We start from the raw sequence: 119,191 nt of genomic DNA on the forward strand, positions 1-119,191 counted from the left end.
AATGTCTCCAGGAATCACCAAATTTGCCTTGGTGGACACAACCACCCCAGTTGGGAACCACCGTTTTACAGGGTTGTTGTGGGGATAAAATGAGATCAGGGACTTAAAGGGCTCAGTGCCAGGGACATGACCAGAGCTCCTTCTTTTTCCTTCTCCCCACTCCAGCTTTTCTCTATAAGTACAGGCAGGGGGCCATTCCAAGCTGCAAGGGTCTAGGGGACTAACACTCTGTGGCGACTACCACGTGTGGCCTGATTTCTCCTCTACCCCGCCTGATGGTTCTCAGGTGGCTGATGACGGTGGAGGAGGCACAAGTGACAGGCAATCACCCCACCTTCCTCCTGGAGGAAGGCCTTATCCTCACATACCTGCCCACCAGACCTCAGACCACCCTCCCTTCTCCTCTCCAACTCTCCATTCCATTTCCGGCCGTGTCACAGCCTAACTCTCAGGTCCTGTGGGCAAGGCGGACATCTCCTTGTGACTGAGGGCAAGCAAGGTCATAACAAAAACATTCTCAAATGAGCTACTGAGTAGGAGGAGGTGAGATGACAGAAGAGGCTGCATGATTCAATGGGATTTTGCCCAGGGGCCTCTGCTCTGGTTGGCAGTGGGATTCGATGACCTTGAGAAGTGATGAATCTGCAGTTCTGAGTAATCTTCCCCAAAATGTGGCAGGATATCCCCCTTCTGCCCACACGGCCTGGATTTTCCAGAGTTATGAGTCATTCCCTGGGAGGGGGGCACTTCTGTCTCTGTGAATGACCATAGAAAAAAGATGAGGTGAGCATACACCAAAATAGTATTATAGTTCTTCCTGGAGAATGGGGTTAGAGGAGGGGAGGAAAACTCCACTCAATATAATGAAGAGGATTGACTCTGAACACAGATTGTATTGTGTCTGTTGCTCAGTTGGGTCCAACTCTTTGCTGCCCTATGGACTGTAGCACACCAGGCTCTTCTGTCCATGGTATTCTCTAGGCAAGAATACTGGAAGGGGTAACCATTTGCTTCTCCAGCTGATCTTTCAGACCCAGGAATTGAACCCAGGTCTCCTGCATTGCAGGCGGATTCTTTACCATCTGAGCTACCGGGGAGGTCAGATTATGTTGATCTAAATCTAACTTCTATCTTATATGAGCTGTGTGAGCCTATGCAGGTTGTTTAATTTCTCTGGATCTCAGTTATCTGGAACAATAATATTATCAACTTGATGGGTAATGATGCAACATATAAATTGTTCAGACCAATGCCTAACACATGGTAAGCACTCAATAAATATTAGTGTGATTTAAGTGGTGGGATTATGGACCCCTTTTACCTTTTTAGAGAAAACTTTTATATATTTTTCCCCATAAAAATTATTTGAACGTAGCTTTTAAAAGATTTTACAAATGCTAACTACATTTTATATAGCTATTCATGTTAATAGGCACAACTTCCCTTTAAAGCTGGGCCCCACCTAAATGTGGCAGCTGATACTGGGGAAAATTGCATGCAGTTTGAAGTTATGATGTTTCAACTGCACAAGAAGTATTCCAAATAAATGCTGATATCATTTGTTGTATGTCATCTACTTAGTAAACATGTTTAAATCTCGATTCTTACAATTTCAATACTAGGTCTTTACAAATTATCTATTTTTTCTAAATTGAGATTTTTTTAAATTCTAAAAAAAATTTTTTGGAAACAAGCAAATTTTGTAGCAACTAATCTGTCTTTAGGACTAGTTTTGGTTTCTATGCTAATCCAGCCCCTTTCTAATCTAATCTAATCTAGCTCTACTCTTTCTACTTTAACTCTGGGGTTCTGGCAGATGTCTCAAAATTGAGAGTAGATTTAAAAGCATCTCATGGCTGGATAATGTTAGAAAGGGCTGTTCCACATGCACACTGGTGTCAATACTTATTTCCTTGTTGATCCCTGATTGCCCAGTGTGCTCTGGGGGTGGAGGGAAGGCCTTGTGACCTAGCTCAGGCCAAAACATTACAGGGAAACAGTGCCACCATGTGGAGTCCAGTTGGTGCTAGAGGTGGGAATCAGCCCCTCTGTGGGGGAACTTTCCTTTCTTTTCAGGAAGGCTGCAATTCTCTAATAATTCTCTTTTATTTTTAAGGCTTTGTGCATCTAAGACAAGGCCACTCTTCAGTTGGCAGAGATCTGTGGTCAAAGCCTGGTCTTATTTCTACCTTGACAGGCATCCTGACTTCTCAGGATCTCGATCTTAGACCAGAAGTCCAAAGTTGCCTTTCTGAATGAGATGGCCAGATATGCCTCAGACTTTCTCAGATGACTCATTTGAAGGCCTCCTTTCACTCCCCAAACCCAGGTGTTCACAGTCTAGAATTTGGCGTCTACAGATTTACAGCATCAACACCACTTCCACACCGAGCAATGAAGAGGCACTGCCTCTTGTTTACTGCACCTCGCTAGCACCTGGCCTGGTGCTTGGCACATGGTGGTAATGTTTAGTCACTAAATTGTGTCTGATTCTTGCGACCCCATGAACTGTAGCTCGCCAGGCACGTCTGTCCACAGGATTCTCCAGGCAAGAATACTGGAGTGGGTTACCATTTCCTTCTTCAGGGGATCTTCCCAACCCAGGGGTCAATCCCAGGTCTTCTGCACTGCAGGCAGATTCTTTACTGACTGAACTACCAGGGAAGCCCTGGCACATGGTAGGTGCTTGGAAAATATTTGTGGAATAAATGAGTGTGCCCCTGAGAAGAATGCTCCAGGCTCTCCTGTTCCCTTCTATAAGAAGGACAGGAACATCAAGAAGGAGAGGGCATTTGTAGGCGAAGTTCCCTGCCAGGAACAGATGGCTTTTACACAAAATGGTTGAATTATCAATCATTCTGGGGCTTCTCCAGTGGCTCAGCAGTAAAGAATCCACCTACAATGCAGGAGATGTGGGTTCGATTCCTGGATTAGGAGGATCCCCTGGAGAAGGAAATGGCAACCCACTCCAGTATCCTTGCCTGGAAAATCCCATTGACAGAGGAGCCTGGTGGGCCACAGTCCAAGGGGTCACAAAAGAGTCAGACACAGCTTAGTGACTAAACCACAAAAACAACATCAACCATTTTAACAATGTTCTTTACAGAGGAGTGGTCAAGGATAAGGGAAGGGGTCATGATGCACTGAAAGACAGGGAGCTGTTAACACCCCAGACTTGAAAGAGCAGGGAGAGAAAATTGTGTTATTGGAACTGAGTGAGCACCAGAGCCACAGAAGAGGGACCACCAATGGGAGCTGTCGCTACAGAGGAAAGCAGACCATTTCAAACCATAGAACACATGGAGGGAATAGGGGAAAGTAAAGACCCTAACCTATTTCTTCTCTTGACCTCCAAACTCCTGCCAATATCTTCCTTTGACTTAACCCAGGAGTAGGCTGGTGGGCTGGGATCCTGGGTGATGCAGTCCAGAGGGGTCAGTCTCCTAGGAACAGAGCAGGTCTGAACAGAAAGAACATGGGTTGGTGGAGGGGGCAGGAGGGAAGAATGACAGGCCCAGTGGTCAAGGATGTCAAAGGCAGCAGAAAAGCCAAGAAGGGGAAGACTGGGACAAGGCCGCTGTGACTTGTAGGGGTCAGACTCAAAGAAGCAGTTGAAAAGCATGAACAGCAAAGCCGTCTCTAAATTTTTCAAAAAATAAAATATATATACAAGATAATAAAAGGGCAGCGATTGAAGAGGAAGCAGAGACAAATGAGGGCCTTTCAGGACAGTTGAGACTGTGCCCATGTGATCATGGAGGAAAAGGCCCGGGGGGTTGGAGGCCGGTAGAGCTTGAAGATACTGGAAGAAAGAGGACATAGGTGAGAAAGCAGGTTCCTGGGGATTGGCAAGGGCAAAGAGAGAGAGGGGGAGGAAAGGTAATCTTGGAAAAGTAAAATGGAAATGGAAATCTGGGATGGACATAGACAGGAAGAAGAAAGGAAGAATTTAGAGAAAAATATATTGAAGAGGGAGGAAAATAATGTCAGCTACTTTTTTGAGCACTTCACAATTGATCATATACATTTACATACCCAGATACTGAAGTTGCTGGTGAGTTAGAAAACCTGCCCAATAACTAGTAAATAATAGAGCAGGACCTGCTCACTGTAAGAAGCAGACCCTGTATGCTTAACCCCTAGTCTGTAGTTTCAGTTTCTGTCCCACCCAGGCTTCCAGTTCCCACACTCTGCCCACATTCAGGCTAGACATCCTCCTCCAGCCCTGCCAGATCTGGCCCAGTTCTGATCCAATCAAGCAGCAATTAAGACTCCCATCACCTAAGATGCCCTTCACCAGGCTCAGTGCATGGGTCTTTGCCTCTAAGCTCCTGTGTTCTCGACCAGATCTTCCGTTTGACCTGATGTCCTGCATCACTATGGCCCCTGGACAGAGGTTGAGATCCTTAGCTCAGAAATATGAGATCTTAATAATGGGAGAATTGCCTCAGTCAGAAGTGGCAGGGAGTGACAATGTAAATATTAATACAAAGAGACAGGTGGGAGCAGGCCACATCTGAGGGATCAGATGTGAGTTTGAGGCTGGAAGGAAGGGGTGTGGACCCAGAAAGGCAAGATCAAGTAAAAGCAGAACAAGACCACAAAAGGAAGTGTTAAGTGGCTGCTTATCAGTCAGTGATGTTTATAGGCTCTAATGTCTGTGGTTGGTGGACCCAGTCAAGAGCTTTCTCAAGCTCACTTCCCAGGCAGGGCTGGGCAGGGGATTTCCCAGGCTGGGTTACTGGTATGCCTGGATAGAATTTGAGTTGTTCCAGGTTTGAGAAGCCTGTTTCCCTGACAGCTGTTGGCAACCACACCCTTCCCCAGCCCAGGACGGGTGCTGGCCATGGTCCTGACCGGACTCTGGTGCTTCTCTGGCTGCCCAAGTTGGTGAGAGTGGTGACAGGAGGGTAACAGAGAATCTGAAAGAGGGTGAGGATGTTCACACATGATGGTCCTGATTTATTCCTAGGGACAGAGATGGAGTTGAAGTGTGTGTCTGAAGACACTGATGATTTGGGAGACCTGCTATAAGCAGTTTGCTAGGAAATCTTCATGTATTTTGTTTGTTTAAAAATTTTTTTTTAATTTATTTATTTTAATTGGAGGCTAATTACAATATTGTAGTGTTTTTGCGATACATTGACATGAATCAGCCATGGGTGTACATGTGTTCCCCATCCTGAACCCCTCCCTCACCTCCCTCCCCATTCCATCCCTCTGGGTCATCCCAATTTACCAGCCCTAAGCACCCTGTCTCATGCATTGAACCTGGACTGCAGATTTGTTTCACATATGATAATATACATGTTTCAGTGCTATTCTCTCAAATCATCCCACCCTCGCCTTCTCCCACAGAGTACAAAAGACTGTTCTATACATCTGTGTCTCTTTTACTGTCTCGCATATAGGGTTATTGTTACCATCTTTCTAAATGCCTTATATATGCGTTAGTATACTGTATTGGTGTTTTTCTTTCTGGCTTATTTCACTCTGTATAATAGGCTCCAGTTTCATCCACCTCATTAGAACTGATTCAAATATATTCTTTTTAATGGCTGAGTAATATTCCATTATGTATATGTACCACAGCTTTCTTATCCATTGGTCTGATGATGGACATCTAAGTTGCTTCCATGTCCTGGCTATTATAAACAGTGCTGCGATGAACACTGAGGTACACGTGTCTCTCAGTTCTGGTTTCTTTGGTGTGTATGCCCAGCAGTGGGATTTCTGGGTCATATGGCACTTCTATTGCTAGTTTTTAAAGGAATCTCCACACTGTTCTCCATAGTGGCTGTACTAGTTTGCATTCCCACCAACAGTGTAAGAGGGTTCCCTTTTCTCCACACTCTCTCCAGCATTTATTGTTTGTAGACTTTTGGATAGCAGCCATTCTGACTGGTGTGAGATGGTACCTCATTGTGGTTTTGATTTGCAGTTCTCTGATAATAAGTGATGTTGAGCATCTTTTTATGTGTTTGTTAGACATCTGTATGTCTTCTTTAAAGAAATGTCTGTTTAGTTATTTGGCCTATTTTTTGATTGGGTCATTTATTTTTCTGGAATTGAGCTGCAGGAGTTGATTGTATATTTTAGAGATTAATTCTTTGTCAGTTGCTTCATTTGCTATTATTTTCTCCTATTCTGAAGGCTGTCTTTTCACCTTGCTTATATTTTCCTTCATTGTGCAAAAGCTTTTAAGTTTAATTAGGTCCCATTTGTTTATTTTTGCTTTTATTTTTATTACTCTGGGAGGTGGGTCATAGAGGATCCTGCTGTGATTTATGTCAGAGAGTGTTTTGCCTATGTTTTACTCTAGGAGTTTTAGTTTCTGGTCTTATGTTTAGATCTTTAATACACTTTGAATTTATTTTTGTGTATGGTGTTAGAAAGTATTCTAGTTTCATTCGTTTACAAGTGGTTGACCAGTTTTCCTGAACCACTTGTTAAAGAGATTGTCTTTTCTCCATTGTATATTCTTGCCTCCTTTGTCAAAGATAAGGTGTCCATAGATGTGTGGATTTATCTCTGGGATTTCTATTTTGTTCCATTGATCTATATTTCTGTCTTTGTGCCAGTACCATACTGTCTTGATGACTGTAGCTTTGTAGTATAGCCTGAAGTCAGGCAGGTTGACTCCTCCAGTTCCATTTTTCTTTCTCAAGATTGCTTTGGCTATTCAAGGTTTTTTGTTTTTCCATACAAATTTGAAATTATTTATTCTAGTTCTGTGAAAAATACCATTGGTAGCTTGATGGGGCAGAGAAGGCAATGGCACCCCACTCCAGTACTCTTGCCTGGAAAATCCCATGGACGGAGGAGCCTGGTGGGCTGCAGTCCATGGGGTTGCTGACAGTCAGACACGACTGAGCGACTTCACTTTCACTTTTCACTTTCATGCATTGGAGAAGGAAATGGCAACCCACTCCAGTAGTCTTGCCTGGAGAATCCCAGGGACGGGGGAGCCTGGTGGGCTGCCCTCTATGGGGTCGCACAGAGTTGGACATGACTGAAGCGACTTAGCAGCAGCAGCAGCTTGATGGGGATTGCATTGAATCTATAGATTGCTTTGGGTAGTATACTCATTTTCACTATATTGATTCTTCCAATTCATGAACATGGTATGTTTCTCCATCTATTTGTGTCCTCTTTGATTTCTTTCACCAGTGTTTTATAGTTTTCTGTATATAGGTCTTTTGTTTCTTTAGGTAGATATATTCCTAAGTATTTTATTCTTTTTGTTGCAATGATGAATGGAATTGTTTCCTTAATTTCTCTTTCTGTTTTCTCATTGTTAGTGTATAGGAATGCAAGGGATTTCTGTGTACTAATTTTATATCCTGCAACTTTACTATATTCATTGATTAGCTCTAGTAATTTTCTGGTGGAATCTTTAGGGTTTTCTATGTAGAGGATCATGTCATCTGCAAACAGTGAGAGTTTTACTTCTTCTTTTCCAATCTGGATTCCTTTTCTTTCTTTTTCTGCTCCGATTGCTGTGGCCAAAACTTCCAAAACTATGTTGAATAGTAATGGTGAGAGTGGGCACCCTTGTCTTGTTCCTGACTTTAAGGGAAATGCTTTCAATTTTTCACCATTGAGGATAATGTTTGCTGTGGGTTTGTCATATATAGCTTTTATTGTGTTGAGGTATGTTCCTTCTATTCTTGCTTTCTGGAGGTTTTTTTTTTTTTATCATAAATGGATGTTGAATTTTGTCAAAGGCTTTCTCTGCATCTATTGAGATAATCATATGGTTTTTATCTTTCAATTTGTTAATGTGGTGTATTACATTGATTGATTTGCAGATATTGAAGAATCCTTGCATCCCTGGGATAAAGCCCACTTGGTCATAATGTATGATCTTTTTAATATGTTGTTGGATTCTGTTTGCTAGAATTTTATTAAGGATTTTTGCATCTATGTTCATCAGTGATATTGGCCTGTAGTTTTCTTTTTTTGTGGCATCTTTGTCTGGTTTTGGTATTAGGGTGATGGTAGCCTCATAGAATGAGTTTGGAAGTTTACCTTCCTCTGCAATTTTCTGGAAGAGTTTGAGTAGGATAGGTGTTAGCTCTTCTCTAAATTTTTGGTAGAATTCAGCTGTGAAGCTGTCTGATCTTGTGTTTTTGTTTGCTGGAAGATTTCTGATTATAGTTTCAATTTCCATGCTTGTGATGGGTCTGTTAAGATTTTCTGTTTATTCCTGGTTCAGTTTTGGAAAGTTATACTTTTCTAAGAATTTGTCCATTTCTTCCAAGTTGTCCATTTTATTGGCATACAGTTGCTGATAATAGTCTCTTATGATCCTTTGTATTTCTGTGTTGTCTGTTGTGATTTCTCCATTTTCATTTCTAATTTTGTTGATTTGATTCTTCTCCATTTGTTTCTTGATGAGTCTGGCTAGTGGTTTGTCAATTTTATTTATCTTCTCAAAGAGCCAGCTTTTAGCTTTGTTGATTTTTGCTATGGTCTCTTCTGTTTATTTTGCATTTATTTCTGCCCTAATTTTAAAGATTTCTTTCCTTCTACTAACCCTGGGGTTCTTCATTTCTTCCTTTTCTAGTTGCTTGAAGTGTAGAGTTAGGTTATTTATTTGACTTTTTTATTGTTTCTTGAGGTAAGCCTGTGCTGTTATGAACCTTCCCCTTAGCACTGCTTTTACAGTGTCCCATAAGTTTGGGGTTGCTGTGTTTTCATTTTCATTCGTTTCTATGCATATTTTGATTTCTTTTTTGATTTCTTCTGTAATTTGTTGGTTATTCAGAAGTGTGTTGTTCAGCCTCCATATGTTGGAATTTTTAATAGTTTTTCTCCTGTAATTGATATCTAATCTTACTGCATTGTGGTCAGAAAAAATGCTTGGAATGATTTCAATTTTTTTGAATTTACCAAGGCTAGATTTATGGCCCAGGATGTGATCTATCCTCGAGAAGGTTCCATTTCCACCTGAGAAAAAGGTGAAATTCATTGTTTTGGGGTGAATGTCCTATAGATATTAATTAGGTCTAACTGCTCCATTGTATCATTTAAAGTTTGTGTTTCCTTGTTAATTTTCTGTTTAGTTGATCTATGCATAGGTGTGAGTGGGGTATTAAAGTCTCCCACTATTATTGTGTTATTGTTAATTTCCCCTTTCATACTTGTTAGCATTTGCCTTATATACTGCAGTGCTCCTATGTTGGGTGTATATATATTTATAATTGTTATATCTTCTTCTTGGATTGATCCTTTGATCATTATGTAGTGTCCTTCTTTGTCTCTTTTCACAGCCTTTATTTTAAAGTCTATTTTATCTGATATGAGTATTGCTATTCCTACTTTCTTTTGGTCTCTATTTGCATGGAATATCTTTTTCCAGCCCTTCACTTTCAGTCTGTATGTGTCCCTTGTTTTGAGGTGGGTCTTTTGTAGACAATGTATATAGGGGTCTTGTTTTTGTATCCATTCAGCCAGTCTTTGTCTTTTGGTTGGGGCATTCAACCCGTTTACATTTAAGGTAATTATTGATAAGTATGATCCTGTTGCCATCTACTTTGTTGTTTTGGGTTTGAGTTTATACACTCTTTCTGTGTTTCCTGTCTAGAGAAGATCCTTTAGCATTTGTTGAAGAGCTGGTTTGGTGGTGCTGAATTCTCTGAGCTTTTGCTTGTCTGTAAAGCTTTTGATTTCTCCTTCATATTTGAATGAGATCCTTGCTGGGTACAGTAATCTGGGTTGTAGGTTTTTCTCTTCCATCACTAAGTATGTCCTGCCATTACCTTCTGGCCTGAAGAGTTTCTATTGAAAGATCAGCTGCTATCCTTATGGGAATCCTCTTGTGTGTTATTTGTTGTTTTTACCTTGCTACTTTTAATATTTGTTCTTTGTGTTTGATCTTTGTTAATTTGATTACTATGTATCTTGGGGTATTTCACCTTGGGTTTATCCTGTTTGGAACTCTCTGGGTTTCTTGGACTTGGGTGACTATTTCCTTCCCCATTTTAGGGAAGTTTTCATCTATTATCTCAAGTATTTTCTCATGGCCTTTCTTTTTGTCTTCTTCTTCTTCTGGGACTCCTATGATTCGAATGTTGGGGCATTTAACATTGTCCCAGAGGTCTCTGAGGTTGTCTTCGTTTCTTTTATTTATTCTTTTTTCTTTGCTGCTTCGTTTATTTCTATCATTCTATCTTCTAACTCACTTATCCTATCTTCTGCCTCCATTATTATACTGTTGGTTCCCTCTAGACTGTTTTTGATCTCATTTATTGCATTATTCATTATTGATTGACTTTTAAAAATTTCTTCTAGGTCCTTGTTAAACATTTCTTGCATTTTCTCAATCCTTTTCTCCAGGCTATTTATCTGTAACTCCATTTTGTTTTCAAGATTTTTGGATCATTTTTATTATCATTATTCTGACTTCTTTTTCAGTTAGACTCCCTATCTTCTCTTTTGTTTGGTTTGGTGGGCATTTATCATGTTCCTTTACTTGCTGAGTATTTCTCTGCCTTTTCATCTTGTTTAAATTGCTGTGTTTGGGGTGGCCTTTCTGTATTCTGGCAGTTTGTGGTTCCTTTTTATTGTGGAGGTTCCTCACTGTGGGTGGGGTTGGACGGGTGGGTTGTCAAGGTTTCCTGGTTAGGGAAGCTTGCATTGGTGTTCTGGTGGGTGGAGCTGGATTTCTTCTCTCTGGAGTGCAATGAAGTGTCCAGTAGTGAGTTTTGAGATGTCTATGGGTTTGGTGTGACTTTGGGCAGCCTGTATATTGAAGCTCTGGGCTATGTTCCTGCACTGCTGGAGAATTTGCATGGTATGTCTTGCTCTGGAACTTGTTGGCTCTTGGGTTGCTTGGTTTCAGTGTAGGTATGGAGGCTTTTGGATGAGTTTTTCTTGATTAGTGTTCCCTGGAGTCAGGAGTTCTTTGGTGTTCTCAGGTTTTGGACTTAAGACTCTGGTTTTCAGTCTTATTCTGACAGTAGCCTCAAGACTTCTCCATCTATACAGCATCGATGATAAAACATCTAGGTTAATGATGAAAAGCTTCTCCACAGTGAGGGACATCTGAGGGTTACATGGAGAAGAGAAGAGGGAGGAGGGAGATAGAGGTAACCAGGAGGAGAAGAGAGGGAATCAAAAGGGGAGAGAGCAAGCTAGCCAGTAATCAATTCCCTATGTGGTCTCCACAGTCTGGACCCCTCAGAGAGGTTCACGGAGTTGCCCAGAGAAAAGAAGAGGGAGGAATGAGACAGAGGTGACCAGCAAGAGAAAAGGAGGAATCAAAAGGAGAGAGACAGATCCAGCCAGTAATCAGTTCCCTATGTGTTCTCCACAGCCCAGAACACACAGAGATTCACAGAGTTGGGTAGAGAAGAGGAGGGAGGAGATAGAGGTGACCTGGTGGAGAAAAATGAGAGTCAAAAGGGGGAGAAAGCAATCAAGCCAGTAATCACATTCCCAAGTAAAAATGGGTACTGAAGATTGGTTTCTTCAGTTCAGTTCACTCAGTCGTGTCTGACTCTTTCAACCCCATGAATTGCAGCATGCCAGGCCTCCCTGCCCATCACCAACTCCTGGAGTTCACTCAAACTCACGTCCATCAAGTCGGTGATGCTATCCAGCCATCTCATCCTCTGTCGTCCCCTTCTCCTCCTGCCCCCAATCCCTCCCAGCATCAGAGTCTTTTCCAATGAGTCAACTCTTCGCATGAGGTGGACAAAGTACTGGAGTTTCAGCTTAAGCATCATTCCTTCCAATGAACACCCAGGACTGATCTCCTTTAGAATGGGCTGGTTGGATCTCCTTTCAGTCCAAGGGACTCTCAAGAGTCTTCTCCAACACCACAGTTCAAAAGCATCAAGTCTTCAGTGCTCAGCTTTCTTCACCGTCGAACTCTCACATGCATACATGACTACTGGAAAAACTATAGCCTTGACTAGATGGATCTTTGTTGGCAAAGTAATGTCTCTGCTTTTGAATATGCTATCTAGGTTGGTCATAACTTTCCTTCCAAGGAGTAAGCGTCTTTTAATTTCATGGCTGCAGTCACCATCTGCAGTGATTTTGGAGCCCCCCAAAATAAAGTCTGACACTGTTTCCACTGTTTCGCCATCTATTTGCCATGAAATGATGGGACCAGATGCCATGATCTTAGTTTTCTGAATGTTGAGCTTTAAGCCAAGTTTTTCACTCTCCACTTTCACTTTCATCAAGAGGCTTTTGAGTTCCTCTTCACTTTCTGCCATAAGGGTGGTGTCATCTGCATATCTGAGGTTATTGATATTTCTCCCAGCAATCTTGATTCCAGCTTGTGCTTCTTCCAGCCCGGCGTTTCTCATGATGTACTGTGCATAGAAGTTAAATAAGCAGGGTGACAATACACAGCCTTGACGTACTCCTTTTCCTATTTGGAACCAGTCTGTTGTTCCATGTCCTGTTCTAACTGTTGCTTCCTGACTTAACAGAAGCAGAAGATATTAAGAGGTGGCAAGAATACACCGAAAAACTGTACAAAAAGATCTTCATGACCAAATTAATCACGATGGTGTGATCACTCACCTAGAGCCAGACATCCTGGAATGTGAAGTCAAGTTGGCCTTAGAAAGCATCACTATGAACAAAGCTAGTGGAGGTGATGGAATTCCAGTTGAGCTATTTCAAATCCTGAAAGTTGATGCTGTGAAAGTGCTGCACTCAATATGCCAGCAAATTTGGAAAACTCAGCAGTGGCCACAGGACTGGAAAAGGTCAGTTTTCATTCCAATCCCAAAGAAAGGCAATGCCAAAGAATGCTCAAACTACTGCACAATTGCACTCATCTCACATGCTAATAAAGTAATGCTAAAAATTCTCCAAGCCAGGCTTCAGCAATACATGAACCGTGAACTTCCAGATGTTTGAGCTGATTTTAGAAAAGGCTGAGGAACCAGAGATCAAATTGCCAACATCTGCTGGATCATGGAAAAAGCAAGAGAGTTCCAGAAAAACATCTATTTCTGCTTTATTGACTATGCCAAAGCCTTTGACTGTGTGGATCACGATAAACTTTGGAAAATTGGTTTCTTAAAGGTACAAAATTGATAACAAATATCAAAAAGCAAAGATTAAATATCTAGAGTAGAGGTTAGACTCTCAAAAATACAATATTAAAAAAATAAAACAAAGTCACAAAAATTATAAAATATATATATGAAGTTTGCTTTAAAAAATAGGGTCTTTTTTTTTTTTGCAAGGTAATAGTAGGTTATAAAAATGAAAATTAAAGGAGTAATAGACTTAAAAATTAAAAAAAAATTAATTATAATAGTAAAAATATATCCAGGACTTTCTCTGGTGTTGTTGTGGGAAGTGTGGGGTCAGTTCAGTTTCAGATAGTTCCTTGATCCAGCTTATACTTCTCAAGCTCTATAGGCCCCTTCCAATGTAGTCGGTGCTAACTACAAGATTTTAATCTATTGCACCTGTCACTTCCAAAGCGGTTCCCTCTGTTTATTTTAGCTTCTTTTGTTTGCTGGTCTCTTCAGTGTCTAATTTCCACCCTGATACAAGAAGGAGAAGGTGGTCACTTATTTAGGCTCACTTGTTCAGTCATGCTGTGAGGAGGGAGGAACACTGCAAACAAATATCACTGGTGTGTGTGGGGAGTGCTCCCAGTGTCTCGGCTGCACTGGTTTTGCCCCCGCTCATGGCGTGTGTGCTTTCTTGGTCTACACTTCTCAGGCTCCAGGTTGCTCTGCCAGGCAACTCTCTGAAGCAGGCCCTGGGTTGCGTGCATTTCCCAGGTCTAAGCTGCTCAGGTTCAGGTTCTCTGGTACTCCACAAAAGCGCAGTCTTGGTTGGGCCTGCATTTTGTGCCCTTCCCAGGTCCAAGCAGCTCAGGTGACCAGGTGCTTGGTGAGCGCAGTCTCCCCAGGTAGGGAGTGCGTCTTATCACCTCCCCGGTCCCAGCCGCTCAGTTTCCTGGGTGGCAGCGGGCACACCCGTCTCAGGTGTGCCGTGTGTCTCTTCTGGGGAGCTGATCTCTGGCTGCGACCCTCCCAGCGGATGTCAACTGTCCAGAATCCCCAGAAGTCTTGGTTAGCGACTGGGAGCCTGCTTGCAGTTTGGTAGAGGATGACTCTCTGGGGCCGAGGTTGCCCCTTTCCAGCTCTGGCTGCCCCCCACCTGCTTCCCTGTCTCCAGCAGGGGATGGGCTGGTCTGTAGCCGGCTAGCTCTCTTCTGGTATTCACTCAGTCCTTTGTTCTGTGAGCAGGCCTGGTAGTGCCTTAGGTTAGGGCTTTTCCTGGGATAGTTCTCTCTCTCTCTCTCTGGCTATTCCACAGTTTGGGTTGCTATCTCAGGTTAGTTCCCTCAGATTGCTCTCAGAGCATTCAGGCCTGGTCCTTACCCTAAGCAATGCAGCCCGCGCCTCCCTGTTCAGCCCCGGCTTGCTGGTGGAGGATGCGAGCCCTGGGAGTTGCCGTTAGGCACATAATCTGTGGGTTTTATTTATTTATTTTCCTTCCTGGTTATGTTGCCTCTACATATAGACATCACCAGATGTCCATTTTGGTCAACACTGAAATCAGATTGATTATATTCTTTGCAGCCAAAGATGGAGAAGCTCTATATAGTCAGCAAAAACAAGACCAGGAGCTGACTGTGGTTCAGATCAGCTCCTTATTGTGAACTCCTTATTGCCAAATTCAGACTTAAATTGAAGAAAGTAGGGAAAACCACTAGACCATTCAGGTATGACCTAAATCAAATCCCTTATGATTATACAGTGGAAGTGAGAAATAGATTTAAGGGACTAGATCTGATAGACAGAGTGCCTGATGAACTATGGATGGAGGTTCATGATACTGTACAGGAGACAGGGATCAAGACCATCCCCATGGAAAAGAAATGCAAAAAAGCAAAATGGCTGTCTGGGGAGGCCTAACAAATATCTGTGAAAAGAAGAGAAGTGAAAAGCAAAGGAGAAAAGGAAAGATATAAGCATCTGAATGCAGAGTTTCAAAGAATAGCAAAGAGAGATAAGAAAGCTTTCCTCAGCAATCAGTGCAAAGAAATAGAGGAAAACAACAGAATGGGAAAAACTAGAGATCTCTTCAAAAAAATTAGAGATACCAAGGGAACATTTCATGCAAAGATGGGCAAAATAAAGGACAGAAATGGTATGGATCTAACAGAAGCAGAAGATATTAAGAAGAGGTGGCAGGAATACACAGAAGAACTATACAAAAAAGATCTTCATGACCCAGATAATCACGACGGTGTGATCACTCACCTAGAGCCAGACATCCTGGAATGTGAAGTCAAGTGGGCCTTAGAAAGCATCACTACAAACAAAGCTAGTGGAGGTGATGGCATTCCAGTTGAGCTATTTCAAATCCTGAAAGATGATGCTGTGAAAGTGCTGCACTCAATATACCAGCAAATATGGAAAACTCAGCAGTGGCCACAGGACTGGAAAAGGTCAGTTTTCATTCCCATCCCAAAGAAAGGCAATGCCAAAGAATGCTCAAACTACTGCACAATTGCACTCATCTCACATGCTAGTAAAGTAATGCTAAAAATTCTCCAAGCCAGGCTTCAGCAATACATGAACCATGGACTTCCAGATGTTTGAGCTGGTTTTAGAAAAGGCAGAGGAACCAGAGATCAAATTAGCAACATCTGCTGGATCATGGAAAAAGCAAGAGAGTTCCAGAAAAACATCTATTTCTGCTTTATTGACTATGCCAAAGCCTTTGACTGTGTGGATCATAATAAACTGTGGACAATTCTGAAAGAGATGGGACTACCAGACCACCTGACCTGCCTCCTGAGAAACCTATATGCAGGTCAGGAAGCAACAGTTAGAATTGGACATGGAACAACAGACAGGTTCCAAATAGGAAAAGGAGTACGTCAAGGCTGTGTATTGTCACCCTGCTTATTTAACTTCTATGCACAGTACATCATGAGAAACGCCGGGCTGGAAGAAGCACAAGCTGGAATCAAGATTGCTGGGAGAAATATCAATAACCTCAGATATGCAGATGACACCACCCTTATGGCAGAAAGTGAAGAGGAACTAAAAAGCCTCTGGATGAAAGTGAAAGAGGAGAGTGAAAAAGTTGTCTTAAAGCTCAACATTCAGAAAACGAAGATCATGGCATCTGGTCCCATCACTTCATGGGAAATAGATGGAGAAACAGTGGAAACAGTGTCAGACTTAATTTTTTTGGGCTCCAAAATCACTGCAGATGGTGACTGCAGCCATGAAATTAAAAGACGCTTACTCCTTGGAAGGAAAGTTATGACCAACCTAGATAGCATATTCAAAAGCAGAGACATTGCCAACAAAGAAAGGTCCATCTAGTCAAGGCTATGGTTTTTCCAGTGGTCATGTATGGATGCGAGAATTGGATTATGAAGAAAGCTGAGTGCCGAAGAATTGATGCTTTTGAACTGGAGAGTTCAAAAGAGTTGGAGAAGACTCTTGAGAGTCCCTTGGACTGCAAGGAGATCTAACCAGTCCATCCTAAAGGAAATCAGTCCTGGGTGTTCATTGGAAGGAATGATGCTAAAGCTGAAACTTCAGTACTTTGGCCACCTCATGCGAAGAGTTGACTCATTGGAAAAGACTCTGATGCTGGGAGGGATTGGGGGCAGGAGGAGAAGGGGATGACAGAGGATGAGATGGCTGGATGGCACCACCGACATATGGACATGAGTTTGGGTGAACTCCGGGAGTTGGTGATGGACATGGAGGCCTGGCATGCTGCGATTCATGAGGTCACAAAGAGTTGGACACGACTGAGTGACTGAACTGAATTGATGTTGCCCTCTGGAATTCCAAAACTCCCCACAGATCCTCCGGTGAGAATGTTTCCTGGTGTTTGGAAACTTCTCCTCTTTTAAAACTCCCTTCCCAGGATGGATCTCTGCCCCTACCTCTTTTGTCTCTCTTTTTATCTTTTATACTTTGTCCTGCCTCCTTTTGAAGACAATGGGCTCCCTTTCTGGGTGCCTGATGTCCTCTGCCAGCTTTCAGAAGTTGTTTTGTGGAATTTGCTCAGTGTTCAAATATTCTTTCAATGAATTTGTGTGGAGAAACTGGTCTTCCCATCCTATTCCTCCACTATCTTAGGACTGCCCCCCATCTCCATGCATTTTAAAACGTGGCTCAGCAGCTGTGAAGTCTCAGTCAAAGTTAGACATCAGTTCCTCCAAGTCATGCTTCTGGTTCTAGGGCTTCCCTCAGCTATGTTGTCATTGTATCTAAGAACCCCGAGGCTTCAAGAGACCTGAGTTCTCCAGCACATACATGGCAAGTGAATAAATGCATGCATGCAATCACTGTTGCAAAAGTCCTAGAGCCACAACAGATTTCCCAACCTGGGGATCCAGCAAAAGGACTGAGAACCCCCAGTGAAATGGACTCTTGGAAGCACAAACAAAACCTTGTGTGCACTAGGACCCAGGAGAAAGGAGCAGCGATCCACAACAGGCTGAGCTAGACTTGCCTGTGAGGGCTCCGGAGTCTCCAGCAGAGGCACAGGTCAAACAGTGGCTTGCACGGAATCAGGGGCACTGACTACAACCATCCTGGGAGCCGAAGCATGCTCGAATAAGGCCTTTTGAAGGAGGTCACCGTTACCTCCATTACCCCTACCATAGTTTGACCTCAGGCCAAACTACAGGGAGGCAACACAGCTCCACCCATCAGCAGAAAATTGGATTAAAAATATATTGAGTATGGCCTTGACCACCAGAGCAAGACCCAGTTTTACCCACAGCCAGTCCCTCCCACCAGGAAGCTTCCACAAACCTCTTATTCTCATCCTTCAGAGGGCAGACAAAAGGAAAACCACAGTCACAGAAAACTAAGCAAACTGATAACATGGATCACAACCTTGTCTGACTCAGTGACACTATGAGCTGTGCTGTGCAGGGCCACCCAAGACAGACGGGTCATGGTGGAGAGTTCGTACAAAACGTGGTCCACTGGAGAAGGGAATGGCAAACCATTTCATCATTCTTGCCTTGAGAGCCCCATGAACAGTATGAGAAGGCAAAAATATAGGACACTGAAAGACTAACTCCCCAGGTCGGTAGGTGCCCAATATGGCTACTGGAAAAGAGTGGAGAAATAGCTCCAGAAAGAATGAAGAGGCTGAGCCAAAGCAGAAACGACACCCATTGTGGATGTGTCCAGTGGTGAAGGTAAAGTCTGAAGCTGTAAAGAACTGGAACCTAGGCCTAGGATCCTGGAATGTTAGGCCCATGAATCTAGGTAAATTGGAAGTGGTCAAACAGGAGATGGCAAGAGTAAACATTGACATTTTAGGAATCAGTGAACTAAAATGGATGGGAATGGGTGAATTTAATTCACATGACCATTATATCTACTACCATCGGCAAGAATCTCTTAGAAGAAATGGAGTAGCCCTCATAGTCAACACAACAGTCTGAAATGCAGTACTTGGGTGAGATCTCAAAAATGACAGAATGATCTCTGTTTATTTCCCAGGCAAACCATTCAATGTCATAGTAATTCAAGTCTATCCCCCAACCACTAATGCCAAAGAAGCTGAGGTTGACTGGTTCTATGAAGACCTACAAGACCTTCTAGAACTAACACCCAAAAAAGATGTCTTTTTCATCATAGGGGACTGGAATGCAAAAGTAGGAAGTCAAGAGATACCTGAAGTAACAGGCAAGTTTGGCATTGGAGTACAAAATGAAGCAGGGCAAAGGCTAACAGAGTTTTGCCAAGAGAATGAACTGGCCATAGCAAATACCCTTTTCCAACAACCTAAGAGATGACTCTACACATGGACATCACCAGATGGTCAATACTGAAATCATGTTGATTATATTCTTTGCAGCAGAAGATGGAGAAGCTCTATACAGTCAGCAAAAACAAGACCGGGAGCTGACTATGGCTCAGATCATGAACTTCTTATTGCAAAATTCAGACTTAAATTGAAGAAAGTAGGGAAAACCCCTAGGCCATTCAGGTATTGACCTAAATCAAATCTCTTATGATTACATAGTGGAAGTAACAAATAAAGTCAAGGGATTAGATCTGATAGAGTGCCTGAAGAACTATGGATAGACGTTCATGACATTGTACAGGAGGTGGTGATCAAAACCATCCTCAAGAAAAAGGCAAAATGGTTGTCTGAGGAGGGCTTACAAATAGCTGACAGAAGAAGAGAAGCCAGAGGCAAGGGAGAAAAGGAAAGATATACCCATCTGAATGCAGAGTTCCAAAGAACAGCATGGAGAGTTAAGAAAGCCTTCCTAAGTAAACAATGCAAAGAAATAGAGGGAAACAATAGAATGGGAAAGACCAGAGATCTCTTCAAGAAAATTAGATACCAAGGGAACATTTCATGCAAAGATGGGCTCAATAAAGGACAGAAATGGTATGGATCTAACAGAAGCACAAGATATTAAGAAGAGGTGGCAAGAATACACAGAAGAACTATACAAAAAAGATCTTCATGACCCAGATAACCACGATGGTGTGATCACTCACCTAGAGCCAGACATCTTGGAGTGGGAAGTCAAGTGGGCCTTAGGAAGCAACACTATGAACAAAGCTAGCGGAACTGATGGAATTCTAGCTAAGCTATGTCAAATCCTAAAAGATGATGCTGTTAAAGTGCTGCACTCAATATGCCAGCAAATATGGAAAACTCAGCAGTGGCCACAGGACTGGAAAAGGTCAGTTTTCATTCCAATCCCAAAGAAGGGCAATGCCAAAGAATGTTGAAACTACTGCACACTTGCACTCATTTCACATGCTAGTAAAGTAATGCTCAAAATTCTCGATGCCAGGCTTCAATAGTATGTGAACCGAGAACTTGAAGATGTACAAGCTGGATTTAGAAAAGGCAGAAGAATCAGAGATCAAATTGCCAACATCCATTGGATCATAGAAAAAAAAAGGAATTCCAGAAAAACATCTACTTCTGCTTTATTGACTATGCTAAAGCCTTTGACTGTGTGGATCACAACAAACTGTGGAAAATTCTTAGAGTTGGGAATAACAGACCACCTTACCTGCCTCCTGTGAAACCTGTATGCAGGTCAAGAAGCAACAGTTAGAACTGGACATGGAACAATGGACTGGTTCCAAATTGGGAAAGGAGTATGTCAAGGCTGTCTATTGTCATCCTGCTTATTTAACTTCTATGCAGAGTACATCATGTGAAATGTCGGGCTGGATGAAGTACAAGCTGGAATTAAGATTGCCAGGAGAAATATTAATAACCTCAGATATGCAGATGATAACACCCTTATGGCAGAAAACAAAGAAGAACTGAAGAGCCTCTTGATGAAAGTTAAAGTGGAGAGTAAAAAGGCTGGCTTAAAATTCAACAATCAAAAAACCAAGATCATGGCATCCAGTCCCATCACTTCATGGCAAATAGATGGGGAAACAGTGGAAACAGTAAGAAACTTTATTTTCTTGGGCTCCAAAATCACTGCAGATGATGACTGCAGCCATGAAATTAAAAGACGCTTGCTCCTTGGAAGAAAAGCTATGACAAACCTAGACTGTATATTAAAAAGCAGAGACATCACTTTGCCAACAAAAGTCCATCTAGTCAAAGCTATGGTTTTTCCAGTAGTCGTATGGATGTGAGAGTTGGACCATCAAGAAGGCTGAGCATTGAAGAATTGATGCTTTTGCACTGTGATGTTGGAGAACACTCTTGAGAGTCCCTTGGACTGCAAGGAGATCAAACCAGTCAATTCTAAAGGAAATCAACCCTGAATGTTCATTGGAAGGACTGATGCTGAAGCTGAAACTCCCATACTTTGGCCACATGATGCGAAGAGTTGAATCATTAGAGAAGATTCTGATGCTGGGAAAGACTGAAGGCAGGAGGAGAAGGGGATGACAGGATGAGATGGTGGATGGCATCAGTGACTCAATGAACACGAGTTTGAGCAAGCTTCGGGAGATCGTGAAGGACAGAGAAGCCTGGAGTGCTGCAGTCCATGGGGTCAGAGTCAGACATGACTGAGCAATTGAATAACCACAATAATCAGAGAATGATGGCATTCAGAGTGAATGATGTATTAGAGAGGGAGAGATCTGTGACCAGGTATGAGGTCCTGGGTATCTTTGAATGCAGATTTAGCAAATGGAAAGGAAGGATTCTGTGCTTGGAAGTGGGGTCATGTAGAATGTTCCTGTGCTCAGATATGAGAATCAGGGGATTGAATCAGCACAAGCTTAGAGAAGAAAGAGTTAGATATGCACATGCTGTGAATTCAAATACATGAATTGGCAGAGATTTCTTGGTGCCTGTCCTTTGCTATGAGGCTTAGAGGAACACAAATCATACCCTTTTCTCAGGTAGGAAGGATGTGGGCAGAAGAGGTCAGAACACAGCATAAATGGAACTGGAAGTAAGGTAAAGATTCATGGGATTTCAGAGTTTGGTTTCGGCCTAAGATACAGGAAGCTAGAAACACTTTTAGAATAGCACCAAAATCATGGACCAAGAGAAATTTAACAAAATATGTGAAAGATTTGTATGCTGAAAACCATAAAACATTGGTGACAGAAGCCATAGAAGTAAATAAATGGTGAGCTAAAATGTGTCCATGGATCGAAAGACTCAGCAGTGTTACGATGTCTGTCATTTAGTTGCTAAGTCATGTCTGACTCTCTTGCAACCCCATGCATTGTAGCCTGTCAGGCTCCTCTGTCCATGGGATTTTGGGGGCAATAATACTGGAGTGGGTAGCCATTTCCTTCTCCAGGGTATCTTCCTGACCCAGGGATCGAACCTGCATCTCCTGCATTGCAGTTGGATGGATTCTTTACTGCTGAGCCACCAGGGAGGTCCATTAAGATGTCTAGGTCCTCCCAAATTAATCTATAGAGTCAATGAAATCCCATCAAAAGCCTGATCGGCTTTGGAGAGAGTAGAAATTGACAGGCAGATTCTAAAATATACATTCCAAAGCAAAGTTACTAAAGCCATTAAAACCATTTTGAGAAGGAACAGTGTAGTTGGATTACATCATCTGATTTTAAGACTTGTTATAAAGTTACAATGAATATGACCCAGCCATCCCACTAGGGCATATACCCTGAGAAAACCATAATTCAAAAAGACACATAATTTAAAAAGTACTCCAATGTTCACAGCAGCACTATTTACAGTAGCCAGGACATGGAAGCAACCTAAATGTCCACTGACAGATGAATGGATAAAGAAGAAGTGGTATATGTGCACAATGGAATATTACTCAGCCATAAAAAGGAATGAAACTGAGTCATTTGTAGTGATGTGGATGGGCCTAGAGTCTGTCATACGGAGTGAAGTGTCAGAAAGAGAGAAACAAATATTGCATATTAACGCATATGTATGGAATCTAGAAAAATGGTATTGATGAAGCTATTTGCAGGGCAGGAATAGAGATATAAATGTAGAGATGTGGACTAAGAGAAAGAAGGAGAGGGTGGAATGAGTTGGGAAAGTAGCACTGACATATGCACACTACCATGTGTAAAATAGCTAGCTAGTGGGAAGCTGCCGCATAGCACAGGGAGCTCAGCTTAGCGCTCTGTGATGACCTAGAGGGTTGGCACTGGGGGCAGGGGTGCGAGGGAGGCTCAAGAGGGAGGGGATATATGTATACAAACAGCTGATTCACTTTGTTAGTACAGCTGAAACACAACATCGTAAAGCAATTGTACTCCCATAAAAAAAAGTAAAGCCCCAGGGAGTAGTCAGGATGGGGTGTAATTGGTAAAAGATCAACACATAGATCAATGGAACAGAATGGACAGTCAAGATGGAGACTACATGTCAAATGACTTTCAATGAAGATACTAAGGCAACTGAGTGGAGAAAGGATCATCTTCTCAACCAATGAGAAGGCTGGTACAGGCTGGACAGTGGGCTGCCCTCTCAGAGGTCTGGGATCCACAGCGCCCCCTGCTGGGCGGCAGTGGTGGCTCCTCCTCTCCCGTCTTCTCCCCCGCTCTGCTCCCCCTCCCTGAATCATGAAGCCAGATCCCAGTCCTGACGATTGCTCAACCTCCAGGAGCCAGTTCCTGTGGGCAGTGTCTGGGGAGCCTGACCCTCGTGAAAAGACGAGTTCTTGCACAAGGCACCCTGCGTCTGTCCTCCACAAGGGAAGGGTGACATGGAGCCTGTCGTGCTGCTCATCCTGCTCGCTGTCACAGGTAGGAGTCCCTCCCTCCGCTGTCGACACTCCCTCCCCTTCCTTGAGTATGTGGCAAGTGGGTGGGTGGGGAGCACTGAGCCACACTCTAAAGATGACTGAAATCCTCCGCATGTCCTGCACCCCCGCTTCCCACTGTGCCCCGTATTCTCCACGCTTTCCCTCCCTCCCCAGTATCAGCTTTTCATGCTGGTGGAGGCATCAGAGGCTGGTGGAGGCATCAGAGGCTGGTGGATTTGGACACCTAAAAAGGGAAGGACTTCTGATGGTGGCATCTCAGCACTAGCTAGTAGGTGGGGGAAGTCTGGGGAGCATTGGTAAGAGCCCCTAAAATTTTGAACCACTTAGGCATAAAAGTAGTCCCAGAGGAGTAGCAGGGTGGGAGGGAGAAAAGAACCCAGCACTGGGAATCTGCATCTTTGGGGTACCCCTCCTGGGCTCTGAAGGTCCTCCTGTCCTCAGCCCTGGGGGTGAAGATTCTGTGATTGAGCTGCAGGGATGAGCACCCCAGAATTTTGCACATGACAGCCTTTTCTCATTGGGGGATGCCTCTTGCTCCCCCCAGAGGAAAAGTCACATGTGGATGAGAGGAGAGAATGTTCCAGTGAAGCTGGAGTTTCTTAGCTGGAGGTGGAGCAGGGAAAGTGGGGGCATGTTGGTCTGCCTGGAGGCAGATGGACAGGGTGGTATGGGGGATATTGCTTCTCAGGTCTCTCTGGTTCCAAAAGGCAGGCCACCAGCTCCCTATTCCTGGCAAGTTTCTGTCACCCATGTGGTTGACAAAGTGATTGAAGAGAAGGGAGGCTGAGGCAGAGGGTGCTGGGTGATTCTCTTTCAGCCCCTGCCCTGGCACCAGACTGGCGCTCCCCCACCCCAAGGAGGGTCCCTAAAATAGCAGCCTCATGTCTCCCCCAAAATAGCTCTGAGATGCATCCCTCCTGAAAAGGGAACAAAGCCACAGAAATAGGGAAGCTGGAAGCTAAAGGTCACAAAGAGGAGAATGTGGGGCTGGGACTGGCGTGGGCAGCTGCAGAGTTAGCAAGCATGCCGGGCTTGGGGAGGGAGCGTTCAGCTCCCCGTGGGACCAGCCCCAGGCCTGAGAGGCCACTGGCCTTGCTCTCTTGAGATGGAAGGGGAGAGAGGAGGGCATGATTCCATGTAACAGGAAGAACACGTGTGGACTAGGACCAGAGGGAACTTCAAGACCAAATGTCTCTGGAAATAGGCTCAGAGGGGGTCAGTTACTTCTCTAAAGAAGTCCAACAAGTCCAGTGGTGATAAAGCCAGACCCAGGACCCAGGTTTCCTCATTTCCTATAAACACGTACTTGGGCTGTGCCACCTTCTCCCAACTTATGTAGACCTGAGTTCCTTAAGGGCAGGATTTCTGTCTCTTCTGTTCAGTGAACATAGTAGGCGTTCAATAAACACGTGGTGCAGTGAAGGAACGTCTCGTCCCCAGAGCTGTCCCGGGCGCACAACACCACGGTGTTCCAGGGCATGATGGGCCGCTCCCTGCGGGTCTCCTGCCCCTACAACTCCTTGAAGCACTGGGGGAGACGCAAAGCCTGGTGCCGCCAGCTGGGTGAAGAAGGCCTGTGCCAGCAAGTGGTCAGCACCCACCCCTCGTGGCTGCTGTCCTTCCTGAAGAGGCGCAACGGGAGCACGGCCATCACGGACGACGCCCTGGGGGGCACACTCACCATCACGCTGCGGAATCTTCAAACCCACGACGCTGGGCTCTACCAGTGCCAGAGCCTCCATGGCAGCGAGGCTGACACCCTCAGGAAGGTCCTGGTGGAGGTGCTGGCTGGTGAGTGGGCGGCTGACTGCACCCCGCATCTGAGGCTGGGGCTCTGAGTATAGGACCGACCACCCTCGGGGCTTTTGGGGGTCCTGGAAGATCCCACGGTGTGGATTTTGTCCCCCTGCTCAACTGAGGGCCACTGTGGCTGGTTGTGCAGATTGCTGACTGCAGGAGGAGGGTCACCATCCAGCCCTGTGCCCCGCTGCAGGCTGCGCCCCCTGGTGGAGGACTGCATCGCTTGCAGGAAGGGTACAGTCCTTCCTTTACACACTTAGGAGCTAGCTGTGGTCCTGCTCCCCTCCAAACAGCTTTATCCATCTGGCATCCCGTTGGGATGTGAGCACTGAGGTGGTCCTTAAGGAGTAGGAGGACATTCACTCATTCCCTCACCCAACCACCCAATGCACCTACCGATGTAGATTAAGCACCAACTTGGTACAGATAAACAGGCCCAGAAAGGAACACTGCTGTGACCCGGGGCAACTGCTTCTCTCTGGGCCTCCATTTCCCCATCTTTAAATGGTGGTGATGGAGTCTGTGCCACTGACCCCGTATGGCTCCTGTGAGAAACAAGCGACAGAGTTTTACAGTGCTTGGGGTCAGTGACAGCCCTCGCCCCAGTCTCCTGCTACTAACTGTTTGGGATCGTCATTCCTGGTTTAACTAGGTGAGATAGGGAGTGGTGGGGTCCTTCTCACCCCTGAGCTTGCACAGGGGGTGCCCTCCAGGAAAGCCTTCTGTCTGTCTCCTGTGTCCCAAAGAAGAACAAATCTGAGGTTAGAGATCCCTTTTCTGACTCTTTGTCCAACTCTTCCCCCTAACATGGCCCGTTATCATGGAAATGAAGGTCAAAAACTTGTCTAAGATGGGGAGGGTAGGTGAGACCATCTGCCTTAGACTCCAAACCCTGCCTCCATGGGAGTAGGTGGCGAGGAAACACTGCTATCCTATCAGAGTCTAAGGCTCAGCTGACTCCCACAGATACAGCAGGAAACAAATAATAAGAATAACAACAACAATAATAATCTGTAGCTGGTATAGACAGCTTCACAGTCCACACCAGACTTTCAGAAACACCCACCATCTCATTTGCTCTTCCCAAAGACCCCGTGTGACAGGAGGGTGGGGGGTGCAGTCACTGAGCTCCTATGAAGTGATGGGCACTACACAGGATGTTCTCGCTGAATCCTGCAACACTATTATTAAGAAGGGATTCCTAATTGCTCCACTCTACAGGTGAGGAAACTGAGGCTCAGAGTCGTTAACAACTTGATCCACACAGGGTGAGGTCTCAGAGAGCTTCACCCCACCCAGAGGGGTTCTCTCCACTGTGGCTTCAAGAAGGGGACTAGCAGCTCACAGGCTCTGTCTCCCACAGACCCCCGTGATTACCAGGACCCTGGAGATCTCTGGATCCCTGAGGGGTCCGAGAGCTTCGAGAATGCCCAGGTGGAGCACAGCATCTCCAGGTATAGTGACAAGTCTTTGCTAAGATCCCTGGGTAGACCTCCACCCTGCAGAGCCCAGGCATGGGGTGGCAGCTGGGGGGTGGCGGGTGCCAGAAGTACAGATTCCAAGGCAACTGGAACAAGAAGGTATCTGTATATGATCTTGTCTAAACACCCCTCCAACCAGCCAGTGTGTGTTGGTGTGACTGTACCAGTTGTTAAAATATTGCAAAACTTCCCTAACAGTTTATAAATAGCTGATGCTCCAAGACTCTTGAATGACTGGCCTCTCACCCCTTCCCCTGGCAGCCCTCAGACAGAATCCTCACAGTTCAGCAACAATGAAAGTTTTAGGATTAATATTTCAGCACAAAATTGGTACCCCCCGATTCCTGCTTCCCTGATGGGACCAGAATCAGTTCTGACTGGTTCTTGACTAGGTACTGGTGTTTAAACACTGTTAGTATAACCATGAAGTGCACATGTGTGTGCACACACACACAAAAACACACCACACATCATACCATCACGAAAGCAGAAGACCGCTCAATGAGGGAGGTGGTTATTTAAAAGCACTCAGCAGGCAGATCCGTGCCTGGAACTCCTGACTACAGGCTCCCTCAAGCCCCATAAAGCCTCATCCAGGGCTGTGGTGGGTGGGGGAGGTGTCCCCAGCCCCTCGACCTCCCAGGGTCTCCCCATTCCTTCTCTGAGGACAGATTCCAGCGTGTGTGTCCCCTCATGGCCTCCCACATGCCCTCTTTGTTTCTCCAGGAGCCTTTCAGAAGAGGAGAGCCCCTTCCCACCCACTTCCATCCTCTTCCTCCTGGCCTGCATCTTTCTCAGCAAGCTTCTAGCAGCCAGCGCCCTCTGGGCTGCAGCCTGGCATGGGCAGAAACAACGGCCACCCCAGGCCAGTGGACCGGACTGTGGCCACAACCCAGGTTACCAGCTCCAAACTCTGACAGGTGAGCTTGGAGAGCACAGTGGTGGCCGGGGGTGGAGAGGTGGGGCAGAGAGGCGCTGAGTGAGTACCCTGTCGGTTGCAGAGCTGAGAGACGTATGAGAGAGGAGGACCCTCAGTGGAGGAGAGGTTCAGGAGAGGTCTGCACGGATCACCCCAGCCTGCTGCACACTCTCCCCTTGGCCGCCAAGTCTCCTGGCTCTGCTTTGGCAAAAGGCCGCTCTGCCTCTACCCTTCTTCCTTCGGCCCGTGGAAGCGCGTGCGCGTATGTGTGTGCACGCATGCATGTGCATGCATGGGAGGTGGGAAGGATACCTCCAACTTCTGGACATTGGCCATTAAACACTCTCACAAATAAACCCAAGACTTCCTGTTTATTTGATGGTTTAGGGTGTCATGAAGATCTTCTCTTTTGCTACAAAGCTAGGAGAGTGAATACCGATGAGGAGAAGACAGGTCTGGCTCCTTAGGGTCCACGGTCTTAGCCTACCATGTCCCTCCATTTCCACAGGCTCCAAACTGGCCAAACGTTTAAAGTCTTCTTTCTCCCTCCCAGAGATCTGATTACCAAGCCCTGCCTCCCTCCGTGGAATTTCTCTACCATCTTCTCTCATCCTCCTGCCTCCTGTCCACTGGTTCCCTGTGATTATTGCTGGGCCCCTTCCTCCCTCTGCCTGTCTCAAGCCCTCCCCCCGCCACCCCGCCACCGCCACCAAGTCCATCCAGTTCCCAGCTGACTCATCCATTCATCTCCCTAGAGGTTTGTTTTTATCATGTTATGCTCCCTCCAGAGAAATGGCAAGGGCTTGGGTTGTCGGCGCAGCGTACCAGAGCTAGGGACTACTGGTCCAAGCCCCAGGCCTTTCATCATATAGAAGGGAAACTGAGGCTCAAAGGGAAAAGATTTACCCAGAGTGCCCTGCGCAGCCTGGAAATCCTACTTTCACTTGACATTCCAGGTGCCCTTCCCTCTAGCTCAACCCTACTTATTTATTAAAAATAACTCCCCCCTACTTTTTTTTTAGCCATGCTGCATAGCTTGCAGCATCTTAGCTCCCCAACCAGGGACCGAATCTGGGCCCCAGCAGTGGAAGTGTGGAGTCCTAACCACAGGACTGCCAGGGAAGTCCCAATCCTACTTATTTATTCATGTACTTATTCAATAAAAACTGATATTCTGTGCCAGGTACCAGTCTAGGCATTGGAGACACAACAGTGAACAAGACAGGCCAAGATTTCTGCCCACACAGAGCCTCGTTCTAATGGGAAGAAGGCAGACAGACAAATACAATGTCGGTCAGTCAGCTGGTTGGGAGTATGGGGAGGGCAGAAGGCCCGGGGAATGATGCAATTCTAAAGGGTAGTCAGGAGGCACCACTTGAGAAGCACCTCAAGGAAGCAAGACAGGAAGAGTGTTCGAGACACAGGGAACAACCAAGGCAGCTCAGGGAACCTCATCTCTCTCTTCGACACACATACGCCTCCTGGACCAAGAATGAGGGGGAAACTAGATGGAAGCTACCCTGAAGTTGGGCTGTCCTTGAGGAGGAAGTGGGTTGCCCATATCCGCAGGTTCTCTGTCCTGGCCTCAGAGCTGAAGGCCAGGAGCCCCTCTCCACAGCCACATGTGGCTGCATTGCTCCCTAACCTGGGTGTGGGTCCCTGGGGTTTTGAATCACTGGGAAAGAGCCCCCGGTGCAGCCCTGTGTATCAGCCTCATGTTAACAGGTCACTCCCCTCGTCACAGCCCTGCCCCACCCACTCCCGAGGCTGCTCCGCTGGCCTCTGCCCCCAGCTCCAGGCCCCTGGTCCAGTCTGTGTTTCCCTGGCCTCCCTGACTCAACTGCACTTCAGTGAAACTTCCCCGTCGGGTCCTGGCGCAGTCGTCTTCTTCCTGCAGACACAGGTACGGTCTAGGAGCCAAGACGGAGCCCAAACTGAGCCCATGCCAGCGCCCTCCCGCCCACGCTGCCTGGGCACTGGGGGTGACGGGATGGAAGGGGAGGCTCTGGGGGTGTGCCTGGTGGAGGGGCGCTGCTGGAACTTTCCTGCTCTTGGGAGCTCAGCCTTTGCTCCTTCCTGCTCGGCCAGGTCAGAGACATCCACCCTGGGATCCCCTGCCTTTCACTCTCTGGAGTGCACACTGAATGGAAAGTGTTTTCCAATGTCAAGTTCTTGCCTCCTTAAGAAACCTTAAGTTCCTTAACTGCTCCAAGCCTCAGGCTCCTTGAACAAAGACAAACAAAAATCCCAACACCAAACCAAACCCCAACAACCCTACTTTGGTGGGTTTTTATGAGATTGAAAGAAATAACATTAAGTTCCTGGCCAGCTGTCTGGCACATAGTAGGTCCTGCATAAGCACTGGCTTTCATTCTATTCTCAAACGCCTGGTGAGAGGACACCTCTCTGGATCCTGGCCACTTCTGTCCCAGGCACCCAGTGGGGGACTGTGTCTGTTTTACGCACTCAATACATATTGAAGACAGGTCTCCTCCTCACACAAATCTCCCAGGTTGGCTTATTAGAGCAAAAATAATTTTCTGTAAGGAAATCAAAGAAAGCCTGATACGCCTTGGCAGGACAGACATACATCCTTCCATATCACTCACAAGGGAGACCCAGGTGTCCAGTCGGCTGGAGACTGCCAGTGTTAGCACCGAGAGTCCTGTGTCCCCAGAAAACCCTCACGCCAGGTGAACAGGAACAGCTGGTCTCCCTATCACCGTGTCCATGAGACTCAGCTAAACACGGCTTTCTCAGGCTCCTGGTCCCTGTTTTCCATTCTCAACTCCCTTGCTCCTGGAGGCAGGAGGAGGCAGGGATGGGGAGGAGGAGGGCAGGGAGGACAGGAGGAGGGAGGGTGGTTTTTCCAGGGCCCTTACCAGGCGTGAGCATCTAGGTCAGAGCGGTGTGTCCTCCCAGGCATTCCCACCTGGCCTGCTCCAGTCTGAGCACTGGCGCATCCCTGGTGTCAGCAGGCTTACCCCTCACATTCTGTGCGGGATCCCCAGCCCCAGTTCTGCACAGGGTGATGCAAATGGGGACCAGATGGACCCTGTGCAGGGAGTTGGTTTGTGTCATGGGAGAGGAACCCCAAATTATGAGACTTGGAGCTGATATAGAGCATCTGGCACGTTGAGCATTGGCCCATCTTCCTCTCTGGTGGGAGAGAGAGACATCTTTAACTTCGGAATAGAAACTGATCATTTCCAGGGAGGAAGGGAAGGATGGAAGCAAATCTCTCTGGAGCTGACACACTGTCTCTAACTCCCCAGGCACGTTTGCTCTTCAGTCTCCCTGGAACAAAGCTCGCTCAGTGCCCTTTCCTGGGAAGGCCCCGATCATGCAGAAACATGAACATATTCACAGAGAACTGAGAGGACAGTGCATTCATGAAATAAAAATAATATATGAGAAATGCTTGGAGAATTAAAAATACTGTAAACTAAAAGCACTAAGGGATAAAAATTTGAAGGACAAGGATAGAAGGGATGGAAGAAAAAATATGAGGATATCTTCCAGGAGTCAGAACACAAAAAAAAAAAAAAAAAAAAAAAACCTAGACAGAAAAGCTATGAAAATGAGATGAGTACAGGTGATTCAATATCCAATTAATTATCAAAGCAATAGTGCACTTCCTGGACGTGGAGAACGTGGCCCACACCGGAAGTGTCTAGGGAGCACTCAGCACAGGGCGTGAAGACAGGTAGACCAGGGTGCACCATCGAGAGGGGGCTTCCTGGATGATCTCCAGAGAGCTCGGGTAGGGCACTCACATAGAATTTAAAATTAAGATGGACTCAGGCCCTGGGGAGGACACTTTACTTCCCTCCTTCACAGCTCTGCATCATCAGATTCTATATTTGGAATACCCTGAAGATCATCTTCCCCCTTTCTCTAATGCTCCCTGGTTGCCATAATCCTCCTCCCTGACTTCACTCCTTAGGGGCGCCCAGGATCCCAGGCTTCTGTATTTCCGTGGGCCTTCTCATTCTACCTCGCCCACTCCTATCTGGAGCACTGAGCCAACCAGAGCTTGGAACAGCTCCTTCTCCCCACCCATGGCGAGGCCCACCAGTGCCTGCTTCCCAACCCCATGGTCACTGAGAGCCCCACGTGAGTGTCTGAGGCCAAATTTCCTGCCCCCAGGGGAATGCTGTGTCAGTGCCCAGACGAGCCTCAGAGCTGACATCTCCCTGCCCAGCCATGGGCCCCAAACTGCTTCTGCTGCTGCTCCTGGGACTAGTAGGTAAGGTTTAGAAGGAGCTGCACTCTGGGCCCCATGTACCCTGCTCCATGCCCGGGGATAATTGGCATTGCCCTGGAAACAACTACATGTGTAGGCCCAGAAGTGGACCTCTAGACCCCTGACCCCCTGGGCAGTGGGTGGACCGGGAGGTGCCCTGCCTGACATTCCCTCAACCTTCCTTCCCTAGGCCAGGGCTTGGCCGGCAGCCTCCCGGAGCTGCTGCAGGCGCCCGTGGGGAGCTCCATCCTGGTGCAGTGCCACTACCGACTCCAGGACGTCAAGGCACGAAAGGTGTGGTGCCAGGTCCTGCCAGAGGGATGCCAGCCCTTGGTAACATCAACTGTGAATCGCGGGGTCCCAGCTGGCAGCCGCATATTTCTCACAGACCTGGGGGGCGGCCTGCTCCAGGTGGAGATGCTTGCCCTGCGGGAGGAGGATGCTGGCGAGTATGCCTGTGTGGTGGAGGGCCTCTCGGGAACCCAGACTGTGCACAGGGTCACTCTGGATGTGCTTCCTGCAGGTGAGCTATCCCAGCCTGGCCAGCAGCCCTGGCCTGCCCTCCTGCCCCAACCTGCCGCTCTTGGGTCCCTGGTGGGTGGGAGCCCTTGTGGGTGAGGAATATGGGCCAAATGCCCAATATTCTTTTGACAGCTCTGCAGGGAACGGAAGCCAAACCGGGTGAGAAGTCCGAGATAAATCAGCCAAAGAGCAGTCCCCTTTCCGCTCCTGCATGGGTGGGTCTCCCCACAGGAAGTCATATCCTTCTTCCCCCATTCAGGGCCTCATCCAGCATTTTCAACATACTCTATGCTGTTTTTTCCCCCTTAGAAATGTTTTAAACAAAGTTTTGATTCAGACATATCAACCGGAATTAATTTTTTGGTATATGTTCCAGGCTTAAGATTAATGGCTTAAAAACTACTGAATTTATACCTTATTTTATAAGTCTTCACTGAGCATCTAGTATGTGTCTCATGTAACAGGCAGGGTACATTCAATGGCTGGATTCCTTTGACTTATTCAGTTTTAAAAACAGAAAGAGTCTCATCAATATACAGTCGATATTCTCGACCCTATTTCAGTTTAGAAAGTACTCTTCACAGGATTCATTTTTACAGTCTATAACTTTCTCATGTCTAAATATTTACTAAAAGAACATTTAAAAGTATTAAATATTCCTCAGAAAAGTACAATATTGTAAAAAATAATTGTTCTGTTGGGAACATGGTCAGCTACCTGAGGAAGCAGACTGTTCTGTCTTCCTCTTACGGATGTTGACATCTTTTTCATTTTCAAGTATTCCTTTCTTAAGTAATTCATGCCAAAGGCCCAAAATAATGAAATCAAGACATTTTTTCTTCTGTTTTTCTCCATCTGTTATGAGGAGGGACTAAGCTGTCATTAGAAATCTCTCTTGTGTCCACAATTATTACTCATATTATAAACATACTCCTGTTCGCTCTGGTTATCCTTTGTCCTCCCGCTTCCTTGACACTCTAAGGTCTAGTACCTCAAGGTTAGAACTTCCTAAATGGCAAATGGTCACAAGACAATGCACTGGGAAAGGGTGGCAGGGAGATGGGTACCCTCAGTGGGACATCTGAGGTGTGGGGACCCCAAGAGCTGTAGAGGATGGATATTCAGGCAAATGGGTAGAGCACAGTATCCAGGGAGGATATAGTGGTTTTAAAAACCAGATAAGGACATATGCCACAAGACTGGGGTCAATGGTGTCTCAGTTCCTGGTTTAGCGTGGGGTGGGGAGTGGGAATGGTGAATGTCTAAGGACCAGGCAAGACAAGATCTCAGAGGATCTAGGAGGACTGCCGGGTTCCCAAGGCAGATCCTCAGGCCGACAGAAACAAACCCTGAGTCCCACAGACAGAAGCTGAGCACATTGTTGGAATGACAAAAAACTTGTCACAAAACTGAATCTCAGGGTCTAAGCCAAAGCTCTCAGCAAGTGTCAGTTGGCACTGTCATTTCAGGACTGACCCTGTGTTCCTTACCTCCAGAGCTTGGGATGGGGCTCAGCCAACCTGCAGGGTTGGTCACAAGGCTGCAGGTATGCAGAGAGGTCTAGTAGGCTGGGCCAAAGCCCCTTTAGAGACCAAGTGATGAGAGCTGGGAGCAAGGTCTCCAAGGAGGTCAGAGTAGAGAGGCCTATTCTGGGGTGGGGTAGGGAAGTGGGCACAGATAACACAGTGGGGTTTCTGCATAGTCTGAGCAGCCTGATTGAGATAAGGCACAGGGTGGGCAGGTAAAGGAGAAGAAATTCAGAGGGAGAGGTTGGGAGCTGGCGGCAGAGGGGAAGTGAGCATATTCACAATCAGATAAAGACTTAGACCTTTGAATTAGAGGCCCCTTAAGGAATATCCAAAGCACCCCTTTGTATTTCTTACTCCTGACCTCCCTCGGTTCTCCTCCCCCAGTCCCTCAGCTCTCAGCAAGCCCTTGAACCCTGCTCTTGGTGGGTATGTGCTCAGTAACAACTTCCTTCTGCCTCAGCTCCTGCCCTGAAAGAGGAGGAGATCCATCAGGATGCGACTCTGGGTGAGAGCTCCTCTTTGGACTCTGTAGACAGCGACAGCCCTTTGGATACCAGCCAGGACAAGAAGAGGTATGACAAGAATTGTATGTGGGTGGCTAGGAAATGATGGTGCAGATACAGCTTGTTTAGAGCCCCAGACTAAATTGAAAGGAAACCTTACAATTCTCTTCACTCCTGGGGAACTGCTCAACAGGTAGGCAGGTAGGTAGACAGACAGGCATACCTCTCTATTCCAGTTCAGCACTGAGCCCTTTATTCCAGTAGATCTCCAGTCAGGATACCCTGATAACGTGTCTCTCTTCTTCCCTGCTTGAGTCTGCCTGCCTCATTCCATTAAAAAAAAAGCTCTTTCTCCCGACCATGGCACACCAAGAATGGTGCCTCTGTGCCACTTCTCCAGGATTCCTGCCAAGCAGCTCCCTACCAGGTTCAGGGCTAAGCTCACTTCCTTCTTCGTGTGTCTCAGCAGAGCCTGGATTTGGGGTGCTGTGTTCCTGCTGGGCCTGCTGGTGATGGTGGTGGTGATGCTGCTTGCTGTGATGGCCAAAAGGAAAGGTGGGTAGCTCTCCACCTGTGTATCCCAGCAGGGGTCTTCCGGCCCTGTATCAGCCACTCCTGCATTTGAGGCTGGGAATCTAGGTCTGCTCCCCCTACAGATGGGCTTTGGCAAGTGCCCCCAGGCCCTACAATTCCCATGGCTGAAAGGTGGAGGAGAGCGAGGAGATTCCGTGGGAGGTGGCCTGGGGAGAGACAGGAATTGTAGAGGGTGAGACAGTGGCGCTGGGGACAGGTGGCTGGAAGAGGTGGGGGATTTCAGGAGATGGCTTGAGTGTTGAGACAGGATGAAGGGAGCTGTGGAAGCAGTAAGTGGGGGAGTTAGGGCTGGCTGGGGGTGGGGGCTGGGCAGATGGAAGGGGAAGACTTTGCTGGTGGGAGTGGGGATGTTTGAGTATGGGCTAGAACAGAGGTTGCCAAGGGTTCTGGAGAGTGCATGTGTGGAAGGCACTGAGTCGGCACAAGGAGCAGTCTGTGCTTCTGTTCTACCAGGAAACAGGTTTGCTGTTGGTGGACAATTTCAGAGCAGTGGAATCTCAAACACGGTAAGAAACCTCTGCAGGCCCCCAGCCAAATTCCCTAGACCCTCCCTCTACCATACTCGCTGACAAGTCCTGGGATGATCGGGTGGAGAAAAGACTGGGAACCCACATGAGGTCCAAAGCCACTTCTTAAATGCAGTAAACTGGCCAACTATAGTCTTCCACCTTCCCACTTTGCCATCCACTCGCCCAGATTTAGGGAGATACTTGGGGCCTGAAAATCTTCACAGTGAAGCCATCTTGCCCACAGACATACTCAGGATTCTGGAGACAGTCCAGTGTGAACCTGGACTTCCCACCTCAAGGAACCGGGGCAGAGGGAGGCATTTTCTCTTTGCCTAACCGGCCTGCTTTTGTTATAGGCTCCCTCCTCAGTGGTCCAGCACATCAGTGACTCTGGACTGGCTGTTGATCTGCCATCAGATGTACCATATGTCAAGCTTGACTCACCACCTTCCTTTGATGACACCACTTACACCAGCCTTCCTCCTGATCCCCTGTCAGGGAAACTCCTACCCCTAGACCCACCCTGTGTGCCCCCTCTGCCTCCTAAGGTTGAGATCAGCTCCAAGCCTGTGACATACGCTACAGTCATCTTCCCTGGAATGGGCAAGAGTGGAGGAGCCTCCTGTGAGCCAGCCCAGGAGCCGCCTAACAGTCAGGCTCCACCCAGCTGAGCTGTTCACCATCCTGTATACCTGCAGATTAGCCCCAGGGTTTTGTGTAGCCATCCATGCAACCCATGCTCTAGATCCTTAGGCTATCAGATCTTTAGGATCTAATGTCTTGACTTTTCTGACCTGCTAAGTGATACTTGGAATGACTGAGGTGTCCTGGGAAGCCAAGCCATGTCCTGGGAAACTAGCCATGTTAGTTCCTCTGCCATTATACCAAAGAACTAAATAAACTCTAAATGATAATATATGAGCTCTTGATGCTTGGGAGGGGATGAAAGGGCCCAGGTTTGACTGCTCGTGAACTGAAAAGACTGGTCCAGTTTGTGCTGTAATGCTCTCCTGCCAGCGGGGAAGTGATTTCCCTCCCTGGTCAGACTCCTACAATGCAGTCTGATTTAACGGGCGTGAAGGGGGATTTCTTCAAAAGCATTTCCTGCCTTTATCATGACACTTGAGAGTATAGATTCATTTGCTTGAGATAGAAATCTCCTGTTTTCTGCTTTAAACCTTGTAAACAAGTGACATCCTACGATGTGACACATATGATGGGAGAAGGAGGACAATTCATCAGTGCCAGGTGCTGCTAGTGGTAAAGAACCCGCCCGCCAATGCAGGAGATGTAAGAGACATGGGTTCAACCCCTGGGTCAGGAAGATCCCCAGGAGCAGGAAATGGCAACCCACTCTAGTCTTCTTGCCTGGAGAATCCCACGGACAGAGAAGGCTGGTGGGGTCGCACAGAGTCGGACAAGACTGAAGTGACTTAGCAGAGCACAAAAGGAGCTCAGGACAGACAGGGTAGGAGAGATGGGGTTAAAAGGAAACAGGAGTAAGGCCAAAAACTGAAATAGATACCAAGCCTATTCCTTGGTAGAACAAAGGGTTTTCAAGCACCAGGAGATAAAAGATCTTCATCAGTTTTATCAGAGTTGGCTCTTTCTCAACTGTGTGGTCTTCTGGTAGCTCTGTTCCCTTAACTCTGAGCCTGGGAAGAGCCCAGTGAAGAAAAGGCATGCAGGTGGGGGAATAAGGAATAAATGGTAAATGTGTGGCCACAGTTAAGTGTAAATGAAAGCTAATCCAGGCTGGGTATAGGAAGGCCTTTAAGGTTTCTGCCATGACTTCTTCTTAAACTGTTTGAAAATATTTGTCCATATTGAGATGAGAGACTTAGATGGAGAAGAGGAGGTGCTCAGGAATCCAGTCTTTTACAATCATGAAGAACTGGGCAAAAAGAGGTTTTCACGGTCTGAACCATCTGGAAGGGCCCTAAGCTTAGTCTAGGTACATGAGGTGAAGAGACAGGCAGGGGCTGTGTAAGCCTAGTAATGCTATTTTCAGGGAGCTCTGGCAGGATGTTCTGGGCTTCCTTTGATAGTCTCAGCCTGTGACAGAACCTAAATTTACTCTGTCCCTTGTGGAGGCAGCAGCTCCCCACCAATCAACTAAGCCCTCATTTACCCTGGCTAAGATGACTGGGGACCTTCCTGGTGGGAAGGCAAGATGAGGGGAGGGCAGAATAAAGTCTAAAAAGCACCCCTCTGGGAGAAATGACTATAATTGGTCTGAATGTAACTTTTCAGAATGTGACAGAAGTAGAAGTATATTTAACAATGCAAAGGAAAATACTAAGATAATCAGTTGACTGGTAGAGAAGACTGAAGGAGGAAAGGGAAAGATATTAATTCCATCAATGCCTATGATAGCAAGTCTATGAATTATAGTCACAGAGTCACAGTTATAAAAGTAACTTCTAAAATGAAAATACTAAAATAAATTTCATTTATTTTATAAAAACAAAGTAAATGCAAATGACATGGTGAGATGACTGCTTCACATTAGAACCTTTGGAACTCAGTTAAAGAAGCTCTCAGAGAAAAATAAACACCTTTAACAAGAATTAAGCATCTTACTCAAACAGCTAATTAATTTTAAAGGAGAAAAATGACATAACTAACACATAAATAAAAGAGTTTATTCTTTGAAGTAAACTGAAATAAAGTGTTAGCTAACTTACTCAAGAAGATGGATGAAATAAACAACAAGGGGAAATAACCGCAGATAAAAAGACAATAACAAAAAAATAAGAATATTTTGTGCTAGTGGTGGAGGAGTGGGAATGACTGTAAAGGGGCCTGAAAGAACTTTTGGGTGTAATTAAATGTTCTCCATCATGATTGTGGTAGTTACACAGTATATACATTTGTCCAAACCTATCCAATAGGCGTACCTTACTGCATATAAATTATATTTTGATAAAATTTATTTTATAAAGTATTTGAAAGGTCATTGGGGAATAGTTAGAACAATCTTAGAGAGAAAAGCTCTTTAAAGTATCATACAAAACTCAGAAGCCATAAAAGTATTCATAGATACATTACAACTGACACATTAAGATAAATTAAGATACTTTTCCCTCTATGACAAAACACCATAAATGAAAGTCAAAAGACAAAACAAGGAAAAATTTTGCAACCCATATAAAGGCAGAGGGCTCATTTCCCTAAAAAGGCAGAGGGCTCATTTCCCTGACTCCTACATATCAATTAGAAAACAAATACTTAATAGAATATGGTCACAGGATATATACCTACAGCTCATACAAAAAGAAATATAGACATAATAAAGATGTTTAACTCCATCTAAGGAAAATACAAGTTAAAAGTACATTGAGAGTAATTTTAAAAGAAAATGGTTAAAGAACTCTGAAAATTCTTGCCTTCATAAAAGAAACAAGAAAACTGGCAAAAATACTGTCAACTTTTTTTGGAACTCTGGAAATTAACCAATGACTTGCATCAATCCAAGGAGTGTTTACTCAAGAAAAATGGCTTCCCCTTACCTCTATTTAAGAGACAACTTAATAAAGCAATAATTATATACCTGTGCTGATGGGCATACCATTTATTAAGATGTAACTTTTATGACAGTAACAATATGAAGAGGGAGAAAGAAGGAATGGGGCTATATAGAATCAAATTTTTGTATTAATATATGATTGAAATTAAGTTATATTAATCTGAACTAGATTATTTTAAATTAAAATGCTAACTATAATTTCTACAGTAATAAAATAGTGCAAAATTATACAGTAAAAGAAATGACAAGGGAATTAAATTATCTAATATGACAAAAGACAGTGGTGAAATAAAGGAGAAAAAAGGCATAAAACAAGTAGAAAACAAATAACAAACTGGAAGACATAAATCTTACCTTATCAGTAACTATACTGAATGTAAATAGATTAAACATCCTAATTAAAAGGCAGATATTGGCAAAATTGATTTAAAAAATATATGACTCCACTATATGCTGCTTCTAGAAAACAAACGTTAGATTGAAAAACACAAGTCTGCTGAAAGTAAAAGAATGGAAAAGCATATCATGCAAACTAGTTACAGAGCACTAGAGTAGCTATACTAATATCAGACAAAATAGGCTTTAGGGCAAAAATTGTTACTAGTGACAAAGGACATTTTATAATGAAAAAAGAATAAATCCACTAAGAAGATATAACAATTATAAATATATGTGTACCTAACAACAGAGTTTCAAAATACCTGAGGCAAAAACTGACAGAACTGAAGGGATAAATAAATTGTAATGGTTGTAGACTTCAATATTCTACTTTCAAAAACAATACAGCAAGGAGGTGGAAGAGCAACAACAAAAGAGTAGACATGAGTAACACTATAAACCAATAGGACCTCTCAGATATCTGCAGAACACACCACCCAACAAAGCAGAATACACATTCTCCTCAAATATACATGCAACAGTCTCTAGGATAGACCACATGCTTGACCATAATTAAGTCTAAATAAATTTAGAAGGACTGAAATTATATAAAGTATTTTTTCTGACCATAATGGTTTGAAACTAGAAGTCAATAACAGAAGCAAAATTTGGAAAGTCACAAATATGTGGAAATCAAACAACTCACTCACTCCTAAATAACAAATAGGAAAAAAGAAGAAATCACAACAGAAATTAGAAATGAATGAATGCTTTGAAATGAATGAATATAATTACGCAACATACCAAAAGTTAGGTGATTCAACAAAGACAGTGCTTAGAGGGAAATTTATAGTTGTAAACACCTATGTTAGAAAAAAAAAGAGAAGATTTCAAATTAATAACCTAATTTTCCACCTGAAGAAACTATAAATAAAAGAGCAAACTAAACTCAAAGCAAGCAGAAGGAAGAAAATAACAAAACTCAGAGCAGAAATAAATGAAATGGAGAACAGAAAAACAACAGAAAAAAAATCAACAAAACCAAAAGTCGGTTCTTTGACCAGATCACCAAAATTGACAAATCTTGGTTAGACTGGATAAGAAATAAAGGGAAGATGACTCAAATTACTAAATCAGAAATGAAAAGGGAAGAACTACTGACCTTATGAAATAAAAAGGATAAGAAATATTATGAACAATTGCATACCTTAGATAACTTAGATGAAATGGACAAATTCCTAGAAAGATGTAAACTACTGAAAATGACTTAAAGAGAAATAGAAAATCTATACCATGTAAAGAGGTTTAATTAGTAATCAAAAAACTTCCCACAAAGAGATGCTTAGGACCAGATGGCTTTTCTGGTGAGTTCGATCAAATACTGAATGAATTTTAAAACCAATCCTTCACAAACTCTTCAAAAAAAAAAAAAAAAAAACGAAGAGAGGAAGGAATACTTACCAACTCATTTCTATGAGAGCAGTTTTACTTATATACAAAAACCAGACAAAGAGATTACAAGAAAACTATAGGCCAACATTATTTATGAATGTAGATGCAAAAAATCTTCAGTGAAACAGTGGCAGATAGGACGTGGGAACAAATAGAAAGGATTACAGACCATGACAAAGCAAGACTTATTCTAGAAGTGAATGCCAGGTTGGTTCTACATTTGAAAATCAGTATGATACATCATATTAATAGAAACTCCTTCTGCCAAACCACATGATCATTTCAATGGGTGACAGAAAAAGTGTTTGATAAAACCCAACACTCTATCATGATAAAAACACTCAACAAACTAGGAATAGCACAGGACTTCATCAACCTGATAAAGAACATCTATAAATAATTCACAGCTAACATCATACTTAAAGGTGAAAAACTAAAAAGTTTTCCCCAATAGTTGAGAACAAGACAAAGATGTCCTCTCTTGTCACTTTTATTCAACATTATACTATAGGTTCTAGCAAGTGCAGTTAAACAAGAAAAATAAAAGCCATCTAGATTGGAAAGGAAGAAGTAAAATTATCTCCATTTGCAGATGACATGATCTTGTATATAAAAAAGGCTAAGAAATCCACTCACCCCCCCAAAATTTAGAGTTAACAAATTAGTTCAGCAAATTTGTACCCTGAAAAAAAGTTTCAGGATACAAAACCAATACGTGAAAATCAGTTTTATCTCTATATTCTAGCAATGAACAACTCAAAATGAAATTAAGAAAACAACTCTATATACAATAGTATCAAGAATAATAAAATTATTTAGGCATAAATTTCACAAAATAGGAGTAAGGCTGGTGCATTAAAAACTACAAAACATTACTGAAAGAAATTAAGGAAGAAATTAAGGAATATATGGAAAAGATATGTCACTTTCATGGATTAGAAAACTTGGTGCCCACTCTCACCACTTCTATTCAACATAGTTTTGGAAGTCCCAGTCACAGCAATCAGAAGAAAAAGAAATAAAAGGAATCCAGATTGGAAATGAAGAAGTAAAATTCTCACTATCTACAGATGACATGATCCTCTACATAGAAAACCCTAAAGACACCACCAGAAAATTACTAGAGCTAATTAATGAACATAGTAAAGTTTCAGGATATAAAATTAATACACAGAAATCCCTTGCATTCCTATACACTAATAATGAAAAGACAGAAGGAGAAATTAAGGAAACAATCCCATTCACTGTCGCAATGAAAAGAATAAAATGCTTAGGAATACATTTACCTAAAGAAACAAAAGACCCATATATAGAGAAAACTATAAAACACTGATGAAAGAAATCAAAGATGACACAAATAGATGGAGAAACACATGTTTGTGGATTGGAAGAATCAATATAATGAAAATGAGTACACTACCCAAAGCAATCTATAGATTCAACGCAATCCCTAGCAACCTACCAATGGTATTTTTCACAGAACTATAACAAATCATTTCACAATGTGTATGGAAACACACACAAAAAACTCAAATAGCCAAAGCAATCTTGAGAAAGAATGGAACTGGAGGAAACAACCTTCCTGACTTCAGATTCTACTACAAAGCTGCAGTCATCCAGACAGTATGGTACTGGCACAAAGACAGAAATATAGATCAATGGAACAAAAAAAGCCCCGGGATAAATCCATGCACCTATGGACACCTTATCTTTGACAAAGGAGGCAAAAATATACAATGGAGAAAACACAATCTCTTTAACAAGTGGTGCTGGGAAAACTGGTCAACCACATGTAAAAGAATGAAACTAGAACACGTTTTAACACCATACACAAAAATAAACTCAAAATGGATTAAAGATCTAAATGTAAGACCAGAAACTTTAAAACTTTTAAATGAAAACATACGCAGAATGCTCTATGACATAAAGCACAGCAAGATCCTCTATGATCCACCTTCCAGAGTAACAGAAATAAAAACAAAAATAAACGGGACATAATTAAACTTAAAAGCTTTTGCACAGTGAAGGAAACAATAAGCAAGGCAAAATGGCAGCCTTCAGAATGGTAGAAAATAATAGCAAATGAAGCAACTGACAAAGAATTAATCTCCAAAATATACAAGTAGCTTATGCAGCACAATACCAGAAAAATGAACCCAATCAAAAAGTCAGCCCAAGAACTAAACAGACATTTTTCCAAAGAAGACATACAGATGGCTAATAAACACATGAAAAGATGCTCAACATCACTCATTATCAGGGAAATGCAAATCAAAACCACAATGAGGTACCATCTCACACTGGTCAGAATGACCACCATCAAAAAATCTATAAACAATAAATGCTGGAGAGGGTGTGGAGAAAAGGGGACCTTCTTACACTGTTGGTGGGAATGGAGAACAGTGTGGAGATTCCTTAAAAAACTGGAAATAGAACTGCCATACGACCCAGCAATTTCACTGCTGAGCATACACACCAAGGAAAGCAGAATTGAAAGACACACATGTACCACAATGTTCATTGCAGCACTGTTTACAATAGCTAGGACATGGAAGCAAACTAGATGTCCATTGGCAGACAAATGGAAAAGGAAGCTGTGGTAGGCATACACAATGGAATATTACTCAGCTATAAAGAAGAACACATCTGAGTCAGTTCTAATGAGGTGGATGAAACTGGAGCCTATTATACAGAGTGAAGTAAGCCAGAGAAAGAAACACCAATACAGTATATTATGCTTATATATGGAATTTATGGTGACAATGATCCTATAAGCAGGACAGCAAAAGAGACACAGATGTAAAGAACAGACTTTCGGACTCTGTGGGAGAAGGTAAGGGTGGGATGATTTAAGAGAATAGCATTGAAACATGTATATTACCATATGTGAAATAGATGACCACTGCAAGTTTGATGCATGAAGCAGGGCACTCAAAACCAGTGCTCTGGGACAACCCGGAGGGATGGGGTGAGAGGGAGGGGGGATTCAGGATGGTGGGGACACATGTGCAGCCATGGCTGATTCACGTTGATGTATGGCAAAAACCACCACAATACTGTAAAGTAATTATCTTACAATCAAATAAGTAAAATTTTTAAAAAGAAAACTTAATAATGCTGATAGCAGTTCTCTGCAAATTGATTTACAGAGTCAACATATTCTATCAAAATTACAGCTGTCCTTTTTGTAGAAACTGGCAAGCTGATAGTGATATGGAAATACAAGGGACCCAGAACAGTCAAAACAATCTTGAAAAAGAATAATAAAGTTGGAAGACTCACATTTCCTGATTTTAAAACTTACTACAAAGCTGCAATAATCAGGACTGTGTGGCTTGCCATAAGGATAGCTATATAGGCCAGTGCAACAGAATTGAGAGTTCAGAAATAAACCCATATGTCTAATAAAACCATACATCAACAAGAGTACTTGGGGACTCCCCTGGTGATCCAGTGGTTAAGACTCTAAGCTTCCACAGCAGGGGACCTGGGTTTGAACCCTGGTCAGGGAACTAAAGATCCCTGCCATGCCATGCAGTGCAGCCAAAACAAAACCAATAAATAAATCTTATTAAAACATAAAAATGACAGTATTTACTTAAATGGGAGAGGAATAGTCTTTTTAACAAATGGTGCTTTTTAACAAATGCAGCAGCTTAGATAGTGTATACCCACACGCAAAAGAATGAGGGAAACTTAACTTTCACTATATGCAAAAATGAACTCAAAATAATCAAAGACCTAAATAAAAGCTAGAACTATAAAACTCTTAGAAGAAAACAGAGGAAAAAATCTTTGTGACTTAAGATGAGCAATGGTTTCTAAGATATGACACCAAAGCTGCTGCTGCTGCTGCTGCTGCTAAGTCGCTTCAGTCGTGTCCGACTCTGTGCGACCCCAGAGACAGCAGCCCACAAGCGGCCAAAAACCAAAAATAGATAAATTGGACTTCATCAAAACAAAACACTCTTGTGCTATAAAACAATACCACCATGAATGTGAAAAGACAACTTACAGAATAAGAGAAAATATTTATAAATCAAATCTGATAAGGGTTTAGCATCCAGAATATATAAGAAATTCTTCAAGCTCAATGATAAAAAGGCAAATATTCCAATAACAAATGGGCAGAGGATCTGAATAGACATTTCTCCAAGAAGACATACAAATGGCCAATAAGCTTATAAAAAATGAACATCATTAGTCATTAAGGAAATGCAACTCAACACCACAATGAGATATCACTTCACAATCACAAGAATGGCTATATAAAAAAACAAGCAAATAACAATTGTTTGTGAAGATGTGAAAAACTGGAACCCTTACACATTGTTGCTGGAAATATAAGTGGTATAGCAACTTAGGAGAAAATATGACAGTTCCTTGAAGAGCTAAACAGAGAGCATCTTCATGACCTAACAATTCCTTTCCTGGGTATATACCGAAAAGAACTGAAACATATGTTTAAACCAAAACCTGCACACAAATGTTTATAGTGGCTTTATTCATAATAACCAAAAAGCAGAACCAAGCCAATATCCATTAGTGCATGAACAGATAAGCAAAATGTGGCATGTCCATATAATGGAATGTTATCCAGCCACAAAAGGAAATGCTGCAGCACGGAAGAATTACCTGTTAACAGACTCACCTTATATAAGATGGAATCAGCTTAATCCCAAAGCTTCCCTGGCCTCTGGCCTAGCTCTGGTTCTAGTAATAATTTCTGCCCCAGTTGCATTAATGAAGAGAGTTAAGAAAGATCTAAATTTCATGCTTTAGAAACACATGCTTTTATTTTTATGAAGATATACAGATAGTGGCGAATGTAAAAGGCTAGCATATTTAATATGTACATATATAGCATCTTAAAAAGGAGACTTGGTGGCATATCTTTGTGTTACATGTTATAAAAGAATCATGGTCCCTTCAGAGGATTTTTGTTTGATTAACAGATACATTCTTGAATTTCTTCTTTATCCTTCTTGTTGACATCAGCCTCTCTGACAAATCCTGAAAATAGGAACATAAAGAGTAATACAAACACAAAGAATTTCCTTGGCTATTACAAATTTAACTCATGGCCTGGAAAAAGGAGGTTTGCTGGGTCCTAAAGTAAGAAACTATATTCTCTCCTTTTTCTTGCTCATTTCTTATCATTCACCTTCACAGACATTACACTGTGATTTCTAAGGCCTTCTTTCTCCCTTAGTGATCATCCAGCTACTCCACGGAAACAACTTATTTGTTTGCGCTTGGACCAAAGGGGAATTTCCTATGCCTAAGAGTTACAGATGCTGAAGCAAAGGGCTGACAGAGGCTCTTACACGCCTTATATAAAGGGGTCTCTGTTGAGGCGGAGGCTGGCACAGTGAGAGAATGACAACTACCTCTAAAGCAAGGACTAATCCTCATATCTGCATGTCCCTTCTTATTTGGACATGGCTTTTAACTGCTTATGAGTAAGAATCTGAGACTGTTCTTTATGTCTCTCAGACAAGAGTTCCAGAAAGGAATGCTTACTCTGTATTTCCAAATTTTGTTCAAAGGAGTTATTTTCCTCCAGGAATTCTCCCTCTATCCAAATCCTGGTCAGGCAGGTGTCAAAAGGTCTGATGATGCTGGTCAAGGACACATTTCCATTTCTCATTACAAAGGCTTTAAGCTCAGAGACCCACTGGTGATAGACAGGGCAGGTCACACATCGAGAGAAAAACTCCTTAAAGTACTGAAAGGAAAGGAAGGTCCATTAGCTCAGGGATTAGTACTTTCTTTCCTCCACTCCACTCCATCAGAACTTACTGCAGTTCCCACTCAGCACACTCACTCAGGGCTGGGGGAACAGGAAGGAGTTACTGATGGTCAAGGAGGGCCAGAAAGTCTGTTCTCAGATACAGAGGACCTGGAATGTTTTAGATTCAGAAGGAAAGGATGTAGGGAAATGTGTCAAACTATAGACAAAGCCAGAGTGGTCTACTGAGAAGGGCTAAGTGTCAACATTTTAATGGCATTGGGTAGTAGCTTTTGCAAATCCAGTAAGAAATCCAGTCCTGATCTACATGCAAGAATATCTGGGAGGATACATGAGATAGGTGGACAGAGTCCACACCTGGGTTCAAGGAGGAAAAAGAGACCAAGGCAGCAAGGAGAAGAGTAAGGGAGAGAGGCAGGTGGCAGAAAGAGTACCATGCCTTAGGTGTTAGTTGAGGATAACGGAGACAGGTACCGTGAGGGTTTGGCGGCGAGTCTCTGGGAGAGTTTGCAGGAAGACATCTTCTGGCATTTTCTGTAAAATTAGCACCTGGCACTCTAGGAATCGGACAAAGCCATGGGAACCAAATAGTGAGGCATTGGTTCTTTTCACCAACTGGCGAGCCTTGGAGAAGTGGTACTGAAACTGATTCCACTGTAAGTCCTGGGCAAACCTGAAGGGAAAGAACCACAGCTCTCAGCTATCTCCCCTAACTGCCCACTATGGGTCCTCCACAGAACCGTCACTACTCTAAGGCTCTAAGACTTCCTTCAGTCAGATTTGTGATTCTGGTAAGGGGCCAAGGCTACACAACTCTTGTGTAAGGAGGTTCAAAAGAAAACCAATGATATACAGCTTTGCCATGGATTATCTCACACTTAAATGTAACTCTAAACTGAACCCTTAATCTATGAACCCAAACCTCTTAAGGGACAAGAACAACCCTTCCAATAATGTGGGGGGAAATGGGAGGTGAATGGTCTTTAGAAATGGGTTGGAGATGTGGAACCATCCTGCCTTGTAGGGCAAAAGCAATAGCTTAAATGAGTTCATGGTGTCTTCAAACTTACCCTTTCCCACAGCCCTGAGTAAGACTCTGATATGCTACATTACCACATGGCCAGAGAGGAGTGGACCCCCAGCATGACACTGCTCTGAGAATTTAGAATGCAGCTGTGCTCATAGCGTTGAATGAAATGCAGACATTCCCCAAAGGGCCGACACAGCCATCCTGTGGACAGAGAGAGTAACCAGGCTAGTAGTATAAGTTGTCAACTATAAAGTAGTATATAAGGTGCGTGGTCCAGGGGAGGGGACACCACCTCAAAAGCAGGCACCCTGAATCACAATGTGGTTCCTAGACTTTAAGGAACAAGGGTCAGGAGCAGAGGCCATGCCCAAAGGACAGGCCCATGAGTGCCTGTGTGCCAAACCCAGGGCCCCACCTGAGGTCTGAATCCCTCAGGAATACAGCAGAGCCCTGCACAAGATTTACCTTTTCCGTAGAGCAGCAGATCTAAGCAAGCAGAATAGAAGCAGGCCTGGCCAAGGACATCATGACTCTGGGAAATGAGCACCCATTGACTCTCCAGCACGTGGACACACAGATCAAACCTGCCGAGAGACAGAGCCACTGGGACCAGCTGGAGAATGGGAAGGGCTGTACAGGAGAGGAAGGGATCTTACACCTTCAAGGTGGCCTAACAGCCCCTAGATCTCCATCCCGTAATTCTATTTATATAGAGAGCATCTGTGCCTGGGATCAGACCTATCTCTAAGCAAAGGAAGTGGGAAAATGACTCTGAAACAACTCCCACGGTCTTGAGCTATTGCCAATTACCGACCTCCCTGCAGTAAAACGCATGCGGGGGATGGAGGGAAGGGGGTGGAATATCTAGTGCCCAGACTCTGAATTTCTACTCCTGACCCCTCAAACTTAAGACAATGTTTCTGGAGGACTACCAGAGACAGTCCTGGCTGTGGAGACAAGACAGCTTCTCCTTCTCCACTCTAAACTGCTCTGGTAGGTCATAATCTCCCCTCTGAGGCAACAACTACAAAGGACAGAAAAGGATCTTAATACTTCTTCTTCAGAAATGCAGATCTGAAGAGAACTGAGAGAACCAGGTTCTCCAGAGCTGGTTTCTTGAGGTGTCTGCATATCTCATGAGCTTGAAAACCTAAGGAGGTTAAAGAGCATCGTGAGGTCTAGAGGTGCGCCTGGCCTCTCTAAAAGCCCCAGGCCCACCAGCCCCAGGCCCCATTACCCAGCTTGATGGAGAAGTCGAGATGCCCAAGGCAGAGTTTGGTGTAGGCCAAGGCCTGCATGAGCTGGGCTGTGGCCAACAGTCCCTCCCTGGAGAACCAGCACAGGCTGCTTTTCTGAATGGCCAGCTGCTCATGGTACAGCCACTTCTCCTTGTCACCCACGTTCTGGGAGAACTGGGAGAGGGCCACATAGGTAGAGACAACCTGTGGGACAACAAACATGGGGTGAATATCCAGACTGCACAGTCAGGCTGCAGCTCCAGCTCGTCCCTTTTCTGGTTAAGAGCCCCCGCGTGCCTGCTATTCACTCTGTGTAGCACTCCTGGGAGCCACTGCTCACCTCAACTCCAGCTGTGAAAACACGCTCCTTCCCACCCCTACGTTTTTGATTTGACCATTGTCACTGCTTGTTCTTTAAACAGCTTCCTCCATCTGCCCCTTTTCTTTTCCCCAATCCTAGACTTTCCCCTTCAAAATGCTGCTCAGACTGCACCTCTTCTGTTTTCTCTAAACGAAGCCTCTAATTGCTCCTTAGAACTCTACAGAACTGCCGCCTAGATCTCTGTCATCAGTTGTACATTTAACATCATTTGATGACACGCTTCTAAGTAGACTCTGTCACTCCTCCTCTAAGAATTTTCCAACAGCTTCTCATCTTCTTTGGAGTAAAAGCCAAAACTCCCACAGTGGCCACAAGGCCTGCACCATCTGCCACCCCCTCCCTGGCCTCTCTGACTCACCTCCTGGCTCTTTCTCTTCTCACTCCCCTCCAGTCACACTGGCCCCTGCACTACTCCTCAACACAGAGGGCAGGCCTTGTGCATTCACTCTGCCTTCCTCCTGCCCACTCTTCTCCCAGGTGGCCTCTTCTCCCATGTGGCCTACTTTCTCATCTCCTTCAGATAGTTGCCCAAATGCTACCTGCTCGGTGAGGCTTTCCCTACAACCTTATTAAAACTGCACCCCTAGTTTCCAGAACTCTATGTCCTCTGGCCTCTGCTTAATTTATTTCATTGCATTTATTATCACCTAACATACTTAAAGCTCAACATTCAGAAAACGAAGATCATGGCATCCGGTCCCATCACTTCATGGGAAATAGATGGGGAAACAGTGGAAACAGTGTCAGACTTTATCTTTTTGAGCTCCAAAATCACTGCAGATGGTGACTGCAGCCATGAAATTAAAAGATGCTTAGTCCTTGGAAGGAAAGTTGTGACCAACCTAGATAGCATATTCAAAAGCAGAGACATTACTTTGCCAACAAAGGTCCGTCTAGTCAAGGCTATGGTTTTTCCAGTGGTCATGTATGGATGTGAGAGTTGGACCGTGAAGAGAGCTGAACACCGAAGAATTGATGCTTTTGAACTATGGTGTTGGAGAAGACTCTTGAGAGTCCCTTGGACTGCAAGGAGATCCAACCAGTCCATTCTAAAGGAGATCAGTCCTGGGTGTTCTTTGGAAGGAATGATGCTAAAGCTGAAACTCTAGTACTTTGGCTACCTCATGCGAAGAGTTGACTCATTGGAAAAGACTCTGATGCTAGGAGGGATTGGGGGCAGGAGGAAAAGGGGATGACAGAGGATGAGATGGCTGGATGGCATCACTGACTCGATGGACGTGAGTTTGAGTGAACTCTGGGAGTTGGTGATAGACAGGGAGGCCTGCCGTGCTGTGATTCATGGGGTCGCAAAGAGTCGGACACGACTGAGCGACTGAACTGAACTGAACTGAACATATCAAATATTATGTTTCCCTGGAACTAAGATCCAGTGTCTGGTACAGAGTAAGTAAAAGTCGTTCAGTTGTGTTTGACTCTTTGTGACCCCACGGACTATACAGTCCATGAATTCTCTAGTCCAGAATACTGAAGCGGGTAGCCTTTCCCTTCTCCAGGGGATCTTCCCAACCCAGGGATTGAACCCACATTGCAGGCGGGTTCTTTACCAACTGAGCTATCAGGGAAATCTGGTATAGAATAGGTGTTCATCAAATATTTGTTGAGCAAATGGGTACATATATATATAGACACTAAAATTAGGAAGACATATTTCCCTTTCTTCTTTTTCCCTAAGTCAGCAAATCTTATCCTTATTTGTGGACTGGCTTGAGAATCTGATGGAAGCTATGACCCCTTCCCTACTTCTGATCACTCCTTAAATACTCTTTTGTACACACAAATACACACTAAGGTCAACATTCAGTTCAGAGGGTACACAGATAGTATCATACATGAAAGCCTCCCTATAAACTGCAAAATGAGAACCCTGCTCAAACACACAATCAGCAACGTCCTGTTAAGTCTGGGTTACCGTGGAACCATGCTTCACCAGGGACTTGACAGGGTCTCTCCCCTGAGCATCTTAGGTTTCTGAGTGAGGTCCAGAGGTAAAGCAAGGGCTTGCCTACCTGGGCTTCACCAGGAAGCTCCTTGACTGAATTCTTCTGCATAAGAGTGGCCAGGCAGGCAAACCTGCGGCTGCTGGCTGTGGCCTCCAGGCTGTAGAGCTGCCGGAGCAGGGAGAGACAGTGCATCTGCTGCTGCAGGACTGCCAGCTTCTTCTTCCTGGTGGGAAGCAAAGGGTGGTTAGCACGCCCTTATCCTTTACCAGTGTCCACCAGCCTTCCCCAAAAGAAATCGGAGTCTACTCACCCACAGACTTCCAGACTCAGAAAGATTCCTGGGAGCCCACTACTTCTAACCTCATATGCTTTTCAAATTCATCCCTCTTGACCAAAAAGAAGTTTTCAGAGAGGTTTTTTAAAAAAGGTTCATTCTTTGAATTGTTCTTTTGGTTGAACAGATTTCCTATAAATTATTACAGCTCGATAACTAGGCAGTGTTTAATATTATGTGTATATCTATCAGAGAAATAACATTAAATTCCATATATGTGTATGTGGACACACAGCACATATATGTATCTTTATTTGAAAAAGACAAGATAATACCATACTTCAAAGACAAAAGATGTACTCATTCTGCTACACTGAATTGGCCCAGAGTAAGGTAAATGAATGAGAACTGTTCATATGCTTGAAAAGAAGAGCCTTAGAGTCAAATAGGCAAAACTCCAGCCTAGGTCCAACTTTAGCTCTCTGTGACCCTAAATGGAACCAGGACAAGTTGGCAAAGCTTCTCACTTCTCACTAGGGTTGTTTCGAGGTTGACTCAGGGAACAGGAATACCAGCATTTTTCTAGAAATGTTTGGAAAATGACACCAAGCCAGGTCCAGGGAAAATTCCTTTTCAGCAGATGAAGGGCTCGCCTAGCCAGTTTTTTGGCCAGGGTGATCTGTCCCATGTTGAAACAGACCTGGAGACAGTAAAGTGAGAAACAGTAATGTAAACGTGAGAAGAGTACTAAGGACAAGGTTCTGGATGCAACACACCGGCTCTTATTTTGGAATGAGAACCTGGGGCCCAAGGTGCCAGAGGGAGCAGAGTTAGAGCAGAGCCTGGCGACACTAACAAGCACCCGTAGGGCCATGAGCAAGTAAAGGAGTGAGAAAATGTAATTATGGAGAAAGCACTCTCCTTTCTCATCTCCCACACGTTTGTCAGTAGTAGAGAAAGACTGTGATTTACAAAGCAATGCTGGGAGACTCACATGGGACTGTCTTTAGCTTCAGATGCCATGGAAAGCATCTGCAATATCACCAAATCTCATCATTCTCTTCATAAACAAGTTGTACCACCACAGTGTACAAGGATAGGAGCTGAGGAACTACTCTGAGGTTATCATATACCTTCATGCTCTGTGGCTAAATCTATGGCTAAGAAAGGGATCAAGTCTATGGTAATCTCTGAACAATGTTAAGAAGACTGCACAATGGAAAGAAATGGAAAGAAATAATTATTTAAAACTTTGCTTCCCTGGTGGCTCAGATGGTAAAGAATCTGCCTGTGGTGCAGGAGACCGGGGTTTGATCCCTGGGTCAGGAAGATGCCCTGGAGGAGGGCACGGCAACCCACTCCAGTATTCTTGCCTGGAGAATCCCATGGACAGAGCAGCCTGGCAGGCTACAGTCCATGGGGTCTGAAAGAGTCGGACATGACTGAGAGACTAACACTTTCAAAGACCTTTTGGTTGAAACACAAATAATACAACACTGTGGACTACTGTAATATCCCCTTTGGTGTTCAAAGGCTTTATCCACATTAGGTTTATTCTCCTAACCAAAGTATCTTAAGGTTTACACTGAAATTAATTTTTACTTACTTTTTAAAAATTTTAAACTTTGGCTCTCCAACAAAAATCCCCCATAGTTTTACGGAGTCATTATTTATAAACTGATAATAATTCCAACACATTTTGTTCTGTTGGATTTAATAGCAAGGAGGCTGGAAGAAGTTGCTGAGCTGTCCTGAGTTATTCATACAGAATAAATAGGTTTACTCCTATTTGTCATTTGACAATGGAATGTCTCATGCCGTGCTTTCCCCAGAGTTTTTATTTGTCATACGAATCTTATTCCTTCAGGAAAATTTGTCATAAATGATACAGAATGATCTACAAGGTACATTATTTATTTATTTTTTGGCTGCAGTACAGCCAAAGATCTTAGTTTCCTGACCAGGGGCTGAAAACCCTCCTGCCCACTTGCCGCTGGAGTGGAAGCGTTGAGTCTTAACCACTGGACCACCAGGGAGGTTTTATTTACTGTTAAAGCAAGATGTGCAATGGAGTACAGAGAGCTCCTATTTGTATTTAACAAAGGAAGTGGGTAGATTGTATATATTTATGTATGCTGAGCCCCTCTGGCAAAATACATACAGATATATAACACTGGAGGGAGGACCCAGCAGCTGAGTGGTATAGGGTTGAGCGGGGAGAGTTTGAAAAGTATGCTCTTTTCCTTCTAGCTTTATTGAGATATCTTTCACACATAACATTGTGTTAGTTTAAGGTGTACAATGTGATGATTTCTTTAATTGAAGGACAGTGACATATAATGTTAGTTTTAGGTGTACAGTATAATGTTTCAATATGTGTATACATTGGGAAATGATCACTACAACAAGTTTAACATTTATCACCACATATAAGTACAATTTTTTTTCTTGTGATAAGAACTTTTAAGATCTACTCTCTTAGCAACTTTCAAATATACAGTACAGTATTGTTAACTACAGTCACAAGCTATACATCACATTTCCAGGACTTATAACTGGAAGTTTATATCTTTTGATCACTTTCACCAACTTATCAACTATGCTGGGGGTGACAAGGGATTAGGAAGTGCTCTTTCACTTTCTACATGTATTTCTATGTTTTGAATTTAAATCACATTTATAATTGCTCACAAAAGGCAAAGAGACTTTAAAGGAAATAATAGGGTAATCCTTAAGGAGAAATACCGCAAAGTTCAAGGTTAATCCCTGCCCTCACCTCTGACTGGAGACGACAGAAAGTGGCTTCTTCAAACTGACAGATCTTCACCTTGTGCTTTTTAAAAAACGAGAATGCGGAGGGTTGGCCCAGAAGACTGCTTGCCTTCCTCAAATAAAAGAAGGCCTCCAAACAAGAGAAGGGGAGGAGAAACTGGATTAGGATTCGGATGCTGCTAAGTGTGTGATTAGGACGGTAGCTGGACCAAGGCTATGAAGAATCTGAACTGTGGCAGGATTTAACTGGAAACGGGGAGCTGGACTGGTGGGAGGTGTCGAGGCAGCTTCGGCAGCACACGGTGCTCTTCCCCGCCACGCTTCCGCTTCGAGCTCTCTCCTAGACCCCTTACAGCTCCTTCCTCTCTCCCACTTTCCTCCATTTTTTCATACTTGTGGTAAGAAATCCCAATCAAATCCCCCCAAGTCATAGGGCTCAGCTCAGGGGTAGAGAGCGGAGCTTGCTTACCATGTAATTATCTGACAGATCCAAGGAGGCAGCGGCAGATTCCAGCAGGTAATAAAATGCACACGTGGTTTCTCCAATGACCAGGCAGTGCTGGGTGAGGGGCGAGAGCACTAACTTCAGGACTTCCCTACAGTGGCAGGGCTTCGTGGTCAACATGCCTTTCTTGGGGTTGGTCTGAGCCAGTTTCCTGTTCACTTTATCCAGGAACTCTTCCTCTGTTCTTTGTGGAGAGAAGACGGAGAGCTAACAGTGGCCATACAGCACCAACTTTTGCTGAGGCATTACCAGGTCCGAAAGCCACTTTGTCTGGGAGGCTCTCCTTTATGATTCATTAATCCTATGTCAATCCTTCTCCTCCACTGATCCACAAGGTTTTGAAAGACAGGGACTTTGTTCTTAATGGCAAAGCCCTATTAGGGAGTTTTAAAAACCTAAAGCCAAACTAAGTACCTCACAAATGAAATGGGGAAAAGACCGCATCTCAAGAGTTAACTAACACTGTGCTCCATGAAAACATAAAAATGATACAAAGCAATAAGTAATAATAAATTTATCTATCAGCCCATTTGAACTCTATCATGGCACATGTGAATATATTTTATGAAATAACACCATCTTATTCCATAAAAACCCTGCCATTCAGGTAGGCAAAATTACCTCCCTTTTACAGATGAAGAAATTGAAGCTCTGGGACATTAAATGACTTACATATGACCTCGCAGCTACTGATGTGTGTGCTGTGCTTAGTCGCTCAGTCATGTCCAACTCTTCGTGACCCCATGGATTGTAGCCCCCCAGAATCCTCTGGAATTCTCCAGACAGGAATACTGGAGTGGGTTGCCATGCCCTCCTCCAGGGGGTCTTCCAACCCAGGGATCTAACCCAGGTCTCTCACATTACAGGTGGCTTCTTTACCATCTGAGCCACCAGGGAGGCCCAAGAATACTGGAGTGGATAGCCTATCCCTTCTCCAGGGGATCTTCCCAACCCAGGAATCGAACTAGGGTCTCCTCCAGCGCCGGCAGATTCTGAGCTTCTAAGTAAAACCAAAATTAGAGTTCACCTTTCTGAACTACTAGTCCAGTGCATTTTTCACAGGCACCACAAGTTCAAAAGAGTTCTGATTTCTCTGAGACAGAATGACTGAAAAAGTGAGAACTGAGGATGGCTTTGGATAGTGAACATTCTGATAAGTAGAAGGAGGTAGACATCACTGAGTATTTTTAAAAGGGAGAATTGTGTGAGCAAAGACACATTAAGGATGGGCGTGATTAATGTAGAATATAGATTTTTGTTTGAAAACTGTAGGAAATCAGGCTGAATAAATGATAGGAAACTTGAGAGTTGCTGGTGAATTCAAGGTAGGAACTTGCAAAATTGGTAAGATACACATTAGAAAGCCAGGAAGTACATGGTTATGAAATATAAAATCATTTTAATATCATCTGGGTTCAAAAGTAATTGAGCAGGCAAATTTATAGCTGAAAAAAATCTGTTATGTGTATAATACATTTGAGAGAAATTAAATAAAGTTTTTCTTAATCACTAAGAAATAATTTCCCTATAAACAATCAAACAAAACCTTTCCGATTCACTGTTAACTTGCATTTTGGGCTGAGAACAGAAGTCACTATTCCTGGGTGGTCGGATGCCTTCCTTGTCTGTAGGTAAGGTGAGTGTCCTAGTTTAATGATCAGCTGTGTCTTACTTTCTGACCCCCTCCACGTCCACTCTCAGCATCTCCACCTACCTGCAGTATTCCCTTGTGAAGGCCTCCTGACTTCTGGATGATTCTGTCTGGAACTGAAAAGTGTCTGTAGGGAGGAAAAGATGACTGTCCTTAATCGTCTGTGTTTGTATTAACTGAGAACATTTAAAAATTCCTGACTACCTTTCATGAAAATTGCTTCCCCCATTATAAAAATGGTAAATTTAGGTTTAATAGTAACCTTACATGCAAGATTAGGGTACTAATTCTTTTTTCCTTAAACGCAATTACTTGTGATTTAAATAGTAATTCCTTTCATTCTCAAACCTCCCAAACCAATTCCTAATTCTGTTTGCTAAAGAAATGAATAAAGAATGTCCCTCTGGTTTGATGACTAATTCTGATAGTAGAAATCTATGAACATATCTGGATCAGATTTATAACTAGATGGGAGAGAACACAGAAGAAGTGGCCTAGTGAAGGAAAACATGAGGGCACAAGATGTCACATCCCACCAGGGTCACAATAGCCAGAAGAGGTTTTCAGCTTTACCTGGTTGATTCTGCTTCTGCTGCTGCTGCTGCTGCTAAGTTGCTTCAGTCGTGTCCGACTCTGTGCGACCCTATAGACGGCAGCCCACCAGGCTCCCCCATCCCTGGGATTCTCCAAGCAAGAACACTGGAGTGGGTTGCCATTTCCTTCTCCAATGCATGAAAGTGAAAGGTGCAAGTGAAGTCGTGTCTGACTCTTAGCGGCCCCATGGATTGCAGCCCACCAGGCTCCTCCGTCCATGGGATTTTCCAGGCAAGAGTACTGGAGTGGGGTGACCTGGTTGATCCTAAATAACCTCTATCCTCCAGATTTGCCTCTTCCTCTGCAGCTGTCTTCTGCTCAAAAGGCAAAGACTTGAAAATGCTGTGGAGATGTTACCTATTTGGGCTCAGGAGCACAGGTGGTGGGATTGAAAAGGAGTCTAAGGAAACGATTACAGGGAGGGTTTGTGTCAAGTAAAAGGACTGGCTCGCTGATTATTTAATGATGTCATATAAGGTGAAGTAGGTCTAAGGAAACTGGAATTTGGCAGCACTGCTGTGACGCACAGTTCTCAGGCACCACCGGACTGCAGCCTGAGAGCAGCACGCTTTGTTCTGCGTGTCTGTGCACAGAGACCCAGGGCTGGGAAGCCTCTGTAGGAGTCTGGCTGTGCTGGAAAGGTCCCGAGCCTTGCTCACGCCTAGACTGACCAAGCTGCCTCATCTAAAGGTCAATACTGACCTCTCAAAAACAAAAGGCTGAAAAGCAATTACGAATGATAGTGTGATTTTTCCATAATACCAACCAGGACATTCCCTGTTTTTTTCCTCTTCCCCTCAGCAAGTACAAAAGTGCAAATTACCATAGACCTCATCAGCCAGAGACCAATTTCTCCAAGTCACTGGTCCACCTTCAGAGTCATAAGAATGTTACAGCCAAAGGAGGTATTAAGATCATAGATCAAAATCTTCATTTTAGTCTTTTACCACCACCAATTCGCCATATCCCTTTCCCCCGCCAATACCAACACCAACTTCTCTTTTATTAAAGTAGAGAAAAAGAAGATACTCCTGGGTCTTGACAGCTGTCTTCAAATATGAAAGAAGGCACAAAGCTGAAAAATACGTGAAAAATTTGCAGGAAGGTAGAGTTCACCTGGGTGAGAGAAGTTTTCTAACAGCTACTGAGAATGAAATGAGCTGTCCTACAAGGCAAGCTAACTGAAAATGTTAAAACAAAGAGGGTGAATTGTGGGCCCTCTGCAGTGAAATCTCAGAGTCCTAACCACTGGACCACCAGAGAATTCCAAGGGTGAACTCTTATCTGGGTTGTGGTAGAGGGCTATAGGTTTGCGGGAACATCTATCCATTAAAACTTCTTTAAGTAGCTAACTCCTACATAACGCTCAGATCTCACTTCTGGAATTATCTCCTTCAAGGAAAAACCTTATTCATTTCTCAGGCTGGGCTAATAGCCATTTCTCTAGGTATCCAAACCCCTAGGTAGTCCATTTTATCACCTTTACCAGGCCATACTGGAATTCTCTATTTATATGCCTGTGACTATGCCAAAGCCTTTGACTGTGTGGATCACAATAAACTGTGGAAAATTCTGAAAGAGATGGGAATACCAGACCACCTGACCTGCCTCTTGAGAAACCTATACGTAGGTCAGGAAGCAACAGTTAGAACTGGACATGGAACAACAGACTGGTTCCAGATAGGAAAAGGAGTACGTCAAGGCTGTATATTGTCACCCTGCTTATTTAACTTATATGCAGAGTACATCATGAGAAACGCTGGGCTGGAAGAAGCACAAGCTGGAATCAAGACTGCTGGGAGAAATATCAATAACCTCAGATATCAGATGACACCACCCTTATGGCAGAAAGTGAAGAGGAACTAAAACACCTCTTGATGAAAGTTAAAGTGGAGAGTGAAAAAGTTGGCTTACAGCTCAACATTCAGAAAACAAAGATCATGGCATCCGGTCCCATCACTTCGTGGGAAATAGATGGGGAAACAGTGGAAACAGTGTCAGACTTTATTTTTTGGGGCTCCAAAATCACTGCAGATGGTGACTGCAGCCATGAAATTAAAAGATGCTTACTCTTTGGAAGAAAAGTTATGACCATCCTAGATAGCATATTGAAAAGCAGAGACATTACTTTTGCCAACAAATGTCCGTCTAGTCAAGGCTATGGTTTTTTCCTGTGGTGATGTATGGATGTGAGAGTTGGACTGTGAAGAAAGCTGAGTGCTGAAGAATTGATGCTTTTGAACTGAGGTGTTGGAGAAGACTCTTGAGAGTCCCTTGGACTGCAAGTAGATCCAACCAGTCCACTCTAAAGGAGATCAGCCCTGGGATTTCTTTGGAGGGAATGATGCTGAAGCTGAAACTCCAGTACTCTGGCCACCTCATGTGAAGAGTTGACTCATTGGAAAAGACTCTGATGCTGGGAGGGATTGGGGGCAGGAGGAGAAGGGAACGACGGAGGATGAGATGGCTGGATGGCATCACTGACTCGATGCACGTGAGTCTGAGTGAACTCCGGGAGTTGGTGATGGACAGGGAGGCCTGGCGTGCTGCGATTCATGGGGTTTCGAAGAGTTGGACACGACTGAGCGACTGAACTGAACTGAACTGAACCACCACCCCCCAGAAAACCTGATAATTTCACTTTGTATTCTTAACACCTACTTGAAACATCTGATACACATAAGGACTCTGTATATGTGTACTGAACTGAAAATTTATAATAATAAAAACAATAATTAAATGTATTGAGCACTAACCATATGCCTGGTACTATTCAAAGCACATTATATATTTTAACTCACTTAATCCTAACAACTACCCTATGAAATGTATACTGTTATTTTCTTTAGTTAACTGAGGTTAAGTAACTTGCCCAAGGGGCTTCCCCAAGTGGCTCAGTGATAAAGAATCTTCCTGCCAATGCAAGGAGACATAGGAGACTTTGATCTTTGGGTCAGGAAGATCCCCTGGCAGAGGAAATGGCAATCCACTCCAGTGTTCTTGCCTGGAGAATCCCATGAACAGAGAAGCTTAGCAGGAGTCCCTGGGTTTGCAAGAGGGTCGGACATGACTGAGCAACTGAGCACACACCCACAGCTTGCCCAATATTGCCAACCAAAACAAGTATGACCTCTAAAGTTCCTTTTAACTCTGAGATCACACTTTTTTTTTTTTTTAATTTCTGGTACTTCAGTGATAAATGACTCTCCACCTATTTTTCTCTCTTAATCTAATTTCATCTTTTGAATGAAGAGTTCCAAGTACACAAATAAAGAGAAGTGATGCCCACATATCTTCTTTCTGCTCCCTGATTTACCTTGGGGAGAAGGCAGCTGCAATCTGTCTGTGATCACTTGTGTTAGTATCGAGCCAGTGTCTTTGTAGCTACAGAATCGGGAGGTCCTGCTGGAGCTCTTAGTGGAACAGATGGCGAAACGGTGGAAGGGGACAAAGTCTCCCCCATGACAGCTCCCACAGCGGCAGGCCAGATCTCGAAGAAAGCAGGCACATTCAAGGTGTAGGGCTGTTTGCTGTGCCTTGGGCCACAGCTCCCAAGCCCCTTCCCGCAAAAGAGGCACTCCAAATTCAAGCACCTCCATCTGAGGTAGGGATAGTTCCTCTTGTAGCTTTAGAGGAGAGTCAGCATCTGAAACATAGGAAATGCTAAATGAGAGCCTCCCTTAAGGTAGTAAACTCCCAAGCACATGCTACTAGTTTATAAGAAAATTTTATTGATAATTCTTGTTTGGTATTATTGTTTCCTTTGTATAAAGAATTGTATACCAGTGATATTGACCCTATTTAGGATAAAGTACAACAGGGAATAAATGATCAGGAGACAGATTTCTTAGTTATTCCTCCTAAATTGAGCTTTTTTACTATTAAATAGTAAATTAAATAAATTATTAAAAATTAAATAGTAAATTAAATAAATTATTATAAACATCAAGTAACCAGAAAGCCTCTGCTCAAATATAAAACTCAACTCAAAGTCAAAGGGAAACTATTTGTGGATTATATGTGCTTTGGGTACGGAGAAGACAATGGCACCCCACTCCAGTACTCTTGCCTGGAAAATCCCACGGACAGAAGAGCCTGGTAGGCTGCAGTCCATGGGGTGGCTAAGGGTCGGACACGACTGAGCGACTTCACTTTCACCTTTCACTTTCATGCATTGGAGAAGGAAATGGCAACCCACTCCAGTGTTCTTACCTGGAGAATCCCAGGGACGGGGGAGCCTGGTGGGCTGCCGTCTATGGGGTTGCACAGAGTCAGACACGACTGAAGCGACTTAGCAGCAGCAGCAGTGCTTTGGGTAGCCTATGTCACAATTTTATTCTTTCATGTGGAGAATATGAGACTGCAGCTATTTAATGCATATCTTGCTTTGTTCATGTCTGTTTCAATATCATGCTTAACTCCCTTGTGAATTTCTAAAATCAGAAATAATTTACCCACTTTTCTTCTTATTTATCCCAAGAAGCCAATAAAAGACTACAGCAATATTTTCTAAACCAAAAATCAAGATACAAATACTTAATGCACGAGGTTTAACATGGAGCTAGAATTCTTCAAATTAAGACAGTTTTGAAAAATAAAAGCTATTCATTCACTATAAACATGGTTCTTCCATGATTAAAACAATAATTTCCCCAATTCTTTAGACATAAACTTTAAGAGACTGGGGCCCATGACACGATATTGATGTTCTTTTTGAACAAACACACCTTCTCCCAAAGCTCTCTATTTGGGCCTGAGAACAAGGCACCAGCTCACCTGACTTTGTCGTCTCTTTGGTATGCTCAGTCTCGACAGAGGAAGGCACTAATATTGGCTCAGCAGGAAGCTCTTGGCCCTTATTGCACCAGCGGAGCACGTGCATATCCACAAGATCCTTCAGTACCTCAAGTAGCTTATTCTTACTCCAGCCAGGCAGGAGGTGCTGCAGCAGATCTATGTGGAAGAAGTGACCAATGACTGCAGCACATTTAACCAGCGACTGTTCCTCTGGGCTCAGTTGATCTATTTGGTTCACTGCTATTTCTGAAGAAAAAGAAATTAGCAATGAATGAGTTTTCTACCAACACAGAATATACCATGTTAATAATCTGCTCATTAAAAAAAAAAGGCTTGCTTTTTCTTTCACCTGTTCTCCACTCAGCTAAATCTCTTGAAAGAACCTTATCTCCATGTCTTCTTTTGTCCCCGTTGCTCATTCATTATTTATCCAACAATCGGGTTTTCACCACGACACTGAAGCTATTTCTTGCGGTCACCAAAACCTTTTGCTGGTAGACCCGTTTTGTTTTTACTTTCTCAACTAAACATGAAAGCTGGGCTTCCTGGTCCCAGAACTCCAATTAGTGTAAAGAGCTCAAAACTCCAAGCATTTTAGTAAATCTCTCCAAATTCTGATCTATATATTAAAGCAGTTGTTATTAAACCAATTATATCACCAAACCCCAAATCTTGGAATAATTCTAAACTTTTTCCTCTCTCTCACAACCAACTGGCCACCCACTCATTCTCTTTCTGAAAGTTCTTGAGTGTATTTCCTTCCAAACAATTCTAGTCTAAGTAGTCATTTTCACCTGGATCACTGTACTACCATTTTGAACATCACCAGTCTTCTCTTCTCTTCTTATCCCAATAACACATTAACTAGTGGTAGAACCGTACACTTAAAGTACAAATATAATGTCAGCCCCCTTCTTAAATATTTTTATAACTTATATGGCTTTTTACAATGCAGCTTTGGCTTTTCATTTAGACTTGCTGACTGAACTATTCATTTTAGCTTATGAGTTAACAAATCCTTTTTCCTTCCCTGTGGACAATACTGACCTTGGGTTAACTTTCTAGCCATTGCCTAGGATCCCCATAAAATTAGAGTGTCAGCTGAGTTGCCAGGTAACACTGCTTATGCAAAGAGTGATCCTTGACTGGAAACTGAATTTGGACTAGGAAAGCTGTGAATAAGCTACAGCTACCTGGTGGTAAGCCACAGCTTTGTGGGGGTTCCTCGGGTGTAGTGATTCCTGTAATAGGGTCACAGTGCCTAGAAGCTATGCCTACAGGACTATTCTAAGAGATATCAGTTTCTTGTTGGGAAATGGGGCATCTAAGGACCCATCCATCATAGTCTCATTCCATCATATCTAAGTTATTCCCTGAGGTTCCAGAGGATAGCAGTAGGAACTGTTGTGAGGATCCCCACTGAAGGAAACTACTGGCTACGTTCTCCTAGAGTGCTGTGTTTCCTGACCTGTATGCTTCTCAGTTAGTAAAGCCAAAGCTAAGTGTGGCCCATCACAGTTGGAGGAATATGAACTGTCCAGATGAACCTAAAACCACCAGAGTGAACAGCTTATGACAGCTAATAGTCACTGACTGTTTATTATATACCATGATTTATTTCATTTAATCTTCACCTAACCCCATAAGGTTGGGACTATTATTATCCTCTCTTGACTGATGAGAAGACTAAGGCTTAGATAAGTTTATCTAACATTTCACATCCAGTAAGTGTGGGAACCAATGGTACCCAGGTTTTTCTGATGCCAGAGTCCTGGCTCTTAATTACCAAGGCATTCTGTATTGCTGTTTCACATACCTGTCTATATTCTCAGTAAGACCATAGTTGACTTGAAGGTATGCTTAATCATAATATTCCTGAAAAGGGGTTAATAAAGTACCCTGGCCACTATACTTTTGAATAGAACTTTAAAACCTTCATGTATAAAAAGAGCACTCCCTGCCTAATTATGCCTACCCAATTCTGAGGGCTTTATTCTTCATCTCATCAGTCATTATAACCTTATACTTTGCACTCTTTTTGTTAAACTCCTGCTAGGTCCCTAACACTGTCTATTCACTAGCACCATGGATTTTCTTAAACCTCAGCAACATTTTCTCCTTTGATTACTGTCTCCTCCAGCACAGAAATATGCACAAAGGGAAACTCAGGTCATAATATTTATTAAATAACTAGAAAACTTTTCCAAGTCAGCCTCAAAGAGAACAGTGGGCTCAGTTATGTAAAACATAACTCAAGTAGCATTACAAGTCTTTAACAACTCTTTGGGCAGTGCCAGAATTTATTTCTGAAAGGCAGGTTTCCTTTTGGAAGAAATGAAGCTAGTGTGATAATGAGGGTTCTATACTCAATCACCCACCAAATTACTAAGTGCAATGACATCCGTAATTGATTCACATGAGGTCTTCAAGGGACCTGCCTTTTAATAACGGTGGAAGAAGCACTGTATCCAAGTTCACATCATCCTTGACTGTGCAGACATAAAGTTCCTGGTCTTCAGAGCTGGCAGGAGAAACACTGTACATGGTGGATTTCATGGCATTGGCTGTAGGGAAAGAAGACTATGATTGAGGAAAATGCCACGCTCAGTCGCTGTAGTTTTAAAGACACAAGATTACAAGAATGTACTCAAGACACTGAAAGGTTTGGGTGAATGAAGCACACACCTTTAAAGTGGTTTACCCCACCCATCCTGCCTGCTCTCTCATTTCTCTTAGAAACTAACAACATTTTCTGAAATACACAATACCTAACATTCTTACGCTTCCTGTTTACCTCCCAACATCCCTCTCTGCTACTGCATTACAGCTTGAGGATGCCTTTCTGGATTTATACCTCTTTCTTTTTCCCTTCTCCCATTCTCCATTCAAACCCTCAAGTCATCCTTCTCATCACTAATGTGCAATTCTCTACTAGACTCTCATATTTATCAATCCTCTTTGATGTTTATAAATCCTATTTTTAAATCCCCACTTCTGCTCAAAAAAAGAACTAAAGTAGATGGACTCAATTACTTTATCTGAGGCAGGTATTCAGTGTTTTCAACATGAAAAGTAGAAGAAGTGTTAGTTGCTCAGTTGTATCCGACTCTTTGTGACCCCATGGACTGTAGCCCGCCAGGCTTCCCTGTCCATGGAATTCTCCAGGCAAGAACACTGCAGTGGGTAGCCCTTCCCTTCTCCAGGAGATCTTCCTGACTCAGGGGTGGAACCCAGGTTTCCTGCATTGCAGACAGATTCTTTACGGTCTCAGCCACCAGACGGTAAACATAGCTGCATATTATTTGTACGGTTCACTTAGCCAGGAAGGCCTAATCCAGTTTATAATGTCAGCAGGGAGTAGGCATATGCCTAATAAGGGCCAGGTGATGCCATGTTCAGAAATGAACTCCAGCAGCGGGACCAGGGTAGAATCTTGGGAAGCTCAGCTTACCTGAGAGGGTCTCCCACTTGCTGTTCTCCACTTCCTCCTTTTGGAGGTCATGAAAGCACAATACGTTTTTAGAGAGAAGATCCTGGCATAAGACCTCACAATAAAGGGGGTTTCCAAAGCACCTGCGGAGAAGGTAGCTGTAGAGAGGTAAGCAGGGGATTGCTGACTAAAGAGGCCCACTTGAAGCGAGCCAAGCATAATGGTATTTCATAATGAGGAATACTTCTTTTGTTAAAGTCAGTCCCTGATGATATACACTAACAGAGGGAAGCAGCAGCACAGAAATGTAAAAAGACGTTTCTGACTGGTTTTGTAATGTATTTGGGCAGTAACTTTTCTCTCAACTATTTTGCTTGAAATACTTTGCTTGCTTAGCTATTTTGTTGAAAAGGAACTAATATCCCCTTGCTGAAGGGTCTGGAAGAAATTGGCCTGGCCACACATAATGGAAAAATTAAGCAAGCCATCCAAGTCCTAACTGTCCTATGAAAACCTGGGTGAATGGTTCGGGGAGGTAGCCCTTTTACTGGGTTACTAGGAGACTGTCTACTCTTAAATCCACTTTTGGGCTTCATCATGGTTTCTAATGCCCTTCTCTCCCCCAACTCTGGTGTGAGACCTGAGCCTTCTCTTATATTATGGCACTGGCTCCGCCCTTAATCAAGTGCCCAGCTAGTCCTAGCCACTCACGTCTGCAGCTCTTGGGGGATGCTCACCACCCCCAGTTCCCAACATGCCATTCTCAACAGTGAGGTCGCTGCCAACTTTGAAATGGGCACCAGGACAGCTGGAGGGCTCTGCAGGAAGTGCTGGGCCTGGCCACACAGGGTGGAGGTAGTGGTCAACGTCATCACCATGATGATAGGCACACCGGAGAGCAATGTTCCCAAAAATTCCCAGGAAGCTGCATCTACATACTGGGCCTCGTCAATGAGGAAAATCAGTGGTGTTTCCCTTACTGCCTGGAAATAACAGTAGAGAAACAATGATAACCTCTGATTAGAAATGAAGTCACCTGATTTTCAAATCTACCATGAACTTCCCATCAACACCTTAAATGTCAGTACAGGCTGGTATTTTCAGAGTAAAATGTAAACTAAGCCCAGGTAATATTTTACTTTATAAATATAAAATAGAGCCTGTATATCTAATTCCTAAAGAAATGTACTGAGCTTCTTTGAACATGAAAATACTCTAATTGAAATATGAAACAAACATCAAAATGTTCTCCAAATCAAACCTGAAGCTTTCAAATATTTCATTTTGGCAAAAGCTTCAAACTGTGTGGGAATGCATAGTATTTTTTATACAGTAACTTCCAAGCCAGGCTGCACATCAGAATTACCTGGGAGTGCTAGCTAAAACCACCAATTATCATGTTCCACTCATGTAGACTTTTAAAAAAGTATTCTCTTTAATCCACATTCTCCGCCCACCTTCCATTCCCCACTGCCACAGGTAATCATGCTAGTATACTTATCATACCACCTTCTGCTTGTACTGCATTCCTATAAAATGTGCATTGCTGTTTTGTCAAGTAAAGTGTTTTTATGTAAATGGTACTGTATTACAGGTCTCATTATTTCTCTTTTTACTCAGGATTTCAAAAACTGGTTTATAACATTATATGTTTTATGTGTACAATATTATATTTTAACTTCTGTACACACCACACCGTGCTCACCACCGAAGGTATAGTTTCCATCCATCACCATATAGTTGACCTCCTACCCTCTGGTAACCAATACTCAGTTCTCTGTATCTCTGTGTTTGCTTTTGCTCATTTATTAATATTCAACATGAATGAAGTTATATGGTATTTGTCTTTCTCCATCTGATTTATTTCACTTAGTATGGTGCCCTCAAGTTCCATCCATGTTGTCAGAAATGGCAAGAAATTATCTTTTTTATTCAGCCATTCATTTGGATAGATACATGCATCCCTATGTTCACTGCAGCATTACTTATGAAAGCCAAGATGCAGAAACAACTGAAGTGCTGGCCGATGGATAAATGGATGAAGAATATGTGGTGTATAAATACGTATATGTATATATACACACTCAGCCATAAGAAAAGATAAAATATTCAGGATTATTTTTAGATCACTCTGTGTTGCTATGTTTTCACTTTCTGCCTTACTTCTAATATCGGCACTATATATACTCCAAGTTTCATCTGTAAATTCATGCCAACACCTCCCTAACCTTCACAAACAAAACACTGTAATGAACCAGCTACCTGGGATTTATATCCAGAAGTAGAACTGCTGGGTATAGACAATGGTTTTATTAAAAATTTGACTGGTTACTTCAACATAGCTTTCCAGAATGGATATATCAGTTTCTTCTTATACAGATCCTTGACTCTGGAATCCTAGACTGGGGACTGAGTATCTGTATTTTTGATAAATAGGAGGTAAAGTAGCTATCCACCTGCATCTAGAAATCACTGTTTTAAGTTACTAAAATTTCATTAAGAAACAGGATCAGGAAAGAGCAAACACCTTTTCTTGTATGCTGTGCTGTAGGATGGATTCAATGTTAAAATAAATATAACAATGAAGATATCAATACATATGTAGGCCAAGAAATGTCTAAGTCCAGGTAATATGTGGATAGATTAAAATGAGCATAAACCATTTCCACCTATTAAAATTAATGGTATGTAGCAAAAATACCCACCTTCTCAAGCACTTCAAAAAAACATGCTTTAATCTTCTGTTGTCTGGCCAGGTCATCCATGCGTGAAACTTTGAAGGATAAGGGAAACTGACCAGGAAAATTAACCATATATTATCATTCAAAATGACAATCTAATAAAAATATACAGGTTCTCAAAAGCAAAGAGAAAATGATTCTATTTTGAGTGAGAATGGGTTTCTACAGGAGTGGGCATAGGGTTACAAATACCAATCAATATATAGTTCAGAGGGTGAGACTGAAAGTTCACTGGTGGTTGGAGAGAGACATCTCCTTTTCATGCTGACCTTTGGCAAACCCTTAAAGGATCAAGACTGAGGAATAAAGTGACAGGTCAGACTTAGCAATACCACTCTGGACAATTCTAGTACCCCGGTTATTCTAAATATACCAAAATGAATGTAGCATGAGACCTGTGAGAAAGACTTGCAATGGACATCCTCAACATTGTGCTAGGCTGAAGCACATGAGCTACCAAGCTACCATGGGCCCGAGAGCCCAAGTGAGACTGCTCCTTGACGACTTCAGGCAAGGCCTGTCTTAAGACAGCAGTCTGCTGAGGGACTGGAAAGACTTTTGTTTTCTCTATTTTTCATTAGATACAATGCCCTGCATGCTGGGTAGATTAGGAGAAGTGATGGAGGATGAATAAATGGAATTGTGGACCAGGGAATTCTTAGTCTACTTGCTATTGGGTACTACATAAATCCTAGATCACTGGAAGCTTTTGAGATTCAGATGCTCGTTCAAGTGACATACTCCCTGACGCAGGAATGGAAAGGGAACGTTAAAGAACAAGATGCTGCAACCAACTCAAGAACACATGGATACAATTGCTGGGTATCCTCAACTGGTCAGTATCACCTTTTTAGCACTTTCACATTTATAATGTACTCCACATCCTCTAAAATTCATACAAAAACCACATAAAGTACTACAACTGTCATTTTGCAGGTGCCAAAACTGAGGGTCAGAAAGGCTAAGTGATTTGTGCCAAGACATACAACTAGCACATTTCAGAGTTGGTCCTAGAATCCATTCTCCTCAAAAAGGAAAAAGTCTGGGTTCTGGTGTCAAAGACTTTTCAAATCTCAATCCTGCCATTGCTAACTCTGTGTCCTTAGGATATATGTACATATATGTACATATGGCTAAAGGGTTTTAGATTAGAAGACAATACTGGGTCCAATTATCCACCAAAAATATCAGTAATATCAGTCACCCAGTTCACACAGCTATCGCCTTCGTTACCTTCACAAAGAAGAGGTCATTAAAAAGGCAGTGAAGTGGCTCCTCCACTACACCACTGAGCTGTTTGTGGAGGCGCTCTTGCCGGTAATGGGCTGGGCATGTATCAATCTCGAAGAAGATGGCCATGAGGGTCTGGACGGCGTAGAAGCACTGCTTGGAATCCGCTTTCTTCAGCTTCAACGGCAACACCCTGGTGAACGTTACTATGGTCACTGGGAGTCCCCTGACGCACAGAGAGGCCTCACTCCAGCAGCCCAAGGACGCTGAATCTAATGATACAAGAGTCTCACCAGCGAGGGAAAGGAGCCCCAAGAGAAATACACGCTAACTCAGAAATCAAGACTCTTTACCTGTGCCCTTCCTTCTGGGCCAGGAAGTTTATTTCAGCCAAGAGCTGACTTTTTCCACTGCCTTTTCCACCTTCATATAGAACTGCCTGTCCCTTCTTCTGGTGCAAACATTCCTGCTGTGCCATTCGGAAAGCTTCCAGTTCTTTCTCCCGGTCTGTTAAAGAGACAAGGAGCACATAACATACCTGTACTTCTCAGCAGATACTTATTTATTTGAATTAATTTGTGAAGGTAATTCTCAGAATGGCTTTTTGCCCCAGAATCCTTGACAGAATTCCATTACTTGATAAACCTTCAGATCTTTTTTTCCAGAAAATCAACTTTGGACTATATATAAATGTGTGTTGGGCTTACAGGCTTGCTCCAGAGCCTAAGTAATAATATTGAGGACAAGGAGGCACCATATGGACATGGGAGCTACTATATCTTCTCAGCTTTTTGTAAAAAAAAATTCCATTATAACTATTGAGTGTTCAGACTCTGTCACTGCTATGTGAAAATAATGGTCTAGTGGATATAGATAAAACAGATATAAAGACAGGGAATACACAGTATGGGTGAAACAGTCTTGGTGCTATCGTCACTATCTCAGGATGAGGAATTTCCCTCTAAAGATTCCTCTCTAAAGATGAGAATCCTTACAAAGATTCTTACTAAATGTTGGAACTTGAAATGTAAACATCCAGCATGGAAAAGAAATGGCAAGTCCGCCTCAAAATTAACATAAATTCACTAAGAAGGTTGCTCTCTATTTTCTATTACAAGTTTAGGTGCATTTAGTCTCTTTTTGCTTCTTAAATCACATTTTGCTTTTTAAATCACATTTAACCATCTACAAAATTATGACTTAAGGTAAAAAGGGAAACTTACCTAGCAAAGAGTGATTTTTATTTCTCTCTGTGGCCAAATGTCTCTTCCCAAACATTCTGGGGAAAAGGGCAAAGGGAAATGTGTTGATTAAAAACAGATTGAGATAGACAATATACTTTTAAATAGAGAAAAAAAATAGAGGACAAGTTGTTCTTATAAACAAATATTTTCAAACCATCAAAGAGGTCCAGAGTTCTGTATAAATGTTTTTAAAAAACTAAAAACATTTGGAAGGGGAGAAAAACTATTAATTTTTCCAGGCTTAGGGAAGTAAATAGTGAAAGTACACAAAGAAAAAAGAACATCTAGACTAGTGACCTGCTACTACTGTTCTCTTCATGTTGGACAGAAGTTCACTGAGGAACGAGCTAAGAGCTAAACATAAAAGCTAAAGATCGCAGAAACCCTCCTCTTATGTCTCTTATTCCATCAGGCCAGTATTAGAAGCATCGTTCTCTCTAACTTCATACAATCAAGCACTGATTATTTCTATGCCCTGATTCTATAAAACAGATGGGAGTGAATTATTGCATAATGACACTCACATACATCTTCTATGGCCAACGTATTCATACATCTTCCCTGGGTTAGAGATATTTTTCATCATTTTCTCTGGGAGTTTCTTGAAGTTGTAAGCAGGTAGCATAGATCTCAGATATGTTACCTCATCACAGGACACCAAACCCGGATAAGCAGTTATCATTCTTGCCACGAGGCTTACTTTTGGGCCAATAACTGTATTGCAGAGACAAGAAAAAAAAGGATGGAGACTTTTTGATTACCTCCTCCATCTTTGCCCTCTAAATCACAGACCTAACAGTCCAATATCCTTTCCTACCTGTATATTCGTGTCTTGAAACTGCCCCAACCATGCCACAGAATACTGGTCCATTGGTGATACTGATGGAAACAAGCCTGGGGATGAGAAAAATAACAGTTGGTAACTATGCACTCAGAAGCCACTGCTTCAGGCACCAGACTGCCACTCCCCTAGATCCAGAAGTCTAGTTTTAGAGCTCAGAATGCACAGGGCCAGAGGCTGCTGTCAGACAGCACCACATGGTGGGTACAAAGTACTGAATATTGGGGAAATAGTCAAAAGGAACAAAATGTTTCTCCTTCTCAGGAATGGCAGTTGAAGAGCTATTAGTAGTAAAAACACTAAAAATACCTTGTATCTATCAGATACTTTATGTGTGCTCTTTGAAGTACTTTCAAATTCATTATCTCATCTGATCCTTTGAGGGATAATTAGCAACAAACATGTGAGGCATGCAGGGCAAATATTTAAAATCCATTTGACAGAAGGAAAAAAAAAAAAACTGAACCCATTAATTAACTTTCCCAGAGTTGTACGAGTTAATGTTAGAATCAGAATGAGAATCCAGGCCTCCTGACTCCCAGACCAATGTTATTTCCACTACACCGCACTACTTCACATAAAATCCCAAACTGAAAAGTAGATCAATAGAACTATACAGGATTAATGGAACAAATAATGCTAGAATGTGAGAGAAAAGGAATACTCAGAACATCAGGCTGCTGATGGAAGCATTTCCCAAAATATACTCCTTAGAACATTCATCCTTCTGGGTTTTTATATGTCTTGGTGTTTGGTGATCAAGTAAATTTGGGAAATGTTGAATAAAACAAAATACAGCAAATATCTTCATTGTCAGACTACTCAGAAACCTTGATGTTAATGTATATTGTGAACCTTCAAGAAGGAAATATAGTTGCATCAATTCCCAACATACATGACCATGAAGATATTTTCTTTCAGTATTTTTATAAGGACTAATGTTCTACCAAACACACTTTAGGAAATTACTGAATCAGTAATTATCTTTAAGGAAAAAAAAAAAACAAAAAACACTGACCTGGAAACTAGATTTTAGAATCTATCACTGTCAAATTACTTGGCTTTCTAACATGACCTATGGGTCTTAGTTTACTTAAGTTAAGGAGGCCAAATGAGATGAACTCTAAGATCTTGTCTAGCTCTTAACATCTACAATGAAAATGAAAGTGAAAGTCACTCAGTCACATCCGACTCTTTGCGATCCCATGGAATTCTCCAGGCCAGAATACTGGAGTGGGTAGCCTTTCCCTTCTCCAGTGTATCTTCCCAACCCAGGGATTGAACCCAGGTCGAACTAAGGATCAAACCAAGGATCAAACCAGGATCGAACCAAGAGCTAGACAAGATCTGGAGAGCTCATCTCAACATCTACAAGGTTCTAAACTAAAAAAGACTGAAAGGACCAAATTATGGTCTAAGAGTCACAGAAGGCATGCTTAAAGGCATTGTAAGATGGTCTCTAATGACCAAAGAAATGACTATCTTATTCAACAGTAAGGGCTAACAGCAGGAGCCTTGAAGACCAGAAGTCAGTGCAAAATTTGGAAACAGAATAGACCGCACTGGAAGGAATGGCTTAGCATACTCATACTGGAGGTACGACTGGCAAGTAGGCTGTAGTATCTGTGGATCTCAACAAGCCTGAAAGAACTGCCATCACATACCTGGTGGCTCAGATGGTAAAGAATCTGCCTGCAATGCAGGAGACCCAGGTTTGATCCCTGGGTCAGGAAGATCCCCTGGAGAAGGGAGTGGCTACCTACTCCAGTGTTCTTGCTTTGAGAATTGCATGGACAGAGGAGCCTGGTGGATTACAGTCCATGGGATCCCAAAGAATTGGACACAACTGAGTGACTAACACTTTCACTTTTCACTGAGTATCTATGAAGCAACTGTAGCATCTTATCTATAAAATACCAGGTTGGCCAAAAGGTTTGTTTGGATTTTTCTGTTACATCTTATTGATAAGCCTGAATGAACCTTTTGGCCAACCCAGTAAGAAGTTGAATGAGACAATCTCTAAGTTCTGTTTCAGTATGAAAAGGGAATATTTGTATTTTGTAAGAGGCAGCTATGAGGTAATGAAAATAACACAGGTTTGAGGACAGAAGATCTGGGTGTCATTACCAGTTCTTCTACATGCTAGTAACCCCTCTTCTGGGGCCTCAGTTTCCTCATGTGTAAAAGGATACAAATGTTCACACTACTAGCACATACTAAAGTATTTTAAAAATGTTAAAATATTATGAAAGTATGTGATATAATTTTTATTCATCTTGAATAAGTATGGCAAGCGAACAAATCTTTGACTCAATGTTGACATTAGGAACGACTGTTTTTCAAATCTATTCATGTACACACTTTCCTTATAGCTTTCTAGTGGGAAAAAAAAAAAAAAAAAAAACCCAAAACGGTCATTTGAAAAATTCTAACCAATCATGTCATAGTTGCACAACTTCATTAGGACTAGGCTTTTGTAGGTGGGAGAGTGGTGTGGATATGGAGGCAGGAGATCAATTCAGTGTGAATTCCAGAAAAATCAACAGGACTGGGAAAGACCAAGAGTGAAAGCCAAGAAGAAGAGCGTTGACCAGCTGTGGTCCCTTCTTATCGAGGTAATTGCTCCACAACTTCTCTTCCTTCCCCTCCTCTCCCCAAAGACAGGCAGCCATCTCTTCACATACAGATATATTAGTTGTATATTAATTTACACATTGGTTGTCCCTTTGCAGTGTTCTAGCATCTTGCTATGCATACTCTGCACCTTCCCCTCTCCCACCCTACTGGATGAAAACTTACACCCATTTCCCCTGGGAATCGAGCACACAGTTCTGTATCTAGTGATTTCTTAACATATCTTGTCTTCTGACTTCCCTTAGCATGCTTCCTCCCCTTTAGGCGGACTCTGGATGCTCTCAACCCTGCTACTTTTACCACCTCCTACCCTGCCTGCAGAACCCCACTGGGTCTGAGAAGCTCCTCTCTGCCCCACCTTCCTCCTCACTTGGTCTCAGCAAGATTCTCCCAGCAGAAGCTGAAGATGCTGAAGGAGCTCTCCAGGGCATATGCACACTCGTCTGGCTTCTTATCCCCAGGAAGGCCGAAAACACAGAGGAACATGCAGCCCTGAGACAGGTGACAAAGAAAGAAAAGGGAAATTGACCTGGGGAAGAAATATAGCTTGCCTCAACTGAACCAGCTTCCCTGAGTGAAGCCAGACCTTCATGGCTGGGTTTTCTATTAGACATGAAGGAGTCTAGGATCTAGGATTCTAGGATCCTAGGTCACATCAACATGGAAATTGTTAAAGAAAGAATAGAAAAACTTCATTTAACTATATAAAGAACTGAAATTTAAAACACCAGAGAAATATGTTAAGAACTTTCAAAAATTCAATTTCTAGTCTCTATTTTTGAGAGAGAGTGTCTATCAGTGAGAGAGAAACTGGTCATAAGACTATTATTCCTTACTCACCATTAATGTTGATATGTCAAGTTCCCTTGTACTTACTGTCTCAAACATAAAGATCCGGCTCAGCTGGCCACCCCCTGTCTCTATCACTGTGGAGATGTATAACGCAGCCTCCTGGATAAGATGGCACAAATGCAACACCCATGCTGTCTTGTGGAACTCGAGGCTGACCAAAACCATAGTCACAGTGCGGAATTCGGATATATACTCCATAGGCTGGCCTTCATCAATCTACAAAGACACGGTGAGTCACCTTGCTGTATCTTCAACTTTCAGTATCATGGTTAGGCATTTAAGTTCTATATTCCATGGTAAACATGAGAAAATAACTTTCGGATATCAGACAAAAAACTTAAAATTCAGATTCAAGAGGCATCAGATCAGATCAGATCAGATCAGTCACTCAGTTGTGTCCGACTCTTTGTGACCCCATGAATCGCAGCACGCCAGGCCTCCCTGTCCCTCACCAACTCCCAGAGTTCACTCAAACTCACGTCCATCGAGTCAGTGATGCCATCCAGTCAAGAGGCATAGAGCATGTACCAACTAGTGCACTTGGAGTTAAAATCATTTGACTTTAAATCTAACTTACTGATGAAATTTGCCAAGCTTTTCTATTTTCCTCTCTAAGACATAGTTTGATATATCTATTAGTCTTTATATCACTTACTACAGGATTCACATATACAGAATCAATCAACACATATTTACCAAGCATACACTCTATACCTTATTTACAGAGTACTAGTTTCCAGAGGGACAAACAAAAACCAAATATGGTTTCTAATTTCCAGGACTGAGAAATCTAAACTCATAAGACCTGTCAGTAATTGGTGCAGATGGGAAAATCTGCTGGTATTACTATAGGGAGGAGATGAACTGGATCAATATGAATGGTTGTCACATATGTACATGTACACTTATTTATACAAACACACACACAGCCTACACACAATGACTCAAGAACTAGGAAACAACCTTCTTCAAAAGGTTTTTCATTATGTGCTTCCGCAGGGTTTGCTGAAGTGCAGAATCTGGATCCAACTCCAGAGCGGCTCTTAGAATGTCTGAGAGAAGGAAAACAAACAAAACGTCTCCAGCCATGCAGAAAATTAATCTTTGAAATGGGCACGGGTAGTATAATAAAGGACAAAGTCACTTACCAGCACTTGTCCGGTAATGTGGCAGATAATCGAGGCACTTGTAAAAATGCTCATCAAAATCAAATGGGTCAATGATCCGCATATCTCTTAACTATAGAAAGGGAACTGCTCAATTCGGTGTCCACCCACCAACTGGATTACCTTTGGTTCTTTAATAGAGGGCTGAGGATGGCATTTCCCTTGTTTGTTGCTTATCTTTTCCGCCTTACTATTCTGCCTTATTTTCCTGGGAGAGTATCCCTCACCTCCCTCCAAAATAAAAGTTCCAGTGGCTACTGGGTTGGCCTGGTGTTGAGCACAGCCAGAGTACTACCCTGCGCAGCAGGAAGTCCTTTTCAGGACTTTCAGTGGATGTGACCAGCCTCCTACCTTCACAGCTTCATCCTCCCGCATGATTTCCACTTCAAACATGTACTGCTCACAGAGCTTCCAGCAGTTCCAGGACAGGACAATCTCATTTGCTTGAGCCAACCGTTGAGCTAACTGCACACCATCTACATCCCGGCCAATCACCAAGAGGTACTGGCGCTGCTCATCTCCAACAATAACCTGGGAAATCCGACCTGCAGATAGACCTATCCAGAGAAAAGAAGACAACTGATGTCCAGACAAACTCAGCCGGCAAACTATGCAAAGAGTTGGGGGGGTGGGGTTGGAATCCTCACATTGCTTTATACATCATACCAAACTCATTGCCCACAGCTGCAGAAGTATTAGGTGAGCTCACCCTCAAAAATTATACCTTGCCCCAGATTTCCTTCTGTGTTAAATACACCTACAGGCAGACATTCAAACAAGCCTGTGTTGTATGAGGGAAGAAACTCTTGGATCCTAGGCGTCCAAGAATCTTCTCTTTAAATTGTTCTTCTAATAGATAGCTAGGTCCTGATGGCAGAGACCAAATGGTTATGCTAAGGAACTCGGCCACTCTGTAACCACACCAGCTCTCCTCATACGTGACCAGGACTGAGAGAGTAGACAATCAGTATTTACCACGAATGGGCTTTGCCATACCCTTTTTTTCTGCCTCCTGTTTTTCTTGCTCTGGAGGATTTTTTTTATTGTTAATAACAGCTGAAAAACTGGCTTGCTTGCCAGGAAAGATATGACTATAACCACGAGAAGAAGTATGCCCTTAGGTAAGTCACCCAATCCAACAAGGGAAAAGCAATTTTAAAAGAATGACAGAGGTATATACTTTTGGTATACAATTTTGGTTTTTACAAATGTCTGTAAATTTGAAAACACAGCAATGTAAACCATCTAAAATGAAATACAGGGAGGAAAAAAGAAACAATGAACATAGCAACAGCAAGCTGTGGGACAATTTCAAGTAGTCTCGTAGGTATATAACTGGACAGAGGAAGAGTTAAAAGTTATTTGAAGAAATAATGGCAGAACATTTTCTAAATGTTACAAAAACTAGAAACCTATAGAACCAAGAATCTCAGATTCCCAAGCAAAAGAAAAATTAAGAAAACTGTACCAAGGTACATCATTATCAGATTACCTAAAACCAGTGATAAAGAAAATATATTAAAAGCAGCTGAAGTGGAAGAGGAGACACAATATATACAAAGAAACAGAAATAAAGCTGAAAGTAGATTTTTTGTTGGAAACACTGCAAGCTAGAAGACAGCAGAACAGCTTTCATGTAAGAGGGGAAAACTCTGTCGATCTAGAATTCTATACCCAGGGGAAATACCCTTCGAAAACAGAGGTGAAGTATTTTTTTTTTTTGCAGACACAAAAACATATCTACAGCAAACCCATACTATGAGAAATGTTAAAGGAAGTTCTTCAACCTCAAACAGACAATAAAAAAGGTTGATTAGGACATGGAGAAATTGGAACTTTCATACATTGCTGGCGGAAATGTAAAATGGTACAACCACTTTGGTAAAAAAAAAAATTAACAATTTCTGAAGAAGGTAAACATGCATCTACCATTATGACCCAGCCCTTTCACTCCTACGTATTTAACCAAGAGAAGTAAATGCAAATGTCCATACAAAGACTTGTACAGAGATGTTCATGACAGCTTTACTTGTAATAGCCCCAAATGGATAACACTGAATGATGAATCTCAAATTATGCTGAATTAAAGTAGCCAAAAAGTACATACTGTATGATACCACTTATATAACATTATTTAAAAATTAAAAATAAACTCTAAGATAGAAAGGAGATCTGTGATTGTTTGGGGATGGGGAGAGAAGGGAGGGAAAGCTTATAAAGGGGCACAGAAAACTTTAGTGAGTGCTGAATATGTTCATTATTTTGATTGTAGTCATGGTTTCAAAAGTATATACATATGTCTATGTACAGTATCAATTATGAATTATCTACCAATAAAACAAAAACCAGAAGAACAAAAAAAGGATGGTAGGAGAGATGCCATATAACTCAGAATACCGTTCTTCACTTCTGCTCTTCAAAATACCAATGAATAGCTGGAGCCAACCTTTGCCCTTACTTCAGAAACCCCTGGAGGTTGTGGACTCCTGTGAGGCAGTTTTTTGTATAGAGCTTCCCCTTCAGCCTTGACTCTGCCACTGTTGCAACTGTGGCCTGTGTTCAGTTTTTAAATTCGATGGCATTGTATTATATTTTTGATAATGTAATACAGTAACATAGTTCAAAAACCAAACTATATAAAGACTATACATTAAAGTCTTGATTCCAACTTATATATCTATCTATACTATTTTCCCCCAATAGGAAACTTTTATTAGTTTCTTATATATCTTTCTAGTGTTTCTTTATACAAATATAAACAAATAAAAATTCTTAACTTTTCCTCCTTACTCAAAAGGTAGCATACTAAACACAGTGCTCTGCATCTTGCTTTTTCTCACCTATATTTTGGAGCTATTGCTATAGCAAAACATCTTTTTTTAAAGTTGCAGAGAATCTCAGTAGGTAGACATGTTATTGTTTATTTAACTCGTCTTCCATAGATGTATTATTTTCACACTTTTATCACAATTTATATTGCAGCCAATAATTTTACACATATGATATTTTATAAATATTCAGATGTACCTATAGGATAAATGGTATGGTTGAAGGATAAATGTTAGGATTGCTGGATTGAAGAAAAAAATGCATTTGCAATCTTGGTAGAGATTACTGAATCAGCCTCCATGGAAGCTGTACCACTGCTGACTCTCATCAGCACTGTGTGAGGTTTACTCTTCACAACCTCATCAACAGTGTGCTCAGCATCTGAACTTTTCCATATCTAGAGATAAGAAATGATCTAAATTGGTACTTTCAGTTGGTATTTTTCTTATTATGAAGTTGACCAGTTTTCTACAAGTTACTAGGGATGTTTTCTTTATGTTCTACTTGTTCTTTGCTCATTTCTCTCTTAGAATGTTAGTCTTTTCTTGATTTTTATGTGTTTTTTCTATATTAGAAAAATTCACCTGTCTACATAAGTTGCAAATGTTTTTTCTCTAGGTTGTCATTTATCTTTTGAATTTTTATAGTGGTTTATTATTTTTAACTGATCACTCTTTTAGTAGCTATTACCTATCTTTAGCTGCAGGTCCTGGCCTTCTCTGGTATGATAGATCCCAAATTTCTCCTGTATCTCCAGACTGCATTTTGCCACCAGAGTAATGATGTCACTCAGTTGATTTTGTTCCACTGTCCAGAGTGCTAGGAGCACATTCCCTGCAGAGATAAAAAATAGGCTGACAAAGATCAAATACCCGAATTCACTCGCCAGGGCAAACCCACAGTAATGCAGATGTCATGCAAGGTGTTAGACAAGGTTTCTCGGCCCTATTTATCATGCCAGGTTAAAATACTACTTTAGATCCTCAAAACTAATCAGCTAAAAACATTACTAGGTAGAAGCTGAAATGTTCTTAAAACTAAGGCTATTTCTGGTAACCCTTTCTCTTTTTTCCATCAGTACATTAACAGAAAGAGGAGAGGTACTAGCTAACAAGTTCATAAAATGTAGGATTACATTCAAGTTGAATTCTAAGTTTTTAAGCGGTTTTATTAAATTTAAGTGAAAGGATAGGCCAACTCTATGGCAGATAGCTGTTAATGATCATAAGAGTTCTCCAGAAAGGAGAAACAAGCTAGACTTCTCTCCCTATCGTATACTTAGCTTCTGCTATTAGTGACCAAGTTTTTCGTCAGTTTTCTCATGAATGCGTTATAGGTACTTATTTTCCTGTCATTCAATCTGAACAAAATGTAAAGGACATGGGAGCTTACTACCGACACGGCTTTTCCATTAAATTGAGAGATCCTCCGAGGCAGAGACTGTGCCTTCCTCATCTTTGCTTTCCCAGGGCCCAGTACATGTTAAATAACCAAACAATGCTATATGCCAAATTCCATCTAAATATAGTCTTCTTAACTTACAGTGCTGTAAATACTAAAAAACAAACTGAAAAATACCTGTGATATTTAGGATATCTCCTCCAAAACAGAGCACATCTGAAATCAAGTAAGGGAGAGAGAGGAAAACGAGTCATAAATCAGAGATATACCAGATCACGGGCAGAGTCATATATGATGAAAAGAATGGCCTACTGAGTTTTTCCTCCAATTTTTTTCTGGTTAATTTATTCTCTCTAAAGCTCAGACTCCTTCTTTCTTTCCTCTAAATTCTCCCGCAAATCCGTGGTTCCTATATCCGTAGTCTCTAAAAACGGGAATGTCCTCCTCAAAAACCCTTTGAAGTTATCTTCAAAGCCATTCTATTTGTTCTCTGGATCCTAGTCCCTTTCACCTTCTTAAAAACTTCACTCCCTTTCTTATCTTCTCTCTACTTCATCATTCCCATTAATATATATTAAAAAAAAACAAACACCAAAGCACAACAAAATTAACCCATGTATTCTTGACTGTTTTCTTCTCTAGTTATTAGCTCATTTTTGTTATATTCCCAGCAAAACAATTCTCAAGAGACTGGTGATACACAAGTTTTTCCTCCTATCCTAATCATGCTTATTTTCTTTACCATTCTCTTCTCAGTTTATTCCAATTTGGCCATTTCCACCAATTCACTAAAATTATCATCAACAGCATTCATCTTGCTAAATTCACTACTTTTCTGACATCATTGCACTTGATACCCTTTCATTTTCAACCCAGCTAGAACGGCCCTCTTCTAGAGACATTACTTCCACTTAGTCTTCAGAAATACCACAAAATCCTACCTGACTGGCTGATTTACAGTCTCTTTTGTAGGTTCTTTCTCGGTTATCAAAATCCTCCCCTGGAATTCCTTAAGGCTTAGTCTTAGGCTCTTTATTTACACTCGCCCCATGCAGACTCAATCATTTATTAACTGTAATATCTTCATGCCATCAATTCACTTTTCAACTCTAACAGATCTATTCTCTGAGCTCCATCTCAATCACAGCTACTAACTTCATTTCTCCCCTTGAATGACTGACTTATTAACTTATTAACATCTTTAAACTCAATCTATTAAAATAGAGCCCTTAATTTTCCTTCTCAAAGCCATCTTTCCCATCACGATTCAGTGATTCCACCATATAACTCAGTTACAAAAGTCAGAAAACTTGAGAATCCGTTTCCTCACTGCTTCCCACTGAAATCTGATACATTAGAAAATCCTGTCTGCTGAACTGCGAAATATTTGTATTTCAAATCATCTCCATATAGCTCCCTTCATTGCCATATATCTAGACCAATGGTTTCAACTTTTACCGCATACTGAACTTGCCTGTGAAACTTTAAAAATCCTCATTCTTGGGCCTCACCCAAGACATTCTAATTTAACTGGTCTGGGGTGAAGTCTAGACAGGATTTTTAAAAGCTTCCTAAGTGGCATCCAATGTGCTGCCAAGGTTGAGAAACACTAACCTAGATAAAATCTCCATTATCTTGCTGCAACTGCTCCAAATGCCTCTTCCAGCTTCCATTCTTAACACCTATCCTCCATTAGTTCCCAATAATACAATCTCCACGGGGGTAGGCAGGTACTGCAGCTTTTTTATTTTCCCATCTGTTTTCAATACCCAGCAGTTCTTGCTTATAATACAAACATGATACATGATTTCCATCTCCTCCTTTCGTCCAAACTTGAAGAAATCAACTGAAAGACTTTATTTTTAAATTAAAAAAAAATTCTGGCCACACCCCACAGCTTGCAGGATCTTAGTTCCTGGACCAGGGATTGAACCTGGACTCCAGTATTGGAAGCATGGAGTCCTAACCACTGGATTACCAGGGAATTCTCTAAAAATCTTTTATACTTGTTCCTCAGGGGTACAGGGGCAGTCAAATAGTCACTTTACATGGCTAAAGGAAATGCCACAAAGTAATTATTCTGGTGAATCTCAGAATAATGATATAACTCAACAGGATTCTGTCAGTAAAGGAAGGCAATGTTATATTAGTACTAAAGTGTATAGGGCCAGAGTAATTTATGTTAGGTAGACCTAACTAGACTCAAAGCTCTTTGAAGAGTAGATTTTTGCATGCCCTGCACTTATTACAACGTATGTCACAGAGATGGTACTCAGAACATGTTTATTGTACAAATGAAAAGTCCCTCTCCCTTCCAGATTAGGCAAATATCCACAAACTTAATACACGGCAGAAAGTAAACACTCATTCCTACTTCAACAGATCAAAATGCAATAACAGAATGGGAAGGTGTTCTGTATGTTTTATCTGATATACACATGAGATACATATTACAGTTTGAAGAGACAACCTGAGGAATACTTTATTTTGAAATAAAATACAAATATATAAAGTAAAAAGCAGCACTTTCCTCCCCTTTCTGAACAGGATGAGTCAACATGATGTGAAACTGGGTATAATGGCAGATACAGGCAAAGATCTAGCTCATCAGTGGCAAAAAGATATTAAGATATTAACCAAAAGATATTAAGGATGAATGACACTAAAAGGATGTCACTTTTAGTGTGCATTTTAAAGTACCCCAGGTCCCCTTCTGTTACAAACCCTCAGGGGCCCAGCACCACACCTCTTTCCTCCCCCACAATAGTCACTCACGCTCCACGATGTCACTAATGTAATAACTGAAGATGTGGGCCAGTCTGTCCATGTCATGTTCCAACTTGCAGCTCAGGCTGAACCTGTCCATTAATGCTGTAAACCCTGACCACCAAAGCAAAAATCACTATGTTAGCTGCAAATCCTAAACTTTTAGGCTCTATTCCCTCCACACATCAGGCCAGTAAAACCGAAGATCTCTTCAAGATGAAGTGAAGTGAAGTGAAGTCGCTCAGTCGTGTCCAACTCTTTGCGACCCCATGGACTGTAGCCTACTAAGCTCCTCGGTCCATGGGATTTTCCAGGCAAGAGTTCTGGAGTGGGTTGCCATTTCCTTCTCCTCTTCAAGATGAGTCATTTCATTATCTTTTAACATGATGTTGCTTAGCAAGTACTCAAGGCCAGACTGGTTGCTGCTCCCTCTGGGAGTCCAGAGGGCCACCCTCCCCCATGTTTCCAGGAGCTGCCCATGGTGAAGACTCATCCAAATCCAGCTAGTGCTTTCCCATTACACCTTCTTAAGGCTCCCTGGCCCAGGGAAACTGTGGCATTCCCCCCTGCCCCACGTGAGGGACAGAGAAACCACTGACAAGGAGAATGGATTAAAGCCTTATGGAAAACTCATGGAGAGCTTTTCTAGGACAGACACCCGAATCACTCATTTTCATATCAGTGACACACTTAGCTCCATAAATATGATATAAATAAATGACTCTCATAGCAGTTGTGCACGCATATGAAGTCACTTCAGTCCTGTCCAGCTCTTTGTAACCCTATGGGCTACAGCCCGCCAGGCTCCTCTGTCCATGGGCTTCTCCAGGCAACAACACTGGAGTGGGTTGCCATGCCCTCCTCATACGTATCTTTCCCACCCAGGGATCAAACTAAGGTCTCTTATATCTCCTGCATTGGCAAGCTGTACCACTAACGCCACCTGCGAATCCCCTCTGCTGGGTCTTAACTCCTAGAACAATGGCGGGCACTTACTTACAGACTCAAAATAGGAATTAACTGAGCAAATAGAATCACTGGATGAAGCAGAATGTTTAATGGAAAATGCTCAAGGTTGGGAATAACTTGGGTTCAAAGCCTGCCATATGACCCTGAAAAATCCTTTCCCCTTTCTGTGTCTCAATTACATCGTCGCTGAAGTGAATTCCAGGGCTACGCCAGGTCGTCCGAAAAGGCGTCCTCCTGCTCTGCAAATGGCCCTCTAGTTTTCGGCGGAGGCGGCGAGAAGTGTAGACACACTCCGCCTTAGCTCACCCCGCGGCCACGCCCGTAACCGCCGCGGCCCAGACGAGCTGAAGCCTAACGGCTACTCCTCCAGCAGGTCGGGAGAGCGACGCGTCTCCCTTCGCCCTCACCCGTCACGTGGACGCCAAGGAGGACGCCCTGGGCCGTGGCGAGCTCGGGTTCAGATCCCCTGGGATTCCTGAAGACCAGTAGGTCGGGAAGCAGCGCCGCCAACCTGGCCTCTACTGGCCATAGAGGCGGCGCCGCCAGCCGCTTGGCGGTTGCCATGGCGGCGGCGGGCTTGCCCGTCGAGTTACCGGAAACGGGGGTCCCTCCGCGTAGTAGCCAATCTTCAACGACGGCCCTGACTGGTCCCTCCCACCAACCAATCAGTGCGGACTCACTTGGGGCCATTCGCTAGTTTTTCAGCGCTTTAGCACTAGCTCCGGCTTCCGGTGGGCGGGAAGGCGGACTGGGCGGTGTCTTCGAAGGAGCAAAACTTGACGTTTTAAAATGTTTGAAACATGAAAATGCTTCTACAATAAAACTGATCAACTGGGACAAGTATCGAAAGGGCGGTCCTTTTCATTTCACCGGCATTGAAAGTTGGGTCATCTTAGTTTCTAAGGACGAATTCCATTTGGCATCTGACGAAAGCAAACTCAGAATGGTTTTTTAATACCGTTAGACTAAGGCTGTTTAACACAGGCAGTCCTTTTCTTCCGTTTTTGTTGTCTGCCAGGTCATTCGGTATCATGGGAGTATTTCCCGAGCCGTTTCTCTCGCACTTTTGTGTGAAAAGGTACTATTTGAGGTTGCCGGTCTGTGGGTCGTATTTGTTAAAATACTAAGCAATAAAAGGATGAGTATATTATAGATTTTTAACAATCACAGAAATGCATCTGTTTTTCTGCATAAAGAAATTAAAAACCACATCTTCACTGTTTAGTTCTACATGTGTCAATGCTGTTTTGGTGACAAAGGGCTAGTTTTACTCATGGAATTACTGCCTCTTAATGAACACGTCCAGTGAGAATATCAAATAAATGATCAACCACAGGGGACAGCAGTATCTCCTCAGTAGAGTGGGAGGGCCAAAGAGCAGAAAAAGAGGTGAAGGGGCAACACACAGCTCCTGGTTTCACACTGTCCACGGAGCACATGTGTTTACAAAGATTGCAATACATAACAAACACAATCCAGAACCTATGGGATGTAGACTCCTCAAAATTCAAGACACTTTTTAGCATTTTTATATTTATTTTAAAAAGTAACAACTGAAATGACATCAATGATCCATCACCTGTGCTTCTTCCACTGCTGAGGGGGAAAAAAACCCAAATCCTCCTATGTAGTTGAGTCCCGAAGGAAAATCAAGACATTATTACCAGACATCCATTAGCCAGAAGAATGCTCTAAAAAAGGTCTTTTGGTCCAGTGGTATAGACACTGACATGTTCAATGTACCAGTGCAATTAAAATATATACATTTACAATTATCCTGCCAAAAAAAGCACTTAAAATAACTATGTATTAAACCAATTATTCCACTCATCCATTCACTCTTTTTGCATCACTACAGTCACAAGGACAAATGAATAAAAGAACTTCTAGAGTATCTGAGGGGTGTGGGTGGGGGGAGAGGTGGGAGAGGATTAAAAAAAAACAAAAAACTTCTAGTAACAAAGAAAAAAATCCAAACCTCACCCCCACTTTATGGGTTATTATGTGCTAAAATGACAATAAAAGGGTCATGAGCTGTCTGAAATGCAATGACAAAATGACAACTGAAGCATTCAAAAAAAAAAAAACCCAAATTTGTGAGAAAATAATCCACAACAGTATGAGGTTGGTAGTATATGTACAATCTTACAGACACAAATAAATAGCATTTTAGAACTGTTGTTGGCTTAAGTACTAGAAATTAGTTCTGAGGAATTTCTTCTGAACTCTGCATCTTGAAGACTCCTAAACAAAACCAAAGGATAAAAACTCCTCATTGTTTTTAGTAATCTGTCATCTGAAGATGGGGCTTACCAAATGAAGTCAACACCAAAGGGTCAGATGAGTAGACTCAAGGGAGTAGGGAGATACTTCACTTCCTGCTTTCTCTGCACAGCTCTGTACCTCTGTTTTGTACCATTACATTGATTTCCTTTTGTGATGTTTTCTTTGGTGGGTTTAATTTCTTTTCCCTCTTAATACAGCTAGAGTGATATCAAAGGAAGAGCCAATCCCTAGTCTTGGTATTAAAATTGAAACCAAATGTTCTTGGAAAGAATTACAAAGTTTTCCTTGTTTCTAAAAAAAAACAAACAAAAAAAAAAAAACCCCAAAAACTCTTCTGAAATCACCTTAGTTCTCCCAGGGTTCCACATCTAGAAAAGAAACATTTTTTTTTTCTGAGGCACAGCCTACTTTGGGGGCTTCAGCCCTGCTCCTGACCCTGCAGGAATCTCTATCTCCAATCTGTACTTTACCCCCAGAACATGGATGCAAAGTGAAAGCCTTTCTGCACAAGACCTATGGAGAAAAGGGGAAACGAACGGAAACTGGTACCAAAGAATCAGCTGCCACGGGAAGAATGAGAATGTTCACTCTCTTGGGCCAGCACAAAGCACAGCAGGAGTGAAGCCAACATCCACCTCACACTCTAGCAGGCAACCTGGATTATGTCCCAGCTAGCTTGACTGAACAGTGCTTTCCAGAAGTTGTCAAGGGTCAAATCTCAGACTTCCCTTTCCATGCTTGTTAAAAGGTTATAGTATAAATGTAAATTCTTCTCTTCATTATAATGATCCATCCCAGGCATCCATCCACTGGCGAATCATGCTATATGACATCACAAGGGATATATACTACTCTTTGTCCTTCTGGACTGAAACACATACGAACCTTTCTATTCCCCAAATGCTGTCACAAAGCCTATGATTGAAAATCTCTAGTTTTGCTGTTTTGGAGTTACTGTACATGTCCTCAGTACTTCAGCACAGAAGTTGTATAATTTTGTTTTCTACTAAGGAAAGGCAGTTTCAAGGTCCAGCACCCTCAAAATCATCTTACAAGTAGCCTCAGCAAGAACTATGGTCGATATGACCTGTCACCAGACAGACAAGTAGACCACACCTTGTGAAAGCTAAGAGATCCAGCAATTTATGTTTTTAGTGCTTGAATCTTATATCAATCTATCCCCAGAGTTAGCTTTTTCTTGGCGGGAGTCCAAAAATCCCAATCTATCATCTGGGTAGAAGAGATTCTTATTATTACCACAGATTAGATGAATTATCTCAGAATTTATTGTTTCCATATCATGAGATGGAGCTTCCTTGCCTGGAAACCATCTCTGAATAGAAAAGGTCCATCAGTCAGCCTCAGATCCCCTATTAGAGGGATGGGTACTGTTCAGAATCTGTGGGAAGTAATGGGCTGCAGCTTCCCCAGTTGCAGTTAGGTTGAGAAGGTTGCTCTCCTCTGCTCAGATGGCTGGCTGGCGTCACCAGTCAACACAAGTGCTGTGTGTGTGCTGCTGGGCTGGCATGAGTCCCTTGCATCATCCCAATCCATGAAATGTCAATGTCAGCAACAGTCTGAGATAAGTCCTGACTGAAAGGGTGAGACAAGGCTTGCAACTTCAGATTGCCAGACATCCTTGCAATTATAATACTGAGCCACTTATTAAAAACTAAGTGGTTTCTGTCCTGTAGAAAAGGGCAGAATGTGATCGTCAGTGTCCCATCGGCGAGTTGATCATTTTCCCTGGAACAGTGGGAAACTGTGAGGAATATGGCCTTGATCAGCTCCATCACATGGCCTGGGGTTAGGACACTCGGATGATCTGTGTCATAGCTTCTTCATCGGTTTGATTTGGATCCTACAAAAGAAAGCACAGTAAAAAAGTCCTTTGCAAAAGCAACTGGGAATTCATGGCTCTCACTACTTATCACCAAGAGGAAGTACACAAACACTATGTCTGCATACTTATTCTTAGAAAAAGATTTCAAGTCTGGCCTGGCACTCCATGACAGAACACTCCAGAGTTGAAGAGTATCTCACTTTTTTAACACCTGTGCTGTGCCCTACACACTTAAGGATTAAGGATCCCTAGGTGGCTAAAAGACCTAGAGAAACCAAGTGATATTGTATATTTTTATTATTTAAATACTGAGCACTTGGCAGGGCTGGAAAGGACATTGGATTTTATTTACTTTAATCTACTCATTTTGCAGATAAATCTGAAGCCTGGACTAGAATCAAAAAGTTAGTGACAAGCCCAGCAAGAATTAATTCTCAAATCTCTTGGCTCCGACTTAATCTTCTTTCCACTAAAGTCTGCCTGCTGCCTGCCCTTTACAAAAAACCTGCACCGTCAAGACGAAGATCAGTCCTTGGGAGTTCACTGGCAGTCCAGTGGTGGGTCTGGTGCTTTCACTGCTGTGGCTTACATTCACTCCCTGGTCGGGGAACTAAGATCCTGCAAGCCATGCAGTGCTACCATGTACACAAAAACCCACTATATAACAACCACCTTCAGTTCCTCCACACCAAGGCTCTGAAGCCTCAACTGGCACGATCCAAGAAAAAGCTGAAACATTTCTAGGGGTGGTAGGACAAAAGGCTGAGTCTTGATCAAAGAGGAAGACCAATAACCAACATTTACTGAGTTCTCACCATGCACTAAGCACTGAGATTAAAAAAGCACTATCTTATAAAGACGGACTGGACAACAGTAAAGCTGGAATGTGATGGGTCTTCAGAATAAAGCTTCTGTATGGGAGGAACAGAATAATGGGAGGAGCCTAGTCAACAAAACTTTACTGGTGCTCATTCTTGAATGGGTATTATGCTAAATACAATGGGGAACAACAATTCTTGACTCTCTACACAGCTTATAGTCTAGAGTAGACAACCACTGCACAGTTACACAAATAAAATGATTATTACTACACTCAAAAGGAAGATGTGAGAAAATAATGGAGTAGAAGAGACCTCTGGATACAGCCTCAGATTGAAACCAAGACGTAAAAGATATGGAGACAGTCATGCAAAAGGATGGCATGAAAAGCTTTACAGACAAGCTATTTTAAAGACAGAGGTTCTTGAACAGTAGAGCAAGAGCATGAAGACCGAGAAGCAGGAGGAAATAAAGCCAAAGGTGGGCGGGAGCTAGGTCCTACAGGGAGGGCCGGGCTGGCCATGGTAAGCACTTTGGATTTCAGTACGTGCAAATGGAAAAGGGCAGGCGTGCAAGGCAGCAGGCTGGTGATGTGATATGATACATACACTAAGATGTGGAGAGTGAACTAGAGGGGGCACCAGAGGGGAAGAAGGGAGACCAGACAGCTGTTGCCTTCACTGAAGCAAAGAGAGGGTTAGACTAGCCTGACCACAGGTGGGAGGGAAAAAGTAAGCTGATTCAGAGAACAGAGTTAAAACCAAGAGGACTTCAAAACTGGACAACTCTAGCTTTAATAATTGGGTGAAGGGACGTGCGACTTATTGAGAGCAATGTCTGGTTTAGGTTTAAAAATAAAATAAAAACCAAGAGTTCTACTTTGGACACACTGACTAGAAATGCCAGTAAGATACAATCAGTGAAATTAGATTAAGAACCAGTATGGCTATAGACTAAGTTCTGGAATTACACAGCCTAGGTATGAATTTCAGTTGTACCATTTTATTAGATATTTTACTGTAGGCAAATGACTTAACCCCTCTAAACCTCAGATTCAAATGTAAAACAGAAACTATAATTCTTACCTCATGGGGGTCAAGGCTGTTGTAAAGATTCAATGATAAAATGCTTATGAAAGTGCTTAACATAATGGCTGGCACACAGCAGTTAAGTGTTAGCTGCTGCTACTACTACACTAGGGAATAAACTTGTTCTCTGAAAATCAAAAAAAGTGAGAATTTCAAGAAGGAATTAATAGTAGTAACTGGAAAAGACAGAGGAAAAAGGCCACTGGATCAAAGACCTTAGTTCTTTTAAAAACAAAGGGACTCTGAGATACACAATGTTGCATCTAGTTTACAGACTGGTTAGACCCTAGTGTGAAAATAGCAAGAGGACACTGTGAAGGCTTCCACCCAAGAAGAGTCAAGGCAACAAAGCTAAGAATAAAAGGTATAAATCCTCTTACCTGCATATGAGGACTATCTTTTTCTTTTGGAGAGAAAAATCGTCCGCCTTCACCACGCTTCCGTGCCATGGCATGACGGTGCCGAGACTCATGCAAGTATTTCTAAAACAAGAAAAACCAAGTTACTAGCTAAAAGCAGCAGAGCTCTCCAATGCTCAAAAGTTTAGAATGGCTGTGATCAAAGCCACCAGGGGCAATTATGACCTTGTATTATGGAGAAATCTTGGAGAAAACACAAACAGCAGCTAACCGTATCTAACTATCACAAGAATGTAAATGCCAAATGAGTAATAACTAAATACAGATTCCCCAAAGATATAGCAGTGATCACCACCTACCCCCCAATACATATCCTCCCTTTTGCTTCAGTAACAAACCAAATTTTAGCTGGTACAGTCTCATTAAAGAGACAGCATTTCCTAGCCTTATTTTCAGGTAAGTGTGGCCATGTAATCAAATTTTGGCTAATGTGATTATGGAACTTTTTGAATGTTTCCCTGAAAGAAAGTCTCCTTATTCCTTTTGCTCCTTGGCTAGAGCCCAGTGGTCATCTTGGACTACGGACAGCACACTAAGCAATCAACACAGTAAGATGGGAGGGGAATGCTCCTGAGGGTTGCCACAGCCCAGGACAATAGGTCTCTGCACTTTGTGTTGGTCGCTCAGTCATGTCTAACTCTTTGCAACCTCACAGACTGTAGCCCACCAGGCTCCTCAGTCTATGGAATTCTCCACGCAAGAATACTGGAGTGGGTAACCACTTTTTCCTTCTCCAGGGGATCTTCCCAACCCAGAGGTCAAACCTGGGTCTCCTGTACTGGAGGCGGATTCTTTACTGTCTGAGCCACCAGGACAGACAGTAAGTCCACCTCTGGACTTTACGGAAGATTAAAAACAACAACAACAACAATAAAATGCTATTTATGTTGTAGTTATTTTTTAAATGTTATAGTTGCAGCTCCATATAGCAATAATAAGTACCATTACAAAAGGTAACAGCTATCTTATGTCAAAGTCTGGAAGGTACTCCAGGAAACTAACCACATAAAAGGTTATTTCAAAAGTAGAACCCTGCTGTTCTCATCCTGTATCCGTCCCAGTGTTATACATACCCTTCTTTCCTTTGGAATTTTCCCTTCTGCTTCTAATTTAGCCCGAGCTTGTCTCCTCTTAAGTATACGGTGGTACTGTTTGGCATTGACATAGAGAGGCTCTTCTTCAAGCATCTCCGCCCCAGGGAGAGGGATTCTCTGGATTGCAGGCACAGAGCCAGCACCAGGTACCATCTGTGTGAAGAGCAAAATCAGAGCTTATTAAGTAGTAACATGAAGTATGGACATGGGAAACAATTTCTTGGTCCCTGTTCTTCTGAATGCTATGACGAGTACCTTTATAGGGTACTTGTTGAATGCAGATTCCTGGAGAACATTTACACTTAAGGCCTGCATTTTAAACAAATGTTCCAGATGATTCTGTAATAGGGGGCCAAGGACCCACGCTGAGAAACAATATAACCCTGTCCAGGTTTTTGTTCACGCACAGCTCCATTTTCTAAGAATGTCTGCTGCCATCTAATGGTCATGAACAGTAATCACAGGCAGTAAAAGAGCACAAGGGAACACAAAGGAAGGTAGGTTCAAATCCACCCAGTGATGCTAACAGCGTTTAGTTACATAATTGTTAACTTACCATACAATTCAACCCACATTTTCCGGAACAAATCCGGTTCCGCTACCTTCCCAATAACAACAACTTTAAATGGTTACATTGTTTCTTCTAGTGGACTCCTCCACTTCTGTGTAGGTTTCTAATACTTGTTCTTTCTTAGCTTACCCATTTTAGGTACTGTACACTGACACACTATTTTGACATATGAGTTTACAGTCAACTCTCCTTCCCCTCTTCCCAATATATTTACATCATACCTTTTTTTTGGTTTCTCTATTGACTGCTGCTAAGTCGCTTCAGTCGTGTCCGACTCTGTGTGACCCCATAGACAGCAGCCCACCAGGTTCCCCCATCCCTGGGATTCTCCAGGCAAGAACACTGGAGTGGGTTGCCATTTCGTTCTCCAATGCATGAAAGTGAAAAGTCAAAGTGAAGTCGCTCAGTCGTGTCCAACTCTTAGCGACCCCATGGACTGCAGCCCACGAGGCTCCTCCGTCCATGGGATTTTCCAGGCAAGAGTACTGGAGTGGGGTGCCACTGCCTTCTCCATTGACTATACCTTTCTAATTCTGAACGTTGTTTCACCCACTTTGGGCCGTATATTTTCTACTTCCCAAAGATTAGCAGTCTACAACTCTCTTCATTTCACTTATGAATAAGATTTCAGAAAAGTGAATGTTTACATCTGCTTTTCTTCTGCTATATCTCTAGCACGTAGAACAGTCTCTGGCACACAGTAGGTGCACAGAATGAGTTATGGTTTACTGTAATGTTTATTGTAAAAGTAGACCACTGTGTCTTAAGAATCTCAGTCTTAAGAGGTCAGGATTATACATGAGCTTCATGAGAGATTTTAAAATACAAGCTGAAGAAATTTTCAAAGACAAAGATACGTGGAAAAATAAACTATAGACAATGAAATGAAAAAGCAGTTTTCTTACCATGACCATCCCGCCTGAATTGACCACGTTGCCTGCCACTGGCAGCGTCACAGTGACCGTCCCCTGGCCGCTGCTGGTTGTGTTGGTGTTGGCTCCCGTCTGAACAATCTGTGCTCCTGCCAGACTGGCTGCGGGGATGGTGATCATGCCTGAAACAGGGACTGTAACTTTAAGAAAATAAAACATAAAACAAACAAACAAAAAAACAGGTATACAGAAAGAAGGGAACAAAGTTAGTCCCTCTTCTATCTGGCACACATGTATTAATCCTGGAAAAACATGGGCTTTTAGCACAAGGGGAGAAAAGGCACTCTTCCATTCTCTGCCTTGCTTGCTGTATATAATCCAAGTAATCACAAGTTTAGAGATGTTAGTAACTATATGGGTTCTAGTTCTGATAAAACTACTCATACAGAGTTGAAAAAGTTTTCAATGGGTGACCAAATATTTTGGAGGCTTCCTTTTCTGTAAGTCAGTCTGACTTCAGCTATAGCCACTGTTCTTTTATAAATGACCTGCTTCAGGATGCAGATTTTTAAAAAACTGTTTACTCTAAACTGACAATGAGTCAGACAGCTACAGGACTAAATCTTAAAATTAAACCAGGCATGCCAAGCCCCCAGACTTCAACAGCAGCACTTGAGGATGTGTCCATCATTCTCTGAGCGATCCCTGTTCTGGCTCTCTCTGGTCATAGGAGAGCACACTGCCTGCACTCACTGGATTTTGTCTACTGCCAAATTTTAATCCAAAGTCAAACCTGCAGTCACAGAAGACATACCACTAACAAGGGTTCTGCACGGTATTTATTTGGTCACATTCATGTCTCGCTTACTAGACTAGAGTGTCTTTGAGAAGAAAACTGTTTTCAGTAATGTGCTACATACACAGTGGTCATATAAGTCTTCTGGAATAAATTAATAATGAAGTGGCCAGGGGGAAAAACAAAAAAAGCAGCAGTGATATATTCTCTACCACGAAAGAAACTCCGTATTTCTAATCTTCCATTTAGAGAACAGTTATTAGAAAGAATAAAAATCTTATATAATCCCTAGGGTCATAGTGGCTGCCTTTAACAGCTACTGTAGTTTTCTCCTACAGATGGAGTCAACACTGGTCACATATTGGTGACAAGGAACTAACAATCAACGGACACTTAAAGGAAATCATTTTTGTTGTTGTTTTAAAAGTACGTTGTATAGAGGTCACCACAAAATTTCTAAAGCAGTCATTTGCTCAAGATGAACAGGATGCCCCCAAAAGTCCAACAGAAATGCGGGGCATTCATACCTTGCTGGAGAATGGTGCCATCTGCATTAACTGGCTGATAGACGATGGTTTGCCCTTCAGCAGTCTGTGCCACTTGCTGCCCCTGGACAGCAATCTGCTGCTGTGTCTGGAGGAAACAAATCATGACACAATTTAATAATTCCAAAGACACCACAAGAAAAAAGGACCACGCAGTGCTTTTTAAGAAAAAGGCATTTTTGTGATAGTTTTCTTCCCCATTTCTACTACATGTGAAATACTCTACCCAGTTGTCTGACCCTCCCAAAGCAGCTGTGCTCCTCTGTTGATGCCGTGGAGAGACAGTGGAGTTACCTGCGTCTGGCCAGCAGTGACGGCTGTCTGGGGCTGCTGGATGATGATCTGCTGGGTCTGGCCCTGCTGGCCCTGCACTTGCACGGCCTGCCCACCCTGGATCTGGATCTGTCCCGGTGGGACCAACTGTATCTGCAGAAGAGAACACCAAGATTAGTGCCCTGCTGACACTGGTCTCCATTGGTCCTGGAGTGTTAGTTACTCAAATTCATCTAGAAGGCAGGAATTGCTCTGGAGAGGAAAAAAAACACAAGTCCTGTTCTGCTCTCTTATGAATTAGAGAGAGCTTGTTTTCCATTTATGAAACTGGGGAATTTTGATCACTGCTGGATACTGGATGATATTAAAGATGATATTGCTGGCATTGGGAATATATTTCTAAAAGCTTATTCACTTAAAAATACACCCTGAAGTATTTTTGATAGATGAAATGGTAATGTATATATTCAAAATAATCCTTGAGTCAGGGAAAATAGATGAAAATAGATTTAAACAGTAAAATACTAGTTTGTGTGTTAAAATGGGTGATGAGGATTCACCGTATCATTCTCTTTGCTTGTGTCTATGTCTGATGTTTTTTATAACAAAATATTGAAAAAAATTATTAAGTAACTTTTAAACTTTCCAGCTGGAATTCTATAAATACACACACACATAAAATCCTTAAAAGATTTTGTACAGAAAGGGGTATTTTCATATTACATACCTCTGCAGTCAACACTTAAATTTAACTTGGTAAATTAGAAAATTAGAAAATGTTGGTAAATTAGAAAATGTTGGTAAATAAACAAACAAGAAATCTCTCTGGTTATCTCGATCTATTTCTACCTATTTTGGATAGCAAGGAATACCTATTATTGGTCAATAGGGTTTCCTCTTCTATCTACTCATATTCTTTGCCCATTTTTCTATTCCACTGTAACTTTCATATCAACACATATAAAGAATTTTAAAAAATGTATTCTGGACACAAACCCCATTAAATGTTAAAAATATCTTCTCCAAATTATGTCTTCTACCTTTATTTTACCATATATTTTGACATACACCAAATTTTTAAGTTATAAAATTTTATGGTTTTTTTTTTTTTTTTAAGAAATTCTTCTCTACCCCACATCATAAAGAAAATATTCCTATGAACAGAATATAAGTTTCCAAGTATGCTTTTTTTATAGTTAGATCTGTAATCTATCTAAGCAAGTATTTTTGATACAGTATGAGGTAGAGATCAACTTTCCTTTTTGATACCATTCTTGAACCATTTCTCCACTGAAACTTTATATTATTTTTGTTATATACAAATTTCCAATATTCCTACGTCTATTTCTTGGCTCTCTACTCCCATTACTTGGCTCTCTACTCCATTGTCTATATCACGCCATGGATCTTAATCTAAGGAGAGAGCCTAGGTTTAACTGGAATTCTAAAACAGAAGGTACAATTCAAAAAAAGGTGAAGTACACTTCTAAAAGACATGGTTATTCAAAAAAACACACACTAAAGTAACCTCTAATAAAAATGGATTGAAATTTTAAGTGTTTTATGGAAGGCTATGGAATCATACCTAGAGCCATGTCATGCAACATTAACAGAAAATAATTTTTCCAAGATGGTTTGATTAGTTAACAGTGCTGCCTGGAGTGAGGAGAATAAGATAATCTTTTCAATGTCTTCTCTTAAAGGCCAAAAATCCTACAAAATCCACAGAATTTACAGCTGAAACGAACACTAGCAATCACCTGATATAAACTGCATTTTTCAAATGAGAAAACCAACAATCAAAGAACTTGGCCAAGAGCAAAAAGTCTGTCTAATGGCAGACCTGCAAATGAATTCAGGGCATTGCATTCCTGATACAGTCTTCCTAGCTCTGTATTCCACTGTTTCTATTCAACAGAGAAGAGGGCGTGCCAAGTGGGGGGACTGGAGAGGAGGCACTGAGAGGAAGGACAGAAATGAAATAGCAGTGTGAAACTGAGGCAAGCACGCACGCTGAAGTGTATTTAAAGACTCATACATTTATGCATGGAGAAATGTAGAAACTATTTTTAATCCTGACTACAACTCTATCTTGGCAAAAATATGCTAATAGCCTTAAAAATGACCTTACCCTTTGCCCAACCAATTCCTCCACTCCCAAAAATATTCCCCTAAGATTAAATTCAAGTGAAAAAAATAAAGCTATAAAATTCAAATACATTTATAGTAACCTTACCTATAAAAGCAAAAAGCAAAAAAAAACACAAAAAATCTCTAAGTACACAGTGAAAATTACAAATTCTGATTCATCAAAATGACTATTATGAAGGAATTTAAAAATAAAAGAAAGTAAAACAAAAATACAACAATAAAACTATATGCTTGTATATAACTATGCCCAAGAGGTGTGCACAAAACTACAAGGGAATATGCAAAACTTAAAAGTTTGGTTATCAAGCATGGCTCAATTTTTTTTCAACTAGTGGCTCAGACAGTCTGCCTATAATGTGGGAGACCTGGGTTCGATCCCTGAGTGGGGAAGATCCTCTGGAGAAGGAAATGGCACCCCACTCCAGTACTCTTGCCTGGAAAATCCCATGGATGGAGGAGCCTGGTAGGCTACAGTCCATGGGGTCACAAAGAGTCAGATATGCCTGAGCAACTTCACTTCACTTCATATTACATTACTGCAGAAAAATGAAGATATTAATGAAATCACAGAAGATATAAGCAGCTTTAGAAAATTTTAGTAAAAAGTTCATTAACATATATATATATATACAAACACACACTCACTGGGATCTGGCTATTAGTTATTAATACAAAGGTGATATGACTTAAGCATATACTTCTCTGTAAATTATTTCTCACTAAAAATACTTCATTATTAACCCTTCCCCCAAAGTCAACAGTTCATCCTTTTTAACAAGGACATAATGTGTGCTGAGTCACTTCAGTCGTATCCGACTCTTTGTGACCCTATGGACTGTAGCCCACCAGGCTCCTCTGTCCATGAGATTCTCCAGGCAAAAACACTGGGGTGGATAGCTATTCCCTTCTCCAGGGGATCTTCCCAACCCAGGGACCGAACCCGAGTCTACTGCGCCTCCTGCATCGCAGGCAGATTCTTGACCACTGAGCCACCGAGGAAGTTCAAGGACATAATACACCATATGAATACAGTATGATGTACTCAATCGATTCTTTACCAACAGACACTCAGGCTACAATTTTTTTTTTTGCTAGTATAATGCTGCAATAAATGTCTCTGTATATTTCTTCCTACATATTTATATTTTCTTCCTACAGAATAGATTCTCCTAAGTGGGACAGGTACATCAAAAGGCTTAAATATTCAAGCGCGAGATACCTTCCAAAAGGACTTTACAATTCGAAAATCAACAAAAATAATGTACTTCATTTTCTTTACACCCATTCTAGCACTGGATATAATCAGTGTTTTAAATTTCTGCCAATGAGATAAAAATGCCTGTAATTTTACTTTTGTTTTCTGTTTCTGAATCAGTCTTTCCAGTGAATTTACCTAACTACTTTACATGTCTGTTTAAAGAATCAGCTTTTACTTAGTTTTTACATTTTTGTTTTCTACTTCATTAATTTTAACCTATCTTTTGCTCATTTTCTTCTTGTCCTAACTTCCTAAAAAAAAAAAAATTATTATTTATTTCCAGTTCTTTTAAAATATTCAAGGTTATAAATTTTGCTCTAAGTATAGCTTGAGGTGTGTGTGATAGGCTTAGACTGAAATATTTTCATCACTTGGCTAGATAAGTTATAAATAACATGGAAGGAAATGAAAAGGATAATATTTCTGACCCAAAACAACAATCTCCAAAGCAGACTATACATTTCCCCCCTCAGTGCCCAGAAGAGCCAACAAAGAACACATTGATGATGACTTTTATTAAACTAGATACTCTTTTTGTAAGTGCTTCCCAGATGGCACTAGTAAAGGTCCTGACTGCCAATGCAGAAGATATAAGAGATGTGGGTTTGATCCCTGGGTTGGGAAGATCCCCTAGAGGAGGGCATGGCAACCTGAAATGGAACAGGACTCTATAGTCCTTGCCCCTAACCATGTCCTCTGCCTGCCTGTTGTCTGTGGAAAACTTGAGTCAAACAGTAAGTTTAAATAGAGAAGTGAGAAATGTGGAAACAAAGGAAAACAGTCAAAGGAGACTAATAATAGTAATGTAGTCATTAAGCATAGTCAAGGACCTTTTGTTCTTTCTCAAGGTCTACAGGTAATATTCTGAGCTATATCCTGTGAGCTGTCTTATAGACAATAAAACACCAGGTGGAGAAGTTAACTACATGATGACCAGACTGTAACCAGGATATGAGCTGCCACAATTCTAAGAACTGGCCACAAAGAAATGGGAACAAACAGACCCTGGAGCTGAAGATTAACTACACCTAAAACAACGAAGATGATGGTGGTTGGGCCACTGAACAGCAATCTGAAGATGACTGTCAGAGCTGACTGTGCTGTTCCTGCATGTAGACCCCTCCTGTTTATAAAAGCTCTTGCCTCACTGGTTGCCACTGGCAGGGAGGTGGGGAGAAAGTCGGACTTTGGACAGATGTCCACCACCCTTCCCCTCCCTGGTTTCCAGCATCTGAAACAAAGCAAACTTCCCTGTGTCCCTTCCAGCAACCTGGCCTGTTTACTGGCTTTTGAGTAGTGAGCAGCCAGACCCTCCATACTCTTTTGGTAACAAACCCACCCCAGTACTGATGCCTGGAGAAACCCATGGACAGAGGAGTCTGGGGGGCTACAGTCCTTAGGGTTGCAGAGCTGGACTTGACTGAAATGACTTAGCAAGCTCTCTTTTTATATTACCTACATTGATTCAAGATCATGTCTAATACTTAGTCCTTACCAGAAACGTCCTATTTCTCCATGGCTGTGCTTTCTATTACTGACACTACAAAGGTGGGAAACTGACTAAATGCAACTAAATGCAAAAGGAAGGTAAGAAGCAATTAAATACAATATCAATTTTCAATTTGTAACAACTTATTTCTTAAAACTTCTATCCTGATATTCTAAAATTCTTTTTTTTGTTTTTTAATACCACTCACCTGCTGCAAACCCTGTGTCCCAGATACAGGTACTTGCATGATGGTTTGACCTTGTCCACCAGGAACAGCCTGGACCATGATGGGTTGGCCAGTTGATGTGATTAACTGACCTCCACTGACCTGTACCATTAATGGCTGCCCCTGGACCTAGAATAAAGTAAAATAAGAACAATGAAATAACATAAGACACAAAATGATTTTTACCTAAAGACAATCACTGCAACTACTCTGCTGTCTTTCTAGAGGAGGAAAAAGTAGGAGAGACACTAAGAAAATAATTTCAGGTCCTCATCCTCAAGCAGTCTTCTTCAAAAATACAGTATCTGTAACTAAGTGCCAAGCTGAATACTTAAAAGTCAGATAAAATGAGGTATAAGCAGAGTCTTTGGGAAGTCTCAATAGATACAAAGTGTTTATCATCAACTATAGGCTAAACTCATGAGAAGTATTTAATCAAATCATCAAGACTATTTGCCTTTTTAGTCCAATATCCAGGAATAGTCTCAGGTGAAGACTGGAGAGTAGGCAATGAAAGGGAGGGCTGATGGTGGTTGGACTGCAAATTCTTAGTAATTTGGAAGGAGTAAATCAAACTGTACCTGGCAATGACTTCAGGTGAGGTATCAAGCAGCTCCAAAAGCTTATATAGAATACCCTTCCTCCTTACAGTTTCTCAAGCATAAATGAAACACATACCTTTTACCCTCTACCTCACCACTGATAATTCTTGTCCTGTGGTTGTTTAAGGAGCCTACTAGTATAAATGCCTAGAAATATATTGGTCAATTTACAATTTTTGCGGCGGGACTGCTCACACTGGACCCTGCAGTATCTGCATAGTTCTTTTAGCTTTAAAAAGCATGAAAATTATACAGATTTTCAACAGTACCAAAAAACTCTCAACTTTCAATCTCTAATGAGTAAATGGATCATTCTAAAACCCAGGGCACTGAAAGTGCTGTAACATCTTGAGTCCCAATATAAAAATGTCTAGCTATCTGAATGCATTCTGAAAGTCAAAACCCAACCACTTTAGATGTGAATTGAAATGTTCAACAGAATCGCTGAAAATCCAAAACTTTCAGATTCTATCTTTGTTTTGAGGAACTATTTGTAACAGATCAAAATAAAATTTGTATATCTGAAATAATCATTCTCAATGTCAGTGAAAGTGTGTTCAAATAACAGTAATTAGTTAAAAGATCAATCTGTCCTAGATTAGTAGATTAGATATTAAGCCCTCCCCACCCCTATGAGCGTATTGGAATCTTTAGGAACATTCAAATTCTGTGTTTTGTTAAACTGCTCCTTGACAAATTCCACTTTACTTTTTAAAGACTTTACAATCTGATTCTCCTCTGCTTTTCTCCCCTCACTTCCCCATCCCAAATCAAATTCCCTTTGCTATACTAATGCTTCTACATGCTCTATTAGGAAAGATTTTTAAAAATATTTATTGCATAACTAACTGAAAGAAGTATTTAAAGTTCTCCACAACTAATCAGAGCCCTAGAGGAAAGGTTTCCATTATCTCCATAAAGTGCTTCCATTTCTTTAAAATCTGCATAAGAAGGAAACAAGTTTTAAGGCAATTATTTTGTAATTTTCTGGCTATCCATCATCTTCACTTTTCCCTTCACTGACAGGCTACATATGCACATGATGAACCATGTGAGACTCCAAGGAACCTGCTGTTCTTACAACATATGATGACACAAGGATACATGCATCAGACAAGAAGCCATACAGTTAGGAGCATGTCACATTCCCAGGCCACAAGTGGTTAACGACAATACTGTTTCATGTATCAATAAGATGAAGCAAGCATGAAAAACATGAGTATCAAGCTGCTGAACTCTGAGATTTGAATAGTTTGGGAGTACCTACAAACTCAGCTTATTTCAGCTTAATTTATGTTTAGAATTGGCTGTATATCATCAAACATTAAGAGTGGCAGGCGTGGGAGTAGGGCTGAAAGGGTAAAGTGAAATGACTACAAAAGGGAGTTCACTGCAGGATGCTTGCTAAGCAGCACTAACAGTAAAGTGAGATGCCAGTTCTACATTCTAGGTCCTACTCATTTCCATTCAGAGGAGGAAAAAAGGCAGGCTACTTGAACTTTGCCATGTTCTCAAAAATATGGTCATTTTAGTTAAAGTAACCTAATAAATACATAAAAGAGTTTTGCTTCTTCTGTTTACATAGAACTGGCCCAAATTTAACCCCAATTTAGGTATTTAACTTGGTCATACATAATGTTAAGAAACTGCATTGTTTAAGCAGGAATTCTTACAGTGGCTATAATACCTAAGATTTACAGACAGCGTATCTCTCTTCTGTCCAACCAAGAGCTATGGGGCAATCTCTGCAGATCCAATAATAAGGTCAGGACTTCCCCAAGAAAAGTAGTGAGAGGATAGCAGAGATTAACAAGATTCAGTGATTAGATCAATCTTGTCAAATGCAATCATTATTTTATATCTGAGTTGTCCTTTTAACAATGCACAATCTAGCCTAGTAAAATGTATACATTTTCTTCTCTATTATCGTAATACAAAGAAAATTTACCATGCAATCTTATTAGAGAATCTGAGCTCTAAATCAGTTCTAATGCCACTTGTAAGAATTTCTTCACTGATTTGTTCTCAGGTATCCCCCCAAAACATACTAGCCAGATGGCACTTTTCAGAAAACTGATACAGCGTCACTACATGATTTAGCACAACACATTAGGATACTGGCATCTTATAAGCCTCAAGGACAAGTTAGCAGCATCAAAGTCATGCAACTGGCTTTGCCGTTCCTCCGTGAGATCCGACGACAAACAGCACCAGACACGAGGAGAGAAGTCCATGCAGTGCTTACAGAGAGTCAGAGAGAGCACCACTACCTGCAGGGTCTGGACTTGCTGGCCTGAGGCGGATGCCACCTGGGCCTCAGTCTGCAACTGGACAGCAGTGACACCACCCTGCTGCTGAGAACAGGAACAGGAAGAGCTTGAAATGTGTCAGGAAGGAAATGTATAGTTCAAGACATGAGATCACCTTACCTCTTGTGGGAGAGGAAGGGTCTTCTTTCAATAGCCCCACCCTACACAGGACTTTCAAACTGGAGACTCCCTATACTGAAGCTTTTTGTTGAAGGTAACAGATAACAGACTTCTGTCTTACAAATTACAGATTACAGTCTTCTGTCTCCAGAGCAGAACTCAAATACACTTCCATGACTCAAAAACATCGATGTACCTGACATTATTAACAAAAAATTTTTAATGCAGTCCTTCCCTCCAAAATTAAGCATTTGATCCTTTTGCATGCAGTTATTTTAATGTTCTTTTTATTTCCTCAAATGAGTTCACAAGAACAAAATAGTTCATCAGGTTTTAGCAGCCTAGAAGCTACAATGAAGAACTTCTGGAACTTGAATGCAATCACCAGAAAGGAAGAATAAAGCAATCACTATGAGACAAAAACATCTTCATGAGGTCACTGCTCTCATGTCCCCAAACTAGGATTACTCCTACTCAGTTGGACTACCTTAGAAGCAATGTATTCATAGACTCAACTTAATTTTTATTACCCCTAGTAGTAACTTCAGACAGAGCAAGAATTCACTCACTAGGGCACTGGTATGAATGAATGGAGGGTTCTCTGTGGAATCTCCCTTTCTATCAAGGCAGCTGAAAGAAGCTGTAGTTTTGTGGAAGGAAAAGCCAGCAAAGGAATTTTGACAATTAATCTCTTTTAATAAAAAGTAGCTCCTTCTTTTGGTCATTAGATAGAACAACTCACCATCAAAACCACCACTGCCCACCTACTCCCTCCCCCCGACTAATGACTTTTCTATATTATCTAGGTCCCATTTTGGAAACAAAACATTTCCAATTTTGGCCTACAGCCCAAATCAATGCACAATCAATTTATTTTCTTCTAGGGAGAAAAAACAAGAGAAGTTTTCCTAAAACAAACCCAGGTATATATAATCAGAAAATGTAATCTGTGTATAAATTCAAGAAAGCAACCTATCTGAATTAGGAATAAAGCAGCAGCAGAAATCCTTTCTAATATGTGCTTATCCTTAAGTGTGGATACCTATTATCCTCATACTGAACTAAAAGTTTTCAAAATAAACACTGTGATGGATCAAATTAAATACTGCATTTCTTAGAAGCTATCTTGGTTTGTCTATCTGGTAAGGCCAAAGCCTTACCAGACCACAAGTTGGCTTAATCAATAAGAGAAACAACCAAATTTAATCCAGGAAAACAAAACCACCCTTCAAAGCTCCATCTGAAAACAGACTAAGTATTTTTGATTTCTACTAAGATAAAAGGGGGCAGTTTATTAAACCGGGAACCCATGACATCAAATTCTAAGTAGTTATGGACTGGATAGACTTCTGAACAGAGAAAATCAGAGAAATATCAATAAATCCAATCTTCAAAAAGTACTTCAGCACAAATCACCAGACCCACTAGAAGATCCGATGCCTCTCAAATCTAGAACTGAGAAGTGTTATCATCACCTCCATTGCTGTCATTTTGTTTAAAGCAGTTTTACTTCCATACCTGCTGCTGAATCTGTCCAGCCTGTACAACAATCTGCTCTGCTGAACTGTTGCTGTTTGCTGCATACTGTTCCATGGCCCCTCCAAATCAGAGTCCTGTCCACAGTCAGCGTCACTCTGGAGACCCTAGAGGACTGCCAGATGCACTCCTATTAGAGACGGAAGAAAAGAAAGTAGAGTGAGAGTGTTAGTTAAGGCCTCCGAGATATTCCATCGTTAATATGCATTAACATATTAACATTTAATATGTTAAATAGCATCTTGATAATGCTATTTAACATATTTAAAAATGCTTAGTCATTACTCATCAGCAACTTTCCCTTTCAGTACTACTAGAGCAACACTTGCACCTTAGAAATTCTCATTAAGCTACAGTATCACTTTCTTACAAGGCCCATTTAACACAGATTTCAGGCCTGCACATGTACTTTAGAGAACTGTGCTTTTAATTTGTAACACATTTGTACTACATGTGATATGCAATCTAAAATTTTAGAATTTATTAGTTAGTTCGTAATTACCCAGATCTGAAGTCCAACAGATTGCTTATCAGTGTTAAGTAAGAAAGACACAGAGAAGGTTTAGGAGTTTGGGCTTTAATCCAGAGCAATAAATAAAAAGGAATTATAGAAATGGCATAAATGCTATTTGCAGATTAAAGAAAAAAATTTTACGTATCAAGGGTATTATTTTCTCTGAAAAGAATCTACGTTTTTCTCAGCCATGAATCTGAATGCCTGATAATACCCCACCCTTTGTTACTTTTAACTTTTTTTAATGAAAATTTTCAAATATATACCCCAAATAGTGAGAACACTATAATGTTCCACCTACTCCCCATAGCAATCACCCAGCTTCAACAATCTTCAACCCATGGTCAATCTTATTTCACATATATCTCATCTATTTTTCCACCCACCCTCCCTCTGCATTGCTGTTGTTCAGTCGTCAAGTTGAGAGTCTGACTCTTCGTGACCCCATGGACTGCAATATTTTGAAGCAAATCCCAGACACCTTATTACTTCATAGCTCCATAAATACTTCAGCATCTGCCTCCAAAGAGTAAGGATTCTTTTGTCTTTATCATTTTATCACAATGATACTGTGTCTCTACAATTACTTCAAACATTAAAAATTTTCTAAAAAAAAGCAAGAGAATTCCGCCCCATTCCCCCCCCACCACCCAAAAAAAAAAAAATCTACATCTGCTTCACTGACCACGCTAGAGTCTTTGTTTGGATCACAACTGTGGAATATTCTTAATGAGACAGGAATACCAGACCACATTACCTGTCTTCTGAGAAACCTGTATGCAGGACAAGAAGCAACAGTTAGAACTGGACATGGAAAAATGGACTGGTTCAAAATTGGGAAAGGAGTATGTCAAGGCTGTGTATTGTCACCCTGCTTCTTTAACTTATATACAGAGTACATATCATGTGACATGCCTGACTGGCTGAAGAACAAGCTGGAATCAAGATTGCCGGGAGAAATATCGACAATCTCCAATATGCCCATGATACCACTTTAATGGCAGAAAGTGAATAGGATCTAAAGAGCCTCTTGATGAAGGTGAAAGAGGAGAGTGAAAAAGCTGGCTTAAAGCTCAACATTCAAAACATGAAGATCATGGCATCTGGTCCTATCACTTCATGGCAAACAGACCGGGAAAATGTGGAGACAGTGTCATGTTTCATTTTCTTGGGCTCCACAATCATTGTGGACGGTGACTGCAGCCACAAAATTGAGACAGTGGCTCCTGGGAATAACAGCTATGACAAACCGAGACAGTGAATTAAAAAGCAGAGACATCACTTTGCCAACAAAGGTCCATATAAGTCAGTTATGGGTTTTCCAGCAGTCATGTATTGATATGAGAGTTGGACCATAAGGAAGGCTGAACACTGAAGAATTGACGCTTTTGAACTGTGGTGTTGGAGAAAACTCTTGAGAGTCCCTTGGACTGCAAGGAGATCCAAACAGTCAATCCTTAAGGAAGTCAACCCTGAATATTCATTGGAAGGACTGGTGCTAAAGCTGAAGCTCCAATACTCTGGCCACCTGATATGAAGAAATGACTCGCTGGAAAAGACTGATGCTGGGAAAGATTGAGGGCAAGAGGTGGCAATAGACAATGAGATGGTTGGATGGCATCACTGATTCAATGGACAGGAGCTGAGCAAACTCAGGAAAATAGTGAAGGTCAGGAAAGCCTGGCGTGCTGCAGTTCATGGAGTCACAGAGTTGGAAATGACTTAGCGACTGAATAACAGCAACAAATATCATTAAATATGCAGTCAAGGCCCACATTTACTCTTCTCATACACTTTAACAGCTGAAAGCTCCTTTTTGAAATAAGGACACGATTAAATAAACTGAAGTAATAATGAGAACCCTGAATAAAGGCTTGATTTAAAAACTTTAAATCTTCTCCTAAACTTTTCTCCAGGCCTCCATAAATTCTAAAATTTGAGTGACAGTTACACTTGAGTTACATTGAATTACATGAGCTGCACATCATAGCAGCAAAGCAATGTACCTCTCCCCACAAATCCACACATGGTGGATGAGATGAATTACCCACCATGATTGTTAAGTGGCTCAGTATTTGTGAATGCCCAAATACTTAGGAAGAAGTGCACTGATGGGTGAAGTTAAGTTTAAACATAGATATATACAGATACCTCTCTAAAAAGGCAAGTACAGTACATTAAGAGCAGATTCTAGATGACGGGCACACAGGTGTTTATTATAAAACTCAACTTTACTGTATATCTAAAACATTTTATACTAAATGTTGGGAGGAAAATCTAATAAAACTCAATCAAGTCTATTACTTCTAACAAATCGGTACAGAGTATAAAGAGTGTAAGAGCCGTGAGTGAGTGGCAGGGTGACCATGCCACTGAGCCCGACAGTATATATGGCCATGTGGTTCTAAATCTCACCACCCCTGCTCTAATGGAATGCTCACCAAACACGCATCTAGCTTTAATTTGGATTCATATACAGTAGCCAACAGGGAGCAGATATGATCAGTAACACAAATAAACCTAACAGTTAATTCTCACTGCATACGGACAAATCGGCCTTCTGGTTTTTATATGTCTCTTCTAAACTGGTTGACTGAGTTGGCTCCTCAGAGATTCTGGAAACAGAACAGAAAACCAGAATTTCAGCCAGATTAAGTGGCTTTTCCAGGGAAGTGAATGGTCTTTCCTAAATTCTATCTTGTCTCTAACTGCAATATACACAATGCATTTATGTTTCTAAACTAATAAAATTAAAAATTAAAGGTCATGAGTAGTGTGATTTCATTTATATGAAACCCTGAGATGGTAATAGTAATCCAGAGATGGAAGGCAGATCAGTAGTTTCCTGGAAATGGAAAAGGTGGAAGAGGGAAGTTGACTGGGATAGAGCATGTGGAACTTTCTGGGGTGATAAAATGTTTTATATTTTCATTATGGTGGTGGTTGCATTTGTGTATAAATTTATCAAAATCCATCAAAATGTACACTTAAAATGATTATCCTTTATGTCTAAACTATATCTCAAAAGAGTTGATTAATAAAATAAGGATCAGGAAGCAATGTCCTCTGTATTTTAAAAACCCACTCCACCTTCAGTCCCCTTCCTGTGTGAGATTTTTTCCCTTGACCCCTAATTTCCAGAAATTTACATCATACTGGAAGTGCAAAGAAATGATTGATAAAATGTCATGCAGGTTTTCTTTTTAACTAGTTTATCCTCATAATACAAATGCTACAACTTAAAAACATTTAAATCCACTATACTTTGATGGGTCAAAACAGAAGGGGTTTCAAGCTTAACAGCAATTTCTTGTCATATATTAATGAGGGAGTGATTCAGCTTGGAGCATGATATTTAGACTGCCAATGGTGAAGAACGGTCGCCACCAGCTTCTGTGAAGCCATATGTTCCCATTATTGTGGGCTTCAGTTAGCAGAACTGCAATATAACTGACATCGTCTTTCCTGAAGTGCTTTTCTGCCCACATTCTGACAGAATTAAGTCAGCCGGATTTAGTCTGTCTAGTTCTTGCTCCTAATTCAAAGTTTGAATGTCTTTTCCTCAAAGACAGAAAGAACATATGTTTATTCTGGTTAGCAAGAAAATCTCTTCCTCCTCACTTCAAGGTACAGAACCTGAAACGCAGCGAACTACTTAGAAATCCATTTGTTTTGGACCAACACACATTTTAACTCAACCAGAAACTCAATCTTAATAAACAAGTGAAAAATCCTGCAGAATTATCACATTTGATCATCACTACCAGGCAAAGACTGGAAGAGCAGGTTTTAAACTTTTCGACAGCTCACAGTAAGAAACACATTTTCTATCACAAATGCACTTAGAACATACTTTAAAAAAGTAACTAAAAGTTTCATGACTGATCTTTGTAAGTATAACTTAAGATGAATGGTGGTATTCTCTATTCTACTGTAAAAAATTACCAGCATTGGTCCACTAAATTGACTTCACAACTTAACAAACAGGTCCTGATCTATGTTTGATAGAAGACTAGAGAACAAAGAGCTATCTGGTATCCCCATCATCCAAAAGGTTTCTGGACTGCAGTTCCGAATTTGCGTAATCCCCACTAATGATGGACCACCTGTCAAACACTGTCTTGAAGGTTTTAGAAATAAAAGGAAAACTATATGTTTTTAACTTCAGATAGTCTTTAAATTTAGTAAAGGAGTAAAAATCTGTACGCAATCCCTAAAGGAAAAAAACAAACAAAAGAATTTAAAGGACAGAAATTGGGGACAGACATGAAGTCTTTAAAAAAATGTGGCATCTGACCTGGTCTTAAGCACAAGTACGATCTACACGTGACCAAGTGGAAGGAAATGGAGTGCTCCAAATGAAGACATACCATAAAAACAAAGAGAAAAATTTCCACATATAAAACAGCAGGCTAAAAGGCCACATGTCAAGAGAGGCTAAAGGTCAGATTACTGTACTCAAAATTCCAGGCAAGGAAGTTCTTTTACAAATAAGTAGGGTTTCTAGAGGGGTTTAGCAATAATATGACCAGACAATAACTGTCTATTAGAAAGAAGTCTAGCAAAAATGTTTGCTGGTTTTAAAGTGACACATACTAGCATTTTTAAGTCCCAAGGTATTTATCCTCTCCAAAGGCAAATGTAAACGTTCTAAAAAATATATCTAAATCATAGTGCCCCATCTATCAGATATTTTACAAATCAATTTTTTAAATGAGTTCAACAATAAAAAATTCATGGCAAAAAATGAAAACAAAAGTGTCCCCAATTTTTTAGTAGTGGAAAAAGCACTAAAGTAGCTTTCTGAAACTTACCAGTTATATGACTTCAGTAAATGTGATTATAAAAATAGGCATCATATACTAAAGGCTGACTGTATGTAACAAGGACTGCCGTACTGTGCTTCACCTGAGTAAAAAATTTTAAAGTCCTAGGAGAAAAATCTCCCTTCCTCCCCTCCAAAGTCAGTTGTTATTGTGGAGCAGAATCTCATAGGCCAGTAACTTATTTTTCCAAACTTGGGGGGAAAAAAAAAGTGCTTCTAGACTTCTTCTGAAATCTCCACAAAATAACTGCTTCCGAAAAATCCCTTAGCAAAATATACAAGTGGTTTTACCAACTGCGTTTCCCAACCTACTGAACTGTCACAAATGCCCACTGCCCTATACTTTCTTCTTCCCCCAAACACACAGCAAAGTTTGGCGCCTCAGCACATGCTCTTCTCTTTGTGAGCAATGCTCTTCCGTTCTTTCCTCCCCAAAGAAATCCCATTATCCTTCAAGGCCAATTAAAAGTGTAGCAATGCTGGCCTTCCACCCAGGCTGTCGTTAGCTCACACATCACAGAATTGAACTTGGCCCCGTTACAGCACTAACCCTGACAGATGAATCACCTGTTCACCTGTCAATCTCCACCAGGCTGGGAAGGTTCTCATCGACCGCTAATCACTCTCCCCGCAGCAGATGGACCCCTGGTTTATACTAACTGTTCGATACTTGGCTGTCAAAGGAGATTTCCTCTCACCCTAATGAAAACCCCAGAAGACTGTTAAGTTTCTATAAATACCCAAGAAAACGTCAACATACTGGGAAAAAAAACAAACCAAGAGATGGCTGTGAACCAAGCTAACGAGTGAAGTCTGACATGTTCGAAATGACACAGAAAGGTGAAAGGAAAAGAAACTGTACATTCCTACAGAATCCACGAGATGAGCAACAACAGATAAGACTAATGAAAGCAAATTGTGCAGCCTCGGGGGAAAGGAATGCACAGAGCTCGCAATCTTCTAAGAGCGAGGTTCCAGGCACCGAATGGACAGGGGCTTACAGCCCGGGCAAGGAAGGGACACCGCCTGGATGGGCTCCAAGACGGAGGTGTGCGGTTCTGCCCGGCGATCGGGGCGGGGAAGAGAGGAAATGACGAGCCAAAAGGGGGTGGTAACGGCGTCGGGACCGGAGACCCGGGAGTGCGCTAGGAGGAGGGGCACAGCGGGGTCCGAGGAGGGGGCGCACTAACGTACCCCTTCCCCGCCCCCCACCCCTCCGGCAGAGGGACGGCGGGGGCGGGCCCGCAGAGTGCCGAGGCGGGGGCGGACCGGTCCCCTCTCCGCGCTGCACGCGGGGCCCGGTGGCCACGGCGCACGTCTTCCCCGGTCCTCCTTCCCCACCTAGGAGGGTTGCAGACAGGACAGACCCGTTCACGGAGGGAGGGTACGCGGGCCCAGCGGGGGGAAGACTTCCCGTCCCGGGGGCCGCCGCGTGTTGAGTGCAAGGGCAGGTTTAAGTTGTGAGGCCAGAAAGACCAGGAGGAAACTGCCTAGGCCCGAGTGGGTGTATACCTGAACGTAGGGGCCTTGTGGCAGGTAAACCCCACACCCCCTGGTCTGGGGCCCGAGAAACTGGGCCAAAGGGTCGGGGAGAACAGCGACGCATCCCCAACTGGCCCTGGCACCCTGCGCGGGTCTGGGTCCCGAGATGCCTGCTCCCGAGGGCGCCATCCCTTCGCGGGGCGGCCCCCTGCAGGCCTCGGTGGGGAGTGCCCCGGAGAGCTTCGCAGGCTCTGGTCCGGGGCAGCAGGTCACCCCGCTCGGCTAGACTCAGCTCGACTCCCGGGGCTCGACAGGCGCCTGGGCCTCTCCTGAGTGGTCAGCAAGACCCGCCAATCGGGGCGCTGGGGCCGGCTCTGGGCCGCTGGATATTGGCTCCTCACACTCACCGTGCCTCGCTCCCCCGGTTCGCTGCCCGCGCTGATTGGCTCCAGTACCGGACCCCGAAACCCAATCAGAGGCTCCAGCCGCCGCTGCCGCCGCCACTGCCGCTGCCTCGCAAAATGGCGAAGTCGAACAAAGGGGAATCGGGCCTCCCTCCAACTGCCTCCGCGCAGGCGCCTCTTAGGCCACGCCCCCTACCCCGAGCTTTGGGGACGCCCCACCACCGCAGAAGCAGCACTGCGCAGGCGTGTGCCTTAGCCACGCCCACTTTCCTGATTGGCTCCCATCCGGCCAAAGGAATACGCAGGCGCCTTCCAGGCGCGCCAGACCCTTCCACTCAAACGCCGCCCTGAGCATTAGCACCACGCAGGCGCTAAGTAACTCCTTTGCCAACTGCCCTCCCTCTTCTTTGCGGCCCCTGGAGACACACCCCTTGGGACTTAATGCGCAGGCGCCGCTCTACCCAACTTGCATTCGGCTGTCTCGTTACGCATGCCCGGGCGGCGGCGGCGGTCGGACTTCACCGCCGGAAGTTCAGCGGCCATCACCAAAGAGTGCAGGTTCGGCTAGCTAGCTAGAGGGGCTCGTTTCCGCCCGGCTCCCGGATGGTGGGCGGCCATCTTAGATACGCGCAATTAAAGGCTGTGGTGGGATTGGCTTCGTATCGTGGGCTCGTCCGCTGTTACCCACCTACCAGAGCCCTTCCCCGCGGGGCGGGACCTCGTAACGGCCAACTCCTTTCCAGGTGAAGGGTAACGGGGGTACGTTGGGTCTTTGAGCGAGCCTCCTCGCTTCCTCCCACGGGATCCCGGGACAGGCCCTACGCCCTGGCTGATCACCCCTAGGGTAGGAGACAGAATGGGAGGCCTCTCTACTTCTTCCCCTAGTCCCCCCAACCCCCCAAAAAAGATGTGGGTGAGCCTTCCTTAAGGGGCCGCCTTCCCTCTCACCCCTGCCCGCGCCTTGGCAGTACACTCCGCCTGACCGGTACACTCTCTAGTTGGCGACTTGACTGTGGCCAAGTCCCACCTTTTTGTCCCTGGGCCAGACCCAATGGGGAAGTACTCTTGCATCTTTCAGAGAAAAGACTGTCCTAAATCAGCCTTGCTCGGCGCGGGCTCGGGGAAAGGAGGAGGCGGGTCCTAGGACTGCCTTTCTTCCGCTCCTGGGAAGCGCGAAATGCAATCGGGTCACGGCCGCCTCCGAACCCAGGCATTATTCCTCTCCTTCTTGCCCCGAGGATTTTTGCGTTCCTTTCTAGAGAAGTCACACTCAGTAATAAACGGTGGGGGGGAAAAGTTAGTACGTGGGTGGTCAGGGCAGTCTGAATGTAATATATTTGGGCTGCCTAAGCATTTTTACTCTCTTTTTATAGCTGAAGAAACACTTAAGTTCTGGAAATAGCGACCCAGTATCATGGCTGGCAGCCCTAATGAAGATTCAGAAGGAAGCCGAGTGCGTAACAACTATTAACTTATTGGTGAACTGAAATTAAGAATGATTGAGGTCAAAGCACAGACACTTTTTAATTAAACTAGTAATTGCATTGTCTTTTTTTCTCTCCTGTTGATTTATTTTAGAAAGGCTGATACAATCTTAGGCAGAGCCCACTCATTACTTTGTACATGCTTTAATTCGCTTTAGATAACTCATTAAGTTCTGAAAATTTGTCTTCTAAATGAAGGAGGGATGGGGGGAGAGGTAGTGGTGGTGGTGGGCACAGTAAAGGAAAAGAAGTAGCTTAGTATATTTCTGTATGTAACAGAAGTTTTCTTTCTCTTTGCACATTTTAGATTACTTACGTGAAAGGAGACCTATTTGCATGTCCCCAAACAGACTCTTTAGTGCATTGTATCAGTGAGGACTGTCGAATGGGCGCTGGGATAGCTGTCCTCTTCAAGAAGAAATTTGGAGGAGTGCAGGAACTGTTGAATCAACGTGAGTTTTGAAAGCAGCTGAACTCACGTGCCTTGATTAGACCATCTTTTGATGCTCCTTTTAAGCTTAATAATTTAAACAAGATATATATGCACAGATGGGGTTCCTAACTACCGAGCCCTTTTAACTCTGCAGATTAAGTTTTTTCTGCTACAGAGATGATCTCTAGTTTGGGTTGGCCCACCAAACCTGAGTTCTTGTAAAAGTTTTAAATTTCTTCTCCCTCTTTCATAAATGTTTCTTAATAATATGACTCCATTTGTCTGAAGCCTTTAATAACTCTGGCATGCTTAGCAAAGTCCACAGCTTTTAGCCTGGCATTCAGGCTTCCCTGTTAGCCCGTACTGTGCTTATGCTTCAAAGAGTTTAAAACTTTTCCTTACAAACACTTCCCGTTGCTTGCTCCCAGTGATTGTAAAGCAGAAATGTGTACCAGAATCAGAGGTGGAGCTTCTGCAAACAGTTGTTTAGACCACAGTCCAGGCTTACTGAATCAGTCGCCACTGGTGATTCCACTCCCAGCATAAAGAAAGCAACTTCTTACTGCTTTGTATTGTATTTGTTTCAAAACACTACACAGTTCTCCTGACTGGAAACTGTTAAATAATTTAGTTTTTAATGTTAATACATCTATGTTCCCCCATAATGCTTAACACATTAGCTGTTTGTATGTAAAAATATAATTATTAAATACACATTTGGCAAGTGAAAAATGCTGTACATTCTAAAACATTTCAAGGCAGTAGACATTAACATTTTTTAAGAGAACAAGAAAGGATATTTGAAAATGTAGCAGGATTGAAGGTGGAATGTGAGGAAAACATGATTGAAAACATGATTTCCTAAAACAGTAGGAAAACTGGAAGTTAAGGAATATGGTATTTAAGAAGGCTGATAAAGATCAAAGGTTTCTTCAGAGTTGAAAATTAATTCTAGTTATGAAGTAGACTCAGATCTATAAAGATCTTTTAAAAATCTAAGAATGAAGATCACTGTTTTGGTATTTCTTTTTTTTTTACTATTAAATAACTGTTTTTCTTAGAGAAAAAGTCTGGAGAAGTGGCTGTTCTGAAGAGAGATGGGCGATATATATATTACCTGGTAAGATGGGGCCAATTCTCAGTAAGTTTTAAGTATTAGCAAACAGATGGGCTTTGCTGCATTTATGTTGATCACAGTGTTTCTTTATAGACAACCAAAAATGTCAAAAGCTGACCTCATGCCGACTCAGATCCAGAGGTGGTGGCTATTTGGTGCACTGGGTTAGAAACATGAGGCTGCATCCCAACTCCGTGGGAAAAAGTTGGATATTTACCAAAGACCTGTTACATGATGTGCGAAAGTTAGGGATGCTTCCCTTGCTTAATTCCTTCATTGTTGTAGTGAAATACAGACAATAAAGTCCCAAGAGGCGATTGCTCAGAAGAGTTTTTCTCTCATCCTTCCTTACCAAATGCAGTGCCAGGTAGTATTCTGCTCCTCTCCTGCTTGCTTCCTCCATGTGGATTTCTTCCATTGTCCCAGTGGTCTTTGACCTGTGAAGGAGTGCAGCTTCTTGGTGATGCTGCTGGATGACTTAGAGCCAACTCACTACAAGCTTGATTTGGGTAGCACACAAAGTGGGGATGCTGTCCTTAAGGCTACTGTGACTTTCAGTCTTGTTTGGAATGCTACCAGTTTCTGTGCTTTTATAGGGAAATAAAAAGCAAGCACTGTTTGTAAATAAATAAGCCTAACAGGAAATTTTTAGGTGCTATGGGTTCTTCCTTGTTACAGATACATAGCTTATCTCTTGGAAGTGGCACAAGAACTTTCACCTACCTTGCTTAAAAACAATAGACAATAGGCACACCTGCTAATCTGGGTTTCTTAGGAGAACAGGCAGTGTCTGGGTCTCTGGCTCTCTTCAGTGGATTCCTGAGGGGCTCCCATAACTGGAAGAGACCGTATGACATTTGTTATCTAGACTAGTCTATAAAAGTATATTTATTTTAATTATCGTGATGTTGGGAGAACATGATGATGTTTTTTGCCCCTCATTTTGGTCTAATGGAAATTTGAATTTGTTCTTCGTACTCAGATTACAAAGAAAAGGGCTTCACACAAGCCAACTTATGAAAACTTACGGAAGAGTTTAGAGGCTATGAAGTCCCATTGTCTGAAGAATGGAGTCACCGACCTTTCCATGCCAAGGCAAGGAAATCCAAGGCCCTAAATGAAGACTTGATTGGTGGGGTTTACTGTCTTACCCAAAGAGAAATGACTTAAAAGCTTATCTTAACCCAAAATGTAGTCTTAAAGGTGGACAAATTTCAAAACATTTAAAAATCATCAGTAAACCAGTTGTCAGATCTTCGCTCAAGGCATGCCCATCTTTTAGCTTGGGCTGAATGAATCAGGATGATTAAAACACAGGTCTTCCTCAGCCCGCCTAGTAGGGAGGAACTGTTGTTCACCACTATTTGTTGAATTCTAGGCATCCTCTAGTACAGCTCAAGAATCAAGACTGAGCAATTGTGATTTCTCTCTGAGCCACTTCAGGTGTCCCAAACCTGCTCATTCTGTGTGAACAAAGTTGTAGGTTATCACTGCTTTGTAAACTGCATGCTTATTTATGTTCAGCATGGATAGTAGCCAGAGGGTCTGTTGCTGATGTAACGTCTTATACCCTAGATATTGGGAACTTAAGGGACTGATGTTGGGGGTTCAGTATCCTCTTTGTTTCTTTTTCAGGAATAGGCTTGGGATTCCTTCTCTTCCTGACAGACTAGTTCTGAGTCAGTACTGACCATGCATGCAGGTTTATTCCAAGCTCTGAGTTAGAAATGTGGCTACTTGATCCCTCATCTTACACTGGTCTGTAATATATTCACGACTTATGTACCAGAAACTTTTTTTTTTTAAATCACAGTTTTTTCAGGTACTTAACGCATTAATATAAAATTATCAATTTTAAGCCTTTATTTTTTCCCTGTGGATATTGAGGATCAGTAAAGTAACATCTTGGAAGAAAGCTGCCAGGTAGTAGTTTTGTGGGCAGATTGAGGTTTCTCACCAGGGTGTCAGGAAGATTGGAATTACAATCAGCTTGGCATTTCCCAGTTATCTTCCTTAACATTCCGTTATCATAAGTGTATTTTTAAAATGGGCTTTCCTGGTGGCTCAGTTGGCAAAGAATCTGCCTGCAGTGTGGGAGACCCAGGCTCGATCCCTAGGTCAGGAAGATCCTCTGGAGAAGGGCATGGCAACCCACTCCAATATTGTTACCTGGAGAATCCCCATGGACAGAGGAGCCTGGCAGGTTATAGTCCATGGGGTCACAAAGGGTCAAACACGACTGAGTGACTAACACAGTTTAAAAATACCAACCTTTTCCCATCCACCCACGGCTAGTTTTCACTAGTAGAAACAGTGAGTTCTTCTGTCTCACGGCAGAGTTACACGTATTTCTAAATGTACCCTGAAGTAACTGGGAATTGGTACTTTATTTGGCAAAAGAGAAGTGACAGCTATTGGATGTTAGGGCCGTCTAGGAAACAGCCTTAGGTGACTCACAATAGGCGTTAACTTCTAAACTCCCACCATAGTTGCCTATAGGTGTGAGACCAGATGCTATCTTTGGCTTTGGGTGGATGCAGCCTAGGGAAAGAGGGAAGGAGCCTTTTCCTCAATCACAACCAGTGGAGATATTTTGTCTTTTTCAGGATCGGATGTGGTCTTGATCGTCTGCAATGGGAAAATGTATCCGCAATAATTGAGGAGGTCTTTGAGGCAACAGACATCAGAATTACTGTGTACACACTCTGAACAGAAGAGCATTTTGGATGTGTCTACCTTCTGCATCACCTGGGCCACAGGACTGAGCAAACTGACCTTAAAATGGTCAGAGGACCGTTTCTTGTGAAGTAGTCTGTGTTACAGGCCAGACCTGGGTTGCTGTATTCTCAGGATTGAATGGGACTCTGGAGGAGGGGTTTCTTGTTGCTAGGAATTTTTCTTTTTCAGGAAGGTAAGGGGAGGGACCAAATGTTGGGCCTAGGACCCATTTTGCTGGGGATGCCATGTGATTGGTTTGGGTTGCCACTAGGTGGCAGCATTGCTTTTCCCTGCTGTTTTAAGAGAAATTTCTGGAAGGATGACCGTTTTCAGTTAATTTTGCATCTTGTGTCATTTGTGCACTTACTTAGTATTATCCTTATGGCATCAAATTGATCCTAGGAGAGAATCATGGGTTTGGTTTTTGTTTAAATTACCAAAGTTTTATGTTTACAAGGAATTTGTGGTGACAAAAATGGAAAAATAAATATCTTTTTTTGAGCGGGGGTGGAGCTCCAGTGAGGTTCTTTGCACATGTCCGTGTTGTTCTGTGCTTGGCTAATGGAGGATTCACGTGTAACTTAATCTGAAAGAGGGCCCAGTAGGAAGAGTGGCAAGGTGAGAAGACATCAGAATGTGCAAGAACACTGGAAAGGCAGGCTTTTAGAATCTCCTTGTGCTGAACTCTTTCTCTCCTGTCCACCATATAGTTTCTGTGACTAAACCTGTCTGAATTCAGTCATAAAACAGAATAACATATGTGAAATACCTGGCAAAGTTCTTAGTGTGAACTAATGAATGACTCAATCTACAGTTATCAACAAAATCCATACACATCACTTTAAAATAAAGGTCCACTCCCTCTTAAACAGGAATTCTAATTTGGTAGGTAGGGGTGAGGGAGAATGGCCGGTTTTGTGTTTTTGAGCTCCAGAGGATTCTGATGTGTGTCCAGCTAGGATGGAAAAGAGTAAATTTGTTCCCTTCTAAGTTCAGAGCAGCACTATGTCCACTCTTGATTTCCATGGTGGAAGAATAAGGCTCATGGATTTTAGCCAGTGGTTCAGTATCAGGCTTCCCTGGTGGCTCAGAGGTTAAAGTGTCTGCCTGCAATGTGGGAGACCTGGATTCGATCTCTGGGTCGGGAACATCCCTTGGAGAAGGAAATGGCAACCCACTCCAGTATTCTTGCCTGGAGAATCCCTTGGACGGAGGAGCCTGGTGGGCTACAGTCCATGGGGTCTCAAAGAGTCGGACACGACTGAGTGACTTCACTTGCAGTATCAGAGGTGTGGGGAAACAAGGAGACTATTTTCACCCTCTGTTCTCTTACTGTGGTATTGAGATCAGACAGGCCTATTGATTTTCTTCATAGAATGAATTCTTGGTCTGTCAGAGGACTTGATGCTTTCCCAATTGTAAAAGAACCGGATTTTAGAAGGGGCTTGTTGAAACACCAGGAGAGCACTGGTTAAATGTAATCTTTGTACTTTAGACTTGTGTTGTTATTGCGTGGCAGCCTGATACGAGGCAGCAGTTTCAAAAAGTATTTGACTTCTTCTGTATCTCTGTGTAACAGTTAAGTTCTCTATGTTGTTGGGGTAGGGGCAGTGCTGGGAGCAAGTTCACTCAAACTTTTAGACTAAGGTTTTTCTTGAAGCTTTGTTTCTGTCCACAGACACACAGTGAGGTTGAAAGGGAAGAAAATGTACAAAAAAGGAGAGTGGGGTGGTAAGAGGAAACTTAGAATTAAAGTATTTTGCTTAACTCTGCAAATAAATGTTATCACTGGGTCGAAACATTGGTTTTCTAGGATTAGGGTTAATTTGTTTCATGGAGTATGAGCCTCGTTCACATTTCTCTTAACAAAACCTAGTCTTGTGAAGGTCTGGCTGTAAGTGGAATTCCGCAGGGATGTGATAAAGTGCCCTGTCATTTGCAGATAGTCTTGGGGTCAGATTCCAATGACTTATCACACTTGAAGCCTGGGGAAAGGAGGTATGACCTGATAATCAGAATGGACACATTATTCCTGGAAACCTAGTTAGAGTTTGGCAAACACCCAGAAATTCACATGTGAAATTTTGCTTTTACATAGGACTCAGACAAGAAATGAGACTTCAGACACCATCCTGCCCTCGCCATCAAGTATGACGCACAGACTGTCCCTACATTATGTGTATCCAAACATTTAAA

At 42.4% G+C, this 119,191-nt stretch overlaps 5 protein-coding genes across 19 annotated transcripts; 3 read left to right on the plus strand and 2 right to left on the minus strand.

The window, feature by feature from the left end:
• Nucleotides 1-23,044: 23,044 nt before the first annotated feature.
• TREM2 (triggering receptor expressed on myeloid cells 2) lies at nt 23,045-27,701 on the plus strand. 2 transcript variants are annotated; one of them, XM_005896439.2, is made up of 5 exons: nt 23,045-23,180; nt 24,641-24,991; nt 26,364-26,454; nt 27,208-27,401; nt 27,483-27,701. In XM_005896439.2, exons 1-5 carry the CDS (start codon nt 23,141-23,143, stop codon nt 27,497-27,499), a joined length of 693 nt encoding a protein of 230 aa, XP_005896501.2. In that variant the 5' UTR covers nt 23,045-23,140; the 3' UTR covers nt 27,500-27,701. The 2 variants fall into 2 exon arrangements, with proteins under 2 accessions (XP_005896501.2, XP_070216902.1); XM_070360801.1 differs by having other exon boundaries at nt 23,067-23,180; nt 24,583-24,991.
• A 3,876-nt stretch (nt 27,702-31,577) lies between these two features.
• Nucleotides 31,578-36,157, plus strand: TREML1 (triggering receptor expressed on myeloid cells like 1). The gene is made up of 6 exons (XM_070361019.1): nt 31,578-31,649; nt 31,837-32,169; nt 34,158-34,269; nt 34,670-34,755; nt 35,248-35,300; nt 35,660-36,157. Exons 1-6 carry the CDS (start codon nt 31,607-31,609, stop codon nt 35,972-35,974), a joined length of 942 nt encoding a protein of 313 aa, XP_070217120.1. The 5' UTR covers nt 31,578-31,606; the 3' UTR covers nt 35,975-36,157.
• A 9,285-nt stretch (nt 36,158-45,442) lies between these two features.
• On the minus strand, nt 45,443-84,419 carry LOC102266095 (adenylate cyclase type 10). Of its 2 annotated transcripts, none has more exons than XM_070360932.1 (31): nt 84,129-84,419; nt 80,164-80,202; nt 79,276-79,419; nt 76,108-76,313; nt 75,739-75,829; nt 75,554-75,642; nt 74,615-74,806; nt 74,109-74,230; nt 71,081-71,157; nt 70,788-70,977; nt 70,243-70,298; nt 69,373-69,526; nt 69,023-69,212; nt 67,754-67,840; nt 65,760-66,031; nt 65,070-65,206; nt 64,057-64,182; nt 61,598-61,864; nt 60,138-60,467; nt 56,291-56,354; nt 54,541-54,760; nt 54,076-54,201; nt 51,827-51,999; nt 51,092-51,248; nt 48,682-48,886; nt 48,498-48,594; nt 47,910-48,028; nt 47,528-47,645; nt 46,889-47,087; nt 46,186-46,390; nt 45,443-45,675 (listed from the first exon to the last, which is right to left on the minus strand). In XM_070360932.1, the coding sequence occupies exons 1-31, from the start codon at nt 84,409-84,411 to the stop codon at nt 45,611-45,613; spliced, it is 4,800 nt and encodes a 1,599-aa protein (XP_070217033.1). In that variant the 5' UTR covers nt 84,412-84,419; the 3' UTR covers nt 45,443-45,610. The 2 variants fall into 2 exon arrangements, with proteins under 2 accessions (XP_070217033.1, XP_070217034.1); XM_070360933.1 differs by lacking the exon at nt 84,129-84,419 and adding an exon at nt 82,762-83,893.
• An 818-nt stretch (nt 84,420-85,237) lies between these two features.
• Nucleotides 85,238-111,441, minus strand: NFYA (nuclear transcription factor Y subunit alpha). 9 transcript variants are annotated; one of them, XM_070361124.1, is made up of 10 exons: nt 111,247-111,441; nt 104,001-104,148; nt 102,324-102,404; nt 99,434-99,580; nt 94,349-94,480; nt 94,037-94,142; nt 92,747-92,913; nt 91,250-91,423; nt 90,138-90,239; nt 85,238-87,868 (listed from the first exon to the last, which is right to left on the minus strand). In XM_070361124.1, exons 2-10 carry the CDS (start codon nt 104,073-104,075, stop codon nt 87,815-87,817), a joined length of 1,038 nt encoding a protein of 345 aa, XP_070217225.1. In that variant the 5' UTR covers nt 104,076-104,148; nt 111,247-111,441; the 3' UTR covers nt 85,238-87,814. The 9 variants fall into 9 exon arrangements, with proteins under 9 accessions (XP_070217225.1, XP_070217223.1, XP_070217224.1 ...); XM_070361122.1 differs by having other exon boundaries at nt 102,321-102,404; XM_070361123.1 differs by having other exon boundaries at nt 102,324-102,407.
• Nucleotides 111,442-111,654: 213 nt separating this feature from the next.
• Nucleotides 111,655-117,502, plus strand: OARD1 (O-acyl-ADP-ribose deacylase 1). Of its 5 annotated transcripts, none has more exons than XM_014478431.2 (6): nt 111,655-111,801; nt 112,617-112,696; nt 113,035-113,179; nt 114,222-114,280; nt 115,260-115,372; nt 116,884-117,502. In XM_014478431.2, the coding sequence occupies exons 2-6, from the start codon at nt 112,658-112,660 to the stop codon at nt 116,984-116,986; spliced, it is 459 nt and encodes a 152-aa protein (XP_014333917.1). In that variant the 5' UTR covers nt 111,655-111,801; nt 112,617-112,657; the 3' UTR covers nt 116,987-117,502. The 5 variants fall into 5 exon arrangements, with proteins under 5 accessions (XP_014333917.1, XP_070217227.1, XP_014333915.1 ...); XM_070361126.1 differs by having other exon boundaries at nt 111,728-111,863; nt 112,614-112,696; XM_014478429.2 differs by lacking the exon at nt 111,655-111,801 and adding an exon at nt 111,847-111,986.
• Nucleotides 117,503-119,191: the final 1,689 nt, after the last annotated feature.

The sequence above is a fragment of the Bos mutus genome, chromosome 23 (assembly GCF_027580195.1).
Source record: "Bos mutus isolate GX-2022 chromosome 23, NWIPB_WYAK_1.1, whole genome shotgun sequence".
In the NCBI taxonomy this organism is placed as follows: domain Eukaryota; kingdom Metazoa; phylum Chordata; class Mammalia; order Artiodactyla; family Bovidae; genus Bos; species Bos mutus.

Bases quoted from the DNA above. Each gene is read 5' to 3' on its own strand.
- TREM2 (XM_005896439.2), top strand. From the start codon at position 23,141: ATGGAGCCTGTCGTGCTGCTCATCCTGCTCGCTGTCACAG. The intron at 23,181-24,640 runs GTAGGAGTCCCT...TCTCGTCCCCAG, and splicing joins CATCCTGCTCGCTGTCACAG to AGCTGTCCCGGGCGCACAAC. The intron at 24,992-26,363 runs GTGAGTGGGCGG...TGTCTCCCACAG, and splicing joins CCTGGTGGAGGTGCTGGCTG to ACCCCCGTGATTACCAGGAC.
- TREML1 (XM_070361019.1), top strand. From the start codon at position 31,607: ATGGGCCCCAAACTGCTTCTGCTGCTGCTCCTGGGACTAGTAG. The intron at 34,756-35,247 runs GTGGGTAGCTCT...CTGTTCTACCAG, and splicing joins TGTGATGGCCAAAAGGAAAG to GAAACAGGTTTGCTGTTGGT. The intron at 35,301-35,659 runs GTAAGAAACCTC...CTTTTGTTATAG, and splicing joins GCAGTGGAATCTCAAACACG to GCTCCCTCCTCAGTGGTCCA.
- LOC102266095 (XM_070360932.1), bottom strand. From the start codon at position 84,411: ATGGCCCCAAGTGAGTCCGCACTGATTGGTTGGTGGGAGGGACCAGTC. The intron at 67,841-69,022 runs GTAACGAAGGCG...TTTCCTGGTCAG, and splicing joins ATGACCTCTTCTTTGTGAAG to TTTCCCTTATCCTTCAAAGT. The intron at 46,391-46,888 runs GTACCTGTCTCC...CTTTCCTTTCAG, and splicing joins CTCGCCGCCAAACCCTCACG to TACTTTAAGGAGTTTTTCTC.
- NFYA (XM_005896433.3), bottom strand. From the start codon at position 104,075: ATGGAACAGTATGCAGCAAACAGCAACAGTTCAGCAGAGCAGATTGTT. The intron at 99,581-102,320 runs GTGGTGCTCTCT...ACTTTATTCTAG, and splicing joins AAGTCCAGACCCTGCAGGTA to GTCCAGGGGCAGCCATTAAT. The intron at 91,424-92,746 runs GTAAGAAAACTG...CTCTTCACACAG, and splicing joins ATTCAGGCGGGATGGTCATG to ATGGTACCTGGTGCTGGCTC.
- OARD1 (XM_014478431.2), top strand. From the start codon at position 112,658: ATGGCTGGCAGCCCTAATGAAGATTCAGAAGGAAGCCGA. The intron at 113,180-114,221 runs GTGAGTTTTGAA...TGTTTTTCTTAG, and splicing joins GCAGGAACTGTTGAATCAAC to AGAAAAAGTCTGGAGAAGTG. The intron at 115,373-116,883 runs GCAAGGAAATCC...TGTCTTTTTCAG, and splicing joins ACCGACCTTTCCATGCCAAG to GATCGGATGTGGTCTTGATC.